The following is a 144,179-nucleotide window of genomic DNA, read 5'->3' on the forward strand; positions in this document are numbered from 1 at the left end:
GGTTCTCATCCAATTACCATTAGGTCTTAGACTCATGTGAGGTACTAGATTATTTGCTCCATATCTGCATTCAACTGATCTATGATCGTACATTTTGCATGTGAAACAATGACCTTCAAATCTCTTCAATGCATACCTAGTATTTGAATTGTAGCTTGTAATTCCATTGGGTTTATTTCTACACACATTTCTAGTATGTCCAAGCTTATGACACACAAAGCAAATAGGTTTGAAAAATTATTACGAGTAGGCTTGTTAGCCTTAGGAGCAGTTTTGTCTTTGTGAATGTTGATCTTGATTCTGGAAGACTCTCCTTTCTCAGATGTATTAAAACCAAGTCCAGAAGTATCACCTTTCATCCTTTATGATTGTATCTACTCATCTAGCATGGTAGAACTTCTAATGAACTTTTCCATCTTTCCATTAACCTCATTGTGTTCTCTGGTAAGATCTTCATTGTGTTTTGAAAGGGTCTCTCTTAGAGATGATGCCATTTCAAGATCTAGTTGCAAAGCCTCTTTTTCTTCTTTTTCAGCATGCCAATGCTCGTACAAAGTTGCATTCTCTTGTCTGATCTTAGCAATCTCATGATCTCTTTCTTTAACAAGATATTCAGCTGCCCTCTTGGCTTCTAGCTCTTGACTCATGTGGATGGTTAGGGCTTCTAACTCTCTTCTTAGATTTAGCTTCTCACCATTCAGTTTTTCAACTTCTTTAGCTAATGCATCAATGTTAGCTTCATCTGAAGAACTATTATCAGATATTTCCAATAGTTGTTTAGTTAGCTCTCTCCTTTTGACTTGTGAGGCTTTGAATTTGACCCTTAGGGTTTCAAGCTCATCCTTGGTAGCTTCAAGCACTCTAGCCATCTCAAAGTAGCTCATATCCCCCATGGTGGCTTTAGGGTTTCCTTCCAAGCTATTAAGACTCAAAGAAGTTAGGCTCTGATACCAATTGATAGATTTATAAAGTACTGAGAGGGGGTGGTGAATCAGTGACACCAAAAATAATACTACTTTAAACAATGACCGATAGATATACTTAACAAGTTTACTCAACACTATGTATGCAATCCAAAATGATATTAAAGCATCCACACAAAGTAAAACATCCACCATAACACAAGTGTTTATACATGGAAAACCCAAATGGGAAAAACCATGGTGAGATGGGACTCACAAGTTAACTATTTGCAGTAATAGGTAACTGACTAGTTAAGGTCTACAAAAATGCTCTGCTAAGAGAGAATCTTGTTAAAGATCCGAAAGCTCTGTTAGGAGATATACCCTGTTAAAGGTAGTACCCTATTAGGAGTAACCTCGGTAAAGGATTTCTGAATCCAAACTAATGGATCACCTTGTTAAAGGATTTGTACAATGAAGCTTGTTAGAGCTTACTCGGTTAGGGGATTTGACTATTGTAGTGATTAGAAAACAATAGATGGTGTGATCTAGAAGTAGCACAACTTGCTTGAATAGATCCTCTTATGCACACTCAAAACTACATTACCAACATATTCTACAACTTAACACTTCTATCTTCGCATCAAAACATCTCATATCATCTCTCATCATGTATATCTAAAATAGTTCATCATAATGTCATTATATAGACATTTAGATTTCATGTCGGCCTTAGAAATTATATCACAATTTCCTAGGTGCAGTGTATCTAGACAATCAAACATAACTCCTCATAAATTACTGCCAAATTTGTTGGTTAGGATAACTCATCACGACTGGTGATAACTCATCACACAATCAATGAATATCAGTTGGAACACCGATACCGATTAAAGTTAACCTATGTCAACATATAAACTAATTGTCCTCCATTTCTTCTTTGATATTCTCCACTGGATCTTCAAGTTGGTGTCAGGTCATTCCTGTATATACCGGTTGATGACATGTACCGGTTTGACACCATCATAAGCTTTCAATATCGGTTGCAATACAAGTAATCTTTAGAAGTAATATGGGTAGACAATGTGAACATATGTGTGTGTGTACATGTTCCATCAATGACAACATATGAAGTCATTCATTACAATCATCATCAAGCCAACAATGTGAACCTTGGATATTATGATGTTATTGTGGTCCTCTTTTTGTACCCTATATTTTAGGAGCATATTAGGGGGAGTGATGCTCATGTGGCTGTTGGGGCTCTCAAGTGGCTACCAAGGAATCTCATTGAGAGTTGGTTAATCAAGTGATAACATTAAATTAAATAAATTGGGTTGGTTTGAACACACTTTAATAAGATATTTGTTGGTGCCCAGTCATGCCTCATGTGCTCGTATAGATAGAGGATGAGATCTCATGGCCCAGAGTGCTCGTTTAGACTTAGGATGAGATTGGAAAGGTCTGTATAGAAGATCAAACTTCCTTGCCTCCATGGAAGGATTTTTCGGTTCCACATGTACATCAAAGGTGCATTAGGATCTAGAGTTTGGAGAGGGTCAGACTACTAGGGAAACCCTTGTTGATGGCATGTGATGACACTCTCCCCTATATGTAGCCTAGGACCTTAATCTTTGTGATGTGTGGAAGCCTCTAGTGAGTTTGTATTTTGTCTTTTAGTTCTTGTATGTGTTTGTTCCCTTTGTATATTTGTATTCCCTTGGATGTATAGGTGTCAACCTAGCTCAACTGTGTGTGGGGGCCTTATGCCATTGTCCGAAGCATGGGGGGTGGACCTTTTTGGTTCCACATGGTCAAGTGGTTGATGCCTTCTTCCATTGGGTTGTCTCGTGGTTGTTTGTGAGCATGTGGATGTTTCTTCTTCTCTTCAGTTCTAGTGCTATGGATTTATGATGCAAATGTATTCTCTGGTATATGTAAAGATTCATCTATGCACTTATATTTGCATATCATTCATGTGATCATTATATCATGACGTTCTTATTGTAAGGATAGGTGTAAATTGTAATGTAAATTATGCATAAGATGTAAGAAGTAATGTAATGATGTTATCATATGTCTAATCATGCAATGATGGTATCGGCTATAATATAGGAATGGTTAGATTCATTATGTTTACAAGATTTGATAGATTAGGAACATTTGATATTTGTGCTTAAAATGAACATAGTACCCTAGAAGTGTTAGTTATGATATATCTCATGGTTATTATGAATATGGTTTAAAATGAGCACATTCTCATGTTATGTCTAATGAAAAGGCATTAGTTCAGGTAGGGGATGTATCTTGTATCATTATAAATGTTACACATATATATTCTAATGTTGCATTTCAATAATGGCATTAGGGTACCTTAGGGAATGTAATTGAATTAATATGAGTTTACTTCCTCTTGTGCATTAAAGTTATGTAGTCATGTCAATTTAATGTATGAATCCCCTTATTGTTTATCGTGATGTTGTATCATAATTGTTTTTTATCTCTATGATATTTAGTTAGGTTATTAGTTGGCCTAATTTTTCTAGGGTTTCTTGGCGAGCATTACAGTATGCACGTATGTTATATACTTTATGTATTTATGAATAAGTAATTAATTAATAATATAAAGTATTGATTTTATTATTGATTTTATCATTTATGTTACATGAATATAAATTTATATATTGCTATTTTTAAATAAAATTAAAATCATATATTAGAGAATCGGTTTTATAGGGAAGCATATTAAAGTCTCCAACCACGTGATGGAAGAATTCATCAACACCACATGGTGGGGGGGGGGGATTTAAACCACCATGTAGTGGTCTAAGTAATGTGCTAGCCAACTTTTAGTTTGGTGAAGAGAATACCACGTATGTGGTAGAGGGTTTGTGGAGTATGGTGAAGGTGAGGGGGTTGACCACCTCAGCTGGCACACCCTACTCAAAAGGAGATGGATTTAAGTAAAAATCACCCTAATCACAAGGTAAGTGAGGGTTTAATCAAGCACACCCTACTCATATGGGGTGAGGTCTAACAAACTAATAAACCTCACCACCTTTTTAATAGCACCATAAGGTAGGATGTGGGCTTTTAAAATTGTATTGAAAGTCTATTTTATAGTATCGTGGGGGTTATTTTGGTTGTAATTAATCAACATATTAGGGAATGGGTTTTTAGTATATATTTTGAATACCCTAATTTTTAATGCCAATTATTTTGGAAAGATAAATAGGAAAAAAAATTATTAATTTATTCTCTAAAAACTTTGAATTGATTGGGTGGAATTTATTTTAATATTTCAATTATGTTTTTAATTGTGATAACCAGCTTTTGGTTATTAGTTGGTTATGGGCATTGAACTGCCCTCATTTTTGGAGGGAAAAGGATAATTTTAAAGTGGGAATTATTTTCCCTTGAGAGACTATAAATAGAATAGCCTTGGGTTATAAAGGTACTTTTGGGGAGTCCTTTTCATTGTGAAGTTTTCAAATGAAATATTTTTGTTATTCGTGAGGGGGAGAGGATTTCTCCTTCCTTTTGAGTAGAAATTTTGGAGGAGGGTTTCATTCGTGATTTCCTTGTTTGGGATAAGTAGTGGAAAATATTGTGAAGGAGATTTTAATGAATAACTTTGAGACTCATGTTCTTTATCATTCACTAGTCTCCAAAGAAATTGGCCATGTTCTATGTTTCGCTTGATAGCTTAATTATTTTTCTTATTATTTCTACTTTTGGAATGCAAGGATGGTTGTGTTTTTATCAAGTGTTCATGATGAGTAAGCTTGTTATAGTTAAGAAATGAAGAAATGGGATTTGTGTGAATCCTAAATTATGCTTGTGCTATTCCTTGTTCATTAATACATGTACACTTGATCTTGAAACAAATACCAATGTAAATAATCTTAGAATGAGTATTTTTGATAGGAAGATGAAGAAAGAGATATTTGAAATATTTGTAATTCATGAGGTTATTAATAGACATAAGTATTTATATAAAAAAATGTTTTATAGGTATGTAGTTGTTATTTGTGTCGTGCCTGTGAAGTGTGATACCTGCAGTTGCAACACAAACACTCAATAGATCATTACAAGCATGGTTAGCCAATTAAAAGAAAATGAAAGATGAACCATGACAAAGCGACCTATCGCCTCCTAAGAGATGCGAGTATGGATTTGCTCTCAGATCTAGATAAGCAATCCCAATGACTTGACTACACCTAGACGAAGGATTTGAAATGATGATATGCAAGATAGATGAGATTAATTATGCTAGATTTATCCAAGAGGATAATTAAGCTAATTATATGCATGATTAAGCTATGATGATGATACAATTAAGCTAGAAAATAGATTGATTAAGCTACATGATTCAACAATTATGCTATAAAATGATCAAATTAAGCTAATCTAAGATACAATTGCCTATAACAACAATGCTCAAATGATATGAATATAGTAACAATGCCTAAATTGATAATGAGATGGGATCCTTTATGCTCCAAAATGGGGATATTTATAGGATTTCCAAGGTTAGGGGTGAGGTGGCAGGAATTAACGGTCAAGATTGAGTCTGAAGATATCAAGGGTGAAATTGGAGGTTGGAGAAGAGGTTGGAGGAAGGGACACTTGTCATCTCTGTGGTGACAAGTGTCAAGAAGCCTTGCTCATAAGAGGGCAAGTGTCCAACGGAGGAGACATGTGGCCAAAGTGCCATGTGTCTCAAGGGGAGAATATCCACACCATAGGAGGTTAGAATGTGCAAGATAGGACAAGGTTAGGAAAATCCAAGGTTAGGTGGAATGGGTTAGGTTAGGTGGTTATAAGTTAGGAGGCATGTGGGTAATTTGAATTTAAAAATTCAAATAATAGGAAAAGACTAATTAATTTTCAACAACTCATAAATTGATTTGTTTTAATTAATTAGGGGATTAAAAGAATTGACTGAAATGGGGGGAGGATTAATTAATTTGGATTATTAATCAAAGGGGGCCATTGAAATGAACCTATTAGATAAATCCTTAGATTTATTAATAAGTAGATGAAAGGGAGAATTTAATCAAATTGCTAATGAATTCAATTAAATTAGGGAGGAGGATTAACTAAATAATTGCTTATTTAATTAATTATCTTCAGACCATTTTTAGGTGTATACATTTTGCCCATCTTTGAAGAGAGGTGTGATGACACGTTGATTAAAAGAATAATCTCATTTTGATGATGATATTGGTTCGATAGGATGCCCTAGACATTGATTGATAAATTGCGGTATGATGATGCCCCCTCGAGAGATCAATTGAGAGAATTAATTTTTGGAGTGTGTGAATTTTTGCGAAATTGATATCCCGATTAGAAATGATCCGATTTCTGCAACTGTGGTTGATGAAAGTGCGAGCTCTATGATCACAGTGATGTGGTTCTTGATTATTGATAAATCTTGATTGATTAGATTGATAAGTGTGAGATTCAGTCTGGTTTCAGGAATGACACCTCTTGTATAAGACAAAGATGGTCAAAGTGTCTGGTTTCAGGAACGATATATCCTATATAAGACTTGATCAGAAAGTCTAGTTCCAGGAAAGATACATCTTATATAAGACAAGATAGGATCGATCTAGATGCGATCGATTGATAGAATTAATAAGGTTGATTAGTAAAGAACTGATAGTTTGTTGATATTAAGTTGCAGGAGGATTCATATATGTTGATGTTGGTTCTGTTGAGGGGGTAACATAAGATTTGTGCTAGGTCAACAATATCTGGAGAGAGAGATGAGTCATCAGTCTGATTGCGTATACACTCATGATGATACCTTGATGATTCTTGCGATAGATTTAACCTTGGATAAGATGAGCTTGTGGGATCCCATGCAAGAATGAAATGCAAGCTAAATGCAAATGAAATGGAAAGCTACGACCGGACCAGTCACTGAGTTATTGCATTTTGTCAGCATTGAGCTTTTTTTAAATGTGGGAAGTGAGTGCAAACATCGATGGTATAATTAAACCATGATGATCTTAGCACTACTTTCCTGGATTTTGATATTGCAAGAAGTTAGCACAAGCATCATAGTATAATTGAACCAAGATGACCTGAGTGTTGCTTGCATAAAACAGGCAATATTAACCATTTCAATACGTAAATTGGAAATGTCTTCGATGATACTCTGATGATCATAACCTCAAACAAATTTACACATATTAATGATTAATTTACAAACAACAGACAAGAAAAATATCATGTTCCTTCCTTGTTCCTCTAGTTAGAGACATCTTGGAGTCACTCAGAAATCATGATAGTGAAAATCAAGATAAAAAAGTTGAACAAGTATGTTAAAATTATTATCCAAAAGATACCATCCATTGAAAAGTGTGTGATGTGCTTAGACTCACATGTGATAGTTTGATGGGTGACAACTTGATCTTGTGTTCAACATTGGATATGTCTCAATTTTTGCTTGATAAGAGTTGCCTGACTATTGTTCTCCCTGTTTGATTAAGCTCAAAATGATCAAAAATTTTGCCCCCAGCTAGGTCCAAGATTTTTCCCCAAGCCTAGAAATAACGTTATTATGATATACCTAATGATCCAAACCATGGCGATAAATCACTTGGGATGTCTATGTATGTACAAAGGCTTTATTATCAATATGAACAATGATGATGGAAAATGAATGCAAGCGGAAGGATGCATGAGCCAATAGATGGAAGAGCTAGCTAACATATAGCACCTATTTGCCAAGTTTTCACCATCTGTTTTTATTGCACTTTTTCTCATATTTGATTTTTTTTTTTTTTTTTTTTTTTTGGATTTTGTTCTTTTTCACTGTTTTTGGTTTTTTCTTCTTTTTCACTATTTTTGGATTTTCTTCTTTTTCACTGTTTTTGGATTTTCTTCTTTTTCACTGTTTTTGGATTTTCTGCTTTTTCACTGTTTTTGAATTTTTTATGCCTTTTCAGACATAAAACTTCTTCAGATGCATGCTATTGATGGGTTCCTCGAGTTGATCCTCGTCCTGTGTTGATAGCTGATATGCTCCTGGCCCAAATATTGTTGTGACCACAAACAGACCTAACCAATTTGGTTCAAACTTCCCTTTCTTTTCTTGATCTGCCTAGTTGTGTGGATTTTCTTTGAGTACTAGTTCCCCAACTTGAAATGTTCTCAGTTTGACGTTGTGATTGTAACTGTGACACATTCTCTGTTGATATACCTTTAAATGATCAAAGGCATTTTGTCTTTGTTAATGGATTAATTCTAACTCCTACAATCTAGATACTCGTTGTTCTTCATCTGGGATAAGACCTTTTAATTATACTCAAAGAGAAGGTATCTCCACTTCTATTGGTAGTATTACTTCTGATCCATAAACAAGAGAGAAAGTTGTGGCACCTATTGGTGTGCGGATACTGGTACGGTAGGCCCATAGAGAAGGGTTCAATTTAATATGCCAATCTCTTCCTGCATCAGTCACGGTCTTTTTGAGGATTTTAAGAATGGTTTTGTTTGATGCCTCTACTTGCCCATTCCCTTGTGGATAGTAGGGTATTGAAAATCTATGTTGGACCTTGAATTTCTCATATAGCTCTTAGACATCTTGGTTCTTGAACGGTTGCCCATTATCAGTGATAATGGTCATGGGTATTCCATAGCGACAGATGATGTAGTTCAAGATAAATGCAACAATTTGTTTTCCTATGATATTGATGAGAGGTACTGCCTCAATCCATTTTGTAAAATATTCTATAGCTACAAGGATGAATTTGTGACCATTCGATGAAGAAGGATTTATCTTTCCTACTAGATCAAGACCCCATTGGTAGAAAGGCCAAGATGTTGCCAAAGCATGAAGTTCTTGTGCTGGTGCATGAATCAAATTTCCATGGATCTGACATTGTTTGCATGTTTTATCTATCTGAAAAGAATCTCATTCCATAGTTGGCCAATAATAGCCCAAGCGTATGAGTTTTTTTGAAAGGGTAAGACCACTTGAATGAGTGCCACAAATGTCGTTATGGACTTCATTTAAGGCCTTCTCAGATTCTTCTTGTTCGAGACATCTTAAAAGAGTACCGTCTAGACCTCGTTTAAAAAGGGTATCCACGACGAGAGTATAATCAAGGATTGGTGAATAAAGTTTCTCTTTTGGTTTTTTGATAAGTCAGGAGGGAGGATATTATCTTTGTTAGGTCTCAGAGACAACTGAGAGGGGGGTGAATCAGTTCTCTAATAAATTCAACCAAAATTAACTTAACCAAAACTTAATGCTTAATACCGGTAAACCAAACTTTATGCCAGTAGACAGTCTTAATAGTTAATTGCAATACCGGTAAAGATTAATGCATGAAACAAAAGAACAATAATATCCACAACACATAACACCAATGTTTGTACGTGGAAACCCTGTAAGGGGAAAAACCATGGTGGGAAGCCCTACCCACAATCAAATGATACTACTGCAGATAGTATGTGTTTACAATATGAATTCTGCACATGTAGAAAGGACAACTGCCTAGAGGTCACTACTCAATCACAAAATGAGAGTCACATTGACTACAATTGGATGGTTAAATCCAATGATAATGTACTGCATAAAATAGTATCTTCATATGCTAGATTTAGTACCGGTGTAGTTCTGATTGCCTTCATAAAAGCCTCCTTCAACCTTCAAATGATGTATACGTGTATAGCTCTACTTATTTTCTCATATACCTTATTGTAATCCTTTTTGCATTCACAATCTCATCTATATTCGATCTTACAAATCAGATCTTACATATATACCATAACCTAAGACCAATTTAATAGGTCGGCTCACTAAAAGATAATACAATAAAATCAATTACAAGTAAATCAATATCCGATGCATGATGTCAACTCAATGCATTTACAACAATAATAAATCATCTCCATAACATGTCGTGCTGATCTAGAATAGATAAGTCTATCGGTGCTTATCCTTGACCTATTTGCCGGTAACAACAAATATGCAAACCCGAATAAATAATTAACCAAATCGCCAAAACCAAGTGATCGAATAATGTCTTCGACATAACCAAGTAGTTTTCAAGTCATTCCAAGTGACGGTGAACAATATAATCTATTGGTGAACCAAATACCAGTGTCTTGCATAAGTTTTTGTCTTGCCGGTGAACGTAACCAAAATCTCCAAGTGCTGATAAGTGTTGACAAGCGATGACAAGTGTTGACATCAATGACAAAACCATATCAACATATCCAAAATACCAACAATATCCCCCTTTGGAATTGATGGCAACACAAGATGGAAAAACCATCAAAGTGCCAAAACAGAAATGCCAAAAACCAAAAACCAATAATCCAAAGAGATCATTAACCAGAAATAAAAAATGCATAATATCTCTGCGCAAAGGATAAAGTCTCTCCCCCTAGGAATAATATGTGTTATCCATGTGTTTTTCCATATCAATCTCTCCCCCTTTTACATCAAATGCCAAAGCAATAGAAAACCAAATACAAAATACTAAGTCATTCAATGTACCAACTACTCCCCCTGAGAAGTAGCTCTCCTCATCAAAGCCGGAAAAAGATTTCTCTGTTAATTCTATCAGTTGATGACAAACATCAACTGTCTAAGTTTTTATCGGTGGCGGTAGGACTCTAAGTTTCTCTCTGAGATACTCAAATGCTTCCTTAGGCAAAGGCTTTGTAAAGATAGCTGCAATCTACTCTTATTATTCACATAAACCAATTTCACTTATTTTGCTTCAACATTCTCCTTTAGAAAGTTTAGTTTAATAGAAACATGTTTAGATTTAGAGTGAAGTATCGGGTTCTTTGATATATCAATTGTTGTTGTATTATCACAGTAAATAATTATAGGTTCTTTGCAATTCACCTTTAAGTCCTTCAACATTTGCTTGATCCATGATACCTGTGTACAATTAGTTGTTGCTGCAACATATTCTGATTTTGTTGTTGATAGACTTGTACAACTCTGTTTCTTGCTCAACCATGAAATTAGTCTTCTTCTAAGAAAAAATGCTCCACCGATGGTTCTTTTTCTGTCATCCATATCTCCTGCCCAATTAGCATATGTGTATGCATATAAGTCAAAGTTTTCATCTCTAGGATACCATAAACCAAGATTTGTAGTGCCTTGTAGGTACCGGAAAATCCTTTTTACTGCTGATTTATGATTTTCTTTAGGATTACTCTAAAATCATGAAACAATACATATTGCATTCATAATATTAGGTCTTTTTTGTCTCAAATATAGTAAACCTCCTATCATATATTTGTATCTAGTCAGATTAACAAAAATCAATATCCGATGCATGATGTTGGTTCAATGCATTTACAACAATAATAAATCATCTCCATAACATGTCGTGTTGATCTGGAATAGATAAGTCTCTCGATGCTTATCCTCGACCTATTTTCCAATAACAACAAATATGCAAACCTGAATAAACAATTAACCAAATCGCCAAAACCAAGTAGTTTTCAAGTCATTAATCCAAGTGTCGGTGAACAATATAATCTGTCGGTGAACCAAATACTAGTGTCTTGCATAAGTCTCTGTCTTGCCGGTGAACTTAACCAAAATCTCCAAGTGCTGATAAGTGTTGACAAGCGATGACAAGTTTTGACATCAATGACAAAACCATATCAACATATCCAAAATACCAACAATCTTTCAAGTATGTGTAAGTTTGGCCATAGTAGGAGGAATCATGCCCAACAAGGTGAGGTAGTTTGGGAATCGGGACAATTATGAGCAAGGTAAAACAACTCTTCCACTAGGAATTTGTAACGCTATTGGTTTTCCTATGTTTGAATGAGAGAAGCAAGTGTTGCCATGGGATCTGCTGCTTTGTTGTCATTCCTTGGAATCTGCTGAAAAGTTATTTCTACAAAGTATTTCTTGACATCATCAACCATCTTCTTATATGGCATTATATTTTCATCTTTTATTTGATAATTGTCCTTGATTTGATTGATGATGAACTGAGAGTCACCAAAGACCTGTAGCTGTGTAATGTTCCACTCTATAGCCATTTTGATTCTTGTGACCAAAGCTTCATATTATGTTGTATTATTGGTGCATGGAAAGTTTAATGTGTACGCCTTTAGGATTGTATGACCTTGTGGTGTGATGAATAGAATGCCTGCTCCTGATCCATGTTGTGTTTCATTATTGATGCCTGCTCCTGGACTGATATTTGGGTGATGTATTAAAAGATCTAGATCGAACCTTGGAATGTTTGCATATGACCAGGTAAAAATGATTTACCATCTTTTGAAGGGTTCCAAATATTTTTGCCTTGCTAATTCTGATAGAGAAGTTGTTGGATATAGATCAGTTGTGACAATGTTAATTGCATCTGTTTGTTCTGTCAAGATAGATGACCTCTCTTGATAGTATTTAGGTAAAGCGTCAAATCTCCCATCTTTTGGTGCCTCAAGGAGGTTTTCATCGTTAGATGTGTCCTTTCTTTTTACTTTTTCACATTCTAATGTTGCCAATAAATGGTTTTCAACATTAGACCTGATATTGTTTTCTCTATTTTCACTTTTGCGACTAGAAGATTTGGCACCCACTTGACTAGAAGATACGTTAGTGAAATTCCTAGTGGAAGTTGTTGTGGGTTTTATTGCACTAAGATATAAGGATGTGGCATGGTCATTATGAAAGGTATCGATGGTGGTATTCCTTTCATTTTGCCAGTCCATAAGTTCAGGATGGATTAAGGGCAAAGGATCCTCAAGGTGAATTGTTTCAAAGATATTAGGGGTCATGATAGAGATGTCAAAACTTTCAATATGCATTTCAATGTCTAGAACGATACTCTCGTTAGAATGACCTTGCACAAGTAGCTCCTGATTGTCCTCGATTAAGTCCAAGTCAACCGAATGTGATATTGATTGAAGTGGGCTAGTTCCTAATGTTTGTCCTCCATACACATGAACTATATCGACATCTACATCTACTTCTTCCCTTTCAATTTCAAGTTACTCTTGTTTGTTTTTCCATGATAGTGAATATTCTCCATTCCCCCGATCTCTTAGCTGCATTTGTTTTTCCATGTTTGACATAATTGAGGCAAATGATTATTCCTTGGATTGTGTGCTTGAAGGTGTTGCCTCTCTGTTATGTGAAACAATGACCTCTTGAGATGGTTTTAGAGTACTACAACACTACAATGGATTTGAGTCTATTGTGATCGTGAGTTCCTTCCCATTGTATGGAAATTTAAGGCACTGATGACATGTTGATGGAATAGCCTGTATGCCAAGTGTCCATGGTCTTGCCAAGAGTATGTTGTATGGTAAGTCCAAGTCTAGAACTTGGCATGTTGTTTCTTTCTACAAAGGTCCCACTCTGATGGGTAATATCACAATTCCTTTAGAGGAATGCTCTTCTTCATCATATGCTTTGAATGTTATCTTTTTCTGGGGATCAACTGCATCTTTTGAATAACCTAGAGCACGGACAAGACTCAATAAGGAAATGTTTAAGCTAGCTCCCCCATCTATTAGGACATGTTCAATGAGAGTTCTATGAATGAGGACTTCAATTTGCAAGGGAACATTATGGGGATGTTGCAAGGAGTCAATGCTTAGATATGAAGGAGATGGGCTTTGAATAGGACCCTCTAAAATAGGTATGATGGCCATTATGGATATCCCTTGGGAAACATCATCCTGATGAATACTAAGAGGGGGGGGTGAATTAGTATGCCAAAAATCTCTATACTTAAATAGTCTGAAGATAAACCTATAAAACAATTTAACAGACAGACCGGTTATCACACATGCAAACCAAAATGCAAATAAAGCATTCACCCACAAAAGCAATACAACCATAACACAAGATATTTGATGTGGAAACCCAAATGGGAAAAACCACGGTGAGATGGAACTCACAAGTCACTATCTGTAGAATAGAAACTAGACCGGTTAAGGTCAGACCAGTTAAGGACTTACAATGTTCTTCACCAGAACAGATCCTGTTAGGAATCTCAATCTCTGTTAGGAGATAAGTCCGATTAAAGACTACCTTGCTAGAGGATTTTAGATTCACAGAGGTGAACCACCTTGTTAGAGGATTTTACAAAAGGCTTTTGGGTGTACCCGGTTAAGGGCTACAGACTTGTCAAAGATGTGAGTAATCAACAAGTGTTTGATCTATCTAATAGCACAAACTACTTGGTTAGATCCAATATTGCTCACAGTTAATGCATTCCAGCATTACTTCAGTCATCTCTATCTCTCTCTCAGTTACAACTTGATCTTCTCAGATAAGATCGCTCTTACAACAACTCATCTACCACCTTAAACCTTGGCACAACATAAACCCTTTCAGCAACCACCTAAAACCCCAAACACGATGTCCTTTTAAAGGAATCTGATTTCATGTCAGTCCAATAGGATTACATTACAATTTCCTAGGTTCAATGAAACTAGACATACTTAGTAACATGACAAAAAAAGAATTGTCAGTGTGTTGGCACCGTCAAACAATCGGTGGATTGGTAATTCATCACAAAATGTCGGTTGGTAACTCATCATAGAGTATTACCGGTTCATACAAAATACCGGTTGCCGGTTTGACAAAAATGAAGACTGGTAAGAATGTGTCATGCCGCTTTTCTCCCTCGTACCTCTTGAGATCTACGAACCACTTGGGGTCAACATGCCGCTTCACACCGGGAAACACATTCTACAAAATCACCAATAGTCTAAAGACTAGAATACAACATACCGGTTGAGCTCTAGCTCATACATATAAAGGGGATCTCAATGCAAGTGTGTGTCCATCAATGACAATCACAACATAAACATCAAAAATGCCAACACATCCTTGGGTGTATTGTTTGGTGAGGATGCTATGGAAGGTTCTTGCAAGTTTATATGAGGTGTAGGAATAGATTCCTTTGGAGAGTCAATTTTCTTATGGGGGGATGAGCCATTGCTAGACATAGGTGCGTGATTTTGATCTTCCTCAGCAAAATCCTTTAGGGATCTCTTTAAGAGTTGCATAAAAGAGCCACCTTTCTTTGGAGATGCATTTATATCCTTGTGAGGTTTTGACATACTTGGATTTTGAATTTGGACTTGTTTGATTTCTTTGGTATGTTGACCTGTTATGTCTTCTTCTTGTATTTTTCTTTGGTATTCCATGTTTCTATGATCTTCAACTATTTCGAATGTTTCTATTTCTGTTTCAGCGATCTTATTTATTTGCGCTCTAGTTAAAATGGGCATACACGTGTGTTAGATATTGTGCTAGGATTCGATTGTCCAAAAGTTGTTTCGATAAGTGATCAATTGTCAATGTAAATGTGGTAGAGTGATATGAAATGAAAAGATGATTCAAGTGTTTAAAAGTTTGCAAGTTTTTTGATCTTCGGTTTTAGAGTGCAACGATGATGATTTTCATAAAACCAAGTCCAATAGGAATGATATATCCTACGATGCAGGACAAGGTTGTCCTGACCAAATGTTGTAGTTTCATGATAGAGGATGATGGACCCTGATGAGAAACTATGTTTTGAGTGATCAGTTTATCAAAGAGGGTGATAATGCACTTTGAGATGTTTAGATCTTCAACTTGTTGAAGGCGAATACTTGAAAATATTGAGGTGCCTATGTTAGGACCTAGAGGCAACTGAGAGGGGGGGTGAATCAGTTGTCAATTAATTTCAACCAAATATATCTTAATCAAACTTGATACTTAATACCAGTAAACCAAACTTAAGATCGGTTGACAGATTAGCAGTTAATATTAATACTGATGAAACTCAATGCATAAAACAGAAAGAGAAACAACATCCACAACACATAACACAAATATTTGTATGTGGAAACCCTGTAAGGGGAAAAACCATGGTGGGAAACCTTACCCACAATCAGATGATACTACTATAGATAGTATATACAAATGGGGTCTGCACATGCAGAAAGGCCACCTGCCTAGACCTCACTGCTCATTCACAAAATAGAAGTCACACTGACTACAATTGGATGGTTAAATACAATGATAATGTACTGCTCAAAGTAGCATCTCTAATGCTGGATTCAGTACTGGTTAAGCTTTGATAATCACCTTCAAACCTTCCTTGAACCTTCTATATGGTGTGATCATATGATCTTCAATATTCGCACATACCATGTTACAATACCATAACCTTACTTACAATATTCTGCTCTATCTCCATCTCACAAATGAGATCTTATATATATACCAAGACCTAAGACCAAATGTGTAGGTCAGCTTACCAAGAATATTACAATTAAACCAATTACAAATAAGTCAAGATGTGATGCATCATGTCGGCTCAATACATTTACAACAATATTCAATTACTAAATCATCTCCATAACGTGTTGTGCTGATCTGGAATAGATAATGCATGTCGGTCCATAACCTAGACCAATTTGCTGGTAACAACAAATATGTCAACCCGATTAGACCAATAACCAAAATACCAAAACCAAGTGTCCAAACCATGTCTTCGACATAACCAAGTGATCTCCAGATGATAACAAATCATCTTCAGTGCCAGTGTACAATATAACCTGTCGGTGAACGATATACTGGTGACTGTGCATAGGTCACTGAACATGCCGGTGAATATAATGTGTCAATTCAACATAACCAAATATTTTTAGAAGGATAAGTGTCGACATCAATGAAAAAACTAATGCAACACATCCATAATACCAACAATCTCCCCCTTTGTCATTGATGGCAACACAAGATGGAAAAACATCTAAGTGCCAAAACAGAATGCCAAAAACCAAAAACCAACAATCTCTAGAATAGATCAATACCATAAATCAAAATACAAATGCAACAAGTATATCTCTCCTAATGAATAATCTCTCCCCATAGGATAATTTTAATGTTTTTCATAGATATCTCTCCCCCTTTGACATCAAATGCCAAAGCAATACAAATACTAGAACATACAACCAACTCATAGAACCAATTACAATAACCAATTGTTATAACCAACTACTCCCCCTGAGAAGTAGCTCTCCTCCATCAAAGCCAGAAAAAAAAGGTTTCTCTGCTAATTCTGTCGATTTGATGCCAATCATCAACTATCTAAGTCTCTACCGGTGAGGGTATTACCCCAAGCTGCTCTCTGAGATATTCAAAATTTTCCTTAGGTAAAGGCTTAGTAAAGATATCTGCAATTTGCTTTTTAGTATTCACATAAACCAATCTCACTTCTTTTGCTTCAACATTCTCTTTCAGAAAATTATATTTGATAGAAACATGTTTAGTCTTAGAGTGAAATACCAGATTATTTGATATATCAATTCCTTCTCAATTATCATAATAAATGATTATAGGTTCTTTGCATTTTACCTTTATGTCCTTCAACATTTGTTTAATCCATGATACATGAGTACAATTAGTTGTTGCTGCAACATATTCTAATTCTATTGCTGATAATGATGTACAACTCCGTTTCTTGCTCAACCATGAAATCAATCTGCTACCAAGAAAGAATTCCCCGCCGGTGGTGCTCTTACTATCATCTACATCTCCTGCCCAATTTGCATCGGTGTATGCACATAAATCAAAATTTTCATCTTTAGGATACCATAAACCAAGATTTGTTGTGCCTTGTAGATACCAGAAAATCCTTTTCACCGTTGATTCATGATTTTCTCTAGGATTACTCTGAAATCTTGAAACAATACATACTGCATTCATTATGTCAAGTCTTGTTTGTGTCAAATACAGTAAGCCTCCAATCATAGATTTGTATCTTGTCGGATTAATAGGAGTTGAATCATCCTTCAATGTCAATTTATCAGTTGTAGTCATAGGAGTACTTACCCATTTGGAATTTTCCATACCAAATTTCTTCAATAGTTTCTTCAAGTACTTTGTTTGACATATAAATATAGCTTTATCAGTCTTTGAAATCTGCAATCCTAAAAATAATTTTATCTCCCCAATCATAGACATTTCAAATTCTTCATGCATCTTATTAGCAAAGTCTTTACATAATCCATCTTCTCCTCCAAAAATGATATCATCAACAAAAACTTCAATAACCAAAATGTCATCATTAGTCACTTTGAAATATAAGTTATTGTCAGCATTACCTTTAGTGTAACCAAGCTTCAAAAGATATTTGTCTAATCTAGCATACCAAACTCTAGGAGCTTCTTTCAATCCATACAAAGCTTTCCTTAATCTGCAAACCATATCTTTATCATTTGTCAATGAAAATCCATCAAGTTGTTCAGTGTAAACTTCCTCTTCAAGATCACCATTCATAAATGCACATTTTACATCCATTTGATATACTTTATAGTTCTTGTGAGTTGCAAATGCAAGAAATAATCTGACTGCCTCAATTCTAGCTACCGGTGCAAAGGTTTCATTGTAATCAATTCCCTCTTTCTGTGAATATCCTTTACACGCTAATCTTGCTTTGTTTTTTATTACCTTACCATCTTCATTAAGTTTATTTCTTAATACCCATTTAGTTCCAATTACATTTTTGTCTTTAGGTCAGGGAACTAATGTCCATGTATTGTTCTTTTCAATTTGTTCTAATTCATCTTCCATAGCTTTAATCCAATGTTTATCTTCACATGCCTCAATAACATATGCTGGTTCAATTTGAGAAATTAAACATACCTCTTCATTTGCTAGTCTTCCTCTTGTCATAACACCTTGATACTTATTCCCAATCATCTAACTTTCAAAGTGATTCAGTCTTACATACCTGGGTGTGTTTACTTGTTTTTGTTCTTCAGTCACTGTGGAATTCTCTGATGATGCCGGTGTGACTGGATCCACATTATGTACTGGTGCACTCTTTATAGGTCCATTTATGATCATCTCAACTGCCGATTCAGAATCCATAGATCTTGAATTTCCTCTAAATTGTTCATCTATCTTCACATTTGCACTCTCAATTATTTTCTGCAATCTTTTACTAAAACATCTATATTCCTTGCTCTTAGATGAATAACCAAGAAATATTCCTTCATCACTTCTAGGATCAAATTTACCAATATACTCATCTCTCCTAATATAGCAATTGCTTCCAAATATTCTAAAGTATTTAAGAGTAGGAGTATTACCAAACCATATTTCATAAGGGGTCTTACCAGTTTCAACTTAATGTGAACTCTGTTAAAAGTGTAAACTATTGTATTCACTGCTTCTCTCCAGTACACATGAGGTAGATTTTCTTCTAATATCATGCTTCTAGCTGCATCCAAAATAGTTTTGTTCTTCCTTTCCACAACTCCATTTTGCTCAAGTGTCCGGGGTGCTGATAGTTGTCTTTTGATTCCATTCACTTCACAGAATGTATTAAACTCCTTAGATGTAAATTCTCCTCCTTGATCTGATCTTAAACATTGGATTTTCTTACTGGTTTCATTCTCTACCATTGCCTTGAATAGTTGAATTTCCCAAAAACTTATGATTTCTCCCTAAGAAAAGTAACCCAACACATTCTAGAATAATCATCAATGATTAGCATAAAGTATTTATCTCCTTGTAGACTTCTTGTTCTTGTTGGACCACACAAGTCAGTATGAATTAAATCAAGAACATTATTGAATTTCTCATAAATACTCTTGAAAGTTGTTCTAACTTGCTTTCCCATTTGACATTCCTTACATACTGGATTATGAGGTTTTACAATCTTAGGTAAATCCCTTACTACTTTAGATGAACTGATCTTTACAATGCAATCAAAATTCACATGACAAAGTCTTTTATGCCATAACCAACTTTCATCAATATGTGCAATCAAGTATGTCTTTTCATTGTTATTCAAATGAAAGATATTACCTCTAGTCTGATCATCGGTTGCAATCTCTAATCCAGTTCTATTCATGATTTTGTATTTACCATTCTTGAACTATAAATGAAATCCCTTTTCAACTAATTGACCAACACTCAAAAGATTATGCTTCAAACCTTCAACATAATAAACGTTGTCACTATTGTGCTTGCCATCAAAAGATATAGTGCCTTTTCCTTTGATCAAACAAGCTTTATCATCCCCAAATCTTAATAGACCTCCATTGTATTCCTGAAAACATAAGAATATACTTTTATCACCAGTCATATGATGTGAACATCTGGAATCTATAATCCATTCATCCTTTACTCCAATTTTAGCTACCAGGGCTTGCTCTACCGGTGGAATAGTAGGTATCGGTTGATATTCTTTTATTGCAACAAAATCCCATCCATTGTCTGTCGGTTCTTCATCAGAATCATCAGTAACTCCTTCGTCAACATAGTAACATGGTTTGTCTCTATTCTTCTTAAATTTGTATCTCTGATATTTAGGGTTAGGTTTATATGTCCTTTTAGCTTCTTCTCTCAATCTTGCATGTCTATCAGGACATCTAGATGCCATATGACCAACTTTATTGTAGTTAAAACATTTAAATGGTGCTTTACCTTCATACTTACTTCCAATAGGACCTTTAAGCATTTTCCTTGCAAATAGTGTTTCAAGTTCTTCCATTTCTTCATTTTCCTTTCTGATATCTTCAAGTTCTCTTGCATAAAGTTCTTTCCAGTCAGATTTGTCAGATGATGATAATGATGTTGTAGATGATGATTCTTTGAAGGCTAAATTTGTTTTAATTGTAGCAATAGGACCAAATTCCTCAAGCTCAAATTCTAAGAGTTTTCCAACCAAGGTATCTCTAGATACTGATGTATTAGGTATTGTTCTCAACTCATTAATAGTAGTTACTTTCATTTTATATGCCGGTGGAAAAGCTCTTAAAACTTTAGAAACAATTTCATCTTCACTCAAGGATCCTCCACAACATTGTATTCCCAAAACAATTTCATTAACCCTTTCCATAGAAGCAAAAATTCTTTCATCTTCTTCCATTTTCAGATTTTTATACCTGACCCAAAAGCATTCTAGTTTTGCAATTTTGATAGTGATGTCTCCTTCATTGAATGTCTCCAGCTTATCCCAAATAGCTTTAGCAGTAGATCAGTCTGATAATCCCATGATTTTCTGATCTGACAAAGTGCTCAAGAGTGCTTCTCTTGCTTTGCAATCATTCTCTTGATCCTTACCCAATGTTGGTGGATTAGGTTGATTCAATGTAGGACTAACATATCCATTCTTTGTAACATCCCATATGTCTCTTCCAATGCAATTCAGATGTGTCTCCATTCTGATCTTCCATATACCATAGTTAGTTCCATCAAGTTTTAGACTATCCTTCCTGAAAAAGTTTGTTGTCATATAATCTCCTCAAGCTGTTAAACTTCTGCAAAAAGAGGGCTTAGCTCTGATACCAATTATTAGGAACCAGAGGTAACTGAAAAGTCGGGGTGAAATAGTTGTTAATTAATTTCAACCAAATATAACTTAATTAAACTTGATACTTAATACCGGTAAACCAAACTTAATGTCAGTTGACAGATTAGCAGTTAATAATGATACCGGTGAAACTCAATGCATAAAAAAGAAAGAGAAACAACATCCACAACACATAACACAGAGATTTGTACATGGAAACCCTGTAAGGGGAAAAACCATGATGGGAAACCTTACCCACAATCAAATCATACTACTGCAGATAGTATGTGTATACAAATGGGGTCTGCACATGCAGAAAGGCCAACCACCTAGACCTTACTACTCAATCCCAAAATATGAGTCACACTGACTACAATTGGATGGTTAAATCCAATGATAATGTATTTCTCAAAGTAGCATCTCTAATGTTGGATTCAGTATCGGTTAAGCTCTGATAATCACCTTCAAACCTTCCTTGAACCTTCTCTATGGTCTACTCATATGATCTTCAATATTCACACATACCATGTTACAATACCATAACCTTACTTACAATATTCTACTCTATCCCCATCTCACAAATGAGATCTTACATATATACCAAAACCTATGACCAAATGTGTAGGTCAGCTTACCAAGAATACTTCAATTAAACCAATTACAAATAAGTCAAGATGCGATGCATCATGTCAGCTCAATACATTTACAACATATATCCAATTAATAAATCATCTCCATAACGTGTCATGCTGATATAGAATAGATAATGCATGTCAGTCCATAACCTAGACCAATTTGTTGATAACAACAAATATATCAACGCGATTAGACCAATAACCAAAATACCAAAACCAAGTATCCAAACCATGTCTTAGACATAACCAAGTGATCTCCAAATGATAACAAGTCATCTTCAGTGTCGGTGTACAATATAACCTGTCAGTGAATGATATACTGATGACTGTGCATAAGTCACTAAACATGTCAGTAAACATAATGTGTCGGTTCAACATAACCAAAGATTTCTAGAAGGATAAGTGTTGACATCAATGATAAAACTAATGCAACTGATCCATAATACCAACAGTCTATTTCTAGAATCCGATTTGACAAATGATAAATTGACCAATCGAACCAAGGAGACAATCTAAGCACAAAATGACAAATATCAAGTGTTTATGCTCACTGTAAATTGACCAAGAAAATATAACAGATCTGAAAAGACATGCAAGAAGACAGCTCTGGACAGACAGAGACATAAATTCGTACAACACCTTATACAACCCCGAACAACAATTTAGATAGGCCCATATGACAAACCAAAAATCTTGCATGACAAAAGGCATAACCTCATACGAGCTTTCTCACAGAACTAGATGACAAAAGATGACACAAAACTCTCTGCTATACTAAATTGACTCGTACGACAATTCCCACTGGACCAGACGATAAAAGATGACATAAAATTCTCTGCTAAGATGACTCATACGACAATTCTCACTAGACCAGACAATAAACTAGATGCTTCGTATGACAAACTAACAAACTCGTACGACTGAGGGCAGAACAGAGACAAAAATTTTGTTTGGATAGATTTTTTATCAATGAACTTTGATGTTTTGCTTCTATTTTCCAGTTTTAGATGTTTGATTTTCTATTTTAGGGATGAAGACACAACAAACATGTGATATGATAAGTGACCTCAAGCACAGCATGCTAAATCCTAAGGTAGTTGGCTGAGAGAGAAAACCTTTGCTTGTAAACTTAGGTACACACCCAATAGCTAATCAAAATAAGATCGTTGAGTCTCACGCAATGGATTCTCAACACCGTATTATCTGAATCCAAACACTAATGGGGGCATGATATGGCAAGTATCTTGGGAGAGTTACTATCTCTCTTGCACAAAGATTATCCCCCTTTCGAAGGGCAATCGGGTAGCTTCTAATTCTAATTAGAACTAGTATGGGATCCGTTTGACGCGTTGGGGTATAAACTCAATTAAGAGGTCTCCCAGCCTTGAAAACCAAGGTTTTCTATACCTAAAGGTACGAAGGAGAGCTATTCCCGAGCACTATCGTTGACTTGATTTTTATCAAATCACGTTTATTTTAAAGTGGGTTGGACTACTTAGTTAGAAGATAGTCTATATTAGTATGGTCATAATGAGATATGTGGCACATGACACTGATACTCATATGGCACCACATAGGTCCCCTTGTCTAAACTCCTCATGAAGGGTAGGGCCACTTTCAGTAGGAAGGTGTTTGAGACACTATTGGTCTATGGTTGGAGGTGTAGTACTCGGATGATGCTCTCCCTCCTATAGTTGACTAGCTAAGGCTTGCAAGTCAGATTTAGTACTTTCCTAGCAGGTATATCTGGTAAATTTTATTTATGTCAAGTTTTGTATCATGGTTTTTAATTAAATAGAAAAATAAAATATTTTCTTTCATAATGTTTTCTGATAAGAATTTTAAATCATTTTATTGAAAATATATTTATGTTTTGAAAAAAAAATGTTGTGTTTTTACTGCCATTGTGAAATTTAGCTTGTGTGAAAGTATTTATTTTCTAATAGTTTAGGTTTTGGGTTCATTACAAATGATTAGTTGAAATGATTGACTAAATTTATTATAGATTTAGTTGATAATGTAATGTGCTTAGGTAATTCCTTCATGTGTTGATGCAATTGCTACCCTTTGAATCAGATCTGCTCTTTAAGTATTTCTCTTGAATGAAACGGGTTTATGCATGTAATGGAGTAAATTTGCTACCTCAAGGATGATGAATCCTTGATAACAAACTATCCTTCTGATACCTCCTCGAACTAGCGCTAGGATGAGCTAGGGGATAACAGAGTTAAGCAAGAAGTGTCAGAAAGCCAAGAGGACTCTCTGGACAACTCTGCAGAGCCTCTGTCCTCGGGACGAGCACACAAAGCTAGGGCATCGGCGTGATGCGCTATCATCCTATACAAACAAAGTGCAAAGTTCGAGTAGAAAGCTCTGGATGCACTAACAGAATGTATTAACTAATAAAAAGGTATTAAGATAGAGCGATAACATAGAACACAAGGCTAAACCAAGAGATAAAAAGGAGTGAGAGAATGTTACCGATGGTCCATGCTATGAAGCCTCCTACAAGATAATACTTTCCTCATGATAGTGTACCTACACACATGCAAGAGAGAAAATGTTGGGGGTGTTAGGATTCCCAAAGATACTGAGAGGGGGGTGAATCAGTATCTTGCCGATTAATAGATTTCCTAATCTTATTAAACAAATTGCATTCCAAGACAGTGTACCGATAAACCATAAATAATGTAGTAAATAAGATCAATAACCACAACATAGAAAGCACACCATAACACAATATTTTTAATGAGGAAACCCGGTGTGGGAAAAACCTCAATGGGATTTGTAACCCACAATATTCACTCACTGGCCAATAAATGAATATTACTTACAATAGGGGCTTGCATATGCAGGCACATGCAGGAAGGCCAACTGCCTAAAGCTCACTACTTAATTAAAAAAGGGAAGTATCACTGACTTACGGTATGGATTATGCAAATCCAATATCATGTATTGCTTTGGTTCAACATCTGCTATGCCAGGTTCAGTACCATTTTAAGCTCATACAACTTCCATAAAACTTATTCCAAAATCTGCCTTAATATTCACATGTTCGCTTCTGCCTATTACATTCTATATATAAATGATCCTACAAGATCTCATACTTATATGAGTCCTATTACAATTCACCTTGTTGGCTTACACAAATATTTTATAATTAAATACAAAATATAATGAACAAAATCCTGTCGGCTGGGGTGTTGGTAAGCATCTTTGTCGTTGTTGTTGTCGCTGCCTGTGCCTGTGCTAGTGTCTGCCAGTGCCATAGGATTGTAAGGTTGCCATCAATGAAAATACCTTCAATCACCTACAATTTCTCATTGGAGTGTGCATTTGCCAACAATCTCCCCCTTTGGCATTAATGGCAACACTCATGAGAAAAAGTCAAAATTGTATCCAAAATGTGTTGTCAAAAAATCTGTCAAAACTGTGTGCTCCAAAACTGTGTGCTCCCCTTGAGCAGATGATCTCTTCTACCAATCATTTTTCTCATTCCACTACTCCCCCTTTGGCATCAATGACAAAGGTTGTCAATTAATGTCAATTGAGTGTAGTTCTTGTCAAGATCCCTGTAACCAGTGGGTTACAATCTGATATAGATCCGCTAATGCAAAATTCAAGCTGTTAGTGAACCTCTCACTAGCCTTCAATGTTCCTTCTATCCTTTGGATGGTACCAGTGAGTATGTGCATTTTCTCTTCTAGTGTCTTAAGTCCAGGAATAAGAGCCTCTGAAATCTCTTTTCTCAAGGAGATGAGGATGTCTAGTTTCAGACCTAGTGTACATTTGAGTTCCTTAGCCTCGTATTTTATACTTTCCTTCTCCTTCTCCAATTTCTCAAGTTTCTCCTCAAAAACTTTTATCTCTTTCTCTATTACCGATAAGGGTTCTGATGAACCAATGAGATTGTCAACTATATCATTTATTTCCTTTTGTACTATGTTGATTTCCTTGTTGATATCCACTGTCAGAAGATCAGTATTGTAGGTGTCTCTGTCCAACTCCTTAAATTCCGTTAAAGTTTTGTTTAGTGCCGATAGGAGGGTGTCATTGTGTTCCGTGCACTTTTTTATTGTCTCTTCAAAGAATTTTTCTTTTTCCTTATTCATTTTCTCACTGAATGTCTCCTCATTAATATGATCAACTGTCAAAAGAGTGTCGATGATGTACTTAGACAATGTGTCTAGTTGACTCAAAGAATCTTTATTTTCCACATTGCACTTAGGTGCAATCAGTTTCAATAAAGGAATTATATCATCAATAGCCTTATATGCCTGTGCATTACACTCTGTGATTTTCTTGATGGAATCCAATAATACCTCTGTTACATTTGTCGGTCTGAATTCTGTTAAGGAGGAACTAGATGACTGTCCAACTGCCTTAACAATCTGCAATCCGCTGGTGTGAGTAACCTCTTTGCTTATGTTGACCTCTGGGAGGTCGGTTTGAGTCTGCATTTCTACTAGAAAAGGTTTAGGTTTCTCAGCTATTTTTGGTGGCACTGTCTCTGTCTGAACCTTTTCCTCTTCATGTTTCTCAAAATGTACCTCTATCGGTTCCTCTGTGCTTTCCACTGTCCATTTCTTTGATTGCATCTCAATGTTAACTACCGTGTTTCTATATGTACCTCTGAACTATCTACTACCAGTATCTCAATAGATTTATCAATAGTCGGTTGCTCAGTAGGTTTTTCAATGTGTACATTAGTGGTATCTATCTTTCCAGTATCTAGGGGATCAGTTGATTGTTCAGTATGTGTTTCAATCCCAAACTCAACGTTTCCAACTGTATCCTCAATATTTGTCTCAACTATAATGTTTTATGTTGATGGCTCAGTTGCCACATCTCTCTTCTCAGTTTTTTCCTTATCAACCACAATGTTGACTTCTTGTGTGTCAATATTCATGGTATACAACACCTCTGAATTAGGATTGGTGTCTTCATGTGTTGTCTCCATACTCTCAACATTATCTGTTACCCGTGGTGAATCAATAGTTTGTGTCGGTGGAGTATCAGAAGATGGTGGGGGAAAGTTAATGTGTTACTTTTATGCTCAGAGGACCACCTACCTTGCCTTTACCTTTATCTTTTTCCTTTTGATAAACTTTGAAAGTCTTTGGTCATTTAATTTCTTCTTTCTTTTCCTTCTCTACAAAGAAGATATCACATTTGTCTGTTGTCTCTTTAGTGATCTCATTTACTTTGCCAGCCATTAATGCTACATGTCAGTGACCAGTGGAAAATATAGTCCTATTTGCTTCACTTATTAGTTCATCAATCTCTTCTGTTGATCTTACTAGGTGAACTACAAGTAGTTTCTCTATCTTTATCTTCTTGTCCAGTTCAACAATTGTTAACCTTTTTGCATGTAACCTTCTGTACAAGTCACTAGGTAGATCATCTACAACTTCTATCAAAAATTTCTTATAAATATCTAAGTGTAGAATAACACTATTTTCTATGCTTTCCTTTTCTTAATTGCTAAAAGTATTATACAACTTGCTAACATTTGACAAGTTACCATCTTCAGTTATTTTATTCAAAAGGTTGTCTAAGGGAGGGACAACTTGTTTTTCCTTTTTCTTTCTTGGGGTCATTTTCCTTGTCGGAGGCCTTACTGCCTGTTGTTTCTGTCTTGTTCTCTTGGGAGAAGGTGAGGGTACTGGTAAGGGTTTTATTTTTCTTACTACCCTTTTAAATTCAGCTGGTATTTCACTGTTAGAGGAGGTACCAACCGGTGAAAGATGTGTTTCTAGTCGTAGTCCTTCCAATTCACTTTCCTTAATACTAGTTGTATTCAATATATCTTCCTTGATTTCTTTTGCTTGTCTAGTTGCCTTTCTAATTGTCTGTTTTGTTTTCTTTATTTATTTATGTGATTGAACTTTTCTTTCAATGGTTTCTGCATTTCCAAATACTTCTTTTGTTGGTTCTTTAGGGGCTTCTAGAAGGGCTTTTGCATAAGTTTCTATTATGTTTTCATTTGCCTCATAACCCATCTCTATAACCCAAACTGTCCTTCTTTATAACAAAACATATCTCTTTTTGATATTTATCAACTATGGATTGAGATAGTCATTCCCTATTTTTCATTCTAGCCTTCAGTGCCTGAAAGTGTTCAATTATGTTCTTCTCCCTATCATCCCCCATGTTATTAAGAATATCCAAAAGTTGTTTTCCTACCAGAATGTCAAATCCAAAATCCTTTCTACCAATACCAGGAGCTTCCGTGGTGATATACAACATTAGACATACAAGTAGGTTACCAAATCTGAATGTGCCTTTCTTGTCACCCTTAATTTTCTTCAGATTGTCTATTAGCTCATCTTTTAAACACTCACATATGTCAATCTTTGCATTACTATTTACTAAGTCATAAGCACTCTTGATACATAAACTAGAAACAGAGTTTAATCTGTTGGCATGTGTAGCTTTATATCCAAGAATCATGCTAATGAATCTTACATTGATATCCTTTACATCATTGACTCTTAAGGATCTCTTGTCATAGGTTGCACCAGTTAGGATCATTACAGTGTCGTTTGGAACCTTTTTAGTCTTGCCAGGCCTGCTACCGGTGGAAGGTAAGCCTGTCACTACCCTAACTGCTTCTTTTGCTATCTTATGAATGAAATCTAGCCAAAAGAACTCCCCATGAACTCTCCTCAATACAATCCTTATAACCTCTTTGGGAAAATCAGGAATGCTAAGTATCTCCACAAAACCTAAGGTTTCAACTATCTTGTGTTCCAATTTTACATTACCATTTTCATCACATATTACTATCCTATACATGTTCATAATCTCATCACCACCTAGTTCTTCAATATGACAATGTATGTAAATTCTAGGATCCTCAACATAAGCAACTCCTTTGGGTATTTTGGAAAATTCTCCTAGGGTATCATCCTTCTTTGCTACTTCGAGAATGATTTTAAATATGGGCCTAGGGCATTTAATCACTTCAATGATTATAAATACTTTAATCTGCCTTTAGGTTTGAATGCTTGAATGATTTTCTTCACTTCTCATTGTGGATGCCTTCGCTCAGGTTTTTCACGCTCTAAGGAAATTTGAATTCTCGGTGAATGAAAAAGAGTGAAAAACACTTTCTTTATAATGTCATTTCCTTCAACTACCACATTAAATGTCTATCAGTTAAGTGAAACTTAACTCATCTGCCGGTAAAGAAGTAATTCAACTTCTCACCATCAACCGAGGGTAAACTAGCATGTTTTTCAATTTTTTGCCATACCCCCAAGGGATTTCTTTTCAGTTAGATGAAGAATATCCTATCGGTGGAGTGATGCTTTGTTCTATCGGTGAAGGAATAGCTTCATTAACATTCTGATCTGACTTTCTAATCCATTGTTTTGAAAATTCTTTCTTTACTTCTTCAACCCTCTCTTTACCTTTCAAACTGGGTCCTTTGTTATTTGCCGGTGATGCCTTACTTCTATAAATTTTTGCAATATGTCCAATCTTGTTACAAGCATAACAAGTCACATTATTTTTCTGAATAGCTTTTCCATATCCTATGCTGGTATGTGTTGTGCATTGATTAGATAAGTGTCCAAATCTTCCACAAACATAACATCTTACATTCATTTTGCAGTTTTTTGAATCATGACCAATTTTGTTGCATTTAGAACATTGACCGGTGGGTTCATTGGTGTTCTGATAGTTTCTAGATCTACACTGATTTTCTCTATGACCATACTTTTTATAGTTAAAGCATTTCCCATTAAATTTGTAGGCATTAGGTTGTCTTACCAGTTTATTGTGATCATGATTGTTTGCAGTACCAGAGCTTTCACCAACTTCAAAGTTGAGACCATTAGTATCTCCATTAGGTTATTGATTTTTCAGCATGTCATCAAGTTCTTCTGAGCTTTTCTTGAATTTCTCCTTGTATTGATTTGTAGTAGCCAACTCATTTTCTATGAAATCTTTCTGTCTCATGAGTTCAGTTTTATCATGCTCCAAGTGAATCATATATGTCTTCAACATATCATTTGCATGATTGAGTCTTAGATTTTCATTTCTAGCATCATTTATTCTCCTAGTCAAGTCATCTTCATTCTCCTTTCAGTCTTCAATGTCTTTTCAAAACCTCATAGTCATATCTTGCATCTCATTCCTCAAGGTCATGTTTTCTTGCTTCATCTTTCTTACAAGATCATTAAGAGTTTATTTTTCATCATCATCACTCTGTATCTTCTCATGAAGTTCTCTTCTTTTGTTCCTATCAATAGTGAGATTTTCTTGAAGTCCTTGAAAGATTTCCTGTGCAGCCTTCAAATCATCTTCAAGTTTCATATTTTTCAACTTTTCTGCATCATAATCTACAAGAGCTATTTTGAATTGCTTTCTTAGGTTTTCCATTTGTACTGGTGTCAGAATCTTCCTCAAGTTGTTAGGCTTTTGAAAATAGAGGACCGAGCTCTAATACCAATTGTTAGGATTCCCAAAGATACTGAGAGGGGGGGGTGAATCAATATCTTGCCAATTAGCAGATTTACTAATCTTATTAAACAAATTGCATTCCAAGACAGTGTACTAGTAAACCAAAAATAATGTAGTAAATAAGATCAATAACCACAACATAGAAAGCACACCATAACATAATTTTTTTAACAAGAAAACTCGATGTGGGAAAAACCTCGGTGGGATTTGTGACCCATAATATTCACTCACTGGCCAATAAATGAATATTACTTACAATAGGTGCCTGCACATGCAAGCACATGCAGGAAGGCCAACTGCCTAAAGCTCATTGCTTAATTACAAAAGGGAAGTCTCACTGACTTACAAAATGGATTATGCAAATCCAATATCATGTACTGCTTCGGTTCAACATCTGCTATGCTAGGTTTAGTATCGATTTAAGCTCATTCAACTTTCATAAACCTTATTCCAAAATCTGCCTTAATATTCGCATGTTCGCATCTTCCTATTACATTCTATACATAAATGATCCTACAAGATCTCATACTTATATTAGTCCTATTGCAATTCACCTTGTCGGCTTACAAAAAGATTTAATAATTAAATACAAAATATAATAAACAAAATCCTATCGGCTGGGGTGTCAGTAACCATCTTTGTCATTGCCACTACCGCTGCCTGTGCCATAGGATTGTAAGGTTGCCATCAATGATAATATCTTCAATCACCTACAATTTCTCATTGGAGTGTGCATTTGCCAACATGGGGTTGTGTTTTGGAGATTTCCTAAGTCAAACCCCCGTTTTGGTGTTTCCACCTCCATGAACAACCCAAGAAGCCACATGAATAATAAAGTGATAAAGATAATTAAAAGATGCAACAAGAGATTCATGAAAGGTATTGGAAAATGAAAGAGAGAGATCAAGGAAACTCCCCTTCCATAAACAATTGTTGGAAATGCTAGCATAGAGTGCTTGAAATGTTACAACAATGGTAATTCTTGTAGAATGTTGTCCAAAGATAACCTCCAAGAGCTTCAACCTGCAAAAGATCATCAACTTGCTAAGAGAATCCCCCAAATACCTTTGAAATTGATAGATAAAGGTCCTGAAAAGAAATTGGACGTCGGTGGGTGCATACAGAGGCATTACGATTCCTTCTGAGTGCAAGCGTAATGCTCAAATGGCCACCTATGGACTATCAGATTCACGGGACACTATTGTGTCATGCAGACGTCTCTACACTGTGTTTGTGTCCTTGAAGGTGATAGGTTGGTGGCGTTGGTGATACTTTTGCCAGAGCTGACAAAGATGGTTTAAGTGGACAAAAGGATAGGATGGTGAAGCCTGACCTCTGATGACATGGAGGAAGGCACCATTTGTCACATTAATCACAAGGGATAATATTTTTGACACTACAATGCAAAAATGTGATAATGATAGATCAATGAAATGAATTGAGAGAGATGCCTTATACAAGGATTTAATAATAAAATCACTTTTAGGATGACTTAGAATTATCGTATTTTTGCATGGAGCTAGTTTTCAATGGGATAGGACCGTCTTATTCTCCTCCAAAAATTAGGGGCAAAAAGTGTAGGATCGGGATGCATTTCTCAACACAGTCTAAACAATTTTATCCTGACTTTTTAGGAATGCAAAATAATAGGGTTATAATGCTGAAATTAATTTTGTGTGACAATATATAATGTTTAGATGGGGGAAATGTGTCTAGAGATATAGAATAAGGTAGGATATATGATAAATCGTGATAAGAAAAGATAAATGGTACACCTAGAAATAAGGGCCTAAAGAAGAATGTGATGATGTATTAAAGTAGAATAAGACTCATAATATTGAATTAAATATTAATTAATTACAATAAAGGTCTTATAATGCATAGAGAAATGGGAAATACTAAAATGGGTGCTAGGAGACTGTGAAATTGGACACCCTAATTAAAGGTGTACAATTTATGACACTAAAAATACATTCACTTCCATTCTCCACTTTTCCTCCAACACGGAAGAACCTATGTACCAGTGAACAAGCTCCTTTTTCCTCTAGGCCACCTAACTTTTTTCTTGTAGAGTAACAACACATTCAATTGTTCCTCTCAAATTTTACATCCAAGGAATTGTTTATATACAATGCCAAGAGATCCAACACCAACAAATTGAGGCATCCAAAGAATAATTTTCACTCCAAACATCCCTGACAATTGGATTACCTCCACATAAGTTGAAAGGACACCAATTTTTTCTGCAAAAATATGCCTCCAACTTGGGCACCCAAACATGAAACATAAACATTACATTAAATATAATGAATAACATAACACCAAGACAAACCTAATGCCTCTTTCAAGTGTCCACTTGGAGAAGCCCAAAGGTCATGAATTTGTCTACTTCATACATTATTAATTATACCATTATATGCATCCATATATGGGGGAAATAATACTAAATAATTATGTCCATAACCCACTTTTATCGTTGTTAGCGGAACCCATCACCCCTTATGAATGTTTTACAAACAATAGTGAGAATAAATATTACAAAATATTTTTTTAGTACACTCTAAGTGACTTAGGACATTTTTCAAGGGTCTTGGAATCGTGTCATAGGATTTACAAGGTAGGTGACACCTTAACCCTAATAGTTTGTGCTTGTCGATCAGTTTCAAGTGTTTGGTGTGCTTGTGTTGGTGTATAGTATGCAATTTTATGAGTTCATGGTCTATTTCTTTCCTCATCTTCATGTTCTTATCTCCATGAAAATACAAAGTATGCTTGACATATCATTTATTTTGTTAATGGTATTTTTGGTGCTTGCTTGTTTTGTTGTTTCTCTTCCTTTCATCATATTCTACACTTGGATTTTATTTGTGGGTACTTGTTTTCTAATTTTTATTTTATTTTTCTTTATGTGTTGTGTTCTCTTTTTTCCTATATCATCCTTTATTTTTTTGACCCTTCGTCAAACCTAATCCTTCACAATTACACCTAGATCAAGTCTTCATTTTTTTCTCTTTGGTTTGGTAGTTTTATTTAGTTAAAGGTCCTATAGATTTCCTAATATTTGGAAGGTTCTTTTCTATTCCTAGCATCACCAATTATTTCAAGCTTCACTTATTGATATTTCCTTTTAGAGTTTAAACTTATTTTTCTAAAGAGATAAGGGTTATTCCCATGAATAACCCCCAACATTGACATTAAAAAAGAATAAGTTTATTGGTTGTTCAACTTATCACATACATGATCTTCAGATCAAAGCTTAAAGGGTACATCTTTGATACCTAATTGTTAATTTTCATCCATACATCATGATTTTTTTTGACATACATATCCTTAATTTGCAAGCAAGGTGTATATTTAACAAATAATGATTTTCAACACCAAGATTGTAAATATTTTTTTTTAATATTTTTTCCTAGTCCAAGATCATTGATTAACTATACCTTGTCAATCTTTGGGCTTCCCTATGAACTTTTGAAATTCCTTTTGGTGAAAATCAATAGGTGTTCCTTTTAAATCTTGATCCTTGATAAATATTTTTGTGTTTTTATTTTTCTAGACATTTATCATCGACTCTCAAGTATGTGTTATAACGATCATCTTTGAAATGAGAAAATCATATGGTGAAACCTTGAACTTTAATGGATTATGATCCCCTTGTATCTTTAACATAGTTTGAGCTTGAATATTTGATTCTTACATTTTAGGAATAGTCCACCCTTATGGAAAGAGATTGATGAAATTCCCAAAACTTAATCCCTAAACACATAAATAATTGGCTAAATATGACATAAATCACTAGAGGAAGTTTAGTATGGATCAAGTGTGAATCCCAAAACCCAATGAAGATGTTGGATTAATTATTTGAATTATGAACTATTGCAAAGATCATTTCTAATGGATATTGTGGTGAATTTGTAAGTACAATGAAAGAAGAGGATGGAAATATGAAGTACCAATATAAGGAATAACATCCTCCCTCCAATATAATCTCTCTTTATAATGAAATTGAAGACACAAACCTTGGACATGTGGATATGGAGGAGTTCCTACAAAGAGATCACAATGAATAAAATTGATCAATTATGGAAACATCATTGGAAAGTTTAGGGTTGATGGAAGCTATTATATTCTCTATATCTCTATAATATCCACAATTTTTCATGACCTATGCAAAACATTATAACCACAATAAGAGAAACACCATTGGACCTTCAAGAGGAGTGGTGTTTGGCATAACTCCAAACATGATTGAAAAGGTATTTGTGATTCCTAGATATCCTCAATATAAAAGCATTAGCATAAGGCAAGTCTTGACCCATTATGAGTAAAAGAATAAATTATTCTTGAAATTTGTTAACAATCAATTGCTGCTACATCTAAGGAAGCTAGCAATCAAAATGGCTAAGGTACAACACTAGAGTGAGTTCAAAGAGGATGTCGAGGACCAAATTGTGCTTCTTATTTGGGTGTATGAGTACCCACATGCCAATGATTTCAACCCTTGGATGTGTTACTACATATCAAAGATTAGTTTTGATAAGAAAATAGATTGGATTACCATCATTAGTGACAACTTGCATGACTCATTGCAAGATGTATTGCAAAGATCCAAGTTTTAGATGACCTCCTACTTGTTGTATCTACTATCCTATCAGGCCACCCTTCTATGTTTGGAGAGAGTGGGTTAGTAAAGGAATATGAGGATATACCACAATTACTATAAATTAATCTTAAAGGAAAGATAAAAGAAAAATATTACTTAGTGAATGATGCCTTCACCTATGTAATCATTAGGTAGTTGGAAAATGATTTTCCAAAGAGATTATCTATAGAGGCTATAATAGAGTTGAATAATTAAGGAAATTGTTATATAAAATTCAAAACTTTCACTTACATTAGAGTAGTCAGATAGATGATAAACTAGTCCTTTATGAGCTATCCAAGTAGGTGGTAGAGGTACACAAAATGATAATTTAATAAAACAAGTCAAGATAGTATTTCTCCATCAAATTAGGTGTATATTCTTGTTTGAATATCGAAAGTGCAGAAAAGGAGATTGATATGCAACTATTGTCCATGGATACTTTTAGGGATACTAGAAATAAATTGACCCCATAGGAAATATTAGCCCAATTCATCTTACAAATATGAGCCAGCTCTTGGAGACCATTGGGAAAATTATATCGATTAATTTGAAGTCAAGGTTAATGACTACTATAGATTATCCTTGGAAGTGATGAAGGCTTGTAATTTTGGTAAAATACCCAAAGGGATAAAGTATTATGAAAAGAGGTTGCATCTAGCCTACAATAATCAATTATTTCATAGAAGAGAATACATTAAAATATTTGAATAATAATAAGAAGAGGTCCATCTCTAGAGAAGGAATAGAAAATAGTTTCAAGCCACACCTTCTTTCCAACATTCGTAGAAACCAATTACCTCATGTCTTGTCCTCCTCATGATTTAACTCTTCCATCACCATCCCCATCTACTAAAATACCTATTCCTTCATCTCTACCACATGCTCATTCTCTTCCTCCATCTCTATCTCATATCCCTGCTCCTCCTCCACCTCCACCTCATCCATCTCCAGTAGAGGGAAATGTCCCTTCACCCCATATTTAGGAACAAGAAGTAATAAGTGATAGATAATCCCCACCTAAGGGAAACCTATGTGGTAGAAGTGAAGAAAAAGAGAAAGATAATAAGATGTAAAATTAGCAAGAAGAACAAGGAAAAATGAAGTTGCAAGGGAAATTGCCAATGGAATCCATTGAACCCTAGAATCTGCATCCAAAATTCGTAAATAAAGTTTCTAACCTAGATGTGAGAGGCCTTAATAGCCCTAAAAAATAGTATGCCTTAATGAATTTCCTTCTAGATAATTAAATTGACATTTTGATGCTTCAAGAAGTTATAATGACTATTGCTACCTTTTCAAAAAGATGATGACCATATTTGGTTGGGATCATGCTTTTTCATTAGTGATTCTACTAGAGCCTCTAGTGGTGTTGTCACTATGTGGGACCCTCGAAGCATCAAGGGAAGTATCCTCTTAAGCTTTGCAAAAAGTTTACATATAAGGATAACTTGTCCCCATGCCTTATGGAGTTTGGTGAATATTGATGCCCTGAAAACTAGTTTTGGCAGGAAAACTGTTTGGGAGGATATTTCTACTTAAATTTTGGCTACTTAAAATGACCATTGGTTGATTGCAAGAGAATTTAATACCCCTATATTCCCTTTAGAGAAACTTGAGGAATTGGTGGATTACTTTGACAGTATGTGAGATCTCTCTGTTTTCATCAACTCAATGAGCCTTCTTGATATTGAATTAAGGGGATAGGTTTTTACTCAGTCCAACTACAAGAAAGGGGACAATCTCATAATAGTCAAGAGATAGATTTCCGGCTTCTTCCGATTGTGATTTAGGCTACAACTCCACCCTTAAGGCCCTTCCTAGAATAGTTTTTTAATCACAACCCTCTTCTTTTACAATGGATAAATAAACTAGCAAGAGGACCCATACCCTTACATTATAAAATTATGTGTTCCTCACACCTAGACTTTAGAAATTATATTCAAAGCTAATGGAATACCCCTATCCAAGGTGCTACTATTTATAGGGTGTCTCAAAGATTGAATATCATAAGGAACAAAGTCAAAGGATGGAATAAAATCGCATTTGGATATTTTTTTAAATGAAAAAGGAGATTGACACCAAATTAATAGTGATACAATTACAAATTGCTAATGGTGATCGATCTGAAATCACTATTAAGGAGGAGAAAACTCTAAGAGGTGAATGGAAGGAGAATTTGAAGAGGGAATAAATTTATTGGAAATAGAAGTCCTAGGTTCAATGGCTGAAAGAGGGTGACAAGAATTCTACCTTGTTTGATAGACTAGCTTTGAAATATAGAAAAAGGAATACAATTCAATCCCTAGTGGATGAGAGGAATATTACTATCTCAAATGACCTTCAGCTGGGGGAGATGAATTCTAAGAACTTTTACAATGTATGCAGAGATGGGGAATTGATCAGAATCCAACCTCAAAGGATCACTTATTACTATGTATGCCTATGACTCTAAGTCAAAAGGGAAATGTTCAAGTCATGGCACCTATAACTATGGAGGAATTTTAGTCTACTACATTCTCTATGGGTCTTATAAGGTACCTAGACCATATGGTTTTCTCTTGGCCTCCTTGCAATAATTTTGGGATATTATGGATTATGACTTAACTATGGTTTCTAGGGAATTCTTTTGTACTAGTAAGATCATAAAAAAAATTGAATAATTCTTATATTTCTCTAATTCCTAAAATCTCAAACCCCTTGCAACTTTCAAACTTTAGACCTATCAATCTATGTAACATAGTTTAGAAGACCCTTTCTAAAGTCTTGGTCAATAGGATTAAACCAATGTTTGATATAATGATTAATATCAGTTAAAAAGGGTTTGTCCCAGGTAGACAAATCCTAGATGCTCCAATTTTAATGCATGCTAACATTTACTTAATGGATCGATGCTACCTTTCAAGAATAGTCTTGAAATTTCAAGGGCTTATGATAGGGTGATATGGGATTTTCTTTTCAAAGTACTAAGGAAGATACAGTTTCAAAATGACCTATTATATCTAATCAAGGAATGTGTAGCCACTATGAAATTCTCTATTATGGTTAATGGAGTCCCTAGGGGATTCTTTGAATCTAAAAAGGGGCTTAGTCAAGGAGACCCACTTTTTCCTTACCTTTTCATATTAGCGACTAAATTTTTGGGCAGGACCTTGAATTTGGTGGAAAATGACTTTTTTGTAGGGTGTATAGGCAACTTCAACTATCCCACCTTTAGTTTTGCAGCAATTCATGGATGATACCATCTTGTTTGGTGTAGCTTTAGTTGTGGAGGCCAAAAAATGGCAATTTTTTATGAACCAGTATGCCAAAGCATTAGGACAACACATAAATTATGATAAGAGCAACATATAATTCTTCCAAATAGGGGATGGACTTCAATGCAAGATAAAAAATATTCTAGGCTATCATAGTGTGGCCCTCTTGGGGTTCTACTTGGGACTACCCCTGATGGTTAAGGAGGTTACTAACTCATTTTGGAACTCTATCTTGGACAAACTTCAACAAAAGCTTGTAGGGTGGAAAGGTAAGTTGTTAAGTAGTGCAGGGAATTTACAACTCTCGACCTTCTCCCTATTGGGGATTCCTATCTACTTTATAAGGCCCATTTAACCAAACTAGGATGGAATCTTTCACTACATAAATCAGAATGGAGTATTTTATGTGTGTTAAGTACCTCAACTCTATAAATTTTTACAGATCTTTTTCCACTCTTAGACTCCCTGGTGGGTCTAGAATTTGGAATAATATCATCAAAAGTAAAAATTTGATTGCTATGGGCATAAAGTGGAAAATTGTTGATGGGTAGATTATTTGCTTTTGGAAGGACAAATGGCTAGGAGACATGCCCCTAGTTTATCATCCCAATTTTAAAGACATCGAGGAAAGGGCTCATGCCCTTTTTGGAGCTAAAGTGACAGACTATTTTTCATCATAAAAAAGATTGGAGAGAATTGGTACAGTATAGTCAGAATCAACCACCTTTATTTCAGTTAGCTTCCATATTTTAGTACCTCTTACTACAAACTAGAATCCCACTTTTCACAAGGGAGGATAAGATTTTCTGGACCAAAAAATTGAAAGATGACTTCTTGGTTAAATCAACTTACAATGTGTTGATAAAGAAAGACACAATCGTACCTAAGATCAAATTCTTTTGGTGGATTCTCATGCATAATAAGATTCTCGCTTTGGATAATCTTATTATGCATGGATTTCAACTCCCTAATAGATGCATCATTTGCTTGAGAAAGAGGAAGAGTTCATCACTCATTCTTTTACATTGCCAATTTTCTCATGATCTATGGGGACAAGTTTTGAAAAAAATGGATGTGAGTTAGTCCATGAATATGCCCCCTCCATCACTTACTATGGATTAGATATGCCCTTCTAGCATCCCCTGGTGGTGAAACTCTAGAGATGAATCCTACCTCACCTATGTTCGAGTATCTAGACGGAAAGGAATGGTAGGATTTTTGTAGAGGAGCAAAGATATGTGGAAGAGGTGTTTATCATTTTTGATACTTTTGAAAGATAACATATATGTCTATAGATAGAAATTCCCTTCTTACCCCCCTTGTAGTTTGATGATAAAATGGAAAGGAATTGGAACCTAGCTAACTCCTATGCCAGATTTGATAACTCTAAAAGGATTGAGAGAATGAATACTCATTGGTACCCCTCATGGTTAGGATGGTCCATGCTAAACTTTCATGGGCTAGCTAGATAGGGCTTAGTTACTACATGAAGAGTTGTCCATTCTATCATGGGTGCCTCGATGGCAACTTGCATGGGTAGTATAGAGGAGGGTACAAGTAACTAGGCTAAGGTAATGACTCTTCTTTGTGGGGTAAAAATTTCCCTCTCAATTGGCATCTGAGTTTTGGATATTAAGGGTGATTCAAAGCTTATTATGGATTCTATCAAAGGCAATAATATGGTAGGTTGGGCCATAGATGGGATTATCAGTGACATTCACAATCTACTCCTTGGACTTGACACTTTTGAAATAAGACACACTTTCAAGGAAGGTAATAGTGTTTTAGATGCAATGGCAACTTTGGGTATGTGGATTGGCAACCTTATATGTTGGAGATCAAGGTAGTGTCTACCCACAAATGTCTAAAGACTCTTTATATAAAGAGAAAAAATCCAATCAGAATGATTGAATGATGAAAGAATGGAAGGTTTGGATTCTTTGTGTTATTCTCTATTTGCTCTTTCTAGCATAGAGGATGGAAAGTAAAGGCGGAAAATTTAAATTATTTGGGTGTGAGAGATTTAAATTTCTTAACTGTTAGATGTGATAGTGGGGATCCTAATAGGGCTGGTAGTCAAATGATGGATGTGGAGTTGAGGTGGTTAAGCATCCTAAGATGGACTAATAATTAGGTGAGTGGTAGGACCAAGCAAAAAAAATGGTGGGACCCTCATGGAAAAGGGCAGGACTACAGGGAGGTGGAAAATTTTGGGCTGACATGAACACCCTTCTTATGTCCCACTTGGAAGAAAGGGTGTGACCTTGGTTGCAAGGAGATAACTCTTATATGGATAATATCTACTAAGATGATGTTGAAACCTAGTCCATGATACAACATTCCAATTTGGATAGATGGGTGGGGCCACCTTTGTAGAGAAGTATGATGTTGAGGTGGCCAATTTTTACGTGGGTCTTTCATGTGACCACCCTAGAGGACAACCTAATAAATTTGAGATATCATCATTTCACGTGCCACCAAGTTATTGAAATGAATATTAGGAGAAATTATAATATTTCTTTAAGGGTTTCCTTAAATGTTGTTATTCCCCATGAAATAAAATCCTACTGTAATCTCCTTTTTGATTCAAAGGGAAAGGGTTAGCACATTTGGGGTTTATGACATGCATCGTTTTATCATTACATCACTATTGGCAGATTTTTAACTAAGGTCTTTATTGCTAAGGATATGAATTTCTTTTATCTAACTAAAAAATGTGGGGAAATGAACAAGCTAAGTTTTAGGTTCTCTATGTTACTATGATGGTTTCCATGGGTGGAGAAAAGGTTAGGATTGAGCTCAACACTCATGCTTAATTCAAAGGTATAATTCAAAAGTAAAACCATTATTTGGAATATCTATAAATAAGAAGGGGTGGCTTAGGGTGGCTTTGTTTATCGAATATATAAATAGCTATCATGAGAATCTATCTATTTAGTTTGCTAAGTCTTGGGTGGATTGGAGGGTTATTGTTGGACGATTTATATTTGAAATCAATGAGGAGATAATTGGTAAAGCAACAAGTCTCTCCACAAGGGAGAGAAAATGGAAGAAGAAAATAAAGGTTACATAAATTGAAAGGTTAGCCCAATTCTTTAGATAGGATGAGGAATTGGTCAAGCTTCATGGTAGTTTTGCTCATGCTAAATATCGAACCCTTAGAATGAGGTTTGTCTAATGATAATAAAAAAATGTACCTTATAAGAGAGATTCAAATTTTATTATTATCACCATCTTCCTCTTTTTAATGATTTTTGAACCATGACCTGCTTTCTCTTCCAATTTTTCTACTAGCTTCTCTTGAAAGTTTTGTTCAAGATGATTTGGACTTAGCCAAAAAATTAAGACATAAAACCTATTCATCTCCACCAAGGCCTAATTTTTTTCCTACACCACTTCCACCTAGCCCTTTGTAGACCTAGAAAAATCTTGATTCTTGAAGCCCGTGAATCCCTATGCTCTAACTCGCTCCCCATGGATACCATTCTTGACTCCCTGATGAATAGCAAAAAGAAACACCTAAAACTAAAGCCCTTTCTTGCCTTGGTTGCATGGCTACCCCAACCCTAGGCACGGTGGCCAAAGATAAACTCCCAACTTCTACATCTGACATGGAGTAGAAAAATAAATGTCAAAGACCCTCCCACTGCCTAAAAAGCACAAAATTACAATTTATCAAGTGGTTAGTTATGAGGAAGAGGAGGGTTTTGAAGATGATAGTAAGAGAAGAAGCACTAATCGCACATACTTGAATAGGTTAGTTGGCCACATATTGAACAAAACTATAGGCAAAAATAATAATTTATTATGAGGAAGAATAAGAGGAGGAAGCAACTGACAGTAAGGATGTAGCTAAGGATGAAGATGAAGAGGAGAATGATACATGAAAGTCAAAAATCTTAGACAAACCAACTAGTGACAACTCTAAACAAAATAAACCCCTTGACCTAACCCAAGATGTAATGTCGAAAGAGGTTGAAAACCGATAGGAGTAGAGAGAGTGCAATTGTGTCATTTATAGGGCCCCAATAGAGTAATTAGAGGCCATGAGGAAGAAGGTGTTGGAGATAGAGTAGAATATGGTCAGCATCTTCAAGTTCAATATGAGGGTGATGTACAACTCCACTACTTCCTTTTCTCTAATGCCAAAAAAAGTTTTGGGCAATAATATTTACAATGAAAAGAATTACATGGAACTATTTAAGTTCCTTACTGATGACTGGAGCCATGTGCTCAAATAGCCATTGGTTGGCTGGTTTTATTTCTGTAGGCTTCTTTGTTTATGTTGTTAATAATTTTATTTCATTTTACTATCTAATTAAAACTCTATATGGTTTTTAATATTTGTTCTTAAGTTGTTAGTCTATGTGTTGTAAATGTTAATGTTGTTGATGGATTGTTAGTGTAAAGGGTCAACACCCTTGTTTTGTTTCTTTTAATATAAAAAACATTAGAAAGAAGATGTTAATATTTTAGACTCTCAATAAACAAGAAGGATGGAGAAGATTTCTTCTCATAATAGTATTATCTTCAACAAAAACAAGAGCAAGAGGTCTACTATGAGGAACTTAGAAGGAATCATCATTTTGCTTCATGTCATCAATAGATGATGCTTCAAACCTCCTAGTATGTCTTAATTTATATTGTGTATAAAAAGGAAAAGGACTTATGTCTAATCAAAGGAAAAGGACTTATGTCTAATCAAAGGAAAAATAATTTTCCATTTTGGTAGAAGCTTTCATCACTATGGGTAATAGGAGGAAAAGAGCAAGACAACTCTATACAATCATCATTAATGAATAAGGTCACAAGATTGTAGAAGTTTTAATCCCTATAATTGATAAGATGGATGCTAGTATGGATCCCAAAGATTACCAAATCTAAGAAACAAATTTAAGAATCCAAATTCAGGAAGACCATAAGCGATCTCTATATAGCAGGACGTCTCTGCAATTTTGACAAGAATATTAAAGAAGAGCTAAAAACTCAAGTACAACAACTCACAACATATGTATACCATTTAGTTGGTCTAATTGATTTTTTCTACCCCTTTTTCAATTCCAAAAGCAATATTAAATAAGGATTCTCAACATCTAGACCCTAAAGGCCTCCTTTTAGCAACAAAAGAATGGGGAGAGTCTACAATATTTGGGAAGGAAAGTAATTAGAAAGGCAAAAAATTGTATCACTCAATGAGTGATTAATCTATCCTAGATAATAAAACAAAATCTAAAAATGAGAACCTGATGATGTGGGAATATTACATCCCAACTTTGTAGAAAATAAAATCTACTACCTTTGAAGAGTTGCTTAAAGCAATAGTTTTTTAGTAAGAAACCTAGAGAAACCAAAATAATGGTTAAAGGTTGGTCAATCAAGGGTAAAGATGTTTAAGAAATGCAAAGATGAATTGTTCAATAATATAAACTTAAGAAACCAAGTTATCACCAAGGTTGAGAAATTTATTGAAGATCTTCATTTACATTCTTGGAAATTTCTTCATTACTCTGCTCACCTTTCAGGATAGTTAAAAAAAAAAATTGATCAACTTGACAAATGATCATAGATGATTCAATAGATGATATCATGGAAACCAAGGCAATGATGCAAAAGTTCCTGGATGAGTTGACTAATTTTAAACAATTGCAAGAGAATCTAGAGAACTCAAATTTTTCATATGGAATTAAATTTAAGTGCCAAAAAGGTATCGATCTAAGTGACATGTATGGTGCTATCAAGGATTTTTTTAGTTTTTTGTACTCTTAAAAAAAAATTGGTGGTGTGTTGGTTGAAAATGTTACTTACTCTAGAAGTTTACAAAACTGTAAATTCAAGCACAGTGTGTGAAATCAAATCTCTCCTACTTTCTTAGGGAAGGCTCCCCCTTTCACTTACTACTTTTTCTATTTAAAAATGGCTACAACTCTTGACTTCTAATCTAAGCTTGGGTGATAAATCATCCTATTCTCTTTTTTAGAATAGATGTTATTCTATCCTCTTTCTTCAAGAAAGTTTTTACAATATAGAGCACTAATAATTTTTACATTTTCAACGTTACAAATTAACCCAAAATGTAGGAATGATCAAATAAAAATAAGTAAAGAAGCAAAGTTTCCATGACAGTACAAAGTCTCCCATTGCTTCTCTGGGATGAGAAAATATTGTTCAAGCTCAAAGTCTTGTAGTTACTATAATCCTATCAACCTTTTACAAATAAATTTTGTAGCCCACAGTTGTGTACTATGACAACAAAATAAAGCACAAAGTCTTTATCTTGATATCCTATTACAAAGTATTAAAATATTTTCTTGAAATAACAATATGAATCTCAAAGTCTTCAAGTTATTATCTCTTTCTATTAATCCTAATAAACAAAAGTTAAAATATGACGCAAAGTCCACAAACCAAAAATTATTTCACTATTGTATTTGGCACCAATTTCTGACGAATGTTTGTTGAGACTTTGACAAACTATTGTCGGATTACTGATGAAAAACCCGTAAAAATTTGGTCTCTAAAATTTCATCTCTTTTTCAAAGAATCTAAATTTGTCAAAATTCCCGATGAAGTCTCTTCGGAAAATGCCATGAAAAATGAAACCGGTTTTTGTCAGAAAAGCGAAGAAAAATGCGTCCATCTTCTGATGAACAATAACTACAAAACATTTCAAAATGTCTCTTTCAAAACATCAAAAAAGCATCAAAAGTTCAATGTAATTTCGACGATATGGAGCAAATATTACGACATAAATATCGTCGTACATACAACAACTCCATCAAAAAAAATTTGTGGTTCATCGCAATTTCAACGATGTGAAGCATGCCATTAGGACGAAAATATCATTGTGCATACAGCAAGTTCGTCAAAAGTTTTTAGTGGATCGTCGCAATTGCGATGATGTCGAGCATGCCAGTATGACAAAAATATCATCGCACATATAACTACTTGGTTGAAAGTTGTGGTGGTTCGTCGCAATTGTGACGATGTGGAGCATGCCAGTACGACGAAAAATATCGTCGCACATACAACAACTTCATCGGATGAATTTAGTGGTTTGTTGGTTTGTGTTCATCGAAATTGTGACGAAAACTTGTTATTTTTTTTTTTAAATATTCGTTCAAAAATATGTTATTGCTAACATTTGTATTTAACGAAATTGCATACATTTGAATGAATTTTATTATTGGTAACAAAGAGTTGGACAAAAAAAATTTGCAAGGCATTCACATCAAATAGATATACAAGTCAATGACATAGATCAGGAATGTTATTAAGTTACATACAGTAACATCTTTGTTCCTGGTGGCATGCATGGGGATTTGCTTGATATGTATGCTTAATATATGAAACCTGATAATGTTCTTATGAAGAATTCAATAGTAATATTAATATGGACTACAATATGTATGATAGTGATACTTAATTTCATAATGTTCATAATACATGAGAAGTTAGTATACTTATAGTCTAATTCTTATTACTGTTGTCAGTATTTAAAAAGGTGGGAATGAGATGTTCCAAAGAGGGGTAGTGTAAATCCAAGCAATAGGTTAAGTCTCAAGATAGGGTGGGGATCAGTGACCCATAAGCCTTGAGGGTATAGACCCAAGATATGTAAGGGCTTGGATCTGTAAATTTTGAGGGAACCTATTGTAGCCAGTCTCTAAGTGCTTTGGTAACATGCATATCCTCCTTCCTTAAAACTGGAGTAATAAGGTTCACACTTGCATTAAGAGTTATGGAAGACAAACTTAATTGTCTTAAATGGTAGATGAACAATTCACTTATTAATAATAAATTAATTGAACTATGGATAGCACAGATTTGATTTATGTTCAAATAAATTTGAACTATGGATAGCATAGATAGAAAAGTAAGTTTCATTGTGTATTATACCTAGCTATGGTTGTAGGCTCTAGTAGCTCTTCCCAGAATTTTGTCTAGGATTTTCCAAGCCCTATTAATAGAATTAGAATTGTAACAACAATTTTTAGTATCTTAACAATAATGAAAAAGGTTTACGAACAAAAAAAATTACAACAGAATATACAAAATATTCTTAGTGAGCTTTGAAATTTGTAAGGTAGTGGCATGTGCAGATTGGCCTACCTAAAGATGCCATGTGTTTTTTCTTTGTCCAGAAGTGTTGGATGGTCACATAACGCTAGCACTTGTATAGATATCATTGAAAAAATTAAGTTTACAGAACATAAGGTTAAAGCTTTCACAAATCATGTCAATTTATAGATACACAAATAACAAAAAGAAATAAACCTCTCGAAAAAATGTAATTGGTTGTTGACCCAACGAATGAATAAAAAAAGTTAGAAGAATGCCTTAAAATATTTCTATCAACAATTAAATAAGTTCAAATGTAGAAATGTGTTCTCTAGTTTATAATAAAAATAATTAACAAGGACTCGAACTTAGCTGATATTAAGGACATGATATGAATAATCTTTGAATTGAAAATATTATGCCAACTGGAATCCCCTACAAAATCTCTCATCCAAGGTAGCATATGGGATGTGTTAAAAAGTAAAATAACTACAAACGGTAACATATTGAAGAAAAGAGAACTAATGAAAATCGCATAAGCTTAAAAGTGCAACATAATGAAATATTGAAAAGTGCATACCTTATTGAGCTTATCTTTGTTTCAAGAATAGTTTAATATTATCTACTTAACTGGGCCAACCACGTGAAGGTGGAAGCTCATTCCCCCCCCTCACATCACTCTCAATTCCTCATACCCAATCATATAACATTAATCACATTCATCCATTAATAATATATAGAATTCATTCATTAACATATTCACATTCATTCATTAACATATAACATATACCATTAATAATATGATTACAATCACTTTTTTTTCTTTTTTGTAGCTAAATAAAGAAGAAGTGGAGGATATTTTTCTAAATCATCTATCCTCCCTTTAGTTGTTATACCCTCTGCTCGTGATCTTAATGTATATCTAGTCGTGTACTCATGACGTGGAGGTCACTACAAGGGGGGGTCTGCTGCAATAACAAAGAAATGTTAAATTTATATGTTTTATTATTATTGTTATAAGTATTTCATTAATTAAAATAACATTAGAGTGGTGCTCTTTACCTGATGGGGCCACATCATGTTCCTCATCTTGTCTTATAGCCTCATGCTCAACATGTTGAACACCCTCTAAATTCTCTAGAGTTGAAACACAAAAGGTTAGATTAATTAATAGACCAATTTCAATTAAATATATTTAAAATAACATTAGAGTGGTCCTCTTTACCTAATGGGGCCACATCATGTTCCTGATCTTGTCTAGCCTGATCATGCTCAACATGTTGATCACGCTCTACATGCTCTAAAGTTGAAACACAAAAGATTACATTAATTAATATGCCAATTACAATTAAATATGTTTAATTGTATTAATCCATAATGCATTTTGTATAGCACATGAATACATCTAGTACCAGGATGCACACGGCCATGACCTTCATCTGTAGTTGGTGCTCCACCCTCACTAGGCTACACTCCAATGTCATGTGCAGTATTATCATTGCTTGCCTATTTAAAAAAAAAGGCACATAATTACTTTATGGTGGAAATTAATATTGAATAGATTGCATAAGTATTCAATTTTAAATAAACTTCATTAAGTTTATTTACCTACGTTTTCGATGCAGTGGAAGCTTGTGTTTTCCCAGTCAAGAGTCTTAAGCGTTCAGCCACAGCTCCATAGCCTTGTTGGAAGGCAATCTTCAAGTCCTCTTTTGTGGGCACTCTCTTGAATTCAGAACCCCGTATTTTTGCATAAGGTCATGAATTTTGCTTCTATGGTGTGATAAAACCAAAATTATTTGCAATTTATTATTTGGATGTTATATTTCATTTATTGATAGTTACAATTCATGCGACTAATTTTATATAACCACTAGAGCCAAGTTTGTGCTACTCGTGTTTTTCTACTCTTGCCTTTGTTACCTTTGATGTGTTGGATAGCCTATGAAAAGTTTGAAATAAGCTAGATTATGTAAAAAGAAAGAGTAATCAGTATATAATTACATTGTTGCTAGTATCACATAATTTCCTTGGCCTGGTGGTGTCTTTCCTTTTTTATTTTCAGCCTTCTCCTTTCCATCCGACACTAGGTCCTTCCACTCCCTCTCCAAAATCATAGGGGGGTGCTCGTACTTTTTGTTCTTCTCTAAATGTGACCTATATTGATCCCTCACATACTTTAGATAGGTACCAACTTTCTTAAGGACCTTAGTTTGGTTGAATGTGTTATTACCGAACAACACAACTAAATGGTTAATGAGCTCATCTTTTAAATCTTCATTTTAGGCATTCCACTACGTACGTATGGTGGGCCCAAAGATCTCCAATGTAATATCATTTAGATGTTTATAAAAAACATCATTTCCTACAAAAAGATCATGGGATTATTAGTCTAAAAAAGAGTGATCAATAAGTAAATTTCAATTGGATTATATATAATAATAACTAAAACATTTTAAAGTACCTAGGACCTTCTCTATATTTATGGGAATGAAATCGTCAGTCATCATAAATGTGACCAGCAATGTACTCATACTAGTAATATGAGAAGATCTAGGAAATGTTGATAAAACATCACCAGTACTAATGGCCTCTGCATCCCCAAGTACATGTCCTGACGCATGTTCTAGCATGTGTTTGTTGCCAAAGGGTGCACTACCCGATGCCTACATGCTATGTGTTGCCAACATTTTAGTTGACAATATAGGCACAAATGATGGGGTCGAATGATGTGATCTATACGTAAGAAGGTCAAGATAGACACTTGTACCAACCCCTACTCCCCGGGAAGCACCTACAGTACCCTGATCATGGCCAATAGCATCATGAGGATGCAAAAAATCTTGTAAAAACAACACACATTTTAGTTCATGACATAAAATAGTATAAAATATAAAACCATGAATGAACTTATTTTATAATTAAAGATCTCATGAGAGCTTACTTGCAAGTTTTGTGCTCTCTCAATCAATATTTTAACCCTTTCTCTTATCTCATCTATTTGAGGCACTATAAATAATAACTGAAGGCTTTCTTCATTGCATTTTTTTTGGGTCTTCCTTATCATATCCAGAGGGTTTGTGGAATATGTGATTTCATCGTCACATAATAGTGACTGCACCTCCCTATGGATGCTCTCCTGTACTCCTAGTGCCTTTCCCCTATCATCCAATTGTGACAAGAATATAAAAAATATTATCAAAATTAACCAATAAAATTATAAAAAATAATAATAAAATGGTGCAGAGGCACCCAGGCATAAATATATCTTGTGAGGTCAAAGTACATTTTTTTGCTTATTTGTAATTTTCATATATGATTTGTAAGGTCATAAAGTCCATTGATATAAAAAACAACTCAATTGTAAGGCTTGAAGAGCCATTTTGTACCAAGAGATCTAATAGGTCTTGATAGAGTCAACTAAGGTCAAATTTCCATAAAAGGATTTAAAATGTTGTAATTTATTATATTGAGTGCATTTTTGTCATGTTGGAAACATCCAAGAAGGATATGGTCAAATGTTGGAAAAGTGTGTGTCAAAAATGCAAAAGTTGCAAAGTTGCAACATTGCCAAAAAGTGCAAAAGACATGTAAAATGTGATCCATCGGTCATAAGTTGGTTGGACCAATTAGAAAGAGTGGAAATTAGTTTGTAATGGCTTATAAAATCATGTATGGTCGAGGTCAAAAGGGGAGTAGTTTTGAGGGCATTTGACAAAGTTTACCCATCAAACCCTCAACTATCATAAAGGTTTAAAGGGTCTATGACTATCACCAAGCCAAGAAGGCTCATAAATGTTGTATTTTGAATTTTCAAGTATTTTATAATGATGGTATAATGAAATAGATTTCCAGTGAATCCTTTCTTATTCATTTTCATGGAGTATTTGAAGAGATATAGTAGTTTTTCTAAAATTTGTTAAAACCCTTTGTTAGGGTAATCAAAGGATTTCAAAATTATGTCTATGTATGTACTTTATTGTTGCAAATGGGCATGTTATTTGCTGAAGGTTTGGCAATGTTTATGGGAGGCCCTAGTAACACTATTATATTAATGGACAGGTGATTAACGTGAATCAGTAAGTTTTTGGCATTTTATTGTTGAATGCAATAACCTCTCATGCTAAGGAAGTGATAATATGTTTTACTAGATATATGGGAGTTCATCTTATTAAGGGTTTTTTGTAAATAAAGAGTTTTGCAGTCCTTTATATTGTGATTAATTTGTTCCTTACCATGATCAGATTTGAATGACTGATGTAATGAAGATTTACAGCTTATCATTGAGTGTGGATTTAGTTGTAGTATGAAAGCCTTGAATGCTCCAAGACAATAGGATTCACTCCCAACTATGTTTTCTTTATAAAATATTGTGATCAAAATCAGAATGTGATCAGGTAATGAAAGTAAGGAATTGACAGTCTTAATTGGAGACAGTAACATGAAACAATGAGGTAACCATGTCGGGTAGAAATTCCTGGAGATGCATTGTGATATGTGATCTAGGCTGGAGCCTTCCCCATACGATCAATGTCCCGCTGTGACAAAAATTAAATATAAAAAACATTAGTGAAATGAACCAATAGACTTATGAAAACTAACATAATAATAAAATGGTATATTGGAGTCATTAATTGGAGGTTGGGTAAAATGGTATATAGTATGTAGCACCCCCATAGTAACTGTGTTTGTATCTATGTGATTCAAATTGTAATCAATTAGCAACTCTTCCCCTTAGTTATTGATTTTATTGCACATACAAATACATGATTTCTCTCGCACGCCTTGAATATGCAATTGGGTTGCTTATTTGTTGACCCAAGTCATGTACTATTTATAAACCCTGTAGTATTCCCTAATGCTTTTGGTCTTCCATCAATGTACATAGCCACTCCTTTATTTTGATCATTATCTTTTAGCTATATACAATTTGCTGACAGTGCATACCTACGCATACTTCGTGTATATCAAACTAGCTGCATCTAATATTTGTAACTGTAATAGGGTCTGACATACTCCATCAATTCGGTAACTTTATCGTAACAAACCTTTATGTCGTCCATGCAAAATAGGCGCAAACCATGTAATGATGATGGTACTATGTGATATATCCTCTCGTTGACACAAAAATCAGTGTTTATTGAAGGAAGTTCCTTGGGTACCCATTGTTTCTATAGATGTTTGTATGTCAAGGGCACCTCGACATCGCCTATGCTTTCATCATCATAAGAACATGACCCCCCTTCAGCAAGAAAAAATTCCATGCGTTTACAAAATTTTCTTCTAATCTTTTCACCTCTAGTTGATCTCCCTCTTTTAGACCTACTACATGTCTCACTTTCCTCTTCTCTTCCTGAATTTCCTTTACTCGAGGAAGACAGATCTGACAAATACCTATTTGGTGGTACCTGCACTCCATCGAATGAGAGTGATATTTACCAAAAATTCCTTGAGGTTTTTCATGGTCCATCAAGATGTGGGTGAGCATAACTATAAGGTGACAAAGAACATATACAAGAGATCATGGACTTAGTAGAGGTTTCCCAAAAGATGGACTTAGTTTTCCACACCCTTCAACTTGGTCGGTTATTTTTCATGGAATTTGATTTGATTTCAAAAGGCATTGATAAAGATAAGATGTATGTCATCTTGTGTTATTCAAGATCTAGAAGGTCATGTGGTGGTAATAGGCAATGGGAGGATACCAAATGGAACCAACAGCCTAGCGGAAGAAAGGGATCTGCTATTTGGTGTTAAATATTTAGCAATTAAAAATAAGGTCAAGAATCTTATAATTGAAGGGAATTCTCGGATCATTAACACAACTTTGATAAAATATCAAACCCCCAACTGGCAGTTAGATTATATCATTCAAGAAACAAGAGAGTTGCTCTCTTGTCTAGATTCATATCATATTATGCATTTCTATAGAGAAACAAACAAGATGGTAGACATTTTGTAAAATAGGGGATGTTAACAAGAAGAGAAAAAGAATACTCTTTCATCAAGGGAGCTCCATGAAGACAGAATTCTAATGGAGCACTTGGAGAGAGATTTGAACAAAGTTTAAGTATAGTTTTACTATATTTTATTATTGTTGATCGCAAAAAAGACCTTATGTGCAATAAATTAGTGAGACAAGATGTAAATGTCATCCAAAAATGGGTTTCTTTTTTATTACATAGGACACAACTGAAAAACATACTCCCATGACGGTATGCCACTTCAATTGGATGCGAAGTGTAGATAATTAAATTAATTATTTTAATTAATTTAATTATGTTAATCCTTGTTCTCCTTAGTATTAATTAAATTTAAATTAATTAATATTGTCACTATGGTCCAATAATTGATTTATTTAATGAATCAATTCTCCCCCATTCTTCTAAGGTATCCAAAATTAATTCTTCCTAAACCTCCCCTTTAATTAATTGAGATGAGATTAATTAATTAACCTCTTGTGATTCCTAAAAATCACCTTTTCCTAATCCATAATTAGCCTAATTAATTCTTCTAGAAACTGTCCTAATCCCACTTACCATTATTTCTCTAATTTTTAATTGCCTCCACTCATTCTCTCTCATAGTCAAATCCTCCCACAAATCACACTTGCCCTAATCCCACCTAATTGTTCTTCTAATCTCTCTCCTAATGGGTTGCTAGTGGCTAATCCTTATGATTAGCCACAAAGTCAACTCCTTGTCCCCTCACTCAACCACTTTTCTTAAATGATCTCCTTGCATCTCTCTATGCATCCCCCCATCCAACTACCTATCTTAAATTCTCTTTTCCTGGGTGAATGTGAGATTTCTCTTAAAAATCTCACATTCCTCTAGGTATCCCATCCCCCAAGGAATTTTTAATTTCTCTTTATTCCTCCAATCCCCATTCTCCTCCTTTTATGTAATTTTTAATTCCTTCTTCTCATCATCCAAGGAATATTTTTATTCCTTTTGTCTTCCCTAGGTGCATTGGGAAGCCTTCCCAATGAACCTTGAGGAGTTTGGAGACAACAAATGCCTTTATGGCATATCTCTCGGACTCCACACTTGTCTTGTCAATTTCTCTTCATCCATATTTGGGATCACATGCAATCTTGGCCCTCCATCTTGGATCAATCCTAGCCCTCCATTTCCTCTCTCCTTCTATAAATTGGAGACTCCACTCTTTCATTTTCCATCTCCAAATCAAGTAAGTTTATGTTGCCCATTTGAGTTCAAAACAATCATCCAAGCACCAAACTATAGCCAAATCTATACTCATCCATCACTTATCCATTTATCCATTTATTTCATCCTTCCATCAATCATCTTGTGCACATTTTGGAAAGCCAACCACATTTAATCCAAGAGAAAATCCAATCAGGTTGGAGAAGGGTGCTATTCCAACCTCATCATGCTCAATATGAGGGACAAGTGGATATCTATGGAGGTATAATGGTGTTTTAATAAGTTTGTTTTAGTGTTTCATGTTTATTTATGCTTAATCTGACCATTTGTCTTCATTCTAGTTTTCCCTTGCTTCATGAAGTATTCAGTGCAGTGATGTAATTGGAAATAATGGCTCGTGTATAGGGTGTACAGCCGACTCAAATTATTTGGCTCGCACGTTCGGAATAACATCTCGCAATGTTCAAACATGGGAATTAAAGAGCATGTTTTTCATAGAGGCAGTACTTTAGGACATCAGGCCAAATATATGAAGACACATGGACAATCAAGAACCAGGGCAATAGTCTATTCAAAAGTGGCGAAGGATTTGAAAAATAATCCATATCTTATACAATGGGGATTCTTACATATGACATTATGGAAATCATTTCAGCATTCAATTTGTTGTAGGCAAAGGCTAACAACATGGAAGCTGAGGACAGAGTAAGGACTTCATACAGAGCTACTCCACATGAGTTACTGGAATTCCAATGTCCTTCCTCACCGGTTGTATAATTTTATATATTTGTATTCTAAAAGTTTTTTACAATGTGGAAAGGTTAAATTCATCTCTACAGAGTGTTCTGGCTCTAGGGTATTCATTACAAACAATGTTCTACAACTTTGAGTGGTCTACCTTCATAAGTAGTTATCATGGCATCAAGAATTCAGCTTCATGGGAGAATGCAGAACTTGGGTCTTTACTCAAATGTCCATCCACTGAGCATGTTTGACACATTTGCAATACTGTGTGGAATTTTTGAATGGCCTATAAGGACACTTATAGGTGAAGAATGGATTATAGCACATCCAGTGGCTACTCCAAGCATGGTGGCTTCAAGGATGGCTTTGGTGGTTATGGATCTCACATATTCAAAATACTATGCTAGGCTGATAATTGGGGAGTTTGTTCACTCCTTTGTTTTTACTTGGGAAGAGCTCAATTTACAATTAAACAAATATGATCTTTTTGCTAGAGATATTTGGTGGGGTGGTTTCCTAAATAGGGATTTCTTTCTTTTTGATTTAGTGCCACGTTCAGTTCTTCTCTTCATATATGCAAGACCTCTGAATTGGTGAGCCCCTAGCTACAATAGCAATGGAAAAGTTTTATGCAGTTTGGGTTCTTAGGGAGCACACTTTGTTAGATCCACATGGAACACATTATGCATTCCCTGTTTCGACGGATGGTGCCTCGTCTTAGGAATCCAACATTGCTGCATGAGTAGAGCTCGAGAGGGTACTCAATTAGGTTGATATTAGTTGTCTCCCTACTGTAGTTTTGTTTTCCCCTATTCATACTTTTTTATATTTTGTTGGGCTAGTCTTTTTCTCTAGTTTTTTGAGTGGGAGATCAAATGGGATATATCTATTGTAATAGCAGACAAAAATGTAAAGGTTTTTCGTACTAGTTCACTGTTCATTCTATTTTACCTTTTGAATGAACATCTAATTTTCCATTTTTGCAGGCTGGAAATCTCCTATTGTCCATAGTTGGGCAATATTAGTCAAGGTGTTTTTAGTTTGGATCTTGTAATCTCTATGTAATTTCTTCTTTTTTTATATTAATATATTATAGGCCTCATCCTTTCGCTTAAAAAAAATGTTATTCTTTCTAATTTCAAGCCTTCTAAAAATAGTTTACTCATGAGATTGCTCAAATTAGCTTCTTCCATCACAAACTCTTCATTCCTTATATCCATGTGTTAATTTTGGATACCCAATAGTTTGGTGCTATGTTCTAGTACACTTTGACCTTCAACCATGTTTAGATGAAACAACTCTATTTTTATAGCTTCTGATTAGATTGTGTGATTTCATTTGCATCTGCATCAATGTTTTGGATTACAATTTGTGATCCATCATCGGGATGATAGAAAGCTCATGAAGCATGAACTTTCTATCATCCTAATGATGGATCACAAAGTGTGATCCAAAACTTTGATGCAAATAAACTCACACAATCTAATCCAGAAGCTATAACAAGAACTATTATGGATTGTGGAAAACTAATATCTTTAACTTTAAACAACTTTATGTCAAAACCCATCATCCAAAATTGATTAAGGTTGATTTCATACATTCCCCTTGTTTTTCAGTTTGCCACAAGATCAATTTATTTGAATCAAGTTATTTAATTGATGAGCTAAAATGCTCTATAATGAATGGTTCATAAGGCACAACGCTTGTTGTAGGTTTTACAAAAAACATAGTTTTCTGCCCCAATAAGCCTTACCCACTCAATGTAAAAAAACACACTACCATTTCAACCTCGTTTAGTGAATTGGAAGGATTTTATAGTGGATTTGAAGATTAGTGGGAGTTGACCAAAATATAGAATGCAACACTTACAGTGGATTTGCTAGCACTTGCACTTGTTTGTCCTCTTTCTCCCTCCATTTTTTAATTTTCGACTGGTTGGATGCTTTGTGGGCGGCTTGGTATTTCAATTTATCCTTGCAGTCATTATGCCAATGGGGGTTCTGTTGGGATTTATTATAGAACTAGAATGTTCCTTATGTATCATAGCCCCAACTCTCCTCTCCTTTGTGCATGGGATTTATAAAAATAGAGTTCATTTTTATACTTTTAAAAGAAAATTTTATATTTCAAATTTAAAATACAATTTGGGTCCAATTATTTTCCTTCATTTTAATTATTATGTAAACTTGAAGCACAAAATATCTACAAAACACTTTATTTGAGCACCTCCTAGAAGATATCAAGGCCTAAAAATAATAATTTAATAATAATGTTACATTAGAAATTGATTTGGAATTCTAGAATAATATGCACATTTCACTAAATTAATGTGTTGTAATATTATTTGTCCATTTTAGTTGGCTTTTGATTAAAGAGTTTGATCTAACATCTAATATCATACAAAATTTTCTCTAACTAATATCTTTAGTTTGCATGAATAAACTTATTCATGACTTAAATATAAGATAGATATAAATATGTAAATATATGCCAAGTCAATAAGAGTAGATGGTGCAAAGTATCTAGGTGGTAGATAAGGATATGATGAGTCTTTTCTTGACCCATGAAGGCTTTTAATAATTCATGATTTTGGGTCTATTTTAAAATGGATAGTTTAAACAAGATGTGCTCTTCATTTAATAATTATGATCTTCAATGCATGCTTCATAAGTGGGACATTTTAGTGCTATAGGAAATTTATAACAAATGGGTGGCCCTGGGAAACTCGTGTAAAATATCTAAAAGTAACACTTATCTTTCTAATGTAAAGCCTTCTAAAAATAGTGTTTTATTAAACTATAAGTAGAAAATTTATTCATGGTTTAGGGTTAGCATGAGGGTTAGGGTTACAATGAGGGTTAGGGTTTATATCATGGTCAAGGTTAGCATTAGGGTTAGGGTTTGGTTTAGATTTATTATTATGATTAGGGTTAGGGTTTAGTCTTAAGATTTTCTTTATAGTCATGTTTAGGGTTTAATGTCATGGTCAGAATTATGTTAGGGTTAGGGGTAGAATTATGGTTAGGGTTAGGGTTTGGATTGGGTTAGGGTTTTGGATTTGAATTATGGTTATGACTGACATTTACATCATGGTTAGTTTTTTAGGTAGGGTTTGGTTTGGGTTAGGGTTTGTATTTGGATTATGGGTAGAGTTAGGGTTTAGGATTAGTTTTAAGATTATGATTATAAGGATTAGGATTTAGGTTTAGCATATGGTTAGGGTGAGGGTTATAATTATGGTTACATTAGGGTTTAGGTTAAAATTAAAATTAAAATAAGGGTTCAATATAGATTTGGAGGATGGGGAATGAGAATGTTTGGATTTATATGGAGAGAATTTAGATTTAGTAGTGATACAAATGTCTTGAGAATAAGCTATGAGACCAAGGCCATGATAATTGAAATTTAATTTGATATGAAGGATTTCTAATATTCCTTGTTCATGGAGGCCTAACTCTTTTCCTTGAAAAAGTATTTTTTGACAGTTTTGAGGAGGGTATGATATGGAATGAATGATAGTCTTGTGAAGTAAACTAGATTGGATCAAAGTGGAGGAACCCATTTGATAAGTATGAGGTTCATGAATATTTTTGATAGGGGTGATGAGATTTTGAGGAGGATTAGGATTATGGAGGGGATTAGGAGGGATGACAATTTCTTGAAATAGATTAGGATCATAACATGTAAATGAAGGGATACTTTGATCGATACTTATAAGGAGATCATGAGATGGGATCAATGGGATATTTTGGCAATGGAAGGGATATATTGATCTTTCTTAGGAAGTGAATTATGAATGGGAATTGGAGGGTTTCTTTGATCTTGATATGCAAGGGGAATATTGGACAAAGTGGAAAAGATGGGATAATGAGGTGGATTAAAAGGGATACTTTTATCTTAATTTGGAATGAGATCATTGGATGGAGTGAAAGAGGTAATTTTCTCTTGATTTTGAATGAGATCATTAGATGGGATGGAATCAGTATCTTGATCTTTCTTATGAAGTATATTATGAATGGTACTTGGAGAGCTACTTTTATCTTTATATGCAACGGTATCATTGGACAAAGTAGAAAAGATGGGATCATGAAGGGGATTAAAAGGAATGTTTTTCTCTTGATTGGGAATAGAATCATTAGATTGAGTGGAAGGTATACTTTTTTTTAATATGGGAGGGGATCATCTTGGATGGAATCAAAAGGGATGATTAAATCATCAAGACTAGATTCTAGATAGATGGGATCTTGGTCAACAATTGGAGGAGACTTGAGAGTTTTGGTATCTTGATCTTGATTCATTTCAGGCTTATTTCTTCACAATTTGGGCTATCCTCTTGACATAGATCCAATTCTAATGATGGGGTATGAATTTGGATATATATGGGGATTTTAAGATGAATTCGATATTTTAACTTGATAGGAATGGGTTTTGAAGAGGATTTTTTGGAGTAGGCTTGATTAAAAATGGAGTGCATGATGATGTTAAATCTAGGATTTTTCAATCATAGAAGGGGTTTGCATGGAGAATTGGATTATCTTGGATTTTATTATTATCTATTATAGATAGTCCTTGGATATAAACTTAAAAGGTGTCATTTTTGGATGATTTTTTTATGGATATTGTGTTAATTGTTGTTGTGAAGATTTAGGGGATGAAGGTATGGTGGGAGAGATGGAGGCTTTGTGGTTCAACTTCTTCTAGATAATCTATTATGAAATCATTTGAGATGGACGTGTTATGAAAATGGATATTATTGGTGTGATTGTTTTGGAATGAGCCATTGTTGGACATAGGTGGATGATTTTGATCGTGCTTGAAAAAATATCCTTACATATGCCTAATTTCTCATTTGGTGAGCTATGGATATTATTGATGTGGTTATTTTTGGGTGAATATATGGGATGATCTTTGATGGTGATGTCACAATGGTCAATAAGATCTTGAATGATATTTTTTATTTTTACACAATTAAAAGTCTTATGGCTAGGTGAGATGGTTTCTTGGTAGAATAGATCTATAAATTGTGAGGTATGTGGTGGTGATTGATGTGCTAACATGAATGTTTTGGAGGTTGGATAACTTTGAGGTATGGATAAGTTGGATTGGTATGATTGATAGGTTGGTTTGGATGACATAGTCTTGTAAGATAATGAAGGGTAATATAACATGAATATTTTGGAGGTTGGATAACTTTGAGGCATGGATAAGTTGGATTGGTGTTCTGATGACATGGGTTTGTAAGAGAATGAAAGTTGGTATGATAATGATGTTGATAGGCTTGAAGGTTGGTTTGATGGATGGGGTTTGTCATAGATTCTTTAACTTCTATGATAATTTTATCAAACCAATTCATGTTTCTTTTTTTTATGTTATTTGGACTATGATTAGGTATGTCTTGGACAAAGGTGTTGTGTAGGATTTAGTTATAACACTTGGTTGATGTTTTTTGGATTTTTGGATTGATGGGTTTGATACTTGGGATAGTGAAACCAAAAAATGTCAAAAGTATATCTATATAGATTAAATAATGATGATCAAGATTTCATTGGTATGTTGAAATTTAATTAGACTAATGAACTCAAGCCAATAGGTAGGAGGTGAAATATACCAACTTAGGAGTAGTTATGAATCCTCGGCTAATATATCCCACCGATAGGCTAATTTGAATTTCTATTTGGAGAAGGAAAACTTCCAAGCAAAAAGATGAATCAAAGATAAAGGGATACAAGATATAGATAACTTGTGAGAAATTTTGGTAGGAATATACATGATAGGTTTGGTACAAGCTTAAATCAAATTTGCCTTACAAATATGAAGATGAAGTGAGAGGTGTGTAGGATAATGGATGAAAACTGGATATCATGTGTTGGTATGTCTTAGGTCTATTCTGGGGTCAATTTGTGTATAATTTTAGTTGTGAAACCAAGACCGTATTCTAAAAGACATTAGAAAATAGAATAAGAGATATATTAAAGGAAGCAATAATCCAACCCTACCCTTAATGCTAACCAAAACCCTATTCAAAAACTCAAAACATGTTATAATTATAATCCAAACCCTACCCCTAACCATAATTATACCCCTAACCCTAAGTACATAATTCTGACCATGACATTAAACCCTAACCATGACTATAAAGAAAATCTTAATAATAAACCCTAACCCTAATCATAATAATAAATCTAAACCAAACCCTAACCCTAATGCTAACCCTGACCATGATATAAACCCTAACCCTCATTGTAACCCTAACCATGATATAAACCCTAATTTATTAAACTAATCACAAAGCTTGAAGCTACAGAAGTTTTCTTATAAAAAAATTCACAATAGTACCCTAGATAAAATGTCTACTCCCACCTATCGGAATGTGAATGTTGTGAAGCATATTTATCCTAATTATCCCAAAAACCATCCCATGGGTTTGTTCATATCCCTATATATTTTTACACGATCCATACCTCATATGCCTTCAGAACAAGTTTTAAAATATCATGTCCAATCAATGAGGACCTCCATTCATATTGTATTTGTTGTTTCGCAAGAGTCAAAAAATAAAGGATGTGTAATGGCAAACCTTTCATTGTTTTGTAGAGTCTAAAAATGAAGGATGCAAAATAGTGAAGATGTCATTGTTTCACAGGAGCTAAAATAATGATTTGCAAAATAGCGAAGACATCGCCATTTCACTAAAGACAAAAGAGAGGATTGCAAAATAGTGAACTCAACACTATTTTGTGAAGGGTGTCAACTACCACTTGCAAATTGGTGAAAAGGTTGCCATTTCACAAGGATGAATAAGGTGGGTTTGCGAAATGGAGTCAGCGGCATTTAAGCAGATAGTGCACACATGTGGAGGCCCAAAAAGAATTAAATGTTGTGAACTTGAATTAAAGGAGTCAACATTCGATTTAAATCATATCAAAAGTGAAAATTGAGCATCGAAGAAGTGCAGAAGTGAGAGATGAGTTGGGTGATGTAGACAAAGATAAACATGTAAGTCCATCTTCTTCTCCACTGCTCGAATTGCATTTAAAAGAAAAATGCCTAGGAAGAAGAAGGACGATGTAGGAAAAAATGAACAACCCAAGGTCCCTTTACAAAAATGCCTTATGGATGCATTACCAGAGTCTATAGATACCGAAACTAAAATAATATTTCATGATGCTTGGGGAGAATGTAGAGATACTAATATTTCTCACACTAGTAGATCCCTTTTCTAGTATCTTTACAATAATAGAGATGAGAAAGTGCCTCGGTCCAACCCCTGGAATATTGACTTAGCGAAGGTCATAGTGCCAAATATGTGTATAGATGTAGAACTTATTAAGGTCTTGGCCCATAATTATAAAAAAGAAACCAGAATAGACAGGGGAATTGATGGAAACCCTATTTTGGTCATCACAAGATCATGCATTCAAGAATGCTTTCACCTGAATAGGCAGGCACTTACTAATATTGACAGGGAAGGATATCTGGTGGATATTGAAAGGATGGTAAAGAGTTTTGGACTGTGAGAGGTAGCTTACTTTAGGAAAAGAGACAAGCATAATAGACCAATGGTTGTGAATGATAAGGCTCCATTTCCTACACTCAAATTTATGGATTTTTTTCAGAAAACCTATCACGGTTGGTGTCAATTTTTTGGTGATAATCATAGAAGTAGAATGTTAGTGGATTTAATGTATATGTCCACGAGGACCCAAAACCCTAACATTAACTCAGAATTTGATATTGTCAATGAGATTGAAAGAATTCTACACAAACAACTGGTTTGTTGGAATACTAGTAGAACTTTTAAGAATTATTCTCTATTGTGTCATTTAATACTCTTCCAAAATATAAATGTGTTTAGACATGCAATGAAGTTAACTAATGTAGATGTTATTGGAAAAAGACTCCCAGTTCATTTATGGTGTAGGCTACGGGACATGAACAGTAGAGACTGTGATTACAAGGTATTGCATGATGCCTTTGTTATGTGGATATTTAGGGCACTTGGGGTTCAGGTTGAAAGGATTCCTTCTAAGATAAGGGAAGTTTGCAGGCCATTTGAATACAACCCAAAAAAGGGTCACACTCATAATTTTTTTGATTGGATCTTCAAGAATGATCATACTCTCATTAGGGTATATGGAGGCAAGCAGACCCCCCACCAGTTGTCAGTTTTTTTATCAGATAGGGTTGCCTTTTTAGAATTTATTTGGTAGATGATGAGTTTTAAGAAGGAAGTGAATGGACCAAGGAAGAAGGGGAATTTCTCACCCCATGTAGTCAGGTATGCTGGATTGTCTATTGGTTCTTGTTCCCTTGAACAAGTTTAGGGTTATTTAAAGAAAGCATATTGTCTAAAGGATGGAAGTGAGAGGGTCTATGACCCTGAAGGTTATTTAAACATCAAATTGACATGGTGGAAGATAATGCATGTAATTGTGTGACTCATCAAAAAAGTGGAACTTATTAAAGAAATTGGAAGAGGGTAGATAGAAGAAGGGGCAACCACATTTTCATCATGATCAAACCCATCAAATATTGAGGATGGAGTTGTGCTTGAAATATTTTGAGAAGCTATATGGATAAGCTACAAGCAGTGTACCACAAGAGGTTAAGCTTGATCCTCCAAAAGGCATAGAAAATTGATTATCCATGATTCAAATTCAGAGAGTGCATCAATTTATCCCCCTCTAAAGAGGCAAAAACAAGATGAGATGATAACCATAGTCCCTTATGATGATTCTGAAGGAGAGGGGGGTACTGAAGAAGCTGCTAGTGCACTCAAAGAGCTTGGTAAAGGTGAAGAGATTGATAGATCACCTGGCTCTCCATCAGTATTTCAAGAGGAAGTCCAAGGCTATAAGGCTCAACTTATAAAAGGTGAAGAACCTATTGATTTTATGGATGAAAGGGAAGCCATATCAGCTAGAGTTGTTGAAGATCAAGACTATTGAAACACAAGAATTCAAGAACTTTTGGATTCAAATGAAAATGAAATATTTTAAGGAGAAAAAGTGATTAAATTTGATGGGGATTGAAGAGTCTAGACATGAGGAGGTTACTCAGCAAACAATCAAGGATCTTGTCATGCCCAACTTTTGGGCACAAAAACGGAACAACAAAAAAAAAATTTTGACATCATGAACTCGCAACATATCCTACAATTATAATAACTTTATTAGAGTTTTGTCTTATCTAGTGTGAAAATAAAATTGTTTACTAAGGTTGGGTTAATTAACCAACTCGAACAAGCGACTCTATTTGGCGGGGGATTAATCAGTGTCACAGATTAGTTAGCTAGCTCAATTACCTTAACTAAGTTGTCGTAAATAGAAACGAGGGATAAATGGGATATCTCAATGTATTAAATCATTTCCGACCATAAAATGATAATGTTATAAAGTAATTGATGCACGCGTGAATTCATTATTAAATCCAACCGATAGGGGTTCAGATTACTATAATGTCATTTGCCCACTAAAACCGACAATAAGCTAAAGCCAATTCTAATTTTCCCTAAACCCTTAATTTTGACGATTTAATTTTCAATCCGTCCAAAAATCGGTCTCAAGGGCTTAAGGTTCATAAATTTACAAATTCCTCCTTTTGAATTTCCCATTTACATTATATCCTATTGTCCACAATTAAATTGAGGAAAATCTATTGACTAATTAAATAAATTAATTTGATTTAGGGTATAGTTTATCCAGCTATATTAATTCTTCATTTTTAAACCCCTGGAATTAGCTATATTAAAATTTAAATTTTCTAAAGAATAAAAACATATGATAATTCAATTATAAAAATAACCCTATTTATTAATTAAAACTAAACTCTAGAACTTCCAATCTAAATTTCCCAACTCTAATTTAAAATTCTTTTAAATAAGGAATTCCCTTTTTCCTAAAATGCTAACCCTAATTATAAATTAAAATCATATTTTAAAACTCCAATCTTAATCTCCCATATATATATATATATATATATATATATATATATATATATATATATATATATATATATATATATATATATATATATATATATATATATATATATATATATATATATATATATATATATATATTATTCTTAAAATGCTAACCCTAACCCAAAATTGGGTTAGGGTTGCATTTCTATATATTCCCACTTTGTTTTATTTTCTTATTATTTTATACCCTAACCCGAAATGGGTTAGGGTTTATTATATTACTATTTTTTTTGTATGTGTTTAGTGTGTGATTGCAAGTACGGCGGATTAGGGCACGACGGAGGGATTGGCGAAGAGGGAAGGGCAGAGAGATTGGCGTGGGGTTCTCCCGGGCGCCGCTGTGCGTACACACAGTGGCGGTAGCGCCACCCACTGTGTGCACACATAGTGGCAGACGGCATAACCGCCGCCCACTGTGTATACACATAGTGGCGGGCGCCGCTCACTAGCGTAGCACAGCGGCGGTCGCGTCCGCTCCATTGTGTTACACACAGTGCGGTGCCCTTCAGTGCTGCCCACTGTGTGTAGCACAGTGGCTCGGCCGTGAGCCGTCCACTGTGTTACACACAGTGGCCCGCGGCTCGGTGCCCGCGATTTCCTACATTTTTTTTTTTTAAATGTTTTAATATTTCATTCTCTTTTTTTTTTAAAGTATACATTTATATATATATATATATATAGGTGTGTATTTTTTTATATACATATATAAATATATTTCCATGTGTGTATATATATATATATATGTATTCACTGCTATGACCAGAATACATACATATACCCCTTTTTTTTTTTTTTAAGGGTATCCATTGAGTATGATTCAGATGCAGGGGTATATATATATATATATATGCCTGATAGGGTTAGGAAGTTTGTTTGAGTTATTTTTAACACAGCAGCAAGCAATCTTTTATATATTTTTTTTGTTGTAACAGGAATACACAAGGACAAAATATGTTTCTTTTTTTTGTTGTTGCAGGGATATACACATATGGAAATTTATATATATTTATATATATATATAGGTATATATTTTTCAATATATATACTTATATATTTATAGATATATATATATATATATAATTAAATGTTAAGACAATAGGGTTGGGAGCCCTTATTTTGCTTTGAAGTTCTAACATCTAAGCATACAGGCCTTAGTCTATTAACAACAATAACCAAGTTCATATATATTTATATTTTTCTGTTTCACAACTTGCAGGAGTGGGTTAAAAATTAGCACATTCTCTGATTTTAGATTCCCATTTTCTAGGTGTAATTTATCCTAATATACAGCATTCACTAATATATCTTTCTTTTTACAATAGCTATGCAACATGCTTTCTACAGCAATGAGTAAATACTAGATCTTTTTTTTCGCTATGCCTAAACAAAGTTCAAAGCAATAAAATAGCAGTAATTAAACTATGCAAGTAAATATTGAAACCTAATGCATTCCTTTCTTTTTTCTCTTTTATTTTATATGCAGAAATAAACAAGATAACAGAATTCCTTATGAGACAGAATTTTGATATAGTATACAACAACATAATAGGCTTTAGAATTTAAATAAAATTTACTTTGCTTACAGAATATTTAATTACAATGGCCCATACCTAAAATGGGTGTAATAATCCAATCAGTCTCTCATACTTAATGATGAAGACTTGAATAAAAGAACACATTTCCTCAAACTGAAATAAAAGAAAACATCTTAAAACTCCTTCTAATATTTTCTTGGAAAAACACATGGTATCATTTCTTTTTTTGCTTTTCTGTATCTGAGTAAAATCTACAACCAAACAAATCTGCAACTCCTAGATTTTTTTCCCAGCAACCTGCATATAAAACTTTAGGACCGTGACCATGGGATGCTCACCTCCCAGCCTAGGCTTACTAGAAGCCACCCCTGAGCTAAGAGAATCAAGACCTAGACGGGGTTACAACCAAGCAATACAACAAGCAAAAGGGGAAGAAAATATCACAACAGAGACACCCTTTCCCAAGCTGAAAACTCCATCACAAAATGTGATTCCTTATTAGGGTGGAAGTGGACCAAGTACCCTAGGGGAGAAATCTACTAAATAGAACTTACAGCCAACTCATGGCACCCATGAAAGCATAACCAAAAAAATCATTCTTAATCCCTGCACCCTTATGACCCCCAAAAAGGCAAGCATGCCATATTTGCTCCCCCTTATGACCCTCAAGTGAAATAACACAAAAGAAAGCAACAAGGGTCTCATGGACAGACCCTTGAGATCACTCTCAAAATGAGAGCCTCTCACCCTAAGGGCTGTCAAGCTCCTTCCACCCCCAAGAACAATCTTTCCTCCCAAGGAAAGGATGGTCTTGAACACTCCCAAAACACAACATTACATAAAACAGAAATAAACAAGAACACATAAATTTTACAATACAACACAAATAAAGAGTTACAGCAATTTCCATTCCAACATTCTATAACAATTTTACATTTACATAAGAGGGGAAAAATAACACCAACCTTGACCTACCAAAGGAAATCTAAGGGAAAGCTTGATGAAGAGTTGCCCAATCCTCTACTTCTTTTCTGCAATTCCTTTGCCCCCAAATCTGCTATCCTAAGACTGATTTTCCTCCAAAATTTTTCAAAAATCTCCAAGGATGGAGAGTGGGTGATTAGCTCACTAAGCTTCCATTCTTAGCCTAAGAAGGCCTCTCTCACTCCTTCCAACCTCTTGGATAGAGTGAGGGATCCCTCATTGGGTTGGTCTTCCCTAGGTCTTACACACTCCCTAACCTAGGTACCTAGAGAAGGAAAATGGAATGGGGAAGAGGGATTACTCCCTTCAAGAAGGTTATCCTACCAAGGAGGGCACTCCTATAGATGGAATTCGTCCATCTTGGGAAAACCACTTTTTTGGGTGGTTAAACAAGTGCTAAGGGAAAGACACATGGCCAATTTTGGCCTTCACCCATAGCTACCCCATGAGGCCTAATAGGAATGCTCTAAAATTGACTCTAGGAGTTGATTTGACCCTCAAAAAGTCCACCTGAAGTTAACCTACGGGTCAACTCTGAGTTGACCCTCCTTGTGGCTCACTAACCTAGATTTCTTGGTTCCTTCAAGGATAAGTAGGAGATATAACAATTAACAAAGAATAAAACTCTCCAAAAAGGTGACATGACAAATTGCCAACACAACATACTACATAGGTGTCAAGTGACACTACAACATAATTCCACATCACAATTACATACATGGCAATTGTCTCTTAAATGATTTAAACAATTCAATAAATACAATTTACACTCATGCAACATTTTACATTTACGAGTAAAATACAATACATGCGGGGTGTTGTCTCTCCAAATAGACAACCCCTGGTTTTACTAACGCACATAGGCCTAGGCTCGATTCTCCATAATATTTCCATGGTCACATGGATAATTTCCTGCACATCTCAATTTAAACATTAGTACTTCCCAATAGCCTCATATAATATAAAACACAAAATTAGAATACAATACATTCATTTGCAAAGACTTGTCATTATAAAATACGATTTGTCACAAATCAAAGCAATTCATCACAATCCTCAAAATTTGATCCATTTACAAGATATGCAAACATATTTCTAGCATTATAACAAATCCTGAAATTCAGATAATAACATACATCATCACAATATTACCCTAATCTGGAATCATATAATATTCTATAATCCACAAGGCATAGAAATGGAGCATCAAATATATATCAATATTACCAAAAATCGTGGGATCATAAAAAGTTCTATATCCATAGTGTGTCAAAACTAGCATCCAAAATAGTTCTAACATGAAAATAACTGAAAAGATAGGATAGGTCGGGGTAGGGCCTCACAGATCTGCATCTTGATGAGGTCAATTGTACCTTGGAAGAGGCTAGAGAGATGGTGCAGAAAAGTAATATGCTCATTGTTCTAGGGTTGACTCTGAAACATTTGTTCTTGCTTGACCAAGTCATAAAACAAGAGGACCCTACATTTTTTGCTCATTTTGATACTGATGAGAAGATAAGTGGATCAGGGTACAATCCCAAAACTGAATTTTTGGCCACATGGGTGAGTTTTAAGGGCCTTCATAAGCCCAAATTACTTGACATTGTCAAAGGAAATGGTGGAATGGCAGTGGTGCAAACAATGGAAAACACTTCTCCTTTGGTATTAGCTACAAAATTAATGCATAGAGTAATGTTTAATAAAGACCAAGTCAAACATATGCAAGAGAAATTAGAGAAGGCACAGACTATGGTGACACAAATGAACAAAGCCATCAATCAATTGTACCTTGATAATGTTGCTTTGAAGAAAGAAATGCAAATATTAAAGAGTAGTAATTAGAGCAAGATGCTAGTACTACATAAGGATGCCTCCTCTATACCAATTGATGTAAAGGATGATGAAGTGTCAAAAGAAAAAATGGATAAGTATGTAGAGTAAAATCACCAATTAAGTAGTATGAATGAAATTCTTTTATAGGAAATCCCTAAGCATGTGTTAAATGCTTTAGAGAAAGTACTGACATACAGGGTTGATTTAGTGATTAGTAAATGTGATGAAGTATATGATGGATACCATACTCTATTGGACACATTAGCAACATTTTCTAAACATAAGCCACAATTAGATGAGCTGTCGAGGAGGTGGAAGCCCTCTCATTATGATTAGATTAGGCTTCATGCGGTTACTCGGAGGAATCCAAATGCACTTGGTGAAATGAAAGAAATAGAGGAAATAATCAAAACTATTATTAAGGAAATAGATTATATAGAATGGGAAGAAGGAAGAGTAAAATAAAAATTACCCTCCTTTCATACTATTAAGCATTGGACAATCATTGAATTCATTGATAAAGAGGGTCGTGTAAAGAGTTTGGAAGAATGGAAAATAGAGTATAAAGACATGGTTTCACAGATCATTTCTTATTTGAAGGAAGATAAAGACATCAGTGTTAAAAAATTTAACATGTTCCTAGATCAAGTTGTATTGGAAAATAGATTCTCAAAGTTTGTGGTTGAAGTTTGAGCAAATACTAGCAAGAAATGGAGAGACCATTTATTTATTATGCCACATGTTCTCCATTACCAATGGCCTACTCATGTTCAAATCTCAGAATGGGTAGAGGAGTAATTCAAACCTACCAAGATGTCTTCCCAGAGGAAGAAATAGGTACTCGAAGGAAAGGAGCAAACTGGCAAAAAATCACATGATGAATTAGACCCTAGGGTTATTTCTTCCTTGTTTCAGCATGATATTCTCCAAAAAAGATTTTTTTAGTTATCTTCCTGATGTGTTACTTTATTATGTTTTACTAAAGTTGTTAGTTATGAAAGGATGCAATTGTAAATAGTTTGAAGCTTGTCCCTTCTCCTCATTTTGTATAAAGGAGAAACCAAGACCGTATTCTAAAAGACATTAGAAAATAGAATAGGAGCTAGATTAGATGAAGCAGTATACCATGTATTCATACTTTGAAGATTAATATAAAGATCTAGTTTCTTTTCTCACAATTGTGGTGTGGAATTATCTTAAATTGGTCCTTTCTGATTATTAATTCAAGGAATTAATTGTCATTTTTTAAACTTGTGCAAAGGAATTCCTTTGTGATTATTAATACATGATGGGTCATCTATTTGCAAATACTAATGTTTACCAAGCTCAGAAATATGTTGACCACTTGGGGTCTATTAATATCTTTATTAGAGATAATTAGTTATTGTTAAAATTATTCTCTTTTAGAAAGACATGTCTTTTCATTGAAATAACTCTTATTTTCCCTATATATGGGAAATAATTTTATAATATTAAGATAAACAGAATAGATATGATAATTAATCAGATGTAAAGACTCTAATTTTCAAGCAATACGAAAGCCAGTTGTCTTATTTTGAAATGTGTTGTGTAGTTTTTCATTTCCAAATCAGTTCTCTGTTATAATTATCTATGGTTGATAATTGCTACTCTAAGTCACCGTGTGAAGAAATTGCATGTTGTTACATAGTTGGATCATCAAGATACATTTGAGATTTATAAGTCTATTGTGTCTTGTCTAATTGGTCTTTCATAGAGAAATTTAAATTCAATTAGACTAACTATGAAAATATCATACAGTTATATAGAATTGGAGGTTGGGTAGTTGACAAATCTATTCAAGGGAGGATTTAAAATAGTGTTGCCACTCACATATCTCCAAAATTTGCATGTCAAATTCTTTTTATTTAAAAACATACTTAATCAATCTAAGGTATCAAATTCCAAATTATATGAACACGAAGAATTCAAAATTAAATAATTTGGTGTATTCAATATCAATCACATGTTTCCTTAAGAGAAAGAAAAACACATTGCTACTAGTATTATTCCTAATTCAAACATATCTTTCACTTTTCAATCCAAGGTATACTCAATTTTGTCATGACAAGGATTGATAATTTCCTTTATCCAGCTAGAACATAGAGAAGTTGTCATATATTTAAACATCGCATTAATTTCATCAATCAACCATTGTTAATTTATTCCTAAGATTGCCTATTTTATCAATCCAATTGACTTATTACACAACCTATTTATGATGAAAACTTTGGGGACATAGATCTTTTATCCAAAGGATTTCCTCCACTTATGCATGCATTCAATTTAAATGAAATATTTCAATGACATGCTTGCTTGTGTGAATAGTGTAGTCCTTGAAAATGCATTCTTCAAAAAGGGAGAGAGAGATACATTTGTTTTATATCAGTAATTAGTACTTTTGCAATTCACATCTCAGGAAGAAAGAGAAAGAGGAAGAGAGAGATAGATTTCAAACACCAACCATCAACAATATTTGCTGCATAAAATCACATATTTACCTAGCTTTCAGACATACATATTTCATATAACACATAAATGACTTTATTTACTCATAAGTTTATAATTTCTTATACATCAAGGCATAAAAGTTTTGTTAGCTTTCCAAACATGTTTTGACACATAAAGATTTAGTTTACCAATATTTTCATCCACATGTCAAGAGATAAGGAAGGGGAAAGAGAGAATTGATTTCAAATAGGACATGACACTAAAACTTCAAATTTTCATAAGTGATAACTTCAAGAAACATATTTTATTAATCATGAAAACAAATTATTATCCTTCCGACCCTGCAAAGACATAAGAGTTAGTGCGACTAGAAATCATATCTTACTCAATGCTAGAAACATAGAGACACTTAAAATGAGTCCATCTGCAAATAAATCTTGCCCTCCTATAATCATTAAGAACTTTGTTCACATTTATTTATTTAATTATTTTCTTACCACATGAGAACAGATTAACCAATATGAACAGTTAGGTCATAGCACAAGAAGATTAAGAAAAAAATAGGCTTAAAGGATGAATTCTAAATTTTCCAACACGTCACCATCATGGAGCAAGGAAAACATATCATTAACACATTATTATAAGGTACTAATTATATGCAAAAGGGATAATGGGTTCCAAAGTTCCTAGTAATCAAATTGGAGATGATCCTAAAAATGACATTGTGAAGGGTGATTGGTCTAAAAAATATAAATGACTTTGCAATTATTTCACTACTACGATCAATTTGTCATCTTTCATGAAATTTCCCAAAACACTATTCATTATGATCATGAATTAAAAACATTAAAAAGTACATCATGAATTAATTATGTAATGGCATAAAAATTAAAAACATCATGAATTAATTATGTAACCATATAAGTCAAATATAATTCTATCAAGAAATAAATATCAAATAGATAATATAATTGCATAACTCATACATTTCAATGACATTGATCTTCTTCTTCATCCAACTCTTTGTCTATATCATCTGATCCAGATTCAACATTGTAAGGATTGGTATATTATAATCATTGCCATTGATATTAGTTTCAATAATGTCATCATCCACATGAATATCATCTTCATGAACATTAACTCCTACATCATCATGATCTAGTTCCTCTTCTTCGACATCTTTGTTGAGCACATCATCAACGAATTGTTGATCTTGATCATCATCTACATCATCTTCTAGTTCTTTGGATCTTCTTCTTCCACCACATTATACTTTACTGGCCTTCCTCTTGGATCATGTCTAACATTAAATGACCAAGCCAGTTTACCTGGAACCTCTCAGTAAAATACCTACTCACATTGGCTTGGAAGAACATAGGGATCATTTCCAGCTTGCTCGATCAACCTTGTATTAACCATGGTAAACCCATTATCATGTTCAATAATAGTTCTCTTGGGATCATTTTCATTCAATCATAGCCTGTACCATTGGACAACAAATAGAACTAATTTGAAGGACTTAAATTGTCACTCAAGTATATCATCCAAAATCCCATAGTATCAATTTTCTGAGACTTCTAGATGTATGTTGCTTCTGGATGAAACATTAGTCACCTGAAAGACTAGAGTCATCCCAGAATCACAAGTTTTCTTCGTGTCATCCAACTTTTTGATCTGAAATTTATGACCACTGCACCACATAGCCTTGTGGTGTTTCACCTGCAATATCTCAAACATGTAAAAATTATTGCATTGTCAGTTGATAAACATATTTATTCTTGGTTGAATGTATGCAAAGAAAAAAAACTCAGCATATATATACATCAATAATATAATTGAAAATAATTAAATAATATGGGTGACTAATATATTTATACATACTTGTTTATCTCTTAAACCATATACTAAATCAATTTCCCTTGGTGTAACATTGGAATCTCCATTACGATGAGCTTCTTTAACCAATGAAGCCACACCTTCCCATGTTAATGCCAACTAGATTGTTGGCATCGTTCAATCCATACCATCTTCCAATCAAGATTTCTTGCAATGTACAAATGTAGTGCATCCCACTCTCAACCAACTGTATCAAAAAAATTGAAATTCACAAACGACGTATAATTAGTTAATTACCATGGTATACGACCTTAATTTATAATCAAGATATATATTGAAGATTAATAATTAAATAAGTAAAATATACAAAAAAACCAAATGTAAAATGAATTCTAATTAATCTGCATTACCATATTATAATTACCTCTCACTTTCCTCAATCTACCTTTCCCCATTAGGTACTCCCCTTCGAATTTGTTAATGGAGTTGGGATCCCAAATGCGATCTACATGGAACTTTGCTGCAAACTTAGGAAGATATTCAAGAATGTATACCATGGTTTGGTATACCCTATATCCCTCCACCATAAACCCTCAATATGTTCTCTTTGTCTAACCAAAGCCTTCAAAAATTGCAAGTGCCTCTCAACCATCGACATTGACCTTGTGTGTACAGGTCCACACAATTCAATCTCCTCAACTTGTTGTGTCTGCCTAGCCAATTAGAACAATAACTAGACTTATAGTCTTAACTCAAGGATTGTCCATCCATCCTGAGTAGCTATCATTTTCATGACTAAGGTTAATTTACTTGTCAACCCAGGGATGTATTATTTGAAATGGGCCTACATTGTAAATGCTCTAAGTTCATGTAAGAGTCACTATGTACTACTAGAAACTAAGTCTATCTAAAATAAGCAAACTGAAATATAATTGAATGGCTACAGAAAATATTAACATTAACAGATGATTCCAACTAAATAATTATTAACTAAGTTCAAAGCTAACAAACAGGGATTACTTTGTCTTCTTTGGCTACAGGAACAGTCACATGATCTGGTTCCAGTGGTTGTAGGAATAGTCATTTGCTAGAGCATCTACTGCAGCAAAAGAAAACTTAATCTATCAATCACACAAGAATACTCACCAAGTGGGCCCCCTTGGATGAGTGTATCCAGACTTCAAAATGGTTCTATATGCTCATAATAACATATCCTTTATTCATTATTTCCAAAAGTCAATACAATACATAAAAATAAGAGAAATGCTTCTAATTCTTGGAAATGTTGTCTAACCTCTGTGAAGAGGTGCAGGTCTTTATTTATAATAAAGATAAAAACTTTCAACTACCTAGATCATGCCCATGAAATTAGATGAAAACATTTATTACATCAAGAAGAAGAAATCAATCCATGGAGAATGTGGGACTTTACTAACACGCAGCCAAGAATATAGCATGGCAGTTTTTACTAGATCGATGCTTGCTGGAGACAACCATAAATGAGTCTGTACTACCTCTCTATTCCTTTGCCACTTCACTCGAACACCATCTTCTCCATTGTTTTAAATGCTCAATCACCCCAAAATGTCTCCAACTATTTGCATGGCGTGATTCTCCATTTGGCTTAACCCAACCGCTTCTACAGCAACCTATTTACTCCTGCATTAAAGGTTAGAACATACAAGCATATATATATATATATATATATATATATATATATATATATATATATATATATATATATATATGTATATATATATATATATGTACATATATATATATATATATATGTATATATATATATATATATGTACATATATATATATATATGTATATATGTATATATCTATATATATGTATATATATATATCCATTTCCATTAATCAAAACATTTATACATCCATGCATGATATTACCATAATAATCCACATAGCTATAGGAATATTTATTCAAAACAATACAGGGTTCAGCGGGTTTATCTATCATTCAAAATGCACATAATCAAAACTCTGATATATCTCATGACCTTCACATTGTCCCTATATGCAAATCAAAACATAGCAAAAACTTATCAGTCGTAGAAATAAAGAGCTATTATTTTATCTCATCATTTTCCCCCCAACTTAATGTCTTGTCGGTCCTCCAGCAGGAGGAAAATTCCTTACTCAGACATTGACTCGAAAATCACCTACGGTACCTTGTCCCGTGCCTCCTATAGCTAGGTTCCAATAAAATCCTTTCATCTTCTCTAGCCTAGCCCACCTATCTTCCTCTGTGGTCTCATCATGTGGTTTATCTGTATCTCTGCATCCCATTAGTGGCCACATAATAATATATCATTGAAATATCAAAGGTAGCCAATTATTGCCTTTTGTCCTGCCCAAGCAGATATATTTGAGAGCTCTTTGTATGGTTGCATGATAGTTGGGAAAGGAATGGGGTTCACCCTAATTTATATCCTTTGGAAGGTTATTCTAACACTGAGTCAAACGTTCAACTACAGTTTGATTCTCAGTTCCAACCAAATTTTCATACTCTTGAAACACTTCCTCTCTCAATGGTAAAACTTGGCTTCTGACATCAGGTCTACTCAATAGTTTTTGCCAATCATAATACATTTGCCATGGGTTTTTAGCCTCAACTCTTAGTGGAAAAGGAAAATCAAGTTCCAATTTCCTGTGCATTCTAGATTGCACTCCCATACTAATTTCATTTTGTATCTAGGACATCAATGCCTTTATTTGAATATCACCAATATACAGAAAGGGATTTCATTCATTGTCAGAAGAGATAGCATAATTATGAAAGTAAAAGTCACATAGAAAATTTTTAATGGCTATAGGAGAGCTTTGGTAAGCACAATAAAACTCTTGTGGAGTCTCCAAAGAAGGACTTAGATCCCTAACAATGTGGTTAAGTTTAAAACATGGATATTGTTCCTTCAGATACAAAGCATAGACTCTTGGGGGAGCCCTTCACTACATTAACTTGGGAACCATCTTTGCTATAGTATCTACTTTAGTTTGTAACTCAACAATTTGTTTATCCTTCTTTTCAATTTTCTTTTGTTGCTTGTCAATTATTCCCTCTAGCCTATATTTTCTATTTCCCACTCCATATAAAATGTAAGTGCAACAAATAAGCTAGTGAGACATGAAGGGAGCCTATGAGTAGTTACCTGAGGGCTCAAGATCTTATCACCTAGTTCAACAAAATAATCTGCAATTTGGTCTAAATTTGTTAGTCTTTCAGCTTCATGTATTTCCTGCGGTTGACTCTCTTTCTGACTGTCATGTCCTAATTCTGATGTTTCAATAAAAATAACCTCACTCACACCTCATGTTGCCTACTATTTCTGCTTAAACCGATGACTTCTTTTTAATGGAAATTCTTTTGTGGTTGTAGGAGGTTCTACCATAGGAAAACCCTCCTTCAGTTTCTGCTTTATAGCTACAGGAGGAATCTGCAATTCTCGAGGTCGTTCCACGGTTTCTTCCCCTGTAGTGCCTTGTTCTTTACCTTTCCTTTTATGAAATGCAGCCCCACTTTGAGTTTGAGTGGTAGGATGCTCAAGACTTGGCTCAATTACTGTTCCTTCCACGCTAGACAAAGCTTCCTCAGCAATAGGAGGTTCAGCGGCAACAGAAACCCTAGAAGACAAGGCTTCTCTGATATTTTCTTCTTGAACTGCAATTCCTTCTGTAGCAAGAACATTTCCTTCTCCAAATCATCTAATATCCTCAAATTCAACCCATGACATCTAAGAGACATCCCTAAGAGACCATTCTACCAATAATTTGATTAATCCATGATTACTCACAAAATAGGTACTACCCTTCTACATCCCTTTTGCACTAATAGAAATTATGCGATACAAAACATTAGGGATATTAATTCTTCGGTGATGCCTCAGATGACTCAATAATTTGAAGTGAACAGAATGTAGATTGGATTAATTACCATCACATGTCATCTACTTCATTACATGAAATGCAACCTGTGGCCATTCTTCTGGAAGAGATATCTGCTTAGTTCCTTGATTGTCCATGCTAAGAGGTCCATCAGCTGGGTGAGTGAACTTGGCCCTTGCACTTCTTGTGTCCTTGATCTATCTTAGTCTTCCCTAGAGGACCTTCTTGAGTGTATCCTCTCAGTAGCTTATCCAATCGACAGCGTATGTTCATCACAGAACTGCCGATTTGACTTGGAAGACACAAATTCGCATTTTTGGACACACACACATTTTCTTGACATAAATGCGCATTTATTACATTACCTAGTATGAATTAATGACAATAATAAATGCATCAAAGTACGATTGGCTACCAATACATTTTGATAACAATAATAACAAAATTGAAAGGCTAAATGAATTCAACCACCAAACCCTAGCCTAACAACAACAAAGATCCACCATAACATATGAAGATTACCTAAGACAATGCAAATAACTCAAAATCACAAAGATTATACCATCACATGTCCAATAGGGTTTTGATCTCCATTCTTCCTATCTCCATTGATCTTGCTTGATATGTTTGCTCTCAGATTTTTGTATGCACAAGAGCTCAACAAAGAACGGAATGTGGTTGCAAGTAGGATCGTAGTGTAGCCAAGTCCTCCAAAATTGTTGATTAGCCTGAGTGATTAGGGTGAGTGATTAGTCATTAGGATTTGACAATGAAGAAAGCATCTCCTAAAATAGAAGACACAATATGAAATGGAGGGATAAGATTGAGAGGTGTAAAAAGAGAGGTCGGCTAGGATTAGAGGGTAGGTAGAGGAAATAATAAAATAATGAAAGAGGTAGGTAGTGTATGAATTAAGAGATGAATGACATGTGTCATGTGTAGAAAAAGATAATGAATCAATTAAATAAATAAAGATTTATTTAATTAATATAAGAATAAGACAATTAAATAAATAAAATATTTATTTAATTTAGGAAAGGGATAATTTAAATAAATAAATGTATTTATTTAAATGAGAAATAAGGCTAGAAGAGGATAAATGAATTAATTAAATAAATAAAGATTTATTTAATTAATAGAAGAATTAAGCTTAGATAATTAAATAAATAAAATATTTATTTAATTAGACATGACAATTTTAGGTGTCTACATTTTGCCCCTCTTTGAGACAATGCGGCTTGTCGCGTTGTTTCAAAGAAGATAAGATGAACTGATACAGAGTTGCCCCAGAATGGGAATGATATGCCCCCTCGAGAGATTGGATGAAAATGTCTAAAAAGATTGCAGACAATCTCTCGATAAGAAAGACGGGATAGGATGGACTGATCAGATAAAGTGACAAAGTCACGGGATAAGGAAGACTGACTCGGGAAATGAGAGCTAGGGCAGTCTATAAGATAGACCATGGGGGAAAATACATCCTCATTGTCATCTACACCATCACAAGAGCATAGTGCAAAGCGAAAATAAAGCAGCAACAGTTAGCAGCGATGGCTTTTGTTCACAGATTCGACCGTGTTCGTCGATTCTAGAGGCCAACGGAGGCAGGAGAGCTAGTGAGTACCACAAAACCTCCTCGTACTTTGATGCATTTATTATTGTCATTAATTCATACTAGGTAATGTAATAAATGCACATTTATGTCAAGAAAATGTGTTTGTGTCCAAAAATGCGAATTTGTGTCTTCCAGGTCAAATCGGCAGTTCTGTGATGAACATACGCTGTCGATTGGATAAGCTGCTGAGAGGATACACTCAAGAAGGTCCTCTAGGGAAGACTAAGATAGATCAAGGCACTTTGTGATGAACAGTGAGTACCAAGATAGAGTACTTTGTGATGAACAGGGAGTACTAAAATATGAGCAGCACTTTGTGATGAACAGGGAGTGCAAATGTGAGTAACACTTTGTGATGAACAGTGAGTGTCACACACGTAGTACTTTGTGATGAACAGGGAGTACTACTAGGATAGATAGCAGCACTTTGTGATGAACAGTGAGTGTCACTAGGGTAGATAACCATCTGCATTTAGGTAGCTAGTAGCATTTTGTGATAAACAGTGAATGCCACTATAACTGACATGATTGAGTTGTTTGACTACAGGAGTATTTGCCGATGCTAGAGTCACGAGAGAGATTCCCATCGACGCAGAGGTTGCGACTTGAGTTGTCGCTCAAGGACAGAGCTGCCATTGAGGAGATGGGTTTGAGACATGTGCTATATGTGCCTGAGTTTCGGGCAAACATGGGTTTGCTGACTGCGCTTACTGAGAGATGGCACTCTGAGACGTGCACGTTTCATCTGCTGATGGGTGAGATGATAATCACCCTGGAGGATGTATATAGGATTATGCGGAAACCAATTGATGGGGAGCTGATTCCGTACGATCGAGATGGAGACAGGGATGCCCTTAGACGAGTGTTCTAGGATCCAAGACTGGAGATGAGGGTGGGACACGTGGCATGGGATACCATGACATGGATAGGATTAGCACTACCAATAGTGTTGGCAGGAGTGATCAGTGAGTTCCTCTGTATCAGTTTTGTACCATTTTGTATAATGATGTAGACACCTGTGGGTGATTGTAGCCATATGATTTTGACATCATTGTATCATGACACTTTATATATATATATGAGATGATGCATCTTTGTGGCAGCTATATGCATGTGTACCTATGTGATGAGATGTTCTTATGTGATGGTTATGATATGGAAGCAAATATGTATATGATGCAATGCAATATTTTTTTATTTTTTTGTTCGTTTATGTTTTATATGTGTATGCATGATGCAAATATGAATGTAAGTAATGCAGATGAATATGATAATGTAAGTGTAAATTGTGCTAACAGGTGTTGTGTGCAAGATGTGATGCAATTGGGATATCTATATGTATGTGTGAAATGCTTATATGTGGTAATGCAAGTGTAAACTACATGAAATGCAAATGTTTTTGGTGTGTCATTATACTCAGTCATGTGATAGCAGGCTATGTGGACTTGAGAAGGACAATGGAAGTCAATCAAGAAAGGGGGGATGAAACACAGAAGATATGAAAGTGAAAGAGCTTCTTGTGCGTTATCATCATTGAGCTTTATTATGGCAAAATAGGTTATGACAATCGAGGCATATGTTCGACCCAGAAAGTCATTGTACCTGTTTGCATGGAGATAAGATAGTCACAAACAAGGAATGCCCCAGTTCACACTAGACTCACAGTGTCCTCATATCCTTGGACAAGTCATAGCATTACTAAGAGACAATCCACAAACAGAAAATACAAATAGGTGACGATACCCCATCCTCGCCTTTCTAGTCAAAGACATCCTGGAGATAGAAGCTCTAGTCAGAGACATCCTGGAAAAGCTAAAAGACATGTCACCAAAAAGATAAAATCAAAAGAAAACCAAGACTCGACACCAACATCCACTGTAGTCCTCAAGTTTAGTGTCTCTTGTCACTTGTTTAAGTCTTATTCGATTGTGGTCACAATGTTTACTTTCACAAAAAGGATAGATAACACTGAACCATATGTTGTCTGAGTCTGTTGAAAGATTTGATTTTGTTGAAGCTCATTGTTGCTGCTGTGTCTCATTTGAAACTAACTGAATCCATGAAACTGATACTTTATTGTGGAGAAGATGGAACTTTATTGTGGACTGGCGATGCAGATGTTGCTTTATTGTGGATTGTGCGTGAATAGACTGAAGGAAGCTGGAAGAAACTATACTCCTCGAAACATGTGATGTTCTCAGTTCCACACCCATTACTAGACGTAGGATTTGCCTTAGCCACAGATAGGATCTGATTTATTATGGATGGAAAGGGAGTGAAAAGGGAGGGTTATGGATGGCTAACCAATCTTAGGTAGATCAATAACAAGCCATGATGGGACTGGGTAAGTTTATTATGGATGAATAGGTTGTGAGTGTGTGCAAAGTGAAAGGATGAAAGTGAATCCTGAAGGAGGGAGGAGCAATGTCTCTACGCATGGCGCTGGTGACCCAGTTTTCACCATGGTACTTGCCCAGGGCGCCACCGAAGTGGTTTTCACCATTGGACGAAATTATTTCTCTTTACTTTTTTCAAATTTTCAATGTTTTTGTGTCACAAGGCGCCTGTTTGCCAGGTTTTCACCAAGTAACGATTTTTTGTTTTATAATTTTTTTTTTTGTATTTTTGAATTTTTATTTTTTTTTAATATTTTTTGCATTAGGATATTCCGAAGAGCTTATGTGTAGAACCTGCGAAGGTGCATGCTATTGATAGGATCCTCCAAGGGTTCGCCTTCTATAGTTGAGAGCTGATACGCCCCAGATCCATATACTGCTGTGATGATGTAAGGACCAAGCCAGTTGGGTTCAAATTTGCCCTTCTTATCTCTATCTTGTTGATTCTTGGGATTCTCTTTGAGTACTAAGTCACCCATCTCAAATGTACGAGGTTTGACTTTATGATTGTAACTGCATTGTTCCTTGACTGAATGATGTGAAGCTTGAGTGTCTGTCTTCCTTGATGAAGGAACTGAGATAGAATTACTAGCGTGTGGACTACACAGGCCCATATGCGTGTCACCTGAAGAAGTTTGGGCATCACTGATAGCAAAGTCCTTTGAGGAAGCTCCATTAAAGGTCCATGATGTATCACCAGAAGGAAAAGGATGTGTGGAACAAGTGGATGAGTTATGAAGGCTTATGACTGTGAAAAGAAGTGAAAGTAGGATAGCATGATGGAGACTTAAGATCAACAAGTATGCTTTTTGACTTAAAATTTTAGAACTTTTGCCCCCAGTTATTTTGATATTAGGGGAGATCAACTCTTTCTCTTTTTGCTTCATAGGATTTTTATCCTTGACTTTGATTTTTGCAGAGTCCAGTAGCCTTTGATTTTGATTTGGACTAAAGGACTTCTCTTTATTTTTGACTTTTAGATTTTTCTTTTCAAAGCTTGATTTTTGATCCCCAATTAGTAAGGGCTTTTGTAATTCTTGTTCATCCAAGTTTGGGAGTGGAGTGGAAATGGAATGAGTGGGTGAAATAGTAAGGCTATGTGAGCTCTCAAGAGGGCTGGCGATACACTCAATAGATTCTTTGTTGGAACCACTCTTAGGACTATTGATATCAAGAGTTGCTTGCACCACTGGAGGAGATTTGCATTTAGACTCAGTAGCCACAACACTAGGTGGTTCACACCCAATTCCTTGTAAATTGTTTGTAGATTGTTCTTGTTGACTGAATACCTTAGCAGATAGTGGGAGTTGATCAACATGAAAGATATACTCACCACATCCCAAGTCTTTAACCTTGAATTTTTCTTTGAGCTCTACTTGTTTTGATGTAGAAGCTTTCAAGGATTCTGGATCCACATATGCTGATGAAGGAATAGCTTCTCGATTGAATGGGATTGTTATTTTTGATCCAGGTTGCAAATTGTTGCAATATATGAATGGATTTGGGTCAGCTTTGATGGTCACTTCAACTCCATTGTGAGGGAACTTGATACATCGATGATATGTAGATGGGACTGCCCTCATTTCATGAATCCAAGGACGTCCTAGCAATATGTTATATGTGAGATCCAGGTCTAGGACTTGACAAACCACATCCTTTGTGACTGGCCCAATTCTTAGAGGTAAGGTGACTGTGCCCTTGGATGAGCGCTCTTCATCATCATATGCCTTGATGGTGATTTTGTTTGTAGAATTCACAGCTTTATCAGAATATCCCAATTGTTTAATGGTGCTCAATGTACAAATGTTTAGACCTGCTCCTCCATCTATCAGGACTCGCTTTATTTGATGTTTATGTATGAAAGCTTCAACGTGTAAAGGTGCATTATGTGGCTGACTTATGGAGGCGTCATCGGCTTCTGTGAACGTAAGGGAATGTGGAATGGAAAGGTATCCCACCATGGCTTGAAACTGGTCCACGTTCAGATCAGTGGGGATAGCAGTGTCTCTCAAGATTTTGTCAAGGATAGCTTTATGTGCAGGAGATATACGTAAGAGCTCAAGAATAGAGATAAGCGCAGGTGTCTTCCCTAGTTGTTCTACAAGGTCATACTCAGGCTTGATTGATAAAGGATTGGTATTCTTAGTGGAGGCACCTGGCAATGTAATCTTACCTCGACGGGTTGTAACATGACATTCAGAGGTAGCTTCGGATGAAGATCCCACACCCTTTAGGACAATTTTAGGTCGCTGAGGAGGATTCTCAGGATTTTTATTTTTGATAGTAATGGTAGAGATATGATTGTCCATTGAGATGTGATTGATGGTAGAATCATAATTGTAAGGTGCTCTGGTGTAATTGGCTTGATCATCTGTGACTTTGCCTTTTCCTTTGTCATGTTTTGGGAATGGTTCCTTAAACACCTCATGCTCTTGGTTAGATGAATGTCCCTCAATCTCTATATCTCCTCTGTCAATGAGATCTTGCACAATGTTTTTCAATCGATGGCAATTACTTGTCTTATGACCCTTTCTCTTATGAAACTCACAAAACTCATCATCATTCCACCAATTCGGTTTTACCTTTGGTTCATATGGAGGAAAATCTGGGACCGTGATCACTTTGTTTGCTACAAGCTTTTTGAATACTGATTCAAGTGGTTCTCCCAATGGAGTGTACTTCCTTCGTCGTTTAGAAGTTGTTTGATTGTTCACTTGATTGTTGGTAGAACTTGATCCAGAAAAGACGACCTTGGGTCTCACTGTGTTGGCATCAACAACACCATCATTAACTGTGTTCTTGTTCTTGTTCCAAAATTTTGGTTTGTCCTTTCCTTTGAAGTCCTCTTTGTTTTCTTTGAATAGTTTGATAACTCCTTGTTCAATTAAGACTCTTTCTGTTGCTAGGCCCTTTTCAATGACATCCTTGAATGTAGACAAACAAGCTTTTCTGAGATCATAGCCAATAGCCTTGTTAACATTTTGTGTGAACATCTCCACCATTTATTTTTGCGAAATTTCGCAAGAGCATCTACTAGCTAGGTTTCTCCATCTCTGTAAGAATGTTGCGAAAGATTCTCCTTCCTTTTGTTTCGTATTGCACAAGGTAGTAACTGAGACATCTGTTTCAATGTTGTAAGAGAAATGCTGAATGAATGCCTCTGCTAAGTCACCCCATGACTTAATACCGGGAGGTAATTGAGAAAACCATTCCATAGCTTGGTCACCTAAGCTCTGTGGGAACAACCTCATCAAGTATGTTTCTTCTACCGCTACCTCAATGCAAGCTATGAAGAATTGTCTTATATGTGCCTTGGGGTCTCCTCTCCCTCTATATTTGTCAAATTTTGGTGTTACAAAGTGCGGAGGAAATGGAGGCATTGGAATGCTCTTATCGAAGGGATAAGGGCATATATCTCTCATAGTGTATGTAGGTTTGGATGTACTCATGTCCTCCACTTTCTTTTGTAGATCTCTAATTTGTTGCTCCAAATTATTTTTGGGAGGAGATTGATTTCTTGTAGCATACCCCATGTTTGTAACACCCATTTGAGGAGGAACTTGTTGCATGTATGGATGATACTGATCGTAGACATGTCCATATGGAGGTCTATATTGATGTGGCATATATGGAGCACTTGGCATAACTTCTTGTTGAGGGACCCCATATCTATTTTGTGTATATAAACCATATTCAATAGGCCTTTCATTTTCCATTGTGTTGCCCCCAATTTTGACATGAGGTCTCCTTGTGTCAAAATTTTGAGGATGTCCTTGAGTATCCACTTGTCTTGATTGATCCATACCTTGAGCATGTGTTTGAGCATAAGGCCTCCATGATGGTCTTTGAATGTAAGTATCATATGTTTGAGCTTGTGTATGTGGGATTGCTGGTTTTTGAAGCAAAACTGATGGTGACTCAGGCATCATATTCAGTCCTCTATTTCCTCCACTATTTGGTCTCCTTTGATCCATGTTGGATTGAGTTTGTTGTGAGGGTCGACTTTCCATAAGTTGAGATAAGTCAAAATCATGTGGTATTTTAGCTCCACTTTGTGCCATCATGTTTAAAAAGTATTGATGATCTCTCCTCATTATCTCTTCAACCAATCTATTAAATTGAGGATCCATTATGGATTCTTGTATGTCTGCTGATAGTATTGAACAGTTGTCAACATTGTCATTGTGTGTAGTATTGTTGTTTATAGCGTTTGCGCTTTCCACATTTGGATTGTTTCTATAAACATTCATGTCTGGTAATGTAGTGTGCTCAGGATTGTAGAATAGATCATTGTCATACTCATAAGAACTCATGTTTGCAGATTCTTGAGCTTCTTTAGCTATTCTCCTAGATTTTTGAAGGCGGGTTTCAACCATGAACTAGGTGTTTGACCAATATGTGAGAGACTAGATGAAAAATATGAAAAGAGTATGGAAGACCAAGAGTTGTATGGAGTGTAAATGAATCTTAGGTGTACTTGCAATGTCCAAAGTGTAAGACCAAGTATGTAAATAGTAGAGTAGGTGTGACTTCCAAAGAGATGATCATTTCTCTTGATGAGGTAAGCTGACCTTGACTCTAAGTAGGACCAAATGAGACCCAAAGGTAAGAAACCTTGATGAGGGACCACTTAGCAAAGTGTAGTTGTATGTAGTGTGTTGACAAAGTATGATAAGGACAAGCAAGTGACCTTTTGACTCAAGTTTAGACAAGTATGAATGTAAAATGAGATGTGAAGCAATGATGGACTATATGAGACCTTAGAACAGGCTGAATGCTAGATGAAATCTGAAGAGACAACCTAGGAAGCTCAAGTATGCCGAAACTAATTTCTTTTGTTTGTTGGACTGTGAAATTTTTCCAATTTGTGAAGTTTTTGGTTGTGACCAAATCTAAATGTTTGACTATTTTTCGTGACAAGAGGACACAATGTTGATGAGGACTCAATGTTTGCAAGTGTTTAGACTGACAATGACTCCAAGAAAAGTGTGTTGTTTGATGTAAAATTGTTTTGCATACACTTGAAGACACAAAAGACACAATGTTTTGCTATTTGGTCTTGATTGTTTGAATGTTTAACATAAGTCAAGCACAATTCTTATGGCTGGCCAAGACAATAGTTGTTGATCCCACATGGGGCTTTACCCCCAAGGCTACGCTATTCAGAGCGGATACTTAGATGCTTGACCTCACTGGCTCCACCCTTGGCACTCACTTCTCGGGTCAGCCAAGCATCAGTCCCCATGAAAACTCCCCATGGCGAACTTTGTATCTCTACTAAGAACCGTATGTGTGTGGGCCGCTACCAGAGGTCCGACCTCCTGCCCCAACAACTAGAAGGATTTGGGCTTCTAAAACAAAAAGGTGTTAGTAAGGGCATCCGCTCGTGTGGCCATACATGCGGCACTTTCAGCTCTGTAAATACAGAAGGCTCCCAGCCGGTAGGGGTTACGCCCTACAAATGATCAAATAAATTTGATCAAACGGGTTTATGGGGAGACATAGTGTCGGTATGAACTAATCAGCACACGTTATTCATAGTTTTCACCATGAATACATTTGATTATAGTGGTTTGGATGAGGTGGGTTTTCCTCGCTACCACTTGGGTCGTTCTCTTCTCACTAGTAGTCCTAATGACCACACGGGAAGACAGGCCCTCTAAAGATTAAACAAAAAGAGCCTATTGCTCAAGACACAAAAGACAATGATTCAATTTTAGTGCACCAATTGAAGTGTTTGCTAGTCTATGAAAACAAGGCACATAATAAAAATCCAAAAAAACCCTTGCCAAGGACCTGCAACAAAGATTTATTAGTAGTTTGAATTGTTTCAAATGATCACCCCTTCCTGCAAGCACACAAGTTAGGTAAATTTTAGATCCAAAAGACTTTGTGAAATAGGGGCCTTCAACAATGCGTTTTGTTGACCAATTCAAAGACCTGATTCATCATAAAAAAAGACCACTTGTAAAATTTTAAGAGATTTTCAGAAATGTAAGAAAATCCAAAAAATTTGCTAATTTGCTCCAAAAAATTAATTTTTTATGAAAAATCAAAAAAAATTCATATAAAATGCAAAATCAATCCAAAAAATCTGAAATTTTTACTGGAGAGTCTTTATCATCTTCCAAACCTGCACAAAAAATTTTCTGCAACAAATCCTAGCAGTTTGTGAGATATAAGTAAAATAATGCAAAACCCTAATTTTCAAAGATCTAATTTTTGAAGAATGATTTTGCATCAAATTTAAAATCACAAAGAATAGATCCTGTGTATAATTCTGATAGATTTCCAAAAATGTAAGAAAATCCAAAAAATTCGCTAATTTTCTCTCAAAATTAATTTTTTATGAAAAATAATAAAAAATTCATATAAAATTCAAAATCGATCCAAAAAATTTGAAATTTTTAGTGAATCTTTCTGATACTGTTCCCGACCTGCACAAAAAATTTTATGGCAAAATTGTGAGTCGTTTGTGAGATCTGATCAAAATAAATAAAAACCCTAATTTTGAAAGATCTGATTTTTAGGGAAATATTTTGCATAAAAATTAAATTCACAAAGAACAGATCCTGTGTATAATTATGAGAGATTTCCAAAAATGTAAGAAAATCTGAAAAATTCTCTCATTTGCTCTCAAAATAAATTTTTTATGAAAAATCATAAAAAATTCCTAAAAATTGAAAATTTGCTCCAAAAATTTTGAATTTTGGATTGAGAGCTCCTGATACTTTCTTCAACCTGCAAAAAAAATTTGGTGCAAAATTTCCAAGCCGTTTATGAGATATGATCGAATCTCTCCAAGATCTTGATTTTGTGTCCAAAACCCTAGCTGCACAAGGTTATTCTCCAAATTGTTTTACAAAATAGCAATATAGGGTTAGAAAAATCTGCAAAAAAAAACATAGATCTAAGAAAAATCCATGTCCCACCGGGCGTGCCAAAATGTATATGGTGAAAATGGATAACAATAATAACAAAATTGAAAGGCTAAATGAATTCAACCACCAAACCCTAGCCTAACAACAACAAAGATCCACCATAACATATGAAGATTACCTAAGACAATGCAAATAACTCAAAATCACAAAGCTTATACCATCACATGTCCAATAGGGTTTTGATCTCCATTCTTCCTATCTCCATTGATCTTGCTTGATATGTTTGCTCTCAGATTTTTGTATGCACAAGAGCTCAACAAAGAACGGAATGTGGTTGCAAGTAGGATCGTAGTGTAGCCAAGTCCTCCAAAATTGTTGATTAGCCTGAGTGATTAGGGTGAGTGATTAGTCATTAGGATTTGACAATGAAGAAAGCATCTCCTAAAATAGAAGACACAATATGAAATGGAGGGATAAGATTGAGAGGTGTAAAAAGAGAGGTCGGCTAGGATTAGAGGGTAGGTAGAGGAAATAATAAAATAATGAAAGAGGTAGGTAGTGTATGAATTAAGAGATGAATGACATGTGTCATGTGTAGAAAAAGATAATGAATCAATTAAATAAATAAAGATTTATTTAATTAATATAAGAATAAGACAATTAAATAAATAAAATATTTATTTAATTTAGGAAAGGGATAATTTAAATAAATAAATGTATTTATTTAAATGAGAAATAAGGCTAGAAGAGGATAAATGAATTAATTAAATAAATAAAGATTTATTTAATTAATAGAAGAATTAAGCTTAGATAATTAAATAAATAAAATATTTATTTAATTAGACATGACAATTTTAGGTGTCTACACCTACTATTTCTGCTTAAACCGATGACTTCTTTTTAATGGAAATTCTTTTGTGGTTGTAGGAGGTTCTACCATAGGAAAACCCTCCTTCATTTTCTGCTTTATAGCTACAGGAGGAATCTGCAATTCTCGAGGTCGTTCCACGGTTTCTTCCCCTGTAGTGCCTTGTTCTTTACCTTTCCTTTTATGAAATGCAACCCCACTTTGAGTTTGAGTGGTAGGATGCTCAAGACTTGGCTCAATTACTGTTCCTTCCACGCTAGACAAAGCTTCCTCAGCAATAGGAGGTTCAGCGGCAACAGAAACCCTAGAAGACAAGGCTTCTCTGATATTTTCTTCTTGAACTGCAATTCCTTCTGTAGCAAGAACATTTCCTTCTCCAAATCATCTAATATCCTCAAATTCAACCCATGACATCTAAGAGACATCCCTAAGAGACCATTCTACCAATAATTTGATTAATCCATGATTACTCACAGAATAGGTACTACCCTTCTACATCCCTTTTGCACTAATAGAAATTATGCGATACAAAACATTAGGGATATTAATTCTTCGGTGATGCCTCAGATGACTCAATAATTTGAAGTGAACAGAATGTAGATTGGATTAATTACCATCACATGTCATCTACTTCATTAAATGAAATGCAACCTGTGGCCATTCTTCTGGAAGAGATATCTGCTTAGTTCCTTGCTTGTCCATGCTAAGAGGTCCATCAGCTAGGTGAGTGAACTTGGCCCTTGCATTTCTTGTGTCCTTAGTCTCAGGAAATAATTCTCCATCCTGCAGTAACCCGGTGACCTCTGTTATTCTATGCTCTAAGGCTATAGCTCGTAACCCTTTGGTAGAAGATTCTCCTTTATTGAATGTGTGCATAAATTTTTAAGCAATCTTCTCATTAAAATCTGTCAATTACAAAATATAATCGATCTACCCATAGGTCTGAAAATAGGGTTCATATTGGTTGTCCTGCAACCAAGTGTCATGAGTCACAGGCTCATGGCGGATAGGCGCACCTCTCATGGCTAACTTTGTTGGACATAATGGATCACTGAGAGGGGGTTGAATCAGTGATTTAAACACTTTTTCTTCAACAGGGAGATACTGATAATATATAAAACAAACTAAGTGCTAACCGGTATCTCAAACAGTGTAAACAAGGTGTGTGAAAGGAATTGCTAAATCATTAACATAGCACATGCACAAGAATGTATCACACAACATGAGATATATGAGTAAAACCTAATGTGGGAAAAACCTCAGTGAGAATAGTTGTTGGAGAACTTCTGCTCCAATCCAGCCTCACAATGTAAAAGATCTGATTACAATTTTAGAGCACAAACCCCTAATTTATGAGCATCAACTCAAAGGAGCGCCAACCCCTGCACAATTTATAGGCTACAAACCCTGCACTAAGGGCCAACTTAGTGAAAAACAATATAAAGATTTTAAATACAAAATGAGATCTCTATTGCAAAAGAAGTTTTGCAACCTTACAATATTATGCTTTGCCAGTTTTAACCTTAGCGGTCTGTGTTCTCCACCCACTCTGCAACTTTTCTTTGCTGATAAATTTTCTAAGTCCCCTCTCACAATGTCTTCACTCTTCAACTCACACTTCATCACTCTTTATCAGGTACAGCTTTTGCTGGCTGTCACCTTTGTGCTCTATGCTCACTCCACCGGTTTGTTCCTTACACCGGTTTACCCTGCTTCTCCTTATCAGTACATTCTTCACTCATAAACACTTCAAGTGTATATCTCTTCATCTCTCAAACAACAATTTCACACTTGCCTTCACTTTGCAGCAGCAACAATCGCAGTCTCAAGTCATCATATTTAAACTTTTGCTTTCCCACCAAGAATCAATTCAAACTAAGGGCGGTTAGGGTTTCCTTCTCTTGCCCTTAGGGTTTCCTTCTCTAGACTAAATCTACATATGATCTGATCCAATCCATCTTGGATCAATCATCTATATTTGAGGAATGCATTTGTACACATTTTCCATCATCCAATGCATATTTGCTAAAGATAGAGATCCTGACCATGATTTTTGGCCTTGAAATCTATCAACTCATTTATAACCTTGTTGTTTCTTTCTCGAGGTCCTCTTGCAGTCTGATTTCTTTTCTTTGATTCAGGAACCAACAACTCCCTGATCTTTCTATGTCACTTTCTTCCTTGAGCCACATCAGTATGTTATCATCCTATGATTTGTGGTTATTTCATTAATGTCGACTAGCTGTTTCACCAACCATGTCAATAGAAACTTCACCGAACTCTGCATGCTTGCCACCTCAACTCCATATGGTTTCATATCAGTCATACACTCAACTCACCAACACAAGGTTGGTTTACACTTGAACATTCAACAAACTCATACCGGCATAAGTCCTTACCGGTGAGACTTTCTCTTTCGACTAACCGGTAGTGCACACTACACCGGTAGCACATCTTCACCTCCAATGGTTTGTGATCATTTTAACATTCTGCCTCTTCATCATAAATAGGCAATCATCCTCCAAACTGGTTTATGCTCTACCAAATATCACTCAACATGCTAACACACACATGCATCTCACCTCATACCGGTGAAGTTATTGATAGTCTCAATACCTACTTGTCTTCCACCATACTGATTGACAAGCCTTCATGTAAATCTTCCTTATACCGGTTCAATCTTCTTTATATCAGTTCAAACTTCTTTAGACCGAGTGAAATACCTTTACCGGTAGCCTACAATACCGGTTGACATCAATGACAACTTAATGCGAACAATCTCCCCCTTTGGCATTGATGTCAATATTGTCTTTTCCAATTTCTCTCCCCCTTTGATAGCAATGGCAAAGGGAACCTTAGTTTGACACCAATAATCTCTCCCTTGACTTCATCCAATTAAGACACACTCTCCTCCTATGTCCATGCTTCACGATTCAAAATTCATAAGATAGTAACAATAGTTGACTCCCCCTAAATCATGCATCCTCTTATGCATTTAAGTGTTGCCAGATGGTGGGACAACTCCCATCTTTTGTCTCAGGTACTCAAATGGGCCCAAAGGAAGTGGCTTGGTAAATATGTCAACAATCTGCTCACCAGTTGGAACATATTCTACTATGACCTCCTTGCCTGCTACCTTCTCTCTCAAGAAGTGATACTTGATTGCAATGTGTTTTGTTCTTGAGTGCATTATTGGATTCTTGGAGATGTTGATTGCACTTGAGTTATCACACCGGATTGGAATAGGTTCTGGTATCTCCACCTCTATGTCTTTTAGTGTCTGCTTCATTTATAAAACTTGTGAACAACATGTAGTAGCTGCTATATACTCTGCCTCAGCAGTAGATAATGACACTAAATCTTGCTTCTTGTTGTGCCATGATACTAATCGGTCTCCTAAGTATAAAGAACCTCAACTTGTACTTTTCCAGACATCAATACTTCTTGCCCAATCTGCATCAGTATAAGCTTGTAAAGAGAAATCATCTTTCTTTGGATACCACAAGCCATAGATGATAGTTTCTTGTAGATACCTGAAAATTCTTTTGACTGCATTTAGGTGAGATTGTTTTGGACCAGCTTGGAATCTTGCTACCATGCAAACAGCTTATACAATATTTGGTCTAGATGTTGTGAGATATAACAGACTACCAATCATAGACCTATACAGTGTTTGCTCAACTTCTGGTGACTCATCTAGTTTGCTCAACTTACAACCAGTTACCATGAGAGTACTTACCAATTTGATGTCCTCCATTTGAAATTTATTTAGCATGTCTTTCACATACTTGGTTTGGGAGATGAAAATTCATTTCTCCTATTGTGAGATCTGCAAACCAAGAAAATAGGACAACTCACCTAGCATGAACATCTCAAATTTTGTCTTCATCTAATTTGTAAATTCCTTGCACATGATGTCCTTGTCTCCTCCAAAGATAATATCATTCACATATACAACAACTGTAATCATGTGATCTCCATTTACCTTTACATACAATTTTCTGTATGCATTCCCTTTCCAGAATCCTTGCTCCTTCAAGTATTTGTCTAGCCGGGAATACCATGCTTTGAGAGCCTGCTTCAAACCATACAAGGCTTTCTTCAACCGGCATACAAAAATTTCATCTTCATGCAACAAGTACCCTTCTGGTTGTTCCATATACACCTCTTCTTCAAGATTACCATTGAGAAAATCATATTTTACATCCATTTGATATACTTTATATCCCTTATAGGCTAAGAAAGCTAAAAACATTCCTATTGCTTCTAACCTAGAAACCGGTGCAAAGGTTTCTTCAAAATCAATACCTTCCACTTGAGCATACCCTTTGCAAACTAATCTTGCTTTATGTCAATCTATCTTACCCTCTTCATTCATCTTGTTCTGATAGACCCATTTGGTACCTATGACATTCTTGTTTGCTGGTCTAGGAATAAGTTCCCAAGTCTGATTTTTCTCAATTTGTCTCAACTCTTCATCCATGGCATCTACCCACTTCTCACTTTTGTGAGAATTGTCAGAAGTTTTGGGCTCTAATTCAGTCATGAGGCAGAAATTTACATGCTCACTTTCTCGAGCTAATCTCCTTCTGGTCTACACACCTTCATTCCTATGATTTGTTCTTCTAGATGATTCTTCTGCACATACCAATTTGGGATCTTGTTTGGTGCATCTTTTACCAATCCATTGTCAGATAGTTCTTCATATTCAACATCTGAATCATCAATGTAAGGTATCGGTGCAGATTTTTCTCTATGTGAGTCTTCATTTATTCTCACATTTACACTCTCAACTACCCTTCTCAATTTCTTGTTGTAGCATTTGTAGGCTTTACTGTTGGTTGAGTATCCCAAGAAGATTCCTTCATCACTCTGGGAATCAAAACTTCCTAATCCATCAACATCTCTCTTGATGAAACACTTACTTCCAAACACTCTGAAGTGTTTGAGTGATGGTTTCCTTTCATTCCATAACTCATAAGGAGTCATTTTACTGTTCACTGTTAACTGTACCTGGTTTAATGTGTAGACTGCAATATGAACTGCTTCCTTCCATTATATATCCGATATGTTGGCCTCATTCAACATTGTCCTAGCCATCTACTTCACTATCCTATTTTTCCTCTCTACCACCCCATTTTGCTGAGGTATCCTTGCAACTGAATATTGTCTTTGGATTCCATGTCTCTCATAGTAGTCAACAAACACATTGGAAAAAAATTCTCCACTCCGGTCTGATCTTAAACATTTTAACCGATGCCCACTTTCATTTTCTACCATCTTCCTGAAAATCTTGAATCTCTCAAATGCCTGTGACTTATCATGCAAGAAAGTTACCCAAGTCATTCTTGAGTAATCACCTATGAGCAGCATGAAATATCTTTCACTGGCCAATGCTCTTGTCCTTGTTGACCTGCATAAGTCTGTATGTATCAACTCCAAAGGCCTTGAGGTGTTATATTTCTTTATTTTAAAGCTGACCTTTGCTTTCTTACCTTTGACACATTCATCACAGAATGTGCTTGCCAATTTTATGATCTATGGTATGTTCCTCACACACCGGTTCTTGCTTATCTTAACCATATTATCAAAGTTCACATGGCCTAATCTTTTGTGTCACAACCATCTCTCATCAACCTATCCCATCATGCATTAGGACTCATAGCATTCCTTCATATTGTAGACATTACCATATGTCCTCTTTCCTTCTACCACAACCTAACCAGTACTCTTCTTTCTTATCTGACAACTGGTAGAGTCAAATGTAAACTTGTACCTATTATCACACATTTGACTTACACTCAAAAGGTTATGCTTCAATCCTTCCACATAGTACACATCATGAGCCTTGAGGTTGCCATCAATATTCAGTGTACCCCGACCTTTGATCTTGATGGAGGAGTTGTCACCAAACCAGACTGAACCACCATTCCAATCATCGAGATTGATGAACTTTTTCTTATCTCTGGTCATGTGATTTGAAAAACCACTATCAACTACCCATAGATTCCTCCTTTCATCATGTAGAGTAGTCTGCACAATCTGGCTGGACTCTGTCTTGTTTTTCTCCTTCTCTACCCAAATCAGTTTCTCTTCTTTCTTTTCCTCTTTTGTCACTTTGTGTTCCGGTTTTGTTTCTAACTTCTCATTTGATACTATTTTCTTTTTCTTGTCAATTCTTAGTTAACAATACCTTGCTATGTGACCAAAATTTTGACACTTATAACATTTCACATTAGCACTGTAAGATGTACTCAAGGCATTTTTGTAGGACATTTGCATATTACTCCTACATTCATAAATGTTGTGACCAAACTCATTGAAATTATAACATGTGACATTTGTACTTTGTAATGCATAAAATTAGTTTCTACTCTCAAAATTAGGGTTGACATTCATTTTCCTAAAATCTATCATTCTATGACCAACATTATTACATCGATGACAATAACCATGAAAATTTGGAACATATCGGTTTGGTTGCCTTGAACTGGCAAATGACTGCCTCACTGGGGGTCTTCCTTCATGATCAACACTTACATTTCTCCTTAGATCTGCATGTTTGTACATTGAGTATGGTCTTCAATTCATTGATTGAGTATACTGGTTTGTGTGACGGTTTCTAGCAGCTTCAACATATGTCTTCTTGTCGGTATCCGTGCTCATTGTGAATGTCTTCTTCTCTTTGCCATCATTTAAAGATGTGAGTTGTATCTCCTTATTGGATGTGTCTTTGTTGTTTGAACTTTTTCCTTCTTGAAAGCCTAAGCCACTGGTATCTTTAGATTGCTTATATTTACTTAGCATCTTATCTCTTCCTAACTTTATCTCTTCCTGAATTTTCTCTAATTCATTTCGGAGCTTCACTATTTTTGCTTCCAGATTCTGATTCTCCTTCTCTTTTTCACTCAAACTAGTGCTAGTGGCTTCAAAAATCCTTTTGGCTTCTTCTAGTTTGAGTCTTAGATTTGCAATAGTTTTCTTGGACTCTTCAAGAGATTGCTCCAACAACTCTTGTTCTTTAGCTACAACCCTTTTTACCTTCTTCAAATATATCCTTGTTTTCTTTATCTCTTCTAAGGCACTAATGAGCTCTGCTTCAAGATCTACTTCTCCTTCTTGATCTTCCTCTTCTCCTTCTTTAGGTACCAAAACCTCTTGAGCCATGAAAAGGTTTGCTCTGACTTTATCTCCACTGCAATAGTCATCTAAGGCACTTTCCTTGTCTGTGGTATCATTTCTATGTGTGTAACGATTGCTATGCTTCTGGTAGCCTCTTTTACCATGCTAGCATGGGGACATTTAGTAGCAAAATGTCCAATCTTTCCACAGTTGAAACATTTCAAAGGCAGCTTGCCTTTGTATTTGCCTGAGCCCATCTTGAGTCTTCTGACAAAGTTTGCCATGATGTCATCAGAGTCTTCACTGGTTGCATCATGAGAAGATCCTTCTTTTCCTTTCTTGATGTTTTGAATCCAGCTTCTTTCTTCACAGCATCAGTATCGACAATCCTCATCTCATAAGCAGTTAGGGACCCATACAACTCATCCATTGTAAAAACTTTTAGATCTTTTGCTTCTTCTATTGTTGATACCTTTGTGTCATACTTAGATGTAAGAGATCTAAGTACTTTCTTCACTACCACTTCATCTTTTATTTCTTCTCCAATCCCTCTAATGGTGTTTGTTGTTTCATCAATCCTTTGGAGATAGTCAACAATCTCCTCTTCATCTCTCATTTTCAAACCTTCAAGTTGTGCTCTCAATGTCTATAACTTGGCTTCCTTGACTTTAGCATCGCCTTCAAATATCTTCAGCAACTTATCCCAAGTTTCTTTGGCAGAGGAGCAATGCATGACTTTAACAAAATCATTATCAAATAACCCACTAAGAATGGCATTTTTAGCTTTACCATTGTTCTCATATTCCTTCTTAGCATTTGGATCAGTAGGGGGACTATTAGGGATTGTATACCCATTCACCACCGACATCCATACATCAAAACCTAGAGAGGACAAATAGGTTTCCATTCTTCTGCTCCAAAAAGCATAGTTGACACCATCAAACATAGGGGCTTTTGAGGAGGCAGATTCATTTCTTTCCATTGTGAACACTTGATAGGATCTACCCAGCCTAGAGAATGCTTTTGACAAAATAGGGTACCTAGGCTCTGATACCAATTGTTGGACACAATGGATCACTAAGAGGGGGGTGAATCAGTGGTTTAAACAATTTTTCTTCAACAGGGAGATACCAGTAGCTCAAACAGTGCAAACAAGGTGTGCGAAAGGACTTTCTAAAACATTAACATAAAACATGCACAAGAATGTATCACACAACACCAGATATATGAGGAAAACTCAATATGGGAAAAACCTCAGTGAGAATAACTGTTGGAGAACTTCTGCTCCAATCCAGCCTCACAATGTAAAAGATCTGATTACAATTTTAGGGCAACAACTTAAGGAACACCAACCCCTGATTTATGAGCATCAACTCAAAGGAGCACCAACCATTGCACAATTTATAGGCTACAACCTAAAGGAGATACAACTCCTACACTAAGCTCCAACTTAGTGAAAAACAATATAAAGATTTTAAATACAAAATAAGATCTTTATTGCAAAAGAAGTTTTGCAACCTTACAATATTATGTTCTATCGGTTTTAACCTTATCGGTCTGTGTTCTCTCCACCTGCTTTGAAACTTTGTTTTGTTGGTAACTTTGCTAAGTCCCCTCTCACAATGTCTTCACTCTTCAACTCACACTTGATCACTCTTTATCAGGTACATATTTTGCTGGTTTGTCACCTCTATGTTCTATGCTCACTCCATTGGTTTGTTCCTTACACCAGTTTACCCTGCTTCTCCTTACCGATATTTTCTTCACTCATAAACACTTCAACTATTTATCTCTTCAGCTCTTAGACAAAAATTTCACACTTTCCTTCACTCTACAGCAGCAACAATCACAATCTCAAGTCATCATATTTAAACTTTTGCTTCCCTGCCAAGAATTAGTTCAAACTAAGGGTGGTTAGGGTTTCCTTCTCCTGACCAAATCTGCATCTGATCTGATATGATCCATCTTGGATTGATCACCTATATTGGAGGAATGCATCTATACACATTTTCCATCATCCAATACATATTTTCTAAAGATAGAGATCCTGACCATGATTTTCAACCTTGAAACTTGTCCTCATTTATAACCCAGTTGTTTCTTTCTCAAGGTCCTCTTGCAGTCTAATTTCTTTGCTTTGATTCAGGTGCCAACAACTCCCTGATCTTTCTTTGTCACTCTTTCTTCCTTGAGCCACATCAGTCTATTATCATCCTATGATTTGTGGTTATTTCATTAATGTCAATTAGTTGTTTCACCAACCATGTCGATGGAAACTTCACCGACCTATGCATGCTTGCCACCTCAACTCCACATGGTGTCACATCGGTCATACACTCAGCTCACCGACACAAGGTTGGTTTACACTTGAACATTCAATAAACTCATACCGGCACAAGTCCTTACCAGTGAGACTTTCTCTTTCGACTAACCGGTAGTGCACACTACACCAGTAGCACATCTTCACCTCTAGTGGTTTGTGATCATTTTAACATTTTGCCTCTTCACAAATAGGTAGCCATCCTACAAACCATTTTATGCTCTACCAGTTATCACTCAACATGTTAACACACACATGCATCTCACCTCATACCGGTGAAGTTATTGATAGTCTCAATACCTACTTTTCTTCCACCATATCGGTTGACAAGCCTTCATGTTAATCTTCCTTAAACCGGTTCAATCTTCTTTATACCAATTCAATCTTCTTTATACTAGGTGACATACCTTTACCAATAGCCTACAATACCGGTTAACATCAATGACAACTCAATGCCAACAAACTTGAAGTCAAAAATTTCACTACAACAAAGTGCAAAGCTGATATATCCTACAAGATTTAAAAATTCATGCATCATAACCTTTTATTTATTCTTCAGTACCTTTCATCAATTATGGCGGCAGGAAAGGTACACTCACTCATGCTATAGGATTTAACATCAATACGAAACTCATTAAAAAATGATGTCAAGTAAGTTAAACACATCATGGACAAGACACATCATTATGCAGTCGTAAATAGAACCATAAAACACCCCCCCCCCCCAACTTAAGATGACATGTGTCCACACATGCGAAAAAAGACAGAGTGAGAAGGGAATGTGGATTATTCAAATCATATCAGGTAATCATCATAATGAAAGTATAAATGTATAATAAAAAATAAAAAATAATATACATACTTGCAGTTGTGCTAATTAATGTTGCAATCAAATGGTTATTTATTCATAATATGAGATGAGGTGACGTGAAGTGGGTGATGTGGTAGAAATGGAGATGAAATGAGATGAGGTGGATGAGAAAATTTATTAACAAAGAACGGTATTTCCATAAAATATGGAAATATTTATTATGAATGCATGCAAAACGAATTTTAAGAGTCTAGGCCGAGAAGGCCCCCTGCAGAGGCTGCAGGAACTGTGGTCTGTACTTGGCTATCAAATTGCTATAGGAAGTCTTCTTTTGTAGTAGGCTTATTATAAAGACGTAATCGATGACCATTGACCAAAATTTTTAATCTAACTGTGTTTAGTGTTGCCAACCGAACTGCTCTATTTTGAAAAACTTCAGCAATCTCATATGGGCCCAACCAATGTGTCTGCAGCTTCCCCATTGTATCCTTATACCTGGAATCATATAACAGTGCCCAATATCTAGATTTAATTTTTCTCTCCTTAATATATTTTTCATGCCATTTAGCACGTTGATGTTGAATAATTTTTGTATGCTAGATAGCCATCTTTCTCAGTTCATCTAGAGCATTCAATTGCATGATCTGGTCTTTTTGTGCTTCTGATAGAGTCATATTCAATTGCAAAGATATCCTAAGAGTTTTATGCTCAAACTCAATGGGCATCATGGTTGTTTTTCCATACACCATTTCAAAAGGTGTAAAAACTAGTTGTTGTCTTCCATGTTGTTTTGTATGCCCAAATGGCTTCAGGAAGTCTATTTGACCAATATTTCTTATGAAGAGCTACTATCTTAGTGAGAATAGCTTCTAAATCCCTATTTGTAACCTCTACTTGACCATTTTTTTGAGGATGGTATGGATTAGATTTCATGTGTCTGATATTATATTCATTAACCAATGTTGCAATTAGTGTGGAAGTAAATTGTGGTCCTTGATCTGAAACAAGCTCTCTTGGTACTCTATATCTTGTAAATATTTCCTCATAGAGAAATTGAGCTACCTTATTATCTCTTGCATGTGTCATTGCTCTTGGATCCACCCATTTTGTAACATAATCAATGCATACTAGAATATAGGATTTCCCATTGGAAGGAGGATCAATTGATCCTACAAAATCCAATCCCCATTTGTCAAATGGTGCAACCAATATTTGGGGATACAATGGAATTTCATCAGATCTTGTGGGCCTACCCATTCATTGATATCTATCACATTTTCTAGTATATTGAGTTGCATCTTTATGCAAAGTTGGCCAATAATACCCTATGTTAAGGATTTTAAGTGTTGTTCTCTTAGCAGCAAAATATCCTCCATGTGGCTCATCATGACATGCATGAAAAATATCATATATTTCATCCTCTCAGACACACCTTCTTAAGACTTGGTTAGGTTCAGTGTAAAATAAACAATCAGCAATCTAAGGCATCTTATTAGCAACTAAATTATTCGCAATATCAGCATACCAGGGAGTGTGAGCTTTTATCAAGAACAAATGTTCATCTAGGAAAGCATCATCTATTGCTTCAGGATTGTCCTACAATTGAAACCTAGAAAGATAATATGCAACTACATTAGCTTTACCTAGTTTATCAACAACTGTAATATCAAATTCCTACATCAATAGTAACCATCGATCCAATCTTCCTATGATTGAAGGCTTGTTCATAAGATATCTTATTATTATATGATCAATATGCACATATATTTGATATCTTGTGAGATAATGCCTAAATTTGTTAAGTGCATATATCACTGCCAACATCTCCTTTTCAGTGACAGTATAATTAAGCTTAGGTCCCTGCATATTTTTGCTGATGAAATAAATTGCATTCTCTAAATTATCCATCTTTTGGCCCAAAACTGCTCCTATAGCATAATCTGATGCATCTATGTTAAAATGAAAAGGAAATGACCAATTCAGACTTTTGAGCACTCGTGCTTGAGTCAATGCATGTTTGAGCTTCAAGAAAGCTTCATGGCATGAGGAAGTCCAATCAAACTCCATATCTTTAGCCAAAAGACAATACAAAGGTCCTGCTATTTTACTAAAATCCTTAATAAATCTTCGATAATATCCAGCATGACCAAGGAAACTTCTAACATCCTTTTGATTTGTGAGGACAGGAAGGTTTTGAATGACTTCAATTTTGGTTGGGTCAACCTGTAGTCTAGTTGTAGAAATATGGTGCCAAAGAACTATGCCTTCCTGCATCATCATAAATTTTAATCTTCACACCTCTATAATACTTTCTTTCAATTCCCCAATGCCTCTTCAAACTTTGAGCCATAAGTGGTAAAATCATCCATACAGATCTCCATGCTATCCTGGGAAATGTCTGAAAAATGTGCTTATGACTGCTCTTTGAAAAGTAGTTGGAGCATTACATAACAAAAAGGGAAGAACAAAATATGTATATGTTCCCCATGATGAATACTAAGAGGGGCGGTGAATTAGTATACCAATAAATACTGAACTCAAACACATAAATAGTTTAGCAGTAAACCGGTATAACAGTTTTACTAACAAACCGGTTAAGACAAATGCAAACCAAACAGCAAATAAGGCATTCACCCACAGAAGCACAATCACCATAACACAAGAGATTTTGACGAGGAAACCCAAATGGGAAAAACCACGGTGAGATGAAATTCACAAGTAACTATCTGCATAATAGTAACCAAACTGGTTAAGGTCGGACCGCTTAAGGTCATACAATGTTCTTCACTAGAGCAGATCTTGTTAGGAATCTCAATCTCTCTTAGGAGATAAGTTTGATTAAAGACTACCTTGTGAGAGGATTTTAGATCCATAGTTGTGAACCACCTTGTTAGAGGATTTACAAAGGATTTTCTAGGCCTACCCGGTTAAGGGTTTCAGACTTGTCGAAGATGTGAGTAATCAATAAGTGAGTGATCTAAATACTAGCACAGTATGCTTGGTTAGATCCTCGATAGCTCATTGTTAATGCATTTCAACATTACTTCAGTCTTCAAAATCTCCACACTCTATTTCTTCACATAGACCTAATCTCTTTCTGTGATCGCACACACAAAAACCTCATCAACCACCTAAAACCCTAACAAAAAAACTAAAACCCTAGACATGATGTCCTTATAAAGGAATCTGATTTCATGTCAATCCAATAGGATTACATTGCAAGTTCCTAGGTTTAGTGCATCTGGACACATTTGGTAACACGGCACAGAATCACCGCCAAAGTGTCCGTGGATGATAACTCATCACAAAAATACTGGTTGGTAACTCATCACAGAGTAATACCGGTTTATACATTTACCGATTATCGGTTCACACATTTTACCAAATACAGGTTTGTCGAAATGAAGACTGGGAAAAATGCTAACAACTTCTTTGTTCCTTCATACCGCTTTGGGATCCTCAAACCGCTTGAGTCTTCATACTTCTTGGGTCTTCATACCACTTGAGATTAGTAAACACTTTCTACAAAACATTGATAGTCTAAAGACTATAATACATAATATTGGTTGGAACAAATACCGATTGAGCATAACTCATACATACAAAAAGTGATCTCAAAGAAAGTGTGTGTCCATCAATGACAATCACAATATCATCATCAAAAATGCCAACAATCTCCCCCTTTGGCATTAATAGCAACACTTAGGAAAAAATTTGACATCTAAGTGTTTTACAACAAAAATATGCCATAATCAAAATTACTCCCCCTAAGCATATACAGTTTTACTTTTTTAGAAAATACAATGTATACTAGTCCCTTAAAGAGATAACATGAAAGTATACATAGCATTCACCAAAATTTTAAATACAAAATACTACTCCCCCTTTGCCAACAATGACAAAGTATTACAGAATAACCCCTGTTTCTCATTATCATTAATATAATAAATGTTTATGACAATAATGAGTGAAACTTATCAAAAACCGATTTAAAATCCTGCATGAAAGTCTTCATGGATAAGGACCATGATTCAAGTAATGAGGTAGCCACCTCATTCTGTTTGCATCTGGGATACCTGTTCTTCCATGTCATCAATGGTGCTCATCTCTTGAGTGACTATTAAGGCATCCAGATTGAGATAGCATTTCTGAAGTATTTGCAGTCTTGGTAGTAGAACCAGTTGAAGTTCCTGCAAATCTCTGGTTTGGTTGTTGATCTCTAACTCTATTATGGCGGACTGGAGCTGAAACCGGTGAACAGTTTGCCCATATGTAGTAAAGGAATCATAGGGCATCTTGAAGGTGCTTATAAATGCCTACAAATCAGATTGCAGTTTGTCTTTTTGTGTAAGCACATCATCACAGAATAGATGGGGTTGGCTCATCTTACTGAGCATTAATTTCCCCTCATCCATAGAATCTCTTATATCTTTCTACTCTTTTTGAAGTTCACACCGGAGCTCGTTCAATTTCTTCACTAAGGTAGTGTTTAGTGCCTTTTGATGATTCTTCTGTGTGTTAGCTTCAGCAACCTCTTCCAGGCTTTCTACTTGGTCCTCCACAAATGTGCATAGAATTTTTAGCTGGGCCAAAGAGGAATCGGTACTGGGGAGGTTGGTATCAGGAATCAAACTGGTAAGTGTATCCACCGCAGTTTGAATAATGTCTTTCTCCCTTTTCCTCCTTAAAGCTTCCAGTCGCTCATGTGCAAGCTTAATGCTTTGGAGCAGCTCTGTTTCATTTACAGATTGGAGGTCAATGGGACTAGTATTGACAGTCGGTTTGGCTTGACTACCGGTTGCCTTTGGTGTCTCCACATGTGTGCTCTTTGTCACTTCCTTCTTCGCTTCAACTTTTTTCTTTTCCTCTTCTGCCTTCTTTTGTTCCTCTACTTCTTTCTTTTTCTTCTCTTCATCCTTCTTCCTTTCTTCTTCCTTCTGCTTATCTTCTTCTTTCTTCTTCTCCTCTTCCTGTTTCCTCTTCTCCTCTTCCTTTTTCTTCTTCTCCTCTTCCTATTTCCTCTTATCCTCTTCCTATTTCCTTTTCTCTTCTTCTTTTCTCTTCTCCTCCTCTTCCTGTTTCTTTTTCTCCTCTTCCTTTTTCTTCTTCTCCTCTTCCTTTTTCTTCTTCTCCTCTTCTGGTTGTTTCCTCTTCTCTTCCTCTTGATTCTTTTTCTCTTTCTCTGCTTGCACTTTATTAGCCTTTTCTTTGTCCTATTTTTATTTGTCCACTCTCTCTTTATTAGCCTTTTCCTTTGCTACATCCAAAGTGACATTTCCACCATGCAAAGCATCAACGTCAATTATGTCCATTTGTTCAGTGACCGGTTCTCCTTCACTGTCATATACCTCATCTGGATTTCTGATTTCTAGTTCTTGCTCAGCCTTCTTGTTGGCTTCGGACACTTGGTGCAACCTCAGAGTAGCTTTGGCATGTGAGTGTGTATCTTTTACCACTTCAGGAACTTTTCCTTCCAGTAACAGGAGTCTTCTTCTTCTCATGAAGAAGAGGCCTTTGTATTTATCCATAACTTCATATAGCTCTGAATTTGACACATCAGGAAAATATTATGCAAAAATTTCTTCTCTTATTTCTTGTTCATTTTCTATGGAAATGCACCATTTGTTATCTAAAGAATTATATAAAGAATCTGGTGTCATAGATCTAATTTCTGATGGTGACGGGTCATTAATACATAAATATTGAATAACTTCTTGTTTAACTTCCTCCTTTTCATTGTCATTAAAATCATCAAAATGATCTATTAAATCACTTAGCACTTTTCTCCTAATATTCTTGATAGTTCTTTGACAATGTGTCAATGGTTTGTAAGAGGAAATGTCTATATTTACCAGTGTTGATGATGCTGGTTCATTGTTGGTTATCTTTGTCTTCTTCCTCATTTGCCTAGTCTTTTTAGGTTGTACCTCAGGTTCTGTATCCTCATAATCTGGTGAGGTGTTCTTAGTTTTCCACTTTCTTTCAAAGACCTTGACAGGTGCAACTTTCAGTTTCTTCTTAGCTGGTGACCACTTGGTCACTTTAGGACTTGCTGAAGTAACCGGTGTCGATACCGATGGCACTACCTTTGCTTTCTTCACTAAAGGTTCTTCAATCGGTGTTACCCTCTCCAAGTAGGTGTCCGTTCTCTTCTTCTTTGGATCAAGAGGTGAGGCAAGTAGGGTAGAGGCATACCCATCAAGCATGTCATACATCACCTCATATCCCATGGGCTCCACTTCTTCCTTTCTAGGCTCAACTGCCTCCATTATGCACTCATCTAGTCTGATGATAAAGAAAATGTCCTCTTCATACTTCTTGACAATATCACTAGATATTCTCATCCTCTGGCTCATCTTGCATCTGAATTCATCAAAGTATTTGTTCAGGACTTTAGGATAACTGGTTCCTACCACTTGAAGACTCTCTTTGATTTGCTTGGTAACCAGTTGATCAGCAGACCATTGTATATCACCAACTCTTGAAAAATAGACTTGAAAATAGAAAAATAAACCTACTAACAATTGTCCAAATTTAAATCTTAAGGCATTGTCCTTTTTGATAGATTTCAGGTTTACCAGAAGTTGCCTCTGCATACAGGTGCATAGATCAAATGATGCATCTTCCATGATCATTCTGTAGGCGGCATTCACCATTGCTGTAGAGATAGAGTTTATTCTGCTAGCATAGAATGTCCAGTATCTGATCACCATGCACGCATATTTGACCAAATCATCCTTGATGGTGTTAACAGTAATTCCCCGTTGGTCACTCACAGAACCGGTGAGCTTGGTCATTTTTGTCTTAATGACTTTCCTTAGGGCTAGTACTTCTCCAACGTTACAGAAACCGGTGATGGCATGAATCGCTTCCAGTGTGATGTCATGTGTCCACTCAAGATACATTTTGTCACCATGCACTCTGCTTAGGATGATGCGGATGTGATCTTCTATAAATTCTTCAAGAAAATAGACTGCATTGTGAAGTTTCTTTCTTTCCAAGATGTTGTATTCCGGTTTGATCTTCTTGTCAATCTCGTAGAATAAGCTTAATTGAGAATGGATCACTAGAGATCATAGGTCTTCTATTTTGCAATCAATATAATCTTAAATACCTTCCTCAACTATAACACCAGTGGGTATTTGGGATAGCGCATTGTATTTCATCTTCTTTTGTATGAAATCCACTGAATCACAAGGTGCACTTGAACTGGAGTGTGATGCAGAAGCCATGATAAACAAAAAATCTCAAAAAATACCTTCACGAATCAAGATTTAGGGCTTTGACACTATAGCTTGCAACACACCACTTCGGTCACTTGGAACACCACTTAGTGTTCTTCACTTGACTGATTGATACTATCTCTGGATTCTACTTCAAAGTTTTGAAATCTCTTTGAATCATAAAACAAATCGCCTTTGGTCACTCTGCACTTGAGAATTTCTTCGCTCACAAACTGATAAGTGAAAATGACTTGAAAATCCCTTTTAAACAAATTCTTCACCTACCATGATAAATGCTCCACAATTAGGTTATAAACCCTAATTTTGCCTTTTACTATTTCCGGTCTTCTGTTGATTGATAGGTAACACATACCGATTAAGGTCTTTTACCGGTGTAAACCGGGGGTTCGAAACATTTCACCGATTTGTTCCCCCTAAGCTTTTCTGAAGCTTAGTTTGCCGGTTCAGCGACTTCCAAACTAGGTGCAGAAACCAGTTCTTCTTGTGACACTTCTTTAGGTTTCTTCTTCCATGTTGTCCTCATATCTGCTTAAATAGTTTCAACATCAATCTTTCCTTCCAGAGTAACCGGTATATCATCTGATATGTTCTTTCTCATTCTGCAAGTTCTGGCAGGGTGTCCTAGTTTGTTGCAATGATAGCATACCACTCCAAATGTTCTCCATGGTCCATTGTTCATTCTACCATTCCTCCTCCTGCATATTGCAGCAGTGTGACCGCTACCATGGCAAATCAAACAGGTTTCTCTCCAACCAATTGCCGCTTGATAGCCACCACCACCTAACTGATGCTCATAGGCATTATACCGGTTTGGATTCTGGTTCACAGAGGATTCAGGAAAAACTCCTTGAATCCTTTGAGGATATCTTCCAGTGTTGTGTATAACAAACTTGCATTCAAATACTCTATGCCCAAACTTGTTGCATGCATAATAGTTACCATTTAATCTATCGAATCTAGGCTTATTGTTTAGAAAGTAGGGAAAATTATTGTAAGCCTTACTTCTACATACATTAGCAGTGTGTCCTTCCTTGAGACAATTAAACCAAACAGGTTTGAACTTTTTCTTACATTTATCCTTTAGTGTTGGTTGCTTCTTTGATGCTCCATCTTTTGTTCCAGAGGTCTCACCTTCCTTGTAACCAGAAAAACCAAGTCTTGTGGTATTCTTTACCGATTTTGCTGATTCAAGCTTTTGTTCTAGCTTAACAGTGCTCTTATTGAATTTGGCAAGTATTTCCTTTGACTCAGTGAGTTATTTGGAAATAGCAGCATTGGATTCCTTCAAGGTTGCATTCTCAGAAATAGCCATGTTTAGTTCACCTTGCATTTCTTCTTTTTCCACTTTACTCTCTTGGAGATGAGTGGTAAGCGCACTGATTTCTTGCTTCAACTTGGAGATCTCATGATCTTTGTCTTTTACCAGATCTTCAGCTTTCCTCTAGTTCTCAAGCTCTTGACACATTCAGATAGTCAGTCCTTCCAGTTCCCTTCTTAGGTTAGCATTAGATTCATTCAATTTTTCAACTTCTTCAACTAGGGCTTCCATGTCTACTTCATTAGAAGAACTATTTTTAGTAAGTTCCATCAGTTTCTCACCATGCTCTCTTCTCTTTGCTAGAGAGGCTTTATATTTGAATTTGAGTTCATCAAAGGCTTTTGAAGTTTGAGTGAGACGATGAGTAAGCTCCCTCATAGTGTATTCCCCAATATCTCCTTCCAAGTAGTTAAACTTATAGAAGGTTTGGCTCTGATACCAATTGATGAATACTAACAAGGGGGGTGAATTAGTATACCAATAAATATTGAACTCAAACACTTAAACAGTTTAGCAGTAAGCCAGTATAACAGTTTTACTAACAAACTGGTTAAGACAAATGCAAACCAAACAGCAAATAAGGCATTCACCCACAGAAGCACAATCACCATAACATAAGAGATTTTGACGTGGGAACCCAAATGGGAAAACCACGGTGAGATGAAACTCACAAGTAACTATCTGCAGAATAGTAACCAGACCGGTTAAGGTCATACAATGTTCTTCACTAGAACAGATCCTGTTAGGAATCTCAATCTATATTAGGAGATAAGTTTGATTAAAGACTACCTTGTGAGAGGATTTCAGATCCATAGTTGTGAACCACCTTGTTAGAGGATTTACAAAGGCTTTGCCAGGCCTACCCGATTAAGGGTTTCAAACTTGTCGAAGATGTGAGCAATCAACAAGTGAGTGATCTAAATACTAGCACAGTATGCTTGGCTAGATCCTTGATAGCTCATTGTTAATGCATTTCAGCATTACTTTAGTCTTCAAAATCTCCACACTCTATTTCTTCACATAGACCTAATCTCCTTCTATGATTGCACACACAAAAACCTCATCAACCACCTAAAACCCTAACAAAAAAACTAAAACCCTAGACATGATGTCCTTATAAAGGAATCTAATTTCATGTCGGTCCAATAGGATTACATTGGAAGTTCCTAGGTTTAGTGCATCTAGACACATTTGGTAACATGGCACAGAATCACCACCAAAGTGTCCGTGGATGATAACTCATCACAAAAATATCGGTTGGTAACTCATCACAGAGTAATACCGGTTTATACATTTACCGATTACCGGTTCACACATTTTACCAAATACCGGTTTATCGAAATGAAGACTGTGAAAAATGATAACAATCGCTTTGTTCCTTCGTACCACTTTGGGATCCTCGTACCACTTGAGTCTTCATACTGCTTGGGTCTTCATACCGCTTGAGATCAGTAAACACTTTCTACAAAACACCAATAGTCTAAAGACTATAATACATAATACCGGTTGGAACAAATACCGGTTGAGAATAACTCATACATACAAACAGTGATCTCAAAGAAAGTGTGTGTCCATCAATGACAATCACAATATCATCATCAAAACTTCCAACACCCCAAGGGCAAGTAAATGTAGTCTTTTCCTGATCCTCTAGAGCAATTTGAATATGGTTATAGCCACTAAATCCATCCAAGAATGAAAAGTACTGCTTCCCTGCCAAAGAATCTAATACTTGATCCACAAATGGTAATGGAAAATGATCCTTCCTAGTTGTTGAGTTCAAAGCTCTATAATCTACACATACCCACCATTTGCCTCCTTTCTTTGGAACTATGACTAGAGGCGACACCAAATGACTATCTGATATAGGAGAGATAAATCTGGCATTTAACTATTTTTGTAGTTCCTCTTTAACTATCTCCCTTAATGCAGGATTAATTCTTCTTTGTGGTTGTCTAATTGGTGTACAGTCTTCTTTGATATAAATGCAGTGTTTACAAATCATAGGATCTATTCCTTTCATGTCTTTGTAATCCCATGCAAAAGCGTGCTGATGACATTTGAGAAAATCAGTCAGTATTAGCTTCTAAGTTTCTGTAAGCTGATTATTGATATTCAAACATTTATTTGGATCAATTTCTACTTTGACAGTAAGATCAATCTAAGCTGCTTCAGAAAGATAAGAAATATGAACTTCCTGCGGTAACAAGGTATGCAATATGTCAGTGGCTGCAGGAAAATCTGATGTTACACTACTTGATGTTAGCTTATGTGATTGGTACTCCAAGCCATACTGATTTTCCAAGATATTAGAAAGGATGGAATCGTCATCCTGATATTGTATAAATGATTTTGTATTAATCATCATAAGATGACTGATAGAGTTGACTTCCCCTTCCAATTCCTCCCCCACGTCAAGCAAAACAACTTGTTCTTGATCAAGTTGGGGCTAAGCAGGTGAATACAAAGCAAGATTTTTAGTGGAATTTCCATCAAAAATAGTCATGTCTCCTGATCGACATCCTATATATGCATCAATTGTAGCAAGCCAAGGTCTCCCTAAGATGACCGAATACCCCCCCAATGTAGCTTTAGGAGACAAGATCATAAAATCTATCGAATATTCTCAGGAATCTAGAGTAACCACAACATCTTCAATCATACCATCAGGGTGAACTATAGAACTATCAGCAAGCTGTAGAATCGTATGAGAAGGCCTGACACTGGTTATGATAATTTTTTGCATAATATCCTTTCTCATTACATTTATGGCTTCTCCCAAATCTATTAGTGCATTCTTTATCTGGGTGCCTTTGATGACTATTATCACAATAGGACTACCAAGGTCATAATATTTAGGTATTGAAACCTTGCCCAACATAATATTAGCCAGTTGATCCATTACATGCACTGTTTGTCGATCCTTTTTCTTCCTACTAGCTTTCTTTAAAAATGCTTCTTTAATTTCTTTATCATAGATAGGCACATCCTTAATAGCCTGAAATAATGGAATCTTAACACATATGTGTTTCAGTTGATCAATAATATCAAAATTTATATCATCTTGCTGATGACTCTCTTCTGCTTGCAACCTTTGAGGAAATGGGGGATTTTACAGATTTTGGGGAATTTGGGTTGCTAGACTAAATATTTCCTTTTCCTTTTGTACTTCAGTTATAACTGGAGGGGATGGATTAGGAAAAGTTGTCTCGGATCTAAGGTGAATATCACTTATAGTAAGAGAATATGTTGGGTATTGAGTAGGATTGACTGAATATACCTATTGTTGTTGTTGGGGCTTGCTATTAGGATTTGGCATGGGTTGAGTAGGCAGTTGTGTGGGTTTAGGTAGAACTATATTAGTATCCGGAAGCGACATTATAGCAGGCTATTGAGGCTACTGCAGTGGTTGTTGATACCCAGAAGACTAACTTGACTACTTCTGACTTCTGGAATCTCTATTGAGGAGTAGGTTTCCAATCCCCTTAGAATGGCTACCATAGTCCCTGATATTGAGACCAATTTCCTTGTGGTTGTTGCCACTATGGAGATTGATTGGCAAAATTTTGCCCTTTCCCTTGAGGGTTATACCAATTTTGATAATTTCCAAAATTTTGAGCATATGAAGGTTGCCACTAATTATTTTGTGCATAGGAATTTCCATTATAGCCAAAAAAAGAAAGTGGGTCAGGAGGCATACCTTGTCTTGGAAAATTTGGCCTTCTTTGAGCAACATAAAATATTTGTTCATCATCTCCATGTATTGGCTTAAAATCAGGAACATCAAGACTTGCAACCAACTTACATCTACAGTCTCTCTTCTTCTGCCTACAGTGTGGACAGAATTTTGCAAGCATTGCCTCAGCTTCCTCATGCTTCTTCTTAGCTTGAAGTGTGTCTAACTAAGTAGCCATATTATTTATGATATCCTCTTTAAAATCCTTCAAAAGGTGACTGATCTCCATTCGTGACACTCCATTACTAGATGTTGATAAAGACACTTCTGGCTTGAAATGCATATTCTTCTTAGTAGAGGATCTGGAATATTTTTGACAAATTTGGCCGATGTCAGTCCATGTTGATTGAGCTATATCACCACCTCCCATAAGGTCCAAAGCATATGTGCATTCCTCACTAGTCCCTCTCAAAAATATCAACTTAAGAGAGTCTTCATTTAAAGTACTATGTTTGGACTTCTTCACACTAAATAGAAATCTCCCAAGATAATCTTCTAGACTCTCATCCTCCCTTTGTGTCATTCTGAAGATATCATCCCCATGGCGGTCAGTCCCCCGACAATAATCTTTATATTTCTCAAGAAACAATCATTCATCTCATCTCATGTATTGATTGTACTACTCCCTAGACTCATAAACCTTCTCAAAGCTGAATCTTTTAAAGTGGCAAGAAATATTTTAAGTCTATGGGCATATGTAGTGTAGTCTAACTCCTACAGAGGACATCAAATCAAACAAGAAAGTATTGGGGTCCTCTATCACCAGTCCATAAAATTTAGGTAAAGAAGAAGCTGCAATGTTCTTGAGGTTAGCATTATCATGCAAATCAAAAATGGGGAACTCAAATGTTGGGTTCACAAGTGGAGGTGGGTTATTCCCCCCACCTCCTAGTGGATTTCCTTGCATTGGTCTTTGAGGAGGAGTTACTAGACAAGGGTCCTCTTCAGGTGGTCCAAAGAGGAAATGAAGGTTGTTCTCAGAAAAATGCAAGATGGTTCAAATTATTTGGGGCTTGATAAAGTGCAGCTAAAGGGTTTACATCTGGTGCTTAATATGGATTGAATCTTGTATGATCAAGCTGGTTAGGAAGGAATCTACCTTGAGCATCTGTTCTTCATCTATGCATGCAGATTCATGAGAATTACTTAAAACTAACTGAACTATCAAAACTAACTATACTGAAAACTTAAAAATTCATGACTATGACAGGTTCTTAGTTTGACACCATCCCCGACAACGGTGCCAAAAATGTCTGCCTAGCCAATTAGAACAATAACTAGACTTACTTTCTTAACTCAAGGATTGGCCATCCATTTTGAGTAGCTATCATTTTCATGATTGAGGTTAATTTACTTGTCAACCTAGGGACATATTACTTGAAATGGGTCTGCATTATATATGCACTAAGTTTTAGTAAGAGTCATGTTGTACTACTGCAGCAACTAAGTCTATCTAAAATAAGCAAGCGGAAATATAACAACTAATTGGCTATAAGAAATCTTAACATTAATAGATGATTCCAACTAAATAATTGTTAACTAAGTTCAAAGCTAACAAAACGGGATTACTCTATCTACTTTGGTTGCAAGAACATGTTGGCCATTTGGTGGAATTGATTATATGTTGCATTGATGTTTTGTCATTGATGTCAATACTAGTTGTTTGGATGCTTTATCGGCACCCTTCTGGTCCCAGTAGGTTAAGTGGTTTCTAGTTAACTTGGATCTGACATGATCTGGTAGGCTCTGGTATAGTCTATTGATGGAATTGGCTTGTGCATGATACTTATACTCATATTTGGTCAGTTGGTTTTGATTTGGAGATCGGATGCTATCCTGCTTGCTTAGAAGATTGATTTCTAGTTCCGGTGTGGGTTTCACCGGCACAACTTTAGATGGAGATCTTTGATGAATTGCATAAGTGGTGATGGTACAACTTTTGATGGAGTTTAAGAATGTTGTTGGTGATCATGTTCAAAACTTGGCAGATGGAGATCAATGTTGAAGAGTGTGGACCTATACTTGGTCTCGTTTAATCTAGGTTATAGATCGGATTTAATGTAATGTGTGGATAAGACCTATTGATGTATTTTTGGGATGTCTTATGTATTAATATTATTTGTTTCATCTAAGGCTGACATAGTTTGTAATTATGTAATCGGTTTATTTTTTTGGTGGTCGACCTGATTGTTTATGATTGAGGGTTTGTATATATAGATGTAAGATATCATTGTAGATCATCATGGTTAATGTAAGAGGTCATGGTCAAGGAATGTAATGTGTGAATAATGTAATATCATTTAGGCAGAGGAGTTGATCGATCATTGGAGAATGAATTGAGTTATGTAAGAGGATTTAGTCCTCTGGTATTTATCTTAACTAGAACTGTGCTCAGGCATAGGAGATGCTATCTTTTGCAGTTAAACACTTATCTGGATTGTAGTTTGGATTTATATGTAGTCAGTGAGGCTCCTTTTGTGATGAGCAGTGCGCTCTAGGTTGTTGCCCTTCCTGCAAGTATATGCCCCTCAATTTTAATTCACATACTTACTGCAGAAGTATTAGCTAATTGTGTGTAGGCTTCCAACCATGGGTTTTCCCTTTATCGGGTTTTCCACATACAAATCTTGGTGTTATGTGGATGGCTTTTATTCTGTGATTATTATTTATGCTTAATTGGTTTAACTGAAATTATGGCATTAATGTTTTGGGTTTTGGTATTAAAGTTTAAATTGTTAATGGTTCCTGTAATCTGTGACAACTAATTCACCCCCCCTCTCAGTTGTCTTCCAGTTATATGAACTATCTAACAAAACAGTCATAGGATCTGGTTCCAGTGGCTGCAGGAACAGTCAGTTGCTAGAACATCTACTGTAGCAAAAGAAAACTTAATCTAACAATCACACAGGAATACTCACCAAGTGGGCCCCCTTGGATGAGTGTATCCAGACTTCAAAATGGTTCTATATGCTCATAATAACATAGCCTTTATTCAGTATTTCCATAAGTCGATACAATGCATAAAAATAAGACAAATGCTTCTAATTCTGGAAAACATTGTCTAACCTCTGTGAAGAGGTGCAGGTCTTTATTTATAAGAAAGTTATAAAAAACTGTCAACTACTTAGATAATCCATATGAAATTAGGTTGAAACATTTATTATAGCAAGAAGAAGAAGTCAATGCACAGAGAACGTGGGACTTTACTAACACGCAACCAAGAATATAGCATTGTAGTTTTTACTAGATCGATGCTTGCTGAAGACATCCATAAATTAGTTTGGTACTGCCTTGCTATTCCTTTGTTGCTTCACTCAAACACCATCTTCTCCATTATTTTAAATTCTCAACCACCCCAAAATGTCTCCAATTGTTCGCATGGCGTGATTCTCCATCTGGCCTAACCCAACCGCTTTTGCAGCAACTTATTTACTCCTGCATTAAAAGTTAGAACATACAAGGGTATATATATCTATTTCCATTAATCACAACATTTTTACATCCACGCATTATATTACCATAATAATCCACATAGCTATAGGAATATTTAGTCAAAATAATATAGGATTCAGTGGGTTTAGCTATCATTCAAAATGCACATAATCAAAACTCTAAGATATCTCATGACCTTCACATTGTCCCAAAATGCAACTTAAAACACAGGAAAAACTTATCAGCCATAGAAATAAAAGAGTTATTATTTTAGCTCATCATGATGTATGAGGTAGTGTTCTTGAGCATTAAAAAATGTTGAATGTAAACACTTTTGCATTTCACAAATTGGACAAGGAATTTTTCTCTTCCAATAATTTATATCTTCTTTATGGATTTCTTTAGATGACAACCATCTACAAGTTATTCAAGGCGCAAATATATTAACGAGATTTAACAAAAACATACAATATATTACATAACAAGTAAAACAAATGGAAAATATAAGATCTATACAACAAATTGAACAAATATTGCTACCTACCTCATGTATTTTCCAAGATCATATATAACTTGCTTGACATTGTTGTCGAAGTTGTCTGGGAGAGATAGAGGTAGAACGTATTGCAACAATTATAAAATGATCTTTTCATTATTTTTTCAAAAGTAGTAAACATAATTCACTAAAAATTACATGCCCTATACAAATATATATAATATACCAGAATAATTACATTAATGAAGGTATGACAATCATGTGTTTTCATCCCTGACCCAAATTCACCTTTCTTTGTTGTGATATTATTTATGTTCATAGCAAATCCTATGGGAAATTGAATTTTTTCGTATGACTTCTTTTATAGCATTGCTTTGTTGCTCCATTAATAACCAAGGAGGGGTGCTTATATTAATTTGGTCTCCATCATCATATAATTGAATGACATTTTTCATTGCATGATTGGCTTCCTAAAAGTCACTACAAATTTTGACATTTTTTTTTTTTCATGCCTTACATCCAATATTTTCTATAACATTTATGTTAAATTCTTTCTGATATGCATTCTATCAAACAAATGCATAATTTGTAGCTTCTCATAGTAGAGAAACCTACTAAATTTTCTAGGATAACTTTTCAGTCATTGTTGAAGTCGACCATTAATGTCTTAACAACCTTCATGAAGCATATAAGTTAAACAAATTAACAACGACAATCATTGTCAATTACAGCATGAGTCAACAAAACACAATATAAAAATAGAAATTCCAAACATATCATATATGATAGATAAACAATTTGATCCAACGTATAACCTTGATGATTAATTCTATTATATTCCAACTTCCATAGGCGAGGTGTCATTCTTCATGGTTTTGATGCAACCTCTTCTTTCCCATTGAAAAGATGTTTTTTCAATAGTTTGATACTTATGGTTTTTTGTGGAGGAAGTGCCTATACTCATCAAACACCTGCTTTCCTAAAGTTTTTGAACAATGAGATTTCATCTTTGGACGACAAACTGGACATGTAAATTTTCCCTTTGTTTGAAGACCTACAAGAACATATATAATTGGATTAAATATGTCAATTTTTATAATTACATATAATGAATAAGATTATTTAAAAAACATGCATGATATCTATTTCATAAAATTAAATATCATTAAAGTACAGTCAAACGTCATAGCATACCACATAAATGTGTTAGCCCTAGGGCATCATGAATCGTCCATACAAGCCTTGCATGGAATTGAAATTGTCTTTGTCCTATTGGTCTAGAGACATCATATGTAGTGATGCCATTTTATAACTTTAGTAACTCGTCAATAAGAGGCTCAATATATACATTCATATCTTTACCTTGGTACTTACCTATTTGAATGAATATAAACATTACATAATTATTATAACCATTTTACTGCAATATATATATATATATATATATGTATGTATGTATATATGTATATATATATGTATATATATATATATATATGTATATATATGTATATATATATACATATATATATATATATATATATATATGTATATATATATACATATATATACATATATATATATATATATACATATATATATACATATATACATACATACATACATATATATATATATATATATATATATATATATATATATATATATATATATATATATATATATATATATATATATATATATATATATATTAATGTACATGACTATTAAATGAAAAAGATGTCATTATACAACAAATAAGACAAATGAGATGCTACTATTGTTAAAGAAAATTGATGTAAACAAATACCTGGAAAAATCATTGCCAACATTATATGCTCCCTCTTTATTGACATCCATGGAGGAATGTTATTGTTGATAACAAAAACAGGCCATGCAAAGTAAATAGATCTCATCTCTCCAAATAGATTGACACCATCCAATGCCAATGAAAGCCTGAGATTACGAGATTCTTCTTTGAAGTGTGGCCATTTTTCCTCCATGTCCCTAAATGAAAAACTATCTATAGGCATTTGAAGAATGTCATATCCACTTTTATTTCGTGCATCGTAATCCATAAATTGTGCTAAGCTTTCGCACCTAAATAATTGTTGCATATGTGGAATAATGAGAATATAATGAAGAACCTTGTGAGCCACCTTTTTTGTTAGTTGATCTATTTGATATCTATTGATATGATATTCCGGGCATTCTTTTGCAAATTCATGTTGTTTATGATATATAATATGATCATTGGGACATGCATCCATTGTTTGATACTCCATTCCAATATCTTTCATAATGGCAGATCAATCTCGGTATGAGCGAGGTAAAATATTTGATGGTGGTAACAAAAATTCACCTATAAATTTACAACAAAAAAATAATTTGTTAATTAATATAACAAACATTAATGGTACATACTTCATCCTTTATTTACTAGTGATGAACTAACAACAAAAATAGATGAAAAAACATGGCATATATAGCATACCTTAACATCTGTGAGATTGCTATGTTGGATAAACTATTCATATTATTCAGCTTCACCAACTACAATACAACAGAGAGAAGAGTTGTTTGGGAGCCTTCATAAAAGGGTTTGTATGCCTTCTCAAGTATAGGTAAATCATGAACATCATCAAATTCATCTCGATCATCATCATGATTAGCTACACCACTAAATGTGTCATGGATCAATGTATTTGTACCTGTTGATGTTTGTTTTGAGACAGTCACCAACAATAAAGTATTCAATGTGAACACTCACCACCTCTCTTGAAAAGCAATAATTTCTGGGGAATTGATCACTCAAAGGTCTTATAGCCGGGTCTCGATGGTGATGGGTAGCTCAATGGTTGATGCGGTTGTACTTGTTAAGGGGCCTACTAGTTGAAACTAAATCCCAAAAAAATTTAATAACTTAACTTCTTCTTTTTTTGTATTTTATGTTTTACAATTCTTCTGGAAATAAATTGCAAAAGATAGGGAAACAAGAAAATAACAATGAAACCAATCAATAACAACTTAATGAACTACTCAATTAGTACCCTACAATCCAAAAATCATCAAATATTATAAAAATCAGCATTCAATAACGGACCTCCAATGAACATGAAAAGCCATGCAACCTCACAAAACTCATGGAAAGAATATCACCACCATATCCTTCTATCACATTAATTCTCATACACCACTTACGTGCGCAATATGATTCATAAAGCAATAAAACATAAGACCAGAATAAGTTGTTGATTTTAAACAATAGACATTATGAGATAACAAAGAAAGAACTTGTAGAACATATGCATAGATCAGGAAATCTATAAGGTGATTCTTGTATTAATTTCAAAGAATGTATCACAAAAATAACTCAAGTTCATAACAATCTGCAAGAATAATCTAAAATATCTAAGTGGGCCTCAAATCATCAATTTGTGGACCCTTACAAATAAATCAAACTCCTCAATTTATAGAGTTTTCTGCCCTACTTTCTAGGAAATAAACCTAATCTAAATTAAGAACAAAAAAGCAAGGAGTCGCAGTTGACTTGACAGTCTCTGCCTCTACACTCTAGTTAATTGTTATGAAATGGAGACTGGATGAGCACTATGAAGACCGTGTTGCATGAGCCAGGCTTTCGTAGTCATGCAAAAAATTTCTCAAAATTGAAGAGTGAGTTGAAGGCGCAGTTGAAGTCCCAGTGGGGTGGTCATGCAAAAACTCTTTTTAAAAGTCATGCTATCATTAGCAACTATACGTTTATCTTTTACTTTTTCTTATAGGTTTCATAATTACTAATGATACATGCAATCACTTCGATAGGAGGATCAGTAACATGTTTGATTCTGAATTTGTACTTTTTCAAAATTTCCTCTGCATTCTTTCTTTCGCTTTCTAACTCTTCTATTGTCTTTGCAGCCTGTTGACACTGTGTTATCGGATATGTATACTTATCCATTAATGCAACACTAAACTGATCCGAAGCTACAAAATGTTGTGCCTCATACACATCCCACTGGCAGAGAACCTTTTCTTCCTCCATACCTTCCGCATTGGATATTCTAAGCCCAAAAACTCCTAATAACTGTCCTAAATAATTCTTGTACTTTTCCACTACCCCGAGGAGGGGGGACTGAATACCTATTATATCCCCCACATACTTTTGAAGGATTTCAATCTTCAACTCCAAAATGTATATGTAGGATTGCAAATTATTACAACTATCTCCACCCAAGAGGTCCTCCCTCATTATCTCTTCTTCCCCAAGACTCAAAACTTTATTCAAGACCTAAAACTGCTTGCCAAAAGTGTTGAGCTTCCTCTCCCACTACTGAGAATAAGAAGCTAACGCTCCTCCAACTTGCATGGCCTTCTTATATTCCTTCATGGTGTTTTGCAAAAATAGTCTAATTTTAGAGGTATTTATTTGTACCCATGACTTTCTCGTCGCATCCACCTATCTTACCTCAACCAATGCTTTTATATCTCCCTTTAGGAGTGACGAGGTTGAAGGTAAATTATCACTTACACAAGTATCCAAGGGCTTTCCCACCTCTACCAATAGCTGCTTATATTATTCTAGTTGTGCCTTGACCTCTGTGTCGGAGGTATGTTATTTTTCTATTCAGCCCCTGATGACACTAGTAGCCAATTCCAACGTAGCTAATTCTCCCCACTTAGTCTGCTTACCTAGTTTCACCTCTGATACTTGGTACTTCGAAGAGCTCTGACCTTCTGCTTGTGTAAGAACTTCTATATCTACAATCACCTCACCAGAACCTGTTCTTGATAAATGATGTATGGTCTTGGCCTTCTTACTTTTCCTTGGTTCTTCAGTGATTTCCTATTGTAGTGTAACTTTCGGTAGCACTACTTTCCTTTTCTTTTTCTTGAAGGTGAAATTTAAACATTGCAGCACATCTTTTTCACCTTCGTGGGGTACGATGTCAGCAGTCACTACATGCACATATGACTGCTCCTTTGCTTCATCTTTCTCCTCTTCTTTTGTATGCTTAGGGTCTTGGGGTGAAGCAATTTGATGAGTCAGGCTAGCTTGGAGAGCAGTATCAACATTCAACTGTTGTTGCTTATGTAACTCTCCTAAATTATCATTGATCTCTTCTTCAAATGTCTTGCCATCTTTATCAATTTCATCCATAACTTGCTTGGCGGCTATCTCTTTCAATAAATTTTCCTGATCCTACAAAGTTAAGACCAACCTTTCATATTGTGAATCTTCAGACTCATTTCGTTCCTTCTCTCCTCCAAGTGGTGTTGTTCCATAGGTTGCTTGTCCTCTTGGTCAGAATATAATTTGATGTTATGGACACTTATTGTTTCTATGGTAGGTCTTATAACATGTGTCCTGGGAGGCATTGTTGTTGTAACAAAAATATCAGTTGATGGTGGCATAGGGGGAGTAGCAACTGAGGTCAAAATTGGATCTTGTGTTGCGGCGGCAGATGAAGGCTAAGTGGATGCACCTGGCATATCAAGAGGATGAGGGTGTGCACTTTCATCTACTTTCCCTTGTTCATCCTCCTTCTAAGTGCCTTCTCCTATTTGTCCAATTTTCATCCTCATCGGATGTACCTCTGTCAATGGCATAGCTCCCAGCCCTTCATTTACTCCAAAATTTGTAGCCTTTTTCAAAAGTTCAGACCTCCTCATTTGTTCTTTGACTTTTTTTAATAATTCCTCAGTACTTTCTTCAGCTTCAATAGTTTCATCTAGGTCAGTTGATGTATTCTTTTGAGAGATGGACCTTTTCTTATGGGCATACTCCTTATAACTCCTTGACTGGGGAACACTTGAAGTCGATTCCTTTTGCTTCCCTTTCGAAGTGCTTGCCCTAACCCTCAAACTTAGCCACTACTTGGTTCTATCTATAATAGTTTGAGTTACTCTATATATACCTATATCCTCCTGTGATGACCACCTTATTGGAGAGAGAGGCTTCTTGTCAATTTCTTGCTCCTTAGATATAGAATCTAATAATTCACCATCATCCCTTACTTCTTTAGGGAGATTGGTCTCTATTTCAAAATTTCTTATTTGTGGTACTGACAGCCTATAATAATTCTTTTCTCTAATTTCAAAATTGTCTTGGAGGTTTTCGCAAAAATCCTCCAATCTAGACTTATGCCCCTCATATGCCTTTGGTATTATTTGCTTTAGCTTTCCATAGGGATCACAGTACTCTCTTGCATAATTAAATTCTTTAAGATTTAAATCCTGAAGTTCCTGCTCTGTTGTCTTTGCTACCTGAATCTTGGAACAAGAGAAGTAACCAATAGAAACTGAAAAATATATACTCGCCTTGTGTTTTGAAGATAAAAGTGATTGATGGCCGAGCATCTGCCTAACAAATTCTAACAATATAATGCAATCATTGCAGTATTGCAGCAACAACATAGGGTTCTCTGTGAGTCCACTAACCTTGATGTATGTAGAGCATTGGTTCTAAATGAACCAACATGCCCATTCCGTGATGATTGCCATTACTTTTGGGCTTATTATATAACCTGTATCACCTGTGAGTTTGATGATGATAGGGAAAAGGAAGGCATCATTTATTCTTTTAAAATGTGCCTTTGCGTTGTTTAGAGGGAGTTGTGAGTAATACTCCCACACCTTCTTATGCCCTTCCTCATCACCTAGTTATCCCTCTATTTGCAACCCTGGGAATTTGACTGCTCAGTTAGCTACCCAAATAACATAGGAGGTAAAGAAGAATTTCTTCATTTGATGCATCTACTTATGTATATTTTCAGAAAGAATTCGGGCCCAGTCAAAGTATTGTTTCCTTATTAATATAGTTGTCATAAAATGGAACATCCAAGGATGGAAGTGTCAGGAATATTGCTTGCCAAAGGCCTTTCTCAGCATGATGATTAAGTCACATTGTGGCTCCTTGAAATCTACCCTCAAAATGTATGTGGTCATTAGCCCCGTCTTCCTCTCATCTTCCAACCAATTCTCATTCATATGCCTTTTGTTTGAAGCAATATTCTTATTCCATAATCTGGTGGCCTCTTCCTCTATAGTCAGGAGTACTTCATCCCTCATAGGGATGCCAAACACACATCCCAACATATCCATTGATAAATCAATCATAGTTCTACCCTGATCATATGTGCACTTTCTGGTGTCTGCATTATAGAGTTGTGCAACGGTCATAATGAATTCAGGGGCTTGGACCAATTGCGGGAAAATGGTTGCTTCCACCAGACCTAATCTCTTAATTCTCCTCAGAGGGGCCTCTGGCCTTGATCTGTCCAATTGTGTTTTGATATAGTCTAACTCAATATGCCCCACCTCTATATTTGTCACCCATTTTATTTGATCATCCAACTTCGAAACATAGACCTGCCCTTGATATTGATATTTCATGGTTATAGGAAGCTTTTCCAACTCACTGCCTCTCTCGTTGGAGGTTGGGTCCATCTAAATGCTTTGATCTGCAAGAAAGAATAACAAATTAGTCCATTGCATACTTAAAAATATCAATAACATCATCGACCTCAGGACTCTGGGGTTCCGGGTGGATAAAACAAATAGGGTCTGGAACTCTGGGGTTCCGAGATGGATGGGAAAAGATGACTTCGGGACTTCAGGGTTCCAGAGTCCTGGGATAGTTCAATTGAGTGCCAAAATGATGTTTTGCAACTCCGGGGTTTCAAGGTTAAAACAATGGCCAAATAGGAAAGAACTTGAGGACTTTGGGGTTCTGAGGTTGGGGGTAGTTCACTCATAGGTTTTTAGATGATCCAGAACTCTGAGGATCCAATGTTCAAGGATGAAAGCATGACCCAAAAGAGAATCAACCTCAGGAATCTGAGATTCCAGGGATTCGAGATTGAGAGAACTACCAAGACCGAAACTTCAGGGGTCCAGGGTTCTGGAGTTTTTAAAATCTAGGGCACATAGGAAGAACAAAACACGCAAAATGAGGAAAGTAAAAATGAAAATCTAAACTAAAAACCTAAAAGATCTAAACATGAAAACACAAGGAAGGAGAAAAATCTACCAACCTGGTGGGAGAAAACACATGAAAACTCAGCAACATGGAAGCGCAAAGTCGGGAGGTCACAACTGAAAGGTTTGAAAAACTTGAGTGCACAAATGAACTTAGAAAAGTTCATTTCTCCTATTTATACCCCCTGAAACTTCATCTGTACGGTCGCCTTAAACAAGACCTCAGGCGTCTGGGGATCCAAACTACCAAGGTGAAAGCTAAAAAACACAAACAGACCTCGAGACTCTGGGGTTTCGGGGTGAAAAAAGAAAAGCAATCAAAACAACCTCGGGACTCCGGGGTTCCAAGGTTCCAAAGTGACTAACAACAAAACATGAAGAGCTCGGGCTTTTGGGACTCCAGAGTCCTGAGGCTTCAACGATAAAAAGAGACAAGCCACGAATTCAGGACTTTGAGGATCCGAGGTTCTGGGATTGTGACAAAAAACCTACCTCAAAACTCCAGGGTCAAAACATAACCAAAACAAACACCTACTTCGGAACTTCGGGGTTTCAAGGTTCTAGGGTAGGACTTCAAAAACAAACAAAAGGACTCCTTGGGACTCCAGGGTTCTGAAGTTCTTGGGTGTCCAAGCAGAAACTAAAAAAAACAAAGCTACAGAAATCAAAAAGAGGGACCCATATTTTCAAGATAAGGAAACTAATGGGGTTAGGTATGCAGGGCATAACAAATGGTGACTATCTAGGAAAAATGACTCTAGGCATTTTAGAACTTCAGAATCTCTGATATAACCCGATGTCTAAGGCTACTATCATTCAAAAGGATGTATAAGAGGGAAAAGATGAGCAAACCAATGAACAAACAACCAAGTCCAGAACTGAACAGGATTAACTCTTAAGTGTGTGTGCATGATTTATAACTCCATCGTTTTCAATAATGAAGACAAACAAAGGAAATTGAGCCCAATCTATGTAGGTGAAATCAACCAATATGTTTTGTGCAAGGTTATCCTGGGCATAGCTCTGCTGTCATCCGGGCGTTCACAGCCCTGACAAAGATACCTCTAACTCCCAACAAGCAATGCTCCACTGCCAGCCAGGCGTCCATAGCCCCGATGGAGATTACTTGAAACACCCAAGTTTAGTTTCTTTAAGTAGATCATTTCTTTTCTCTTTCATTTTTTTTTAAACATCATAAAGGGATTATTTCATTTGACCTTAAAACAACTTTCAAACATTGAAGCCCAAAAACTAGGTTGGGAGTCACGATGAACAACGTGAAACATCCTAACTTCTAATTTTTCACTTGGAAACAACCTCATCTGATACCTTACAAAATTTTCTTGATGTAACTTAATGTGATGGTAGTGCTGAGTAATCAAGTTAGCCTCTTCCAAGTGAGAGTCAAGAACTCAAATTATATTTAAAGTATTATATACCACCTTGGACAAGTGTAGACAAAGATTTCAAAATTAATCAATAATAATGAAGTTGTAAAGAGAAAAGAGTCGAAGTCTCTCAAAATTTGGCAACCTGTCATGCAAAGAACACCTATCCTTAGGATCCTTGAGAATAATCATGTATCCTGACACAACAAAATGGAAGCAAATGAAATGAAAAAAAACAAACAAACCAAAACAAAGAGGGAAACAAGCATGCAACAAAAGCGAAAACATGCAATCAACATGCAAACTCAAACAAACAAACAAACAAACAAAGAAAACAAAAACAACAACAACAAAAAAACTAATCTACTATAGTACAATAGGTCGAACTCCTCTTAAATTTAATCAAAATAATGCTTGAGGAACTGACCATTGACAGGCAATGGTACCAGTTCCCCAGTCAAAGAGCTTAACCTAAAAGTGTTCTCTCCTAAAATTTTGGCAATTTGTTAAGGACCTAACCACAACCTTTCAAACTTATGGTGATCACCCTTCTTCTCCTTATCCTTGTCCCATAATAGAACTAGGTCACAGATCCGAAAGGCTTTAACCTTTGCTCTTTTTTCAAACCATTGCTTAACAACTACTTGATGCTTAGTGAAGTGTTGCAAGGTATTAATCCTTTTCTCATCAAGTTTTAATAGATTTAGGAGACGAACTTCTACCTGGTCCTCAATTTCAAGTTCTTTCATTAGCTAGAGGATAGGTATTTGTAAATTGATCGGGAAAACATAAGTTTGGCCATAAACAAAGTAATATAAAGAAGTTCCCAAGGTGGCTTTAACTTTGATTCGATCAACCCATAAGGCATATCTCAACTGATTGTGCCAATCCCTGGGATTTTTCTCAAGTAGATTTTTAATTACATCTAAGATATTCTTATTTGTAGATTCAGCTACTCCATTACCTTGCGGATTGTAATTGGACAAGAATTTCAATATCACCTTATACTCATATGATCATTGCATCAATTGTGTAGAAGTAAAAGTAGGAGCGTTGTCACATACCAGAGCGAATTGCATACCAAGCTTGGTGACGATGTATTCTTCAATGAATTTTAGAACAAACTCTATAGTAGCATTTCGACATGCAATGGCCTCCATCCATCGGGTGCATTAATTCATTGCTTTGAGAATGAACTTATGTCCTTCAGATGAATTAGGATTAATGACACCTATGAAATCCAATGCTCATTGGACAAATGATCTTACCTCAAACACTGGTTGGAGAGGCATGGCGGGATTCCTCTCTCTAGAAGTTGTGATTTGGCATGTATGATAATGACGAACATGCTCGTGAGTATCTTTAAAAATACTAGGCCAGTAATATCCATCCTTCAAAATCTGATGTGCAATGGCATTTGTTGACCCATGACTTGTACCATACTTCCCATGAAATTCCTTGATAATTTTATGGGCTTCCTGATGATCAAGACATCGAAGGTAAATACCTTCGTAGTTCTTCCTATAAATTGTTGAATCCTTGATCATTTAATTGGCACTTTTGAGCCTTAAAGCTCATCTTTGTGTGGTTGTCAACCCCTCAGGACACTTTTTATTCACCAAGATAAAAACCAAATTTGTGTACCATGAGTCCTAAGTGAATGATTGCAACATATATTGTTGGCATTGGATTTGAGGGATATCAGTCACCATAGCTTGAGACAAACCCTATCCTCTGACTAACTTCATTGGATGCATCTCTAGATCAAACTCTTGTAAGATGGCCATCCATTTCCCTCGGCATTCTCCCAGCTCAGATTGCATAAGCAATGACTTAACTGCTTGATCAGGTACAATTGTGTATACTTTGCTCCTTAAGATATAATGTCTAAATTTATTGACTGCTCTTACTAAAGCAAAATCATGTTTCTCAAGAGCAGAATATCTCACCTCAACACTCTTGAAAGGGGATCTCATGAATGTGATGGGTTTCTCATCCCCTGCTTTCCTCTGTGTTAGAACATTTGCACCTGAATGCAATGAAGCAAAATAATATATATAAAAAGGTAGAGTATAGTCAGGACTAGTTAATACAGAAGCTTCAGTGATGGACTTATTGATCTGGGTGAAAGCCTCTTTTTCTTCTGCAGTCCATTCAATCTTAGCATCTTTCTTCATCATTTCATTTAATGGCTTGACTATTTCTGCAAACCCAATGATAAATTTTCTGATAGAATTAATCTTCCCGAAGAAAGATCTCATCTCCTTTTTACTTCCAGGTATCTACAATTTTAACAATGCATCTACTCAATCTGGGTCTATAGATATCCCTCTTTCAAAGATTACATGACCGAGGAGCTTCCCTTTAGCCACCCCAAATACACAATTCTTGGGGTTAAGGGATATCCCATATCTTCAACATCTTTCCATAAGTTTACGGAGGTGGTCTAGGTGATCTCCTCTCACTTTGGAAAATATAGTCAGGTTATCCATATATATAATAATACATTTTCCAATCAAGTATTTGAAAGTCATATTCATTTCTCTCTGGAATGTTGCTCCAGCTTTAATTAACCCAAACGGCATCCTTCGGCATGCATAATTTCTCCACTTCTTAGTAAACATTATTTTCATGCGGTCTTCATAGTTCACCAAAACTTGCTTATATCCAATATAAACATCTAGGAATGGCATCATCTGTGAACCATTAACGATTTGTAATACCTCATCTAAGGAAGGGAGTGGGTAATTATCCTTTTCTGATGCCTTACTGATGTTGTGAAAATAAACACAAAGCCGGATTTCCCCATTCTTTTTCTTTGCACCAATTTGGCAACCCAAGTGGAGTGACGTACTGGGAAAATAATCCTAGCAGCGAGCATCTTTTGAACCTCCTTGAAAATCAAAGGTTCTATCAATGAATTAACTGGTTGTTGCTTCCATCTAAATGGTTTTATATTGGATTTTAAAGGTATAACATGAGTGATGATTGATGTATCAAAAAATTTCAAATCTTCGTATCCCCATGCTATAACATCAATGTACTCTTTGAAGATTTACAAAATTTTCTCTTTCATTGGGAGTAAAAATCTTCCCAATGTACACTATCTTCTCTTGACCTTCTGGACCAATATTATGTGGTCCATATTTCCCAGCATCTGGGTCCATTGTCAATCTCTCTTTTACCCTGGGATCAGAATCAAAAAGCCTCTCTAGAGTGACCATACCTTTGGGAATGACATTTGTAGAAACATTTATGATTTCTTCGTCACCCCCTTCATCAAGATCATCTAATTTATCCTTCTTATCAATTATTTGTTCTTCAAAAGCCCCTAAATTAGCAAGAAAAGCTAGAATGTGTGTATCATCCTCGAAGACTTGAAAGTGTTTGATGTTATCGGACAAAGCAGGTGTGGAGACCAACTCTACGGAAAATCTCTTCAAAGCAGATTGACTCACTGGTTATAGTGCACTTGTTTCTACAGCCAATGCATCTGATATTCCATTTACTTTCTTGGGCACCAGCTAGATATTGAAAGCATCAAAATCCTCAACCAACCCCCATACTCTATTCCTATATGTTGCTAACCTTCTGTCATGACATGCATATTGGCTTCTTACTTGCTTAATCACCAATTCAGAATCTCCTTGCACTCTTAAACATTTGGTTCCCTTATTATGGGAAAAGAGTAGTCCTCTAATTAGGGCCTCATACTCAGTCATATTATTAGTGCAAGGGAATTGGAGTCGATAGGAGGCTAGAAAGGTTTTCCCTTTTGGACTTGTTAACTCAACACTTGTTCCACTGCCTTGCTTGGATCTAGACCCATAAAACTTTAGAAACCATATTTCATCTTTCAATTTCTTTACATTCTTTATCTTAGGTTAAGTTATCAAATTAGTTTCTTAAAGGGGTTGTCCCTTGAGTTCAAGGTCTTGCAACACCTGAGGTTGTTCAAAAACAAGTTTCAAGAGTACTTCAAGGATATTGGGAGTGGATTGCTCTACTTGAGACTGCACTTGAGATTGAGTCTCTTTATTTTCTTGTTTGGGTGGAGTCTCTTCCTCCTCCTGTTTGGAAATCTCTACTATAAGGATTTCTTGTCTACATGGCTTCAACTAGGTATTTCTATTGCAACTTTCTCCCTTTGAAGAACTATCTTCTCATAGCTTGGCAGCTGAATATCCTCAATCATAATATCATAATCAATATCTTTGTATGGGATCAGACTCATCAATTTTGTAACTTCATTCTGACACGGGATACAGTCCATCTCCAAGTGCTCATCATGATATATTTGACACCATTTTGGGAGCAGCAAATCTTGTACCTTCATGGTATCCCCCAGCAAATACATCCCTTGTTTTACTATTGTAATGAAGTCCTTCACCCGCCCTCTATGTTTGGTCATATCTGCTTGATGTAACTAGAGAATGGTAGGTGCGGAGAAGGTGAGAATTTCATTTACTCTATAGACCCCGAGACTCACCTCAGCATATGCCACTTCATTAGGAGCTCCATAGTTTGTAACCAATTTATTCAATTTTGGTTCACCATCAATTTGGATCTGCTTTCTCACACCTTTCCATGAAAGTCATAAATATGTAAAATAGGTTGAGAAGTAGCCTCCCAAATTTTTTGACCAATCTCTACTGAGAAGCATCCCATAAACCTCTAGAACATCAACCACTTGAATATCGATGTAACGGGATATACGGGGATCAGCACCCAACTAGATATACACATCTTTTAATTCTCCAATTATATTGACCTCAATATTGTCCAATTGTACCACCTTACTATTTGCACGCACCAGGTTGAGACCAAGCTTATGACATATAGAATAAGGCATTACATTTCTGGAAGCACCTGAATGTACCAAACAATTATGCAAATTCTTTCCACATATCTTTAGACTAAGTAGAAATGGTGGGTTTTCTATGGCATCGTTACTGATATTGGCATTGACTTCATTCAAGTCAGCCATCTTCACCTCATTGCTCTGAGACTCCAGTAGTTCCAACTTCTCAAGGAGAACCTTCTTTTGTTCAGGGCAATATCTCAGTACCTCCATTAGGGACATAGTTGTGGCAGTCCTCTCCATCTCTTGGTAACATCAAAATATCCCTTCAAAATATATTCTTGCCTTTGAGTTTGTCTAGGCTGTGTTCCTTGAAAATCTTGAGGAGGGGGAGGATTGTTACTTGCATTTGCATCAACAGGTACAAATCCACCTTTTGGGGGACGTGGTTCTGTCAAAGGAACCTTGCCTTGACTTCGTAGGTTATAATTGTTCTTGGTCTGAAAGGCTTGGGCATCATAAACACATGGTTCACCCTCAGATTCTGCTTGAAACTCTTTACATAGGAAGGTATCAACCAACATTGCAGTATTAACTTTCTCAGGTTCCTCATTAGAGCAATCCTTTGGTTGAGAATCAGCTTGAGCAATCCTAATGATCTTTTCAAATTGGGCACAATTGACTTTAGAATGCAATTTCGTATCATGCAACCTACACCAATTAGTCAGTAAATTCATATCTGCTAGGTTAACATTGTGTATTATTTGGGTTGTCTCTTGCGTCAGGATGATCATGATTCACCCCACCGTTGTTTGGACTGATGTTCCATTTCCTATTGTATGGCTTGTTGTTATATCTTTGGTTTTGGTTTCGATTGTTATAATTTTGCTGATTATTGTATGATTGGGGTTGGTTGTACCCTCGTCGAGGATTCATCTTCAATTGACTCAAATCTGAAGTAACTTGTGAAGTCATCTTCTTTAATGCTTCTACTTCAGCAGATATGTGTGATCCTTGACTCTCAAGCATCATAATTGGGGGTTGGTTTGCTATGTGGGAATTACCAAATTGTTGATTTGCCCCTTGTACTTTACCAGCATACTGTGTTTGAGTAGGAGAAGTATTGGTATTAGTCTCCCAAGTTAAAGCTTGAGCAGCAAATTGTTGATTAGCCTGAGGCTGAGAGGCATAGATTGGTATCGGGTTCATTGTTGGGGCTCCTATAGGTAAAGGAGATGGTACCCTGAGGGTTTGGTTATAGTTCCCTTGATTCACTCCTATGGGTAAGTTGAATCCAATTTCCTCTGGTGTTTGGTTCAACTCATGATTCATGTTGATTGCCAATGCATAGACCTTCGCTAGGGTATTCCTTTGATCTTCGGGGCACTCTTTTTGATAAACATAGTGGTCCATAGGTCAATAGCTCTCAGATATGAGTCAATTGCTACGTTGTTTGTTACCTAGTAAGGAGCCTGTAACCTCTTATATGCCCTTTGAAAGATGGTATTAAAAGTTCTCAGAGGTTCATTTGGTGACTTCTTAAGAGAGGCAAATTGATGGTATAATGTTATGGGATCAACATACACTCGGAATTGATCAATAAAATCTTTCTCCAAAACATCCCAACCACTGATGGAATTTGTTGGTAGAGTCAAATACCAATTATATTCATTCTCCCCAAGTGAATATGGGAAGAGTCTACATACCACATCTTGGTGTTCAATGTTATTACGAACGACTATATCTTTGAATGCTTCAATATGCTCATCAGCCGTCCTAGCCCCCAAATAGTAGAATTTACTCCAAAATTTATCTGGGTTTCTAGGTAGGTCATTTATACCCCATCGTATAGTTCTTAATGGTGTGTGGTCTTGGTTAAAGTAGGCCATTGTAGGTGATGACGGTGGATGGTGAGTTACAAAAGGTGTAGCGATGGCTTGAGGACAAGGGATCTATTGATCTTCTACGTTGGGTACGGATGATTGCATTGGAGAGGATGTTGAAGGTTATCCCTTAGCTTTATTTCTCTTTTTCCTAGTCGCAGGTCCTAACTCTACTAAGTTTGATGAAGAAGATTTACTCCTAAGAACTCTATAAAACCTTTCGAGGGAAAAAGATGATATATGATCCATCTTAATATCTCAATTTCTTGGTTGTTGGTTTCCTTGTGCAAGAAGTTGACTTTGTGCCTCTGCTTCTATAAGTATACCTATTTGCCATTTTTTGTCAAGGACTTGTTGTGCTTGCAACCAATCATTATGATTCCTTCTATTGTCCCAAGAAAGATCGTATAGTTGGGAAATAATGGTGTCTTTCTCATAGTTGAGGTTAGGTTGCATGAATGGTAAAATTTTGTCTCCTAGAAGTACCATGTGTGATTAAAAATTGAGGGGACTAGTATCGGCCATCCTTCTAGCGCCAGTTTTTGTTCACGTCTATTTTGACACACTTACCAACAATCAGGTAGTCAATGTGAACACTCACCACCTCTCCTAAAAAACAATAAGTTTTGGGGAACTGATCACTCCAAGATCTTTATAGTTGGGTCTCGACAATGATGGGAAGCTCAATGGTTGATGCGGTTGTACCTGTTAAGGGGCCTACTGGTTGAAACTAAATCCCAATAATTTTAATAACTTAACTTCTTTGTTTTTTGTATTTTAAGATTTAGTATTCTTCTGGAAATAAATTTCAAAAGATAGGGAAACAACAAAATAACAATGAAACCAATTCAATAACAACTTAATGAACTACTCAATTAGTAGCTTGCAATACAAAAATCATCAAATATTATAAAAATCAACATTCAATAACCGACCTCCAATAAACATGCAAAGTCATGCAACCTCACAAAATTCATGGAAACAATATCACCACCATATCTTTCTATCACATTAATTCTCATACACCACTTATGTGTGCAATATGATTCATAAAGCAATAAACCATAAGACCAGAATAAGTTGTTGATTTCAAACAATAGACATTACCATATTACAAGCAACAAACTCATAGAGCATATGCATAGATCAAGCAATCTATAAGGTGCTTCTTGTATTAATTTTAAAGAATGTATCACAAAAATAACTCAAGTTCATAACAATCTGCAAGAATAATCTAAAATATCTAAGTGGGCCTCAAATAATCAATTTGTGGACCCTTACAAATGAATCAAACTCCTCAATTTATAGAGTTTTCTGCCCTACTTTCTAGGAAATAAACCTAATCTAAATTAAGAACGAAAAAGCAAGGAGTCACAGTTGACTTGAAAGTCTCTGCCTCTACACTCCAATTAACTATTATGAAATGGAGACCAGGTGAGCACTATGAAGACTATGCTGCATTAGCTAGGCTTTCGTATTCATGCAAAAAATTTCTCAAAATTGAAGTGTGAGTTGGAAGCGCAATTGAACTCCCAATGGGGTGGTCATGCAAAAACTCCTTTTAAAAGTCATGCTATCTTTAGCAACTATACATTTATCTTTTACTTCTTTTAATAGGTTTTGTAATTACTAATGATACATGCAATCACTTCGGTAGAAGGATCAATAACATGTTTGATTCTGAACTTGTACTTTTTCTGCAATCTTTCTTTCGCTTTCTGACTCCTCTATTGTCTATGCAACCTATTGACACTATGTTATTAGATATGTATACATGTCCATTAATGCAACACTAAACTGAGCCAGAGCTACAAAATGTTGTGCCTCATATGCATCCCACTAGTAGAGTACATGTTCTTCCTCCATACCTCCCGCATTCGTTATTCCATGCCCAAAAACTCCTAATAACTGTCCTAAAAAATTCTCATACTTTTCCACTACCTCGAGGAGGGAAGACCAAATACATGTTATATCCCCCACATACCGTTGAAGAATTTCAATCTTCAACTCCAAAATGTATATGTAGGATTGCAAATTATTAAGATTGTCTCCACCCAAGAGGTCCTCCCTCATTATCTCTTCTTCCCAAAGACTCAAAACTTTATTCAAGACCTGGAACTGCTTTCCAAAAGTGTTGAGCTTCCGCTCCCACTACTGAGAACAAGAAGCTTACGCTCCTCCAACTTGCATGGCCTTCTTATATTCCTTCCTGGTGTTCTACAAAAATAGTCTAATTTTAAAGGCATTTATTTGTGCCCATGACTTTGTCGTGGCAGCCACCTATCTTACCTCAACCAATGCTTTTATATCTCCCTCTAGGAGTGACAAGGTTGAGGGTAAATTATCACTTACACAAGTATCCAAGGGCTTGCCCATCTCTACCAATAGTTGCTTATATTGTTCCAGTTGTGCCTTGACCTCTGTGTGGGAGGTATTTTATTTTTCTATTTGGCTTCTAATGACACTAGTAGCTAATTCCAATGTATCTAATTCTCCCCACTTAGTCTGCTTACCCAGTTTCACCTATGATACTTGGTACTTTGGAGAGCTCTAACCTTCTGCTTATGTAGGAACTACCATATCTGCAATCACCTCACCAGAACCTATTCTTGATAAATAATGTATGGTCTTGGCCTTCTTAGTTTTCATTGGTTCTTCAATGATTGCATGTTCTAGTGTAACTTTTGGTAGCACTACTTTCCTTTTCTTTTTCTTGAAAGTGAAATTTAACCATTGTGGCACATCCTTATTGTTGGTGTAAATAAATATTCATTATGGATATTATTAAACTTTACTTAAGTTAACTTAGGATAATGCATCTCTTCATAATCTGGATTTGAGACACTTAGGGAAGTGTGCACATAAGGATATAGCTTGTAGGAGAAATTCCACCTTTTGTGGTCTTATTTTGCTATTACACTCCACATTCGGTGGGTCATCCACCTCTTGTGGAATATTATATTATTTCTCCTACCTACCCCTAGTATTTCTTACCTACCCTTGTTTCTCATTGAGCCACATGTCATGATTGTGTGCTTGTACATCCATATGGCCTTGCCTATATAAACAGGTCTATATTCATTGTATTGGTTAATCTAGTTGATCATTTGCATATTGATAAGAATACAGTTTGTTCTTGTCATTCTTTTGTCTCTCTTTTATACTTTTCATTGTGCCCTTGATCTTGGCAAAATATCACATGGTATCAAATCCATTGGGGCTTCAATTGATTGGTTTTTGGAGACATCTTAGAAGGCTTCTATTTTTGAATCTGAGGGATAACATTTTTTGGAGGCACCTTAGAGCATTTTTGACCTCACCATTACGTCCAGGAGGTCATTTCCATAAAAATTGAGTATAAACTCGACTTATTTTGGTAAAAATCGAATATAAACTCGACCTATTTTGGCAAAAATCAAATTTTTGGTGTTGCAGGAATTTTTTGCCCAATTTGAGCAGTACGGTACGGAATTTTTGGATCTCAAAAAAAAAAATTGTAGTTCTGTACCTTCTGCCCAGTCAGCCGCTCAGTCAGCACCCAATCAGCATTTTTTGAAAAAAATTTAGACCCCTCTCTAATGAGCAGTTTGGATTTTTAGGTCAACTTTGGAGGCTCATAACTTGCTCAATTTTGCTCCTTTTTGGGTGCAATTTTTTTTTTATTTGGGCTAATGTTTCATGTTCTTCACAGTGGTGTGGTTATTTTCTAATTTTGGTGCATAGGTTTTGTGGAATTTTTGTATTCTCTCAGTTGTACCTGTCCAATCCTCAATTTGGCAACTTCAAAGGCTTCGTTTGAGCTCATACGACCTCCTTTTCAGGTGTCATTTCTTTTTAAAGTGCATATTTTTTTGTCTACTTTCATAATCTATGATCATATTTTAGAGATTTTGAGTGGACATTGTACTTTCATATATTGGTCTTATTTGGCCTATTTGGTACTTGTAAATTGCTTGGATCTTAGTTTAGATCTCTTGAATTATTATTTTGAGTCTCTTTTGGCCTTATTAACACAGTTGTAAAGTTGAAATTAGAAGTCCACTTTGCCATTTTTTGCAAGTGGCCCATTGTACATGCACTAAGTATAAAGTGCCAAATCATTATTTTGGGGGGGTTCTTTGATTGAGTGAATATGGGGGGGGTGTCTTGTGTGATTGTGCCTCTCTTTCCTTGTACTCTTTCATTTTTATTGCAATGAGTCCTCATAAATTTCCACCTTTAACTCCATATAATTATGCATCATGGAAAATTAAAGTATGGAGCAAATTTAATGGAAAAAGGTCTCACACATTACATAGATGGAACAATAGCAGCACCACTTGATCCTAAGGCTGATCCTAATGCTCAGTTAGAATGTCTCACTAATAATTTCATGGCTCTTAGAACTTTGCGTAAGTATGTATCAGATGACCTCATTTTTCACATTGAGAAGTGTACTACAATCAAAGAGGCTTGGGATATGTTTCAGAAATTATATGGTCAAGTTAATGAAATCAGAGGTTAAAAGATTGACAATGAGCTCACCAACTTGGATCCCAAGAGTTTTGATACAATCCAAGATTATGTCACCAAAGCAAATGAGCTAAGAGAAAAGCTTAAGGATTGTGGAATTGACAAAAAGGATGCTCAGTTGATATTCAACTTGTTGGACAAGCTTGCACCAGAATATGCAGCATTTGTGTCTAGCTTCCAAACTTGTCGTTTGATAGTGGGGAGTTCCTACATTATGCCTTCATTTGATGCTTTCATAGAAATGTTGATATTAGAACAATCTAAGCTGTCAAACATGGGGCTTCTATAGTCTTCAAAGTCCAAGGCTTTAGTGGCTAATCAAGGGAGTCAAGGGAGTCAAGGCAAAGATTCCAACAACAAGAAGAAGCAATCAAAGTCAAAGCAACAGCAAGAAAAAGGACAATCATCCTCTCCATCACAAGGCGATTTTTCATCCTCTTTCAAGAATGGGACTCCACCTAATAAAGATAAACCAACTTGTGCATATTGTAAGAAGTATGGTCATGATGAGCATTGATGCCACACAAAGCAAGTTCATGAGTTGACAAATCTTCTTAAGAAAAACAACATCAACTTGCCATCCCCCTACACAAAGAAGGATTCAACTCCTTCCTCTTCCTCACAGTCTAAGGGAAAATGGAAAGCCTTTGTGGCTACAATAGGTTCTTCATAGCAGTGGATACTTGACTCAGGTGCCTCTTATCACATGGGTTCTACAAAGGAGCAATTTTCTTCATTGGAGCCATCTAAGGTACCTCACATTTACATAGGTGATGATACACAAGTAGAGGTTGAAGGGAAAGGTTAAGTTGACATGGATGATGGAACATTTGAGAATGTTCTTTATGTTCCTAACTTATCTACCAACCTTCTTTCTATCTACCAAATCACTCACTATGGGAATGGGAAAAAGGTTGAGTTTACACCTGATTCAGTTGTGGTAAAGGAACTTGATGGTGATGTCTTGGTAGCAGTGGGACAAGTCAATGACAACTCAAGGCTTTATTCATTTTCCCACTTTGTACCAAGTTCTCCTTCTAGGGCCTTGCATACTCATTCAAATTTAGTAAGTAAGCTATGGCATGAGTGGTTTGGTCACCTCAACTACCGCTATCTTCAACAGCTCAGCACTAAAGACATGGTCATAGGTCTACCTCGAATCATTTTTTCAAAGGGTGTATGTTCAGGTTGTTCCATGGGAAAGCATCCCAAGGAGAAGTTTGATAATGGGAAATCTTGGAGAGCTTTGGAAGTTCTTCAACTTGTTCACAGTGATGTAGGAGGTCCATTGCCAGCACCTTCATTTAGCAAGGCCTTCTATGTCCTCACCTTCATTGATGACTACTCCCGCTTCACTTGGGTCTACTTTCTCATTCATAAGAGTGAAGTATTTGACAAATTTCAAGACTTCAAGACTCATGTGGAGAAGCAATCTGGGAAAGTGGTCAAGATTCTTCGTACAAATAATGGAAGGGAATATGTGAATAAGAGACTTGAGGATTTTTGTATATTTGAGGGGATTGATCTTCAACATTTTGTTGCATACACTCCACAGCAAAACGAAGTTGCAGAGCACAAAAATAGAACTCTCAAAGAAATGGCTAGTTGTATCATACATGCACATTCTCTTGATCCCACCTTTTGGGCAGAGGCTATCAGTTGTGCCACACACATCTAGAATCAGGTTCCTCACAAAGCTTTGCAAGGTATTACTCCTCTTGAGGCTTGGGCTAGTAGGAAACCAAATGTGAGACATTTCAGAGTCTTTGGGTGTCTAGCATGGGCTCGCATGCCTCCGCAAAAATGCAAGGCATTGGAACCTCAGAGTAGGCCTTGCATATTTGTTGGATATCCTGAGGGTGTTAAGGCATATAGATTGATGGATCTTGAGACACATGAGGTGTTTATTGAGAGTAGTGTTCACTTTGAGGAAATCTCTTCTATCTTAGCCTCTCTACCTCCTCCAACTTCCTCCATTGTGGATAGTGATGCTAGTGATTCATATGATGAGACTCCTTCAACTCTGACTCATAGGGTTACACCTCTGTAGGGTCCACTTGCAGTTAAGGAGCCTTATTCTCCACCTCCACCTAGACCTTGTTGGGCTCGATAGACACTTGAGTCTATGGGTTCTCTTGTTGGGGATCCTTTAGATACACGGAGGACTCGATCACAACATAAGGACCTTCCACATGCATTCATTACTACCGCTTACAATCCACAGACATTTTGGGAAACATCATGGGTTCCTAAGTGGGACCAAGCTATGGGGGAATAGTATAGTTCCTTGATGAGTAACAACACATGGGATTTAGTCCATCTCCCTAAGGGGAGAAAGATGGTTTGATGTAAGTGGATCTATCAAACCAAGTTTGCAGCGGATGGTAGTGTGGATAAGTATAAGGCTCGGCTTGTTGCAAAAGGTTTCTCTTAGGTTCCAGGTGTTGACTATACTGAGACCTTTGCACCCATAGCCAAGATGAACTCAATTTACTTGACACTTTCTATTGTTGCAGCTCATGGTTGGCTTGTACATTAGATGGATGTGAAGAGTGCTTTTCTACATGGGGATCTTGATGAGGATATTTATATGGAGTAGCCACAGGGTTTCATCCAGGATACTTCCTTGGCTTGTAGACTAAGGAAATCTCTCTATGGCCTCAAGCAGGCCCCCAGGGCTTGGTACGCTAAGATGGATTCCTTTCTTCTCTCAGCAGGGTTCACCAGGTGGTATTCCAATCCAAATGTCTACATTTTGTGATAGGATGACTCTTACTTGATACTTGTTCTCTATGTTGATGATTTGATCATTACACGGAGCATCGTATCCATCATTACTAGGGTCAAATATGCTTTGCATGATAGATTTTCTATGATTGACTTGGGTCTTTTGCACTATTTTCTCGGGATAGAGATTTCACAGTCGCCTTCCGGGATTACACTATCGCAGCCCAAGTATTCTCTTGTTCTACTTGCATGTTTTCATATGACTAGTTGTAAGCCTGCCCCGACTCCCTTTCTTTTAGGAGTCAAGCTTGAGGCTCAATGTTCTTCTCTACTAGTTGATGCCACATTGTATTGTCAACTTGTGGGTAGTCTCATCTACTTGACACATACACACCCTGATATTTCATTTGCAGTTGGCATGGTTTCTCTCTTCATGCAACCACATGAGCTTCATTGGAAAGTCGCCAAATGCATCCTTCATTACATCCAGGGTAGACATCACTATGAGATTTAGTATGCAGCAGGCACAGGACTTCGCTTGGTTCGTTACACAAACTCCAATTGGGCTGGCAATCTTCATGATCGTAAGTCTACTTTAGGTTATAGTTTCCACCTTGGTTCAGGCTCCATTTGTGATCTTCATGATCGTAAGTCTACTCCAGGTTATAGTTTCCACCTTGGTTTAGGCCCCATTTGTTGGCAGAGCAAGAAGCAGCATGCTATTTCTCTCTCTTCGACTGAGGCTGAGTATTGAGGAGCTATTAACACAGTGACTGAGACAATTTGGCTTCAGCATATTCTCACAGAGTTTGGGTTCACCACTCCATGGCCGACAGTTCTACATTGTGACAATCAAAGTGCTATTGCAATCTCGAAGAACCCAGTCTAGCACCAGTGGACCAAACACATTGAGATCCATATGCACTATATCTGAGAGTCGATTAAGGAGCAGGTCATTGATTTGTAGTATTGTCCTACAATGGAGTAGGTTGCAGACATATTCACCAAACCTTTCACCACAAGTAAGTTCCAGTAGTTGTGAGCTCTCTTGGGGGTGTGGGATGTCTCATTAGGGGGGGTTAGCTGACTTCTCCTTCCTCTCTTATGGGGGGGAATTTTTCCTCTTTGAGGTTTTTTCCTTCTTCTTTGAGAGTCTTTTTGTACATTCATCTCTCTTTTGGGGGGAGTTTTTTCCCACTGGGTTTTCTCCCTTTCTCCGTTTATGAGAGATTGCATTGCATAGTTTTTCTTGCATGTGCATATTGTACATGGGTACCTATCATGGCCTAGTAGCCAATGTTAGGTCCTAGAGAAAACTAAGAGGGGAGGGTGAATCAGTTGTCTAGTAAATTCAACCAAAATTAACTTAACCAAAACTTAATGCATAATACCAGTAAACCAAACTGTATGCCAGTAGATAGTCTTAACAGTTAATTGCAGTACCGGTAAAGATTAATGCGTGAAATAGAAAGACAATGACATCCACAACACATAACACAATTATTTGTACGTGGATACCCTGTAAGAGGAAAAACCACGATGGGAATCCTTACCCAAAATCAAATGATACTACTACATATAGTATGTGTTTACAATATGGATTCTGCACATGCAGAAAGGCCAACTGCCTAGAGCTCACTACTCAATCACAAAATGAGAGTCACAGTGACTAAAATTGGATGGTTAAATCCAATGATAATGTACTGCATAAAATAGCATCTTCATATGCTGGATTCAGTACCGGTTTAGTTCTAATTGCCTTCACAAAATCCTTCCTTCAAATGATGTATGTGTGTATAGCTCTGCTTATCTTCGCATATACCTTATTACAATCCTTTTCACATTCACAATCCCATCTACTTTCGATCTTACATATATATCATAACCTAAGACCAATTGAATAGGTCGGCTCACTAAAATATATTACAATAAAATCAATTACAAATAAATCAATATCCAATGCATGATGTCGGCTCAATGCATTTACAATAATAATAAATCATCTCCATAACATGTCATGTTGATCTGGAATAGATAAGTTTGTTGGTGCTTATCCTAGACCTATTTGTCGATAATAGCAAATATGCAAACTCGAATAAACAATTAACCAAATCGCCAAAACCAAGTGATCGAATAATGTCTTCAACATAACCAAGTAGTTTCCAAGTCATTCCAAGTGTCGGTGAATAATATAATCTACCAATGAACCAAATACCATTAACTTTGCATAAGTCTCTAACTTGCCAGTGAACATAACCAAAGTCTCCAAGTGCTGATAAGTTGTTCACAAGCAATGACAAGTGTTGACATCAATGACAAAACCATATCAACATATCCAAAATACCAACAATCTCCCCCTTTGGAATTTATGGCAACACAAGATGGAAAAACCATCAAAGTGCCAAAATAGAAAAACCAAAAACCAATAATCTCCCAAAGAGATCATTAACCAGAAAACAAAAATACATAATGATTCTCCCCCTAGGAATAGTCTCTCCCAAAAGAAAAAGATAATGTGTTTTTCCATATCAATCTCTCCCCCTTTGACATCAAATGCCAAAGTAATACAAAACCAAATACAATTAGTTCAAAGGACTTATCACAAAATACCAACTCATTCAATATACCAACTAATCCCCCTGAGAAGTAGCTCTCCTCATCAAAGCTAGAATAAAAGATTTCTCTGTTAATTATGTCGGTTGATGACAAACATCAACTGTCTAAGTCTCTATCGGTGGGGGTAGGACTCCAAGTTACTCTCTGAGATACTCAAATGTTTCCTTAGGCAAGGGCTTTGTAAAAATATCTGCAATCTGCTCTTTAGTATTCACATAAACCAATTTCACTTCTTTTGCTTCAACATTCTCCTTTAGAAAGTTCAGTTTGATAGAAACATGCTTAGTTTTAGAGTGAAGTACCGAGTTCTTTGATATATCAATTGTTGTTGTATTGTCATAGTGAATAGTTATAGGTTCCTTGCAATTTACCTTTATGTCCTTCAACATTTGCTTGATCCATAATACCAGTGTACAATTGGTTGCTGCTACAACATATTCTGATTCTGTTGTTGATAGACTTATACAACTTTGTTTCTTGCTCAACCATGAAATTAGTCTGCTGCCAAGAAAAAATGCTTCGTTGGTGGTTCTTTTTCTGTCATCCACGTCTCCTGCCCAATTAGCATCTGTGTATGCACATAAGTCAAAATTTTCATCTCTAGGATACCATAAACCAAGATTTGTAGTGCATTGTAGATACCGGAAAATCCTTTTCACTGTTGATTCATGATTTTCTTTAGGATTACTCTGAAATATTGAAACAATACATATAGAATTCATAATATCGGGTCTTGTTTGTGTCAAATACAGTAAACCTCCTATCATAGATTTGTATCTAGTCGGATTAACAGGTGTAGATTCATCCTTCAAAGATAATTTATCATTTGTAGTCATAGGTGTGCTTACCGGTTTACAATTTTTCATGCCAAATTTCTTTAGTAATTCCTTCAAGTACTTAGATTGACATAGGAATATACCTTTATCAGTCTATGAAATCTACAATCCTAAAAATAATTTTATCTCTACAATCATAAACATTTCAAATTCTTGCTGCATTTTGTTAGAAAAGTCTTGACACAAACCATCTTCTCCTCCAAAGATTATATCATCAACAAAAACTTCAATAACCAAGATGTCATCATTAGTCACTTTGTAGTATAGATTGTTGTAAGCATTACGTTTTGTGTAACCAAGCTTCAAAAGATATTTGTCCAATCTTGCATACCAAGCTCTAGGAGCTTGTTTCAATCCATATAAAGCTTTCCTTAACCTGCAAACCATGTATTTGTTATCTGTCAAACAAAATCCATCAGGTTGCTCAATGTAAACTTCTTCTTCAAGATCTCAATTTAGAAATGCACATTTAACATCCATTTGATATACTTTATAGTTCTTGTGTGCTGTAAAAGCCAATAAAAGTCTTACTGCCTCAATTCTAGCTACCAGTGCAAAGGTTTCATTGTAATAAATTCCTTCTTTCTGTTAATATCTCTTACACACTAATCTTGCTTTGTTTCTGATTACCATGTCATCTTCATTAATTTTATTTCTAAAAACCCATTTAGTTCCAATTACATTCTTGTCCTTAGGCCGAGGAACCAATGACCAAGTGTTATTCCTTTCAATTTGTTCTAATTCATCTTCCATTGCTTTAATCCAATATTTATCCTCACATGCCTCATTGATTGATGTAGGTTCAATTTGAGAAATAAGACATACCTCCTCATTTGCCAATCTTCCTCTAGTCATAACTCCTTGAAATTTGTTTCCAATTATCTAATCTTCAGAATGATTCAATCTTACATACCGGGGTGCTGATAACTATCTTTTGATCCCATTCACTTCACATAATGTATTAAATTCCTTAGATGTGAATTCGCATCCTTGATCTGATCTCAAACATTTTATTTTCTTGTCGGTTTCATTTTCTACCATCACCTTGAATAGTTTGAATTTCCCAAATGCTTCAGATTTTTCTCTGAGAAAAGTAACCCAACACATTCTAGAATAGTCATCAATGATTAGCATAAAATATCTATCTCCTTGTATACTTCTAGTTCTTGCTGGACCACATAAATCAGTATGAATTAAATCAAGAACATTGTTAGACTTCTCTGGAATACTCTTGAAAGTTGCTCTAACTTGCTTTCCAAATTGACATTCCTTACATACCGGATTGTGAGGTTTAACAATCTTAGGTAAATCTCTAACTCCCTTAGTAGTACTAATTTTCACAATGCAATGAAAATTTACATGACAAATTCTCTTAAGCCATAACCAACTTTCATCAGTATGTGCAATCTAACATGCTTTCTCATTGTTGTTCAAATGAAAGATATTACCTCTAATCTGATTACCTGTTGCAATTTCCAAACCAGTTTTTTTTAAGATTTTGCATTTACCATTCTTGAATTGTAACTGAAATCCTTTCTCAACTAATTGACCAACACTCAAAATATTATGCTTCAAACCTTCAAAATAGTAAACATTATCAGTATTGTGCTTACCATCAAAAGATATAGTGCCTTTTCCTTTGATCAAACAAGCTTTATCATCTCCAAATCTTACTAGACCTCCATTGTAATCTTGAAAGGTTAAGAATTTACTCTTATCTCCAGTCATATGATGTGAACATCCTGAATCAATAATCCATTCATCCTTATCTTCAACTTTAGCTGTCAGGGCCTGCTCTACTAGTTGAACAGTAGGTGCAGGTTGATCTTCTTTTATAGCAACAAAAGCCTATCCATTTTCTGTCAAATCCTCATCAGAATCATTAGTAACTCCTTCATCAACATAATAACAAGATTTGTCTCTATTCTTCTTAAACTTGTATATCTGATAGTCAAGGTTAGGCTTATATGTTCTTTTAGCTTCTTCTCTTAACTTGCATGTCTATCAGGACATCTAGATTTCATATGACCAATCTTATTGCAGTTAAAACATTTAAAGGGTGCTTTACCTTCATACTTACTTCCAATTGAACCTTTGGGCATTTTCCTTGCAAATAGTGCTTCAAGTTCTTCAAGTTCTTCATTTTCTCTCCTACTTTCTTCAAGTTCTCTTGCATAGAAGGCTTTCCAATCAGATTTTTTATGTGATGATGATGATGTTGTAGTTGATGATGATGCCTTAAAAGCTAGATCTGTCTTGATAGTATTAATTGGACCAAATTCCTCAAGCTCAAAAGCTGAAAGTTTTCCAACCAAAGTGTCTCTAGATATTGATGCATTAGGCATTGTTCTTAATTCATTTATAGTAGTAACTTTCATTTTATATGTCGGTGGAAAAGCTCTTAAAACTTTAGAAAATTTCTCATCTTCACTCAAGGTTCCTCCACAACATTGTAT

This window comes from Cryptomeria japonica, chromosome 2, assembly GCF_030272615.1.
Source record: "Cryptomeria japonica chromosome 2, Sugi_1.0, whole genome shotgun sequence".
Classification (NCBI taxonomy): Eukaryota; Viridiplantae; Streptophyta; class Pinopsida; order Cupressales; family Cupressaceae; genus Cryptomeria; species Cryptomeria japonica.